The sequence below is a fragment of the Sarcophilus harrisii genome, chromosome 3, assembly GCF_902635505.1.
Source record: "Sarcophilus harrisii chromosome 3, mSarHar1.11, whole genome shotgun sequence".
Taxonomy (NCBI): Eukaryota; Metazoa; Chordata; class Mammalia; order Dasyuromorphia; family Dasyuridae; genus Sarcophilus; species Sarcophilus harrisii.
This window is the reverse complement of record NC_045428.1, coordinates 269,205,355-269,349,533: the sequence shown is the minus strand read 5'-3', so window position 1 is coordinate 269,349,533 and position 144,179 is coordinate 269,205,355. Positions and strand designations below refer to the sequence as shown.

The 144,179-nt window shown below is 33.1% G+C and overlaps 1 protein-coding gene across 7 annotated transcripts; it reads left to right on the top strand.

Annotated features, from left to right (window-relative positions):
• The first annotated feature begins 53,823 nt into the window (after positions 1–53,823).
• Positions 53,824–116,977, top strand: ZFX (zinc finger protein X-linked). 7 transcript variants are annotated; one of them, XM_031959471.1, is made up of 10 exons: positions 54,420–54,509; positions 57,083–57,150; positions 62,017–62,164; positions 71,880–71,968; positions 82,165–82,734; positions 108,359–108,508; positions 108,938–109,081; positions 109,664–109,798; positions 110,359–110,499; positions 111,463–116,977. In XM_031959471.1, exons 4-10 carry the CDS (start codon positions 71,908–71,910, stop codon positions 112,644–112,646), a joined length of 2,385 nt encoding a protein of 794 aa, XP_031815331.1. In that variant the 5' UTR covers positions 54,420–54,509; positions 57,083–57,150; positions 62,017–62,164; positions 71,880–71,907; the 3' UTR covers positions 112,647–116,977. The 7 variants fall into 7 exon arrangements, with proteins under 7 accessions (XP_031815332.1, XP_031815331.1, XP_031815335.1 ...); XM_031959472.1 differs by lacking the exons at positions 54,420–54,509; positions 57,083–57,150 and adding an exon at positions 53,824–53,841; XM_031959470.1 differs by lacking the exon at positions 57,083–57,150 and having other exon boundaries at positions 54,425–54,509.
• The last annotated feature ends 27,202 nt before the right edge of the window (positions 116,978–144,179 follow it).

The window sequence follows — 144,179 nt, the reverse complement described above, 5'->3', positions numbered from 1 at the left end:
CAGGACATCAAGTCCTCCAGTTAGCAGTTATGAATTACTCTAGATACATGGAGTTATCTGCCTCATTACTCAGTTCCTATAGGTTTATAACCATTCTCCCCATGGACAATAGGTTTATTGGTGTCAGTGTGACCCATGTTTATGGATGGACTGTTGGATTATGGTTATCATTTAGCCTTCTATTAGTAAATATTTCATTATTTAAAGAGCTAATGATGCCATCTTGTCTTATTTGGGAAGCACAATCAGTAGAGGTTCAGGAGAGCAACTGAGCCACTGTTAATTGAGTGATCCAGTTCAGTCCAAGAGAACCTGGAGAAAGAAGAGGTATCTGGCTCTTCCTGCACTAGAAATATACCAATTAGTTGAAGCTTCTACTTTTAGGGTCCTGTGATGATGGAGGTGGCAATGGTATAGTAATGCCTCTCTAAAAAGTGGGGAAATTATGTGAGTTGTAGCAGATATTCAGGGACTATATTGGACTAGACTGGGATCTCCCTTAGGACACTTACTCAATAGTTACTTCCTAAGATGGGATGGGGAACAGGTGGGATGGGAGAGAATAATTGAGGTATGTCCCCAAAATATCTCCTATGTGGACAAGCATCTATATCTTTGGGAGGTCTAGTATCCAAAGCTCTCATCTTTTTGATATTCGGGCTAGTGTATAAAACCCCAGATAGGATGGAACGTGGCCTTTCCCAGTCTTTCTGACTCCAAGAATAGAAAAAAATGGAATTAGCTGCTTTATGAAGAATTTATTCTTCATTAATGGACAATTTAAAGCAAAAGATGGATTATCAGTTGTCAAGAATGTTGACTTCTGATGGAAGTTAGACTAAATTGAGTGGGCTATTATATAAAATATCAACATTTTTTATATAATAACCATGAATTAAGTAAACTATTTAAATTTACCTAGTTAACTAAAAAAGATAATCTTTCTAACATGCTGTAGGATGTTTAGTTTTCCTTCTTATTGTGAATTTAATATTTATCCTTCTAAAGTATAGAAGGCACTAGACTTTGACTCAGGAAGACTTTTGTTGACATCCTGCCTCAGATGTTTAATAGCTATGCAATTTTAGAACAATCACTTCTCTGTGCCTCAATTTCTTGGAGGAGTTCAAGAGGTGGACTTAATGGCAGTTAAGGTCTCTTTCACTTCAAAAATCTGTTGTCCTGTGCGGTAACTTTAAAATCATTTTAAGAGGTTTTTTTAAAATTTCATCTACAACTCAAAAAGACTTCAACTCCTTTGTCTTCAACCAGACTAGACAATCGTCCAGATACACTGGTATTGCACTTTTTATTGCTATTCTTCCTATACTCTATGTCTCATTCATTCAATCCTATACTCTATGTCTCACAGCCTAGTGAGGCCCAGGATTAGGATTCTCAATCATTGTAAAACCTTCTGTGATGACACCAAAGTGCATTGATCCTTTCCTTCTCTAATGCTTTGCTTTTGTCAACTTTTGTTCTATATTAAACATTTGGCATCATATTTTGAAATTTTTATAGTACCTCATAGATCTGCTAGAAAGTATAGAAAAGTGGGCAGTGGGTCTGGTCAGGACGAATCTTCCTGAGTTCATATCTGACCTCAGACACTTACTAGCTGTGATCCTGGGCAAGACATTTTTAAGCCTGTTTGTCTCAGTTTCCTCATCTGTAAAATGATCTGGAGAAGGAAATGACAAACCACTCCAGTATTGTTGCCAAGAAAACATGTGGGTATGAAGCATCGAGTATGACTGAAAAATGACACAACAAAAAGTCTGGAACAGTACATATTATGTAATTTAGTAGTTTTTCTTTAATGTGTGTTTATGTTCATGTGTATGTACATGTGCATGTGCTTTGTTGACATTGGTTTTGATCAGTTCTGTCATTTTATTTTTTGAGGAATTTGCAATTTAGAATGATTTCTTCAATAGGGATCAGCAACTAACCTATTATTTAGAATCTTAAAGAATTACTGAGAGCAACTGAGATGTTACAAGAGTTTCCTTGTAACATAACCACTATTTTCAGAGGTTAAGACTTGATCCCAGATCTTTCTGATTCCAAGATTGACCCTGTATCTACCCTGCCTCATGGCCATATATGGGTATATGTGTATATGTGTATATGTGTGTATGTATTTAGAAATAGAAGTTTTGTAAATTCATATATCATATAATGCTATATAACCCACTTTACATCTTTTAACTAATTATTTCTTGGTGTCAAAACCTAAAAGGGATCTTAGAAATCATTTAGTCCAACAATCTCATTTTAAATATAAGGAAAGTGAGGTACAAAGAAGTTAAGTATTTATCTTTCCAGGCATGCTGAAAACTGTTTAGAGACCAGGAATATTATCTCATGTTTCTCTTGTATCCTACAATTTCCAAAACAATGTTAAACATTTGATTCATTGTCTTGATGTGAGTGTATCTTATACAAGCATTTTATTCAAGCAAAGTACAAACTTGGAGATAATGAATTTGGTGATCCCATTTTTCTGTATCACAATTTCATCTTGGTAAAATAATTTTTCTTAGATAGATAAGGGTATTTTTTATATTTTGTTTATAAAAGCTAAAAAAAGCCTCAAATGAGTAATGTTCTTTTTTGGTTTTCTTGGGGAGTCTCTGGGGCAGCCTTCTTTTCAGTTCAGTAATCACTACAAGAATAGCCAGGTGTTAAAGTCAAAATTGTTTCCTTAGCCTGGTGCTCAGCTAGCTTTCTCATGGCCTTCAGAGGGGATTTTGTTTCACTGGAGAAAATGCAAGAGGCCAGGCCAGCCACCACAAGGCTGATGAAGATGGAAATGAATCTCTCTCTCCTTGGCTCTGAAAGCTTAAGCTCCTGTCTCCAGTCCTCTTGTCTTCTCTGGCTCTTAGTCCTTGCTTATATGCTCCACAGTGGGTATACACTAATAATTATATCACTAGGAAACCATTATTTGTTGTAAGATTAAATCAATCATGCTGAATTTAGAAAACTATTAATCGCCATGCTAAACTAGATAACTATTGTATCATCAATTTCACTGAATTAGCACCTTGTAAGAATCCTTGTTTTAAGTACAGAGTTCTGGCCCATAACACAAAATCAAAAAACAAATACATTTTATAGTTCTACCAATTTTACCACCTACTTATTACTTGGGTTATCAATTTAGTTTCTTCTTTTCTGCTATGTAAATGAATCTTTGAAAACTTTGGTCATTTTCCTTCCACCTTAATTTTGGCAATACTAGAATCTTAGTAAAAAATATACTTAATGAGTAGGACCAAGAGAATATTGTACACAGCAACAAGATTATGTGATGACTAACTCTGATGGATGTGACTTTTCAACAATGAGGTGATTCAGGCCAATTTCAATAGACTTGTGATGGAGATAGTCATCTGCACCCAAAGAGAGGACTGTGGGGACTGAGTGTAGATCATAACATAGTATTTTCATCTTTTTTTTGTTGTTGTTGTTGTTGTTTGCTTGCTTTTTTTTCTCTTCCTCCTTTTTTCCCTTTTTGAATCCAATTTTTCTTGTTTAGCATGATAAATATGGAAATATGTATGGTAGAACTGCAGGTGGATTTACTTCCTATCTAGGGGAAAAGGTGAGAGGAAGGGAGGGAGAAAAATTTGGAACACAAGGTTTTATAAGGGTGAATGATGAAAACTATCTTTGCATATATTTTGAAAATAAAAAGATATTATTAAAAATAATAATAATGAATTATTCTTAATAGGGAATTGTGAATCTTCACTCCCCTTTTTAGGCATTCTAAGAGGACTTCTAAATTCAGGTCCCTTTTAGTTAAATTCTGATTGTTTTCATTAATAGTTCCTGGTTTACCACTTTGTAACCTAGGCCTTTATTCTTTTTAATTTTGTCATTTGAAGATTAAGTAACATTGTAAGGCTTACTATGCCAAAAAATAATTAAATGGCAAATTGGATTAGGTTTGTGTATTTATGTACATGCATATACATTTATGACATGGACTTCTTGGAATTACCAAATTTGTGACTATCTTAAAATTAATTAATAAGAGATAAGTGCCATAGTTAATAAGGTGCTAGATTTTATGTCAGAAAAACTTAGTGTTCAAATTTTGCATCTGACACTTAAGATCTGGGTAAGTATTCATCTCTGGGTATCTCAGGTAATTCACTATATCTTATTTACTAAGTCTTAAAGGTATTTTTAAATTGTAGTCTGGGCAGATAGGGGAGTTTGAACTCTTAGGAAGAAAATCACAATTCTTTTTTTTGTTTCCATTTTAATAAATGCCATTTTCTATCCACCAAATGTTAATAATTTTCAGAAAAAAACCATAAAACAAATGAAAAATAAACCCTGACTCTCCTTTTTTTTTCCTTCTTTCTTTCTTTTTTTCCTTCCCCCCCACCTCCTTTCTTCCTTTGGATGTAAGTTTTAATTGAAGATTGGAAACTAAAGACTATAGACCTATTTTTTACTTCTGTCCAGAACTTCGAGATCAGTAGAAACTGTTTCATGCATCTGGATTGTGAACCTATACAGAAAATTGTATTTCCTTCTTTACTTCTATCCAAAGAGCAAGTGGAATTTTGAGCAGGTTTGGAATTTGCTCATGTTGGAATGTTGGAATCATGGCAGTTGAGAATGTGGGTTGTGACTTGACAGTTGAGTACAACTGCTGCAGGACAGGTCAGGTCCTTTTGGCTGATGAAAAGTTCATGTCAAGGGAACAACAAAGCAACTGATGAATTCATGAGGAGGAGTAACAAGTTTTGTGAGTCTTATTTTATTTCTCTCAAATTCCGTGAAAAAATAAGCAGGGAAAAGATATGGAATAATTTCAAAAATACCTCAACAAAAAATAAATATTTCATAATTATATCTATTCACTGAAAAGAGAAAATAGTTCATTAAGTAATGAGTTTAAAGAAGAGAGTACAGGAATGGAAGTCAAGATCAAAGTTATTATTCTGTCCTGGGTACTAAGTAACTGTGTGACATTAAGGCAAAGCACTTTACTTCTGTGGGACTCAGTTTCATCATCTATAAAATGAGAGGTTGGCACTAAGGTCTTTTCCATCTCTAACATTCTATGATTCTATGGTTCTATGACTGCCATTCAGGAGAACTTCTGGTAATTGGGTTCTAGGAAGATAGTGTTTCCTGTGGCACTTTCAGATCCTAGAGTGGTCTAGTGGTGCTTCTAAGTTTCTAGTATTCATGAAGGAAATGACCAGGGTTGATTATGAGATAAGAAAGAAGTATTTACTTGTAAATGTAAAATAAATTATGTCATGGAGAGACTTTTTGCTCTAGTTAAAATTGGATTAAAGAATTGAGTTATAGGTTGCTGTTCTGTGGTTGGTTGATGAAATCAATTATTTAGGGACATAGTTTTTTCATTATTATTGAGAAAAATCTATATTTTATATAAGCATGAATTAATAGGCACATCTAATTTTATTGAAACTTAGTTATATAATGATAATCTTACATATATGCCCTAGATGCTTATCTTTCCTTCTTATTTTGAATTTAATATTTGTCCTTATCCTAAATGTAAGGTTTATTTAAATTATGCAGTTTTGTTCCTCATGAGAAAATTGTATACATATCCAAATTCTATTTCCTCAATAAGAATTTTTAGATCATAAAAAAGACAACTTTCAGGCAATCTGTACTGTTTCAGACTTTCTTAAACTTTTTCCTCTTGTGACCCCTTTTCACCAGAGAAATTTTTACGTGACCCTACGTATAGAGGTGGATGAAATAGGTATACAAATCAAACATTTACAGATAATAAGTCATAATTTCATGACCCCCCATATTCAATTACAAGACTCCATATGGGATCACAAACTACACTTTAAGAAGGTGGGGTTTATACCAGAAAACTTTGATATCTATTCTTACCCCAAGATTAGGGAAGTAACTTCACACTTTAAGGATCTTAGCAACTCATTTTGTTCTCTCCATTCCCTCCCTCTCCCCAGAGATGAGGGCGCTAGGTGATGTGGAAGAGAGAAGACTAGATCTGAAATCAGGAAAACCTGACTTGAAATATGGCTTTAGATACTTACTGGCTATGTGATTCTGGGCAAGTCATTTAATCTTCATGCTTCAGTTTCTTTAACTGTAAAAGAAGATAATATAGCACCTACCTCACATGATTGTTGTAAAAATAAAATAAGATAATATTTGTAAAGCACTTTGAAAATAATAAAGTACCACATGAATGTGGGTTATTATTATGGTATAGAGGTGAAATACTAATTATAAAAACTTGGGTTAATAGAGAACGTAGAAAGGAGGAATGGAGGAATAGAGGTGCCAGATAAGTGAGAAGAAGAGGAAAATTGGTAATGGTGGATAAACTACTAGGGTTTTGGGTGAAGGAAATGAGCAAGAAATTAGGCCTTTGCATGACCAATAAATTTTATCAAACTCAATGTTCTTCCCCAACATACAGCTTTCATACTCCTTGACTTTTCTATAATATTTGACACTGTTAATCATCCCCCAATTCTGGACTCAACATCTCTTCCTATCTCTCTATGATTCCTTCAAAGTATTTTTTTCACCTTTTTCTTTCCACTTCCTAAGAGTTGGTATCTCCTAAGGTTCATGTATATACTCCGATAGTTTCAATTTTATCTCTATGAACATAACTCACACTTTTATACATAAAGATACAATATCTTTCCTTAGTTCTATTACTACTATATTTCTAAATGTGTGTTGGACTTCTGTGTGACTGTTTAGCTTATCCTTCAAACTCAACATGATCAAAGTTGAACTCATTATCTTTTCCTCAAAACTTACTCCTCCTCCCAGATTTCCTATTTCTCACTCTTTTTTTTTTCCTTTTGATGGTAGCATCTTTATTCTCTCAATCACCCAGGCTCAAAATCTAAATACTTTTTTTTTGTGATTCCTCACCCCTCACCTCTTATTCAGTTGGTTGCCAAGTCACTTATACTTGATAATATATTTGTCCCCTTTTGTCCATTCAGATTGCCATCATCTTAGTTTAAATCTCCATTGCCACTAACTGGTCTTCCTAGCTTCAATCAAGGTCAAGGAGAATGAGGATTGAGAAAAGGGTACTGGATTTGGCAAGTAAGAGATTATTAGTAGCTTTGGAGAAAGCAGTTTTGGTGGAATGAAAAGATCAGAAGCCAGATTGTAAAAGGTTAAGAAGAAAGTGAAAGGAGAGAAAAGGAAGGCACCTATCTATTATAGATGGACTTTCCAATCAGTTTAGGTACAAAGGACAGAAAAGATATAGAACAATAGTTAGAAGGGATGGAAAGATTGGAAGGATTAAGTAAGGCCACTTCCTCTTGTGAAATAGTGAAGAAAGAGAAAATAGCAGAATATGAGATGAGCAAGAAGAGAGAAGAAATCATTTGTGGTGCATGATCTCATTTTTTTCCTTATAAAATATGAGGCCAAGTTCTTAGTTGGGGAACTAAGTTGGGGAGAAAGTTGGGGAACAGGAAAAGGGCTGGTTGAGATCATATAACATAAATTTGTAGCATACCATTCAGAATGATTGTTTGATTTTCTATACCTTTGTTCAATAGGGAAACATAGGATGGACATGCTCCAAGGCTGAGGTTTGGCTGGCTGAAATCCATAAGATAAGGGGGCTGGAGATTCAAAAGAAGATGACAATGTAAAATTGAACTGGCTCACTAAAGAGTTAACATAGGGAAAAGAAGAGAAAGTAGCCAGTGTAGGGGGAGGTAGGTGGAGAGAAAATTGAGGGATCAGGAGATTGAAGGATATGGTGCAGATGAAGAGCAGAATTATGCAAAAAAAAAAAAAAAAAAAACAGAGGCAGAAGTGAAAAGCCAATAAATTATTGTCAGAATTCTTGAACATGGAGGTGGTACATTTGTGAAAGATGACAAATGACTGTCTGTAAGCTAAGAAAAAGTAGAGAAGTAGCTCATAGGAGTTGAGCAAATTGAGGAACTGAGTGATAAGGGTATTTTAGGGATGTATGTTGAAATCTCTTAATATGAGAACAATGGAGTAGGAGAGAAAAATTATGAACCAGGTATCAAACTCATTTAAGAAGGAAGGGAAGTACTTGGAGGTCTATAGACAATAGCTATCAGGATCTGATTGGGTGGTAGATATCAATAGTGAGAACTTCAAAAAAAGAGAGGTTACTAGGTGATGGAGGAAGGGGGAGAATCTAGAAGTGATAATGGGGAGCAAGAAGTATTCCAATTCCCTCACTTGAGGAGAAAAAACAAAGATATAGCCAGTACTGAAAAGAGTGGCCATATCATCAGGGGAAACTATGTTTCAACAGTAGATAATAGAGGAAAGGAGTGGGAATGGCATACATTTAAGATGAGGGCACAGTGGAAGGACTAAGTTAAGATGAAAGTTGAAGCTGAGAGAGTTGAGAGGAATGGAAATGAGGAATTGGATTGGAAGGGTTATGAAGTAGAATTCAGATGATTACAATAAATTGTAGAGACTGAAAATAAGAGAGAAAGAAAAATGGAAAAGAAATGACAACATGAGGGTTTATGGACACAAAGACCCATTAGAAAGTCTAGTCCCATCAAAGAGAAGAGCTCTCACTTCTTAGAGTTTAGGAGAGGAAAGACAATTAGGGGGATTTGAGATGTAATGCAGGGCAGATGAGAGACTTTATGATAAACAGAGCCAATTCTTTTTAGTAAACTAGGAAATGAGAATAAGAGAGGTTGAGCATGGCAAGGTACAGAAATGTTAAAAGGGGATAGAGGAAAGAGAAGTTGAAGAGTATGACAAATTCAATTCTATAATTGCAATGATCACTTGGTCAAAAGAAGAGATTAAAAAAACCAGTTTTTTACTTTCAGAAGAAAGATAAGTAAATGTGGATATGAAATGTTACATATGTCTTGAGATGCATGTTGGTTCCTTTTGCTTTAATGTTTTTCTTATTACAAGTCATGATTTGATGAAAGGGAGACTATATCCATCTTTAGTTCCCAATTATAATTTCTTTTCCTAAACTTGCTTTTACACTTATAGGTGGGTCCCCAGAATGCAACTGCTGCCTTTGAGTTCTATGGGTAACCCTGTGCGACTGTTCTCCTACTGCTAAAACTCAAGAAGTCCCAGTATTCTTCTGACTCACAGTTAGGCAATAGACACCAAAAAAAGACTTTTTTGTTGCTGTTATTTATTAAAATAATGCTATGGGTTAATAGAAACAGCAAAGAATCAAAAAATTAAAATTAAAATGCAAGCTATGTAAAATCCCAACTAAAACCCAAATGTGTCTAATGTATTCATTCAGTAGCTAACTAAAAGACCAAGAAAAACAATATTCTCATCATAATAAAGTACTGCAAAACAATTGGTAATTTTCAGTAATCAAAATTGTGGGTTTTCCTTTTCTCAATCAAGAAAAAAAAAAGGTCTTTTAGAATGTTATAAAATACACATATAAGATAGAAAAGTACATAATATACTTGTAACAATGGCTGTAAATACATTATCTTACAGTTTCTTATAGGCAATAAGTTGGTTATGATACATACATAGCATGCAACTACTTAGACAATAAGGAATAGGCAAAAATACATGTCATCCATACAGTAACATACAAGTGACATTCCCATTTAATCACTCCACAAAAAAAGATCTTAGCAAAATAAGATGATACAATAAGAAAAGTAGTTACAAAAAACTGGCATAAATTTCCACAAAGTGTCCATGAAAAGAATGAGCATAGTGTATGGTGACAGTGAGATACATGTATAGGTAATGTGTCAATTCAACATTATAGCATTACATACCCTAGATGTCCTTTTCTCCTTGTGTAGTAATTTTTTTTGTGGCCCATAACTTTCAGTTATTAATAATTAACATTTATATAATGCTTATTATGTGTCAGGTACTGTGCTAAGGGGATTTACAATTATTATTTCATTTGATCCTTACACCAACCATGAGAGATAGCTGTTTTTATTATCCCCATTTTATAAATGGGGAAACTGAAGCAAAGAGATTTAAGTGTCTTGCCCAGAGTCATACAGCTAGGAAATATCCAAAGCAGATTTTAATTTGTGTCTTCTGAACAACTGTCATTTATTTTTCATTTATCTATCTATCTATCTATTGTTTTCTTCCTCTTTATCCTTCTGATCATTATCTTTCTGCAGCTGTGTCTTTTCTGGAATGTGTGCTTCTACTATCTCACATAGGGAAGGCTATCTTTTGAACTCTCTCTCATTCTACTGTTGTATATCCCTTTCTGAGAGATTAAAATGATTTCTAAACTCCATGGCTGATGGCAAAGGAGAAAAATCTCTTCTTCCCTTCAGGGATCTCACTCAAGAAATATTCTGAGCCTTTGTTGCTTCCCACTTTCAAATTGCTTCATGACTTGCTTTTTTTTTTTTTTTTTTCTTTTTAAACATATAAGCCCAGGGAGTGCAATTAATTTTTTCAATCGCTAGATGTTTTCCTCTTTGTGCCAATGGCCTCTATCCAAAGGCTGAGGCCTTATAATCCTCCCAAGTTCATTATTAAGCTTTTTCAAGGCTTATTTTGGGATTGTAAGGAAAATTTCCTAAACATTCTTTTATGAACTTTTATATCTTCTTAAGAGATTGTAGAAAAAATCCTTACCACCTTCTTTCTGAATCAATAACAATTATTTTTTAAAAAGAATGTCAATCAGGGAAGAATAAGAGGATTGATATGTTGTTCTGAGAATACCCAATGGAGATTAAAAACTGTGCATTTTGTTGGCAACATTGTTTGCCTTCTTCTAGGAACATTCAGCATCTCTGAGTTAGGTTGAGAAAAGAATGTAGGGAGTAACTAAGATTGAAAATTGGCAGAGCATAAGTGATGGAAGGAGATGAATGATGAGAGAAGGCCAAATAAAGCAATTTTTCTTTTATTTTTCACAAAATTTTATTTATCTCTTTCCCCATAATTTTTCAATATATATACACACATATACATATCTATATTTATAATTATATATCTAGAAGATTAAGAGATTGATTTCTCCCTTTCTGTTTGTTTTTCTTTCTCAACCCCATTAATATTCTGTTTTTAAATAAACATTAAGGTTACTTATTTATTATATATTATATATATAAATTATGTATTACTATATAATTTATCAATGGTGTAACAAATAAATGAAATTGACATAATTATATATATCAGCTATGAGAAAGGTCACAGCCAAAACTACCTTTAAACATAACTGCTAAGTCTGATTTCTCAGTTATGGAAACATGACCCTACTATTTAACTCTCTGAAACATCTATTAAAGTCTTTTCATGAGAATTCTTTTCATATTGTTTCTTTTAAAGATAAGGATTAAAATAGTTCTCTTAAGGAAAAAAAAATCCTTAGTCTTTTTTCTCTGTCTTCTTATAGTCTCTGTCTCTCTCTGTTTGTTGTATCTCTCCGTCTCTTTCTCTTTCTGTTTTCTCTCTGTCTTTCCCTACATCACTCCCTCCTTCCCCCCTTCTTCCCTCCCTTTCTCCTTTTTCCTTTCCCCTTCTCTTCATCTCTCTGTATTCTTTCCTTTTCTATGTTTCTTTGTCTCTGTCTCTCCAATCATCAGTTACAAAAGTATTGTCTTTAATATTCCAATGGCTTGTAAAAGTTATAGTAATGGTATCCAAATTTTCTGTGGGAGAGCTTTTTGAAGATATTATTACATTTGTACATATGCATCCATTCAATAAAATTAAGGTCAAATCAATTTGTGGTAAAAACTTAATCCTGAAATTAAATATAGTCTGTAACCCTATCAATCACCAAATGTGGATCCATAAATGCCTAGTAATAAGGCACTTGAGAAAGCAACTTTTTCAATGGTAGAGGACAGTACACAGAATCAAGTCTATGAAGTGAAATCAGAACAAGGATGCTTGGAAGAGCAGAAAGCCATGAAGCGCTAGAGGTCATAGAAAGGACAAAGAAGAGATGGGCAGATAAGAGAGTTATAAGGGAGGAGAATTGTCAGAATTCAGAGGGATGAATAAGGTACAACTAAGTTTGATGTGAGAGCTAAGGCATGATAAACAATATGAATTGCTAAGATGGAACGAATATTATGGTAAAGGAGATTTGAGGAAATCAATGAAGGCTCCAAATGTGATAGAATGGGTTTGATTGGAGAGAAAAACTAAATAAAGCTAAGTACTAAATTCCTTGAGAAAGGAGAGAATGACCTTGATGTCAGTAGGACAAATAATAATAATTTGGACTAGATGATGCAAATGATTAGGATTAGTCTCAAAGAATTAGAGACTATAAAGTAATGGTGGCAGAATGAGAAAATGTGGAAATAGCTGTGGGAGAGGGAGAGAATAAGGAATATACTAACTTTTTTCTCCTGGCTCAGCATGTTGGGGAAATGAATAAGCAGTAAGACTGAAATGAGTGAAAAGGTTGAGATACCTTCCAAAGAGAGTGAGGTTCTTGTCAACCCAAGAAAATAGTAAGGAATAGATCAAGGATGACACAGTTTGTTAATGATAGAGTAGGGGTTCCGTAGGACACAGTGAAAAGAAATTAGAAAACAATAGACACTGGGAAAAGGAACTAAACTAAACTAAATGAGGAGTAAAAGTAAGTAAGAGTATAGGAAGAGGTCAAAGTAGGAGGTGGTTTTCACGCTACAAATTCTCTCTCAGAATTAAGATTTAAAAGCAGGAAGTAGGAGTTTGCTAACATAGAATGAGAGAAAGTATATTAACTGGCACTCCCACTTTTTGGTTTGATTCAAACACAATATTGTTAGTGTTCCTGGAATCTTCTCCATGTTCTCAAGAAGTAGGATTCAAAGGAGTAGAAGTAGTAAGTAGTTCAGATTAGGCATCTGGGACAGTAATTTTTTTTTTATTATAGCTTTTTATTTACAAGAAATATGCATGGGTAATTTTTCAGCATTGACAGTTGCAAAACCTTTTGTTCCAATTTTTCCCCCCCTTCCCCCTATACCCTCCCCCAGATGGCAGGTAGACTAATACATGTTAAATATGTTAAAGTATATATTAAATAAAACCTATGTATTCACGTTCATATAGTTATTTTGCTGTACAAAAAGAATGGAACTGTGATGAATGAAAACCCCCAGAGATAGAGTTTCTTATTAATAATTAGTAATTAGTTATTAATGTAATAGTATAATATTAATATCTGTCAAAATGATGGTTATGACCACTGTTTTAAAGATTATATAATTAACAATTTTCTAGATCCATTTTTCCAGATCTCAATGCATTTTTTAAAACACCTTGTCTTAATGCCAATAACTAATTCATTAAAAGAATTATCTTAGGAGAGATATATTTCACTTGAAATGAGACCAGCATAAATAAATAAATAAATAATGAATAAATTTCACTTGAATGAGACCAGAATAAATAAATAAATAAATGAGACCAGAATTACACCTGGATCTATTTCCCAAATGATATAACATTTGAGGCAATTGCTCAGCATCACACAACTAGTGTCAAATGCCTGAAGTCAGGTTCAAACTCAAGTCCTCTTAATACTAGGGCCAGTGCTTTATCCACTGTGCCATCTAACTAGCTGCCTCTAGAATTTCAAGTTGTAATATTATATAATTCACAAACTTTTCTCTGTTTATTTTCAAATAAAGCTGCAATTGTTATTATGTAACTTCCACATAGTTTTACACAGCCTTCCTACTTAAAGCCAAAACTTCCCTCAAACCTTTCTTTAAACATCTTTTCTTGTATATACATCTCTCCTGTGGTCTAAAAACACATCTTTCTTATTTATTCTAATAGTATTATAGAATATTATTTTCTGCTCATATAATTCCTACCTTGTTATTAGACAAAAACCAATGACTTATTAAAGACTTTTCTTCACTTAGAATCTAACAGATTGCAATTCTGTCATTCTTTGAGACAGAAATCCAAAAATCCTTTAAGGTGTTCTTATCAATTAAAAAAGACTTTGGGGTTTTATGAACAGACAATTTTCATTTGAAGAAATTAAAGCCATTATCTGAAAAAATGCTCTAAATCACTATTGATTAGAGAAATGCAAATTATGAGTTCAAATTCAGCCTTAGACATTTAACACTTATTAGAGATGTCACTCTGGGCAAGTCACTTAACCCCAATTGCCTCACAAAAAAAGGGAAAGAATGTTTTCAAGTCAAATATCACACTCATAGAAGGAATATAGTATATGTGGAAGTATGGTAGGTATACAAATTAAAACAACTCAGAGATGCCACTTCATATAAATCAGATTGGCTAAGATGACAGGAAAAGATAATGATAAATTTTGGAGATGTGGGGAAAATGAGGACACTAATGCATTATTAGTGGAGTTGTGAACAGATCCAACCATTCTGGAAAGCAATTTGGAACTATTCCCAAAGGGCTATCAAAGTGTGCATACCTTTGGATCCAGCACTGGCTCTGTATCTCAAAGAGATCATAAAAGAGGGAATATGACCTACATGTGCAAAAATATTTGTAGCAGTCCTTTTTGTAGTGGCAAGAAACTGGAAATTGAGTGGATGCCCATCAATTGGAGAATGGCTGAATAAGTTGTGACATATGAATGTAATGGAATATTATTGCTCTATAAGAAATGAAGAGCAGGTTGATTTCTGAAAAGCCTTGAAAGACTTGCAAGAAATGATGCTAAATAAAGTGAGCGGAATTTTGTATAAAGTAACAAGATTATGTGATGAGCAACTTTCTCAACAATGACTTTCTCAACAATGACTTTCTCAACAATGAGGTGATTCAAGGCAATTCCAATAGACTTGTGATGGAAAGAGCCATTCACACACCTATAGAGAACTATGGAGATTGAATGTGAATTACAACATAGTATTTTCACCATTTGTTGTTGTTGTTTGTTTTCTCTCAAAGGCTTTTCTTCCTTATTTTCTCCTTTAAAGACATGACAATTTTGAGAAGACATTTACTTTCCCTCCCCTCTATCAGTATGTAAACATTTTATCCCCATATATGCCCTGTGAATTAAACAAATGTTTATAGATTTCTAAGTTTCTCCTGAGACATGTGTTTCCAATTCAAAATATCTAGTGTTTTCTGATCTTTTCATTAGGAATGCTTGAAAATACATTATTTCATTTAAATTTAATTTCCTCTTCACCTGCCCTTGTCCCCCACTGGGTTATATTTAGGTTTGTGGTCCCCCCCCCCTTCCCCAAATAGGTTATTCTTAGTGGCAAGCTTTTCTTTGTTGCCATTTGGAAAATCAGGTTCCAAACTCTCCTCTTTTTAAAACTATCTTCTGCCATGTCTTATGTAATCCTTACTTTGAAACCTTTGAATTTTAATTTTTTCTTTTTGGATGCTTATACTCTCTTTGTATTTTACCTAAAAGCTCTGGATTTTAACTATAGGAGTTTGAGGGTATTTCTTTTCTTCTTCTTCTTCTTCTTTTTTTTTTCATTTAGGGGTTTCTTTCAGGAGCTAACTGATTCTTTCTATTTTCACTTTGTTCCCTGCTTGTAAGTATTTTGAGCAGTTTTCTTTCACAATTTCTTAAGATATAGTAATCGAATGATTTTCAGATAATCTGATAAATATAACATTATTTCTCTTTGATCCATTTCCTAGATCAGTTTGTATATTTTATTTCTTACATTTTCTTTTTTTTCAATTTTGTGATTTTTAAAAAACTTTTTTGGTTTTGTTTCTGTTATTTCATTTTCAATGAAAATTCTCATTGCCTACCTAGTTCATTAGAATTTTCAAGAAATTCAGTTCTTGGGTGAGGTTTTTCACCATCTGTTCTGTTCTCAATTTCTCTTGTAATTTTTTTCCCTTCCAAGCTATATTCCATTTTGAATCTCTTGTTTCATTTCTTCCACACGCTCTTGTAGTTTTTGTGACCAAGAGATATTTTTCCTCTGAGGTTTTAGTTGGATTTTTTGTGAGATCTCTCTCTTCCTCAGAGATTATCCCAAGCCCAAGTGTACTAGAAGTACTTGTTTTAAATCTACCTTTTCTCCTTAAATTGTCAAACTTTATGTAATTGTTTGGGAATTTATTTAGTTTTTAAAACTTTTAAAAACTGCATTCCCAGTTTATTAACTTTCTTTTTTGTTATTTTGTCTTTAAAGACACAAGTTTCTCTCTGAGATTTGCATTTGCTGCATCCTATAAAGGTCAATATAGTCTCATTTTTATAACCACCTTTAGCATTTTCATTATATCTATGTAGCTTTGATCATTCATTATTAATCGATCTCATGTCATTACACTTACAAATTTTGTTAATACACAATCAATTGTAAAAGTTTTATGTGATATTGGAAATATGAATATTCTTCAATATTCCCATTAATTTCCTACCATGTCTTGAAATCTATATTTTCCATCTTGCTTATTTTTTATTATAATTGTACAACTCTCAAATAGAAAATTTCAAATCTATAATTATTGTTACGATCTCTTTTTTTTGGTAAGTTGTTAGGTTTTGTATGTGCATGTATTCATAGCTAGTTTTACTTCTCTTAAGCTGATTTATTTCTGCTAAATGAGGTCTGTGTGAGAGAAAATTGTAAGAGGAAAGGCCTTGAACCTTCTCCCCATCAAAGTCCAACATGTGGACTCTCAATATAGATCTTTGTTCTTTGCTGGCCTTAGAGTTTGTTCTTTCTTTTTAGGTGATGGAGATTAGAGATTATGACTATATGAGTTTCAAAAACTCAGAAAAGTAAGCCATTTGGGAAAGTGGGAAAGCCAAGTCAGGAAAATAAGCCAAGTCTGGGAACCTAGGAGTCCAGGATTCTAGGAGTTAAAATTCATTCTGGGTTTTGTAGCCAATGCAGAACTATTGAATCAGTCTTTCAATTTTTAAACCTGATACTAGTTCAATCTTTAATTCTATTTATTGCATATTAAACAAATTTAGGTGGGCCTAATTATTTGTGTTTACATGTGTAATAGAGAATGATATAAGATAAGGCCAGGTATATAGTGCAAACATATAGACCTAGAATTCCCTTCATCACATCACTATATCTTAGGGATACAGCCATATTTCCTGCATGTAAGCAGTGTCTCAGGGTTTTCCTTCAAGGGACTATTAAATCCACCTGGAGGTAGAGCTTCACATGGGGTGAATATTTTTTATAATAATTCTTCATACTAAATGACAAAATGGATAGGTTCAAGGGAAATTGAGAAGACCTCTATGTACTGATACAATGACCTGAGCAAAACTAATTGAACAATTTACACAATAATAACATTGTAAAGAAAATATCTTTAACAAGTGAAGGATAATATATTACTTCTTGCTAGACAGGTAATTTACTTAAAATACAGAATAAGATGTTTCTTTTTTGGATATGACCATTGCCATAATTTGTTTTGCTTGACTATGAATATTTGTTTTGAATGTTCTTTTTTTCAATTGTGTAGGCAGTGAGAAGAGATAAATGCTTATAAAATTAATAAATAAAATTTTGATAATAATAATAAAACTTATTTGTTTAGTACTTAAAGCTCTTCATCATTTGCTCCAGCCTGCCTTTCCACTCATATTAAATTTTGCCCCATCACAGAGAGATAGTAGGATACATGGATAGAGAGCCATTTTAGGGATGAGGAAACTAACTCACATAGGTTAAGTGACCTGCCATGATCACAAAGTGATTAAATGTCATAGGCAGTATTTGAATTCAGTACTTCCTCACTCTGAATCTAGAACTCTTATCACTTATATGATGCTTTCCCCCTACCAAAAAAGCCTCACAAAAAAAACTAAGTGAGATAAGAAACCAAAGTTGGTCATTAACGCACAAGATAAAATTCTTAGAAGGATGATCTTCAAGTTAACTATATGTTTAAGTTAGAAATGAAGTTGTAGAAAAACCTCAGGATAATGCTACTGATTGATAGTTCTTGATAGGGATACCTCATCCTGGTGAATAGTGTAGATTGATTGATCTTTACTTTAAGTCAAGAAAGACTATAATTTTTACTACTATACTGCATTAAGATAACGTCATAATATAAATTTTAAAAGGTGACCTGTGTCTTCCACACTTGGGTCAGCACTTCAAAGATCTGTGATTTTCTCTTTGTGTATTCTCTCACAACTGATACAGATCATAATTTCCTCTATGGTGTATGTAGGATGGTCTTCACAAGAGGCTATGGCCTTCAGAACATGGGTTACTTTAGATCCAGCATTGAAGGAGGAAATAATCATTTCCCTTACTGTGGTTTTTAAGGTATGTAACAAATGTTGATTAGACACAATAAAGAATAAATGCTATTAAGTCAATTCAATAAGCATGTGTGACGACTGCGCTAGCACCCAGGACACCCCAGAATCAGCCAGAGTCAGGATAAGCAAAAGTCCTTAGTCTTTAGATTCTTGGTCTTAGACACAGGATTGAACAAGATGGAAGCAGAATCTCTGTGGTCGTCTTCTACCTCATCTACCGCCAAAGTGTGACTCTGGCTAATCTTACTCCACCCCCTAGTCCCTCCTACAATCTTCTGTATACACCAATCATTGAGCCAGCACAGGATAGTGGAAAGGACCATTTTCCAAGCATATGCCCATAGAGTATCTTCCAATCAGAAGTTAGCCTCAAGTGCTCAGCAGTCCTGACCTCAGTGCAGCGACTCAGTAGTTTCAGTCTTCTACACGCATACATTTATATATCTGTGTGTGAGGCACTGTGTTAATTGCTACAGATACAAAGAAAGATAAAACAAAAAAACCCTAGTTCCTGCTCTTGAGGAGCTCAAAGTCTAATGAAGGAAACATTAAGACAGCTATATGTGAATAAAATGTATATAGAATAAATTAGACAGTCTCAGAGGAAACATAAAAAATTCAGGGAGAACAAGAAAGGCATTTTGAGAAAGCTAAGACTTGAACTGAGAGTTGATTTATTAAATGATTTTAGATGGGTCACTATAGAAACCACTTGACACTGACAAAAATATTTCTCTAAAAGGTAGAGTCCCCATGTTCTAGATAAAAATTTTGATTTCACAAATTTTATGATATGAAATAAATATTTCAAATTATCTTGTAAAAGGAGATGCCTTGGAATAATAGTTCTAATGATGAGTGTATATATATAATCTGAGGCAAGATCTAGGATCATGCTCAAATAGTATTCTCCTTCATTTTCCCAGTACATTCATTGATAAGGCATAATGTAAAATAGTAAGGGCAAACTCAAAAAGAAATGGGAGCCACTAAACCATTTAAAAGGATGCCTCTGGAGTTGTACATAGACTTAGAAAAAAATACTTGTTCATATATATATTTCTTTCTAAAATTACTATATCAACATATTAAAATCAGATAGGAAATATATTTCACTCAGGTTCCTACTCAGCCACAGTAAGAGTGTTGTGAACCTACTGTTATAGACTATGTACTATCAACAAGATGCACATAAAAATACCCATGGCCATTGCCAGGATTATTCCTCTCAAAAGTTCTTCCATTATATCATCACAGTGAGATGTGAACTGGTGATTCAATTTTTATTCTAGTAATTTTTCTATAAAATATGTTCTTATTGTTGACATTTAAAATTTTATTTTTATCCAGAACTTAAGCAAACACCAAATAAAACAAGCTTTTGTATATACATAATAGCACAGGAAGAGAAAAAAAAAAGGATTGCATATGACACTATAGATTTCTATTATGTACAGTTTGTTTTTCCTTTTAAGGTAAACTTGTAGTCTTCTTTTTTTTTTTTTTTTTAATTTAATAGCCTTTTATTTACAGGATATATACATGGTAACTTTACAGCATTAACAATTGCCAAATCTCTTGTTCCAATTTTTCACCTCTTACCCCCACCCCTCCCTAGATGGCAGGATGACCAGTAGATGTTAAATATATTAAAATATAACTTAGATACACAATAAGTATACATGATCAAAACATTATTTTGCTGTACAAAAAGAATCAGGCTCTGAATTATTGTACAATTAGCTTGTGAAGGAAATCAAAATGCATGTGTGCATAAATATAGGGATTAGAATTTAATGTAATGGTTTTAGTCATCTCCCAGAGTTATTTTTCTGGGCATAGCTAGTTCAGTTCATTATTGCTCCATTAGAAATGATTTGGTTGATCTCGTTGCTGAGGATGGCCTGATCCATCAGAACTGGTCATCATATAGTATTTTGTTGAAGTATATAATGATCTCCTGGTCCTGCTCATTTCACTCAGCATCAGTTTGTGTAAGTCTCTCCAGGCCTTTCTGAAATCTTCCTGTTGGTCATTTCTTACAGAACAGTAATATTCCATAATTTTCATATACCACAATTTATTCAGCCATTCTCCAACTGATGGACATCCATTCAGTTTCCAGTTTTTAGCCACTACAAAAAGGGCTGCCACAAACATTCGTGCACATACAGGTCCCTTTCCCTTCTTTATAATCTCTTTGGGATATAATCCCAGTAGTAACACTGCTGGATCAAGGGTATGCACAGTTTGATAACTTTTTGAGCATAGTTCCAAACTACTCTCCAAAATGGTTGGATTCGTTCACAACTCCACCAACAATGCATCAATGTCCCAGTTTTCCGCATCCCCTCCAACAATCATCATTATTTTTCCTGTCATCTTAGCCAATCTGACAGGTGTGTAGTGGTATCTTAGAGTTGTCTTAATTTGCATTTCTCTGATTAATAATGACTTGGAGCATCTTTTCATATGACTAGAAATAGTTTCAATTTCTTCATCTGAGAATTGTCTGTTCATATCCTTTGACCATTTTTCAATTGGAGAATGGCTTGATTTTTATAAATTAGAGTTAATTCTCTATATATTTTGGAAATGAGGCCTTTATCAGAACCTTTGACTGTAAAAATATTTTCCCAGTTTATTGCTTCCCTTCTAATCTTGTCTGCATTAGTTTGTTTGTACAAAAACTTTTCAGTTTGGTATAATCGAAATTTTCTATTTTGTGATCAGTAATGATCTCTAGTTCTGCTTTGGTCATAAAGACCTTCCCCTTCCACAGGTCTGAGAGGTAAACTATCCTATGTTCCTCTAATTTATTAATAATTTCATTCTTTATGCCTAGGTCATGAACCCATTTTGACCTTATCTTGGTGTACGGCGTTAAGTATGGATCAATGCCTAGTTTCTGCCATATTAGTTTCCAATTTTCCCAGCAATTTTTATCAAACAGTAAGTTCTTATCCCAAAAGCTGGGAAAACTTGTAGTCTTCAAAGCTGTTTGCCTGTGCTGCTTTTTTGATCTTCCATCTTTTCTCTTTACATTTAAAAGAAATAAAAGTTGATTCAATAGCTCAATTGTTTTCTTTTTCCCCTCTTTTTAAGTTTGTTACTATACTTCCATTGCCCCTTTTCTACCAATCTTCCCCCACTGGGGGAAAAAAGGAAAAAGAAAATAAACATTGTAAGAAATACATGTAATCAAGCAAAAAAAAAAAAATTCCCACTTTGGCTATGTCAGAAAATGTCTTTATGCATTTTGAATCCATTGACTCTCTCAGGAGGCGAGTAGCATATTTCATCATTAGTCCTTGAGAGTCTTAATTGCCTATGGCATTAATCAGAGTTGTATACATATCTTTCAAAGTTGTCTGTAATAGCCTTCTAATTAGTATTTCTATTCCTAATGTAGACCCCTCAAAAATCCATTTCCACAGTTGTAAAATATACTTCCAAAAAGATATTAACCATGTTATTTCCTTCCCTAAAAGTCTTAACATGATTTCTCCATTGTTTTTAGGATAAAATACCAATTTCTCAGTCCAGGATTTAAGGCACTTCATAATTTGCCCCAAAAGTGAAAATGAAGAAGAGAATAGATTAAATTGGATTTGCGAAATTATGTAATGTGCAGTTTAAGGATAGGAATTGATACTGAACTTATGATTTCATTAGTATCAGGAACTCCCAGATAAAGGAAATTCCTCTACCAATTTGGGATGACCATGTCTGTGATTTCTGGTTATTGATACCTAGGGCATTGAATAATTAAATAATTTATCAAGGCTTACGTTGCCTGTATGGTTTAGAAGTAGGACTTGAACTCAAGTATTCCTGATTAACTTTCTATTTATTATTCCACAACACTGTGCTTTTAATAAACCCAAACTTTTCCTTAAAACAAATGACTTTTTTTTTTTTTTTTTTTTTTTGCTGAGGCAATTGGTGTTCAGTGACTTGCCCAGGGTCACACAGCTAGAAAGTGTTAAGTGTCTGAGGTCAAATTTAAACCCAGGTCCTCCTGACTTCAGGGCTGGTGCGCTATCCATTGCGCCACCTAGCTGCCCCTAAATGACCATCTTTTAACAATATTTCAAAATAATGATTTATTGCTGTGACTCTTTAAATAAAACAATCTCTCAAAAATTAAAGTTTCAAGTAGACCAAAGGAAAGTGAAGAGGTAAAAAAAAGGTAGTAAATAAAGAAAAAACAATTATGTTACCAAGGATGAATGAAGCAGTATAAAAAATAATGAAGTGGGCCAATCAGGTGTGCTTATATGCTTTAGTACCAATAATGTCAAGACATCTAGAGGAAGAATCATAATAATTAAATCTGCCCCAAAATAAAGAATGAGTGGTTCAAATAATAAATCATGGAAACTATAATATTTTCATTAAAGAGAATGATAATACTAAAACAACATATCAAAACTTGTGAGATGCAGCTAAGTAGTACTTAGGAGGAAAACTTATATTTCTAAATACATATACCAGTATAAAAAAAAAAAAGAATAGATCAACAATTTGGGCATGCACCTTAACAACAAAAAACTAGAGAAAGAAAATTTCCCCCCAATTTTTTGTGTGCCTTCTGTTCTTGGCTACATATGTTTTATTTATATAAGAAAAATTTGATTTAAAATATTTGATATTCTCCTTTATACTTCAACAATGCTTTCATTTTATAATATAGTTTAAAGTCTGATACTGCTGAATCTACTTCCTTTACATCTTTTCTCCCTTGTTTCTTCGAAGTTCCTCACTTTTTGTTCATTCAAATGAACTTTGTGATTTTTTCTCAGTAAAGTAATTTTTGGTAATATAATTGGGATGGCAATGAATAGAAAGATTAGTTAAATTTGTCTTTTTAAACATTATATTGACTTTACCAATTCCTGAATGATAAATATTACTTCAATTATTTAGATCGGAATTTATTTGTATAAAAAGTATTTTATTTTTATGCTCATATGGTTCCTGTGTCTATTTAGGCAGGTATATGTTCAGGTATTTTATTCTATCTAGTTATTTACATGGCCTATAACAATATTAAATATTATTGACACAGAGTGTTATTTCTCTAATTTGTCTTTTGAATAAATCAATTTAACTTTAACTTTATCTGAGATCATGATTACTACCCCTATTTTTTTTAATTCTAAATTCTATTCCTGCCCTTTATTTTATTTTTATATGTATCTCTAATTTTTATAATATTTCCTGAAAGCAACATATGTTGAATTCAAAATTTTAATTTACTATCCATTTTTGTTTGATGGCTAAATTCTTTCCATTTGCATTCTAAGTTACAATTAATTATTGTGTAGTTTCCTCCTTCCTATCTTTCTTCACTATTCTTTTCACTCTAATTACCCTATCCTTCCTCATTCTTCCATTTTACTTCTACCTGCTACCTTGCCTTCTTATTCCTTAATCTATTTCCTTGCTCTCTTGTTCTTTCTGAATTTAAAGATATTTATATCCTTCTAGATATATATGTTGTTCCCTCTTTAACCAATTTCTGGTGAGAGTAAGGTCTCAGTACTATTCACTCTCACTCCCTACTAGCTTCTTCCGCAACACTTTTTCTTTTTATGCCTGATTTACATTTGATAATTGATCCTTTTTACCCTTCCCTACACAGATTTAATTTTTTGGAATCATCCCATCATACTCAGTTCAGCTCAAACTTTTCTTTTTATTTTCTAGTTTTTTAAAATAGTTTTTTATTTTTCCAAATATATGCAAAGATAGTTTTTAACATTCACCTTTGCAAAACCTTGCATTCCAAATTTTTCTCTGTCCTTTCCCTCACCTCCTCCCATAGAAAGCAAATAATTCAGTATAGATTAAAAACATGTGCAATTCTTCTAAACATATTTCCATATTTGATCTGATTTTTCTTGTGCAGAATATATTTCCATATTCATCATGCTGCACAAGAAAAATCAGATCAAAAGGTGAAATAAGAAAAAAGAGAAAAAAAAGCCAATAACAAAAAAAAGGTGAAAATACTATGCTTTGATCCACATTCAGTTTCCAGACTTCTTTCTCAGGAAGCAGATGGCTCTTTCCATCATAAGTCTCGTGGAATTGTCTTGAATCATCACATTGTGAAAAAGAGCAAATTCCATTATATTCATGTATCTTAACTTATTCAGCCATTCCCCAACTGATGGGCATCCACTCAGTTTCTAGTTCCTTGCCACTACAAAAGGGCTGCCACAAACATTTTTGCACATGTGGTTCCTTTTCCCATTTTTTGTGATCTCTTTGGGATACAATTCTAATAGAAACATTATTGGATCAAAGGATATGCATAGTTTGATAGCCCTTTGGTCATAGTTCCAAATTGCTCTCCAGAATGGTTGGATCAGTTCACAACTCCACCAACAATGTGTTGATGTCCCAGTTTTCCCATATTCCCTCCAACATTTATCATTATCTTTTCCTGCCATCTTAGTCAATCTGAGAATTATGAAGTGGTACCTCAGAGTTGACTTAATTTGCATTTCTCCAATCAAAAGTGATTTAGAGCATTTTTTCATGTGACTACAAATCAGCTCAAACTTTTCTTTCAAATTACTCAAATAATAATGACAATCATCAGAATACTGTTAATATTTTCACATATGTGAAGTAAATAATTTGACCTTATTTGGTCCCTTATAATTGCTTTTTAATGTTTACCTTTTATATATCCTGGATTTTGTGTCAATTTTTCCCTTAAAGTTCTGAGGATTTTGTCACAAAAATCTGAAAGTCTTTGAGTTTGTTAAATGTCCTTTTTTTCTTTTTTTTTTTTTTCCCCCATTTGCTGGGTAAGTTATCTTAGGTTGTAACCGCAGATATTTTGTTCTACAGAATATAGTATTCTAAGAGCTTCAATCCAAGTCTTGTGTAATCCTTGTTGTGGCTCCATGATATTTAGATTTTTTTTTTCTTCTTGTTGCTTCCAATATTTTCTCCTTAGCCTGGGAGTTTTTGAAACTTGGATATGATATTACTGTTAAGTTTTCCTTCTGGAATCTCTTTCAGATAGTTTATAGTTTTGTTTTTTTTTTCTATTTCTTCCTTGCCTTATTTATTGTTCTAGAATTTCAGGATTATTTTACTTGATAAATTATTGTAATATTGTGTCAACATTCATTTTTATCATAATTTTCAGGTAGTCTGACTATTATTTCTCCTCAATCTGTTTTCTAGATCACTTTTTTTTGATGAGATGTTTCATTTTCTCTTCTACCTTTTCATTCTTTTGATTCCATTTTATGATTTCTTGGAGTTTTAAATTGACATTGGGCTTTGCCCAATCCTAATTTTCAAGGAATTTTAAAAAAAGTTTTTGATTCTCTATTTCTAGTTGATTGACTTTATTTTCATATTTTTTCTTGGATTACTTTAAAAAATAAATAAATTTCCTATTTTTCCTCAAAATCTCATTTAATTTTTAAAGTTCTTTTTAAATTCTTCAAAGAACATTTTATGTGTTTGATGTTTCTCACTGAAAAGGGAGTGGAATTTTTTTTAAAATCTCCATTATCTTCTTAATAGATCTTCTCTATCCTCATAGTAACTATCTATGATTAAGTTCTTTCTCTTTTGTTTACTCATTTTATTTTTATTTTATTTTGTTTTTAGCAGCCTATTAGTGTAATCATGTTAATAGTCTTGAGGTATGGAGAATGATGCCCTAAGCCTCAGATCCTTTTTACTTTTATTTTCTGAGGTTTGTCTCTGGGCCCAACTTGGGCTCTCCTTTATACCCTAAGCTACAGTTAGGTTTTGCAGCCACATGGTCCTACAGATGTTGTTGCTTTCATCGGTCCCTCCAATGACTACAAACTATAGTTCTCCTCTCTGCTCTTGAACTGACTCCAAAGATTCTGCTTTCTTGCAAGTGTCCACAGATAAAGGGTCCTTGCCCCTCACAATTGCACTCACCAGGTGTGTATTAGATCCTTCTCTCTGCAGATACAACCCAGAAGGTGTCTAGTTAGCACAGTTGTCTTTGATATCCATAGACAGTGGAGGATCCTCTAATTTTCCCCCATTCATCTGTCAGACTCCCACATTCTCAGTGAGATGAGGTTCTAAGGCTGAGGCTGCATCTCAACCCAGCTGCATTTAGTGCTTATCATTTGTTGATTTTGTAGAGTTAGCCTGGAGGTTTTTCCATTTCACTTAGGCTGAACCTCCACTCCTAAATATCAGATTTTTTCTGGAGCCTTTCAAATTGTCTTAGGAGGACAAATGCTTTACACCATGTTTATTTCTGCTGCTCTGAGGTGGTGTTCTGTCTTTTTTTGTGTGGAGGGAATTTGGAGAGCCAAGTTTTCCAACTATCTCTGCCATCTTCCCTAAATCCTCTTTGAACTGACTCTATTAATAGAAAAGTTAACAAAATACTTAAATCACATTATCTTAGAAAAAGAAATTGAATAAGCCATAAATGAACTCTTTCTAAGAAAAAATCCCCAGGACCAGATGGATTTATAAACCAATTCTACCAGCATTGTTCTCCAATAGGATAAATTATCAAAAGAGATGAACTGTGCCCAAAGGGCTATAAAATCATGCATATCCTTTGACTAAAAATATCACTAATAGGCCTGAATCCCAAAAGAGATTTAAAAAAGGAAAATGATCTATATATATAAAAATATTTATAGTAGCTCTCTTCTCAGGGCAAAGAATTGAAACTGAGGGGATGTCCATCAATTGAGGAATGGCTGAATAAGTTGTGGCATGTGAATATGATGGAATATTATTGTTTTATGGGAAATAATGAGCAGGATGTTCTAAAAGAAACCTGGAATGTTCTTCATGAATTCAAGCAAAGTGAAGTATTCTATGTACAAAGTAATAGCAATGTTGTGAGATGATCAACTGTACATGACTGTTTTTCTCAGCAATACAGTGATCCACAGTTACTCTGGGCTTATGATGATATCCAAACCCAGAGAAAGAACTGATTGTATCTGAATATAGATTGAAGCATACTAATTTTTTTACTTTATTTTTCTTGAGGGTTTTTTTTTGGGGGGGAGATCTATGTTTTCTTTCATATCATAACTTTTATGGAAATGTTTTGCATAACCTTGTTTGTACCTTTTTTTTTCCCCTGAGGCAATTGGGGTTAAGTGACTTGCCCAGGATCACACAGCTAGGAAGTGTTAAGTGTCTGGGGTCAAATTTGAACTCAGATCCTCCTGACTTCAGGGCTGGTGCTCTCTCCACTATTTGTGCCTTCTTAAAAGGGGGCAAGGATGGGGAAGAAGGCAGAGAATCTGGAACTCAAAATTTTAAAAACAAACATAAGAAATGGTTTTACATGTAACTGTAAAAAAATAGAAATATTAAATGTATTCCCAACTCACAATATAAAATAAATAAATTAAATAAGTACAATTCTACCAAACATTTAAGGAACAATTAATTCCAATGCTACATAAACTTAAAAAAAATAGGTAAAGAAATAATACCAAATTCCTTTTATCTCACAAGTACAGTTTTGATAGCTAAGCCAGGGAAAGTAAAAACAGAAAAAGAAAATTATAGAGCAATTTCTTTAATGAATATTGATTTAAAATTTTAAACAAAGAATTAGAAAGCAGATCACAACAATATATTGCAAAAATCATATCAGGTAGGATTTATACCAGGAATGCAGGACTGTTTCATTATTAGCAAAAGTAGATGTGTGATTGATCATATGTATAGCAAGAAAATCCCAACAACCCCCAAATCAATATGATCATATCAATAGATGGGGGGAGCTTTTGACAAAATACAATACCCATTCCTATTAAAAAAAACAACTATACTAAAAAGCTATAGAATCAATGGAGCCTTTTGAGAGGGGATGATTTCCCCCTTGTCCTTTAACTAGAAGCTGGAATACATCATACTGGGCATGGAATCATGGAGATTCCTATTTGGGTTTACACTAAGTGGATACTGAGATCCCTTGCAGCTCTCAAATTTTGTGATTCAGTGATTAATATTGGGTGACCCCTTGTGGAGAATTCATGATAATTAATCAATATTTATTAAACACCACATATTAAGCATCAAGGAGCTTACAGTCTAATGAAGAAGACAACATGCAAACAAACATATAAAGCAAGTGATACAAAAATGAATAGTAAATAATAGACAACAGTAGAATTAAGAAGACCTAGAAAAGGCTTCTTGTAAAAAAATAAAATTTTAGTTGGGACTTAAATGAAGTCAGGGAAGCCAAAGGTGACTTGAGGAAGAAAAGCATTGCAGGACCGCCAGAAAAAAAAAAAAAAAAAAGCCCAGATTTAAGAGATGGAATGTCTTGTTCCTGGAATAGTTGGGAGGTTAGAGTTTTTGGATCCATGTGGTAGGGTATAATAAGGTGTAAGAAGATTGGAAAGGTAGGAGTGGTTATGTCATAGAGGACTTTGAATGCCAAACACAGCAATTTGTATTTGCTCCTGAAGGCAACTGGGAGTTGCTAGCTTTTATTGAGAAGAGGAGTGATATAGTTGTATTTGACCTTTAGGAATATTACTTTGGTGACTGAACAGAGAAGAATGAATTGGAATGGGGTAAGACAAGGCAGGAAGACTCACCAGTAAGCTATTGCAGTAGTCTTAAGTGTAGTGATAGGGCCTATGAGAAATAACTCCATTGAACTTGGGAGGGATGAAAGTAAAAGTCTTTAATTACACAACTGCAAAGATGGGTATCCTACAGAATAGGAACCTTTGTCCTTTTTTATACCCAAAACTAAAGTACTTCCTCTTTTTGCTCTACTGGCTGAGTACCAGAGGTCACAATTTCTAGGGAATCTATAATCCCCCCCACCTGAAAGTGAATCAACACTTCTGGTTACATCATTACTCTTCCCTTGGTGTTTGCCTTATTTGGAAATAGTTCAGTCCTTCCCCTGATTCTGTATTGGCTGAGTATTATCCTGTCTGAAGAATTGTCTTAAATTTCCTCCCCTGATCACATCATTACATCTATCCATCTCCCTCCCCTCCACATTACAACAGTTTTTCTTATTCTGAATCTCCCTCTCTGTTTTTATTCTACCCTTGTTCTTATTCTAAATGTCCATTCTTAATTGTGATATGACTTAACCATTTTGGAGAGTAATTTTGAACTAAGCCCAAAGGACTATCAAATGTGCAGACTCTTTGATCCAGCAGTGTGTCTACTGGGCTTGTATCCTAAAGAGATCCTAAAGGAATGAAAGGGACCCACATGTGCAAAACTGTTTGTGGCAGCTCTGTTTGTAATGGCTAGAAACTGGAAACTGAGTGGATGCCCATTAGAAGGAGAATGGATGAATAAGTTATGGCATATGAATGTTATGGAGTATTATTGTTCTATAGGAAATGATGAGCAAGCTAATTTCAGAAAAGCCTGGAAAGACTCACATGATCTGATATTAAGTGAAGTTAGCAGAACCAAGAGAACTAACAAGATTATGTGATGATCAACTGTGATGGATTTGGTTCTTCTCAACAGTGAGGTGATTCAAGGCAATTCCCATAGACTTGGGATGGAAAATGCCATAATCAACAACTAGAGAGAGAGAACTATGGATACTGACCATGGATCAAAGCATAATATTTTCATTTTTTGTTTTTTCTTTCTTATAGATTTTCCCTTTTAGTTTGATTTTTCTTGCACAACATGACAAATAGGGAAATATGTTTAAAAGAATTGCTCATATTTAACCTATATCAAATTGCTTGCTGTCTTGGGGAAGGGTGAAATAATGGAGGGAGAAAAATTTGGAACCCAAAGTCTTATTAAAAACAAACATTGAAAACTATCTTTACTTGTATTTGAAAAATAAAATACTATTATTGAATATTTTTAAAAAAGATAATATCTAAATCTCCACTGTTATTACATTTTCCTTTCATTTTCAAGTCTGTATTTCCTATCTCTAATTACATTCTCCTTTTATTATTATTTTTTATTTTGTTGTTCTTCATCCTAATCTCCATTTCTTAGGTTTCAGTTTTATTTTTCTAATTTGTTTCATTTCTCTGTATTTCTGTAATTCAATTTTCATAATTTTCATATACTAGAATGGTATTAATGTCAGAGAAGACACAGTGGTATATTGCAGAGATGTTGCAGAGGTGAGATCAATAAACGTTGGTTACAAATTGCTTGGGGGTAGAGAAAGATATAGAAGAGATAGTGAGAAGTTCAGGATAACCATAAGGTTGCAATCCTGAAGGACTGGGAGGTACTATGGCTCTCTATAGTAATAATGAAGGGGAGGGCAAAAGTTTAGGAGAAAAGAAGTTCTGTTTTATACATTCTTGCTTTAAGAAATCTATTTAACATCCAGTTTGAGCTATCTAAAAGGCATTTGGAAATGTAAGACTTGAGGTTAGCAGAGAGATTAAGTATAGAATAGGCAGGCTGTGTTTTACACTACATTAAATAATACTTTTACTGGACAGATGACAGATCTGTCAAAGTGTTCAAACAATTTAAACACCTATGATTTAATTGGTATGGCTATTCCTTACATTGTTGCAGCTTTGGTAGATTGTCATTGAGTTGCTGCACATAAAAAAAAAAAAATCAACATCTGGTGGCCAGATTTATGTCAATGAGTCTTTTAAATTTTAGCTTAGGGTGATATTCAAATAGAAAACATGTGTTCCATTCATAGGCATTAAAGTCCTTTTAAGTCTAATTGAGTTTGTGTTCCACTGATAGCCTAGGTCACCACCATATTAAGATGAATCATGAAAGGTGGACTTTAATGGAGAAACATAATATTAACAATAATTCTTTAGTTTTATCACTTAAAATTTTTCAAAATGCTTTTTATGGCTTTCTAAATTCATAAAATTATTAACTTAATGACCATCAACAGAGAAAAAATCCAAATATATTAATATGACCCAAAATATTTTATATTAAACCACATCCCTCTAGTTTCCATTTTTAACTAACAAAGTAATAAAATCATTGTTTCAGTGTTCTTGATCTTCCTTTGTTTTCGTGTATTTTAAAAAACTCTTTATTTATTTACACAATTATAGTCAAGGTATATATTAGTCCTTTGGTTCTACTTTTTTCACTGCTTTGCTTCAACTTTGCTGGGCCCTGAAAATACAAATACAAAAGTGAGAAGTTCTTGACTTCAAAGATTATGTTCTATTAGGGGGATACAACATATTCACAGATTAGTAAATATGATATATATTCAAGATAAATACAAAAGTTAATTTTGTGGCAGAAGTGGCAAGAGTATATAATAAAAACAACTAGGGAAATCAAGAAATATTTCATGAGGTAATATTTTTATGTCATCATTTTGTTACTTTCTGTCATATGACAGAACAGTATTTCATTATATTCACATATTACAATTTGTGTATCTCCCACATTTGATGTAATTGCTTATGGCTTTTTACTATGATAAGTAATGTTACTGAGAATATTTTTGGACAGATAGGTCTTTGTTTCTATGTCAGTTATATCTTTAATGTATTTTTCTAGGACTGGGGCCCTTGAGTCAGAAGTTATGAACAATTTTATAGCTTTTACTGCCTACTTCTATATCGTTTTCAAAACACAAAGTTAACATTTAAGTAGAGGTAGTACAATGGGAAAAAAAAGCACCAGGATTAGACTGAGAAAAGCTCGTTGTGAATTCAAATCTGGTTTCAGATACTTACTAGCTGGGTGACTTTGGTCAAGTCACTTACAATTATTTGCTTAAATTTCCTCATTTATAAATGAGCTCAAGAAGGCAATGATAAACCACTTCAATATCTTTGCCAAAAATCCCTAGATGGAGTCATGAAGAGTTGGAGTTGACTGAAAAAATAACTCAACAATTATTTTACTGTTTGCAAATTGTTATAGATATATTCCCACCAGGTGGCACTAATGGTCATTAACTAGGGACACCCATGCTTTGTTGGAGTAGAAGTGTTGAGTAACTCTTGTTTCCTGGTGACCAGATATTCAGTTCTTTGATCTTCCAGCACTTCTTTTTTTTATTAAAGCTTTTTGTTTTCAAAACATATGCATAGACAATTTTCAACATTCATCCTTGCAAAACCTTGTGTTCCAAATTTTTTCCTTTCCTTTCCCCTCCTCCCTTCCCTAGGCAGCAAGTCATCCAATATCTGACAAATACGTGCAATTCTTCTATTCATATTTTCACAATTATCATGCTGCACAAGAAAAATAAGATCAAAAAAGAAAAAAATAAGAAAGAATACAAAATGCAAGCAAACAACAACAAAAAGAATGAAAATACTATGTCCTCTCTGTGGATGTAGATGGCTCTCTCCATCACAAGTCTATTGGAAATGGTCTGAATCATCTCATTATTGAAAAGAGCCACATCCCTCAGAATTATTCATCATATAATCTTGTTGCCGTGAACAATGATCTCCTGCTTCTGCTCACTTCACTTAGCATCAGTTCATGTAAATCTCTCCAAGCTTCTCTGAAATCATCCTGCTGATTGTTTCTTATAGAACAATAATATCCCATAACATTCATGTACCATAACTTATTCAGCAATTCTCTAATTGATGGGCATCCACTCAGTTTCCAGTTTCTTGCCACCACAGAAAGGCTGCCACAAACATTCTTGCAAATGCTGTACCATCTTTCTAAGTTAATGGTACTCATTGTCTAGAAGCCTCTGGATTTGTGGATCTATCAATGTGAGTCTAACTCCGAGTTGTCACCTTCTGGCTATGCTCAATTCTTTTTGAGTAGTTTTATTTACATAACCATGGTATGACAGTGTTGGTTCCCCAGAGAAGACAAATATTAGAATGCAGAATATACTAATTTTACTTAGATAAGAATCAATCAATAAACAATACTTAGTAATGCAACAAGTATTAAGCACTTTCTAGATGTCTCCACATGTATGTATGGATATACAAAACAAATTTCTGTACTAGCCATGAACTCCCCCACCATTCCCTGAAAAAAATAAAAAAAAGAAAGAAATATATTTCTATCTGTACTCTGAGTCCATCAATTCTCAGTTTGGAAGTGGGGAACATGTTTCATCATGGGTCCTTTGGAAGGAACTTCAGTGAATAATTGTGTTGATCAAAGTTAGTTAGTCTTTCAAGGTTGTTTATTTTATAAAATGGAATTAATAGTTTCTTTTGTTGTTATGCTTAAAATATCATTTTATTTTTTTAAAGTTCCACATCAACACAATTTTTATTATTTATTTTAATATTTTTCTAATAGTTTTCAGCATTTATTTTTGTAAAACATTATGTTCTGAATTTTTCTCCCCTTCTCCCTTACCTCCTTCCTCTCCAAGGCAGCAAACAATCTAATATAGGTTAAATGTGAGCAATCCTTTTAAACATATTTCCATATTTGTCATGTTGTGCAAGAAAAATCAGATGAGAAAAAACATGAGAAAGAAAGAAAAATAAGTAAATAACAGTAAAGGTGAAAATACTATGCTTTGTTCCACATTTAATCTCCATAGTTCTCTCTCTGGCTGCGGATGGCATTTTCCATCTGAAGTCTATGGGAATTGCCTTGAATCACTGCATTGTTGAGAAGAGTCAAGTCCATCACAGTTGATCATCACATAAACTTGTTGCTGTGTAGAATGTTCTCTTCGTTCTTCTCACTTCATTCAGCAATAGTCATATAAATCTTTCCAGGCTTTTCTGAAACTAGTCTGCTCATTATTTCTTATAGAACAATAATAATTCCATTATATTCAGGTACCTTAATTTATTCAGACATTCCCCAATTGATGGGCATCCCTTTAATTTCTAGTTCCTTGCTACTACAAAAACGGCTGCTACAAAGATTTTTGACATAGTATCCTTTTCCCTCTTTTATGCTTTATTGGTGTTCAGACTCAATTGAGACACTGCTGGATCAAAGGATATGCATAGTTTTATAGTCTTTTGGGCATAATTCTAAATTGCTCTCCAGAATAGTTGGATCATTTCACAACTCCATTAACAATGCATCAGTGTTCCAGTTTTCCCATATTCCCTCCAATATGTTTTCCTATTATCTTAGTCAATATGAGATGTATGAAGTAGTACCACAGAGTTGTCTTAATTCTGATTTCTCTAATCAATAGTGATTTAGAGCATTTTTTCCTATGACTAGGAATGACTTTAAATTCTTCATCTGAAAATTATGTGTTCATATCCTTTGGCATTTACCAATTGGGGAATAACTTGTATTCTTATAAATTTGACTCAGTTTCTTATATATTTGAGAAATTCCTTTATCAGAAACAACATGTTTCTCAAACACTAGATTACCATAGTCATTGACTATTGTGACTTGTGAAGCTAACCTATTCCAATCCAAATGGTTTTGATGACTGCTGCTTTATAAAAACTATAATTTTTTTTCACAGCTTTCTATTTCCCTTCTAATCTTGGCTGCATTGATTTTGTTTGTGCAAACCTTTTTAAATTTAATGTAATCAGAATTTTGCATTTCATAATGTTCTCTAGTTCTTCTTTGGCCATAAATCCTCCCTTCTGCAAAGATCTGAGATGTAGACTATTCATTGTTCTCCTAATTTGCTTATAGCATCCCTCTTTAATGTGTAAATTATGAACCTATTTTGACTTTATATTGGTAATTAGACACTGGTCAATGCCATTTCTGCCATTTTAAATATTTTCTAATTTTCCCAGCAATTTTTGTCACACAGTGAGTTCTTATCCCAGAACCTGGAGTTTTTGGGTTTCTCAAACATTAAATTACTATAGTCATTGACTATTGTGTCTTGTGAAACTAACCTGTTACAATCATCCATTATACTTCTTAAACAGTACCAAATGGTTTTGATAACTGCTGCTTTGTAAAAACTATAATATAGTTTTAGGTCTGGGAACAGTTAGGCTACCTTCCTTTGCATTCTTTTTTCATTAATTCCCTTGAAATTATTAACTGTTTTTCCAGATGAATTTTGTTGTTTCTTCTAGTTCTGTTATTATTCAATTTTACAAAATGTTCATTTTCAATTTTTTACTCACTCTCTCCCTTTTTCTTGTCTGAAAATAGTAGTCAATTTGATATAGATTATATATGTACAATCATGTAAAACATTTTTCAATATTAGTTACAATTATGAAAAAAGAAACAGATCAAAAGGGAAGAAAAAGAATAAAGTAAGTGAAAAAAAAAGTATTCATCAGTTTAAATTCTTAGTCCATCAGTTCTTTCTTAATTTGATTATGGATAACATATTGTCCTTTTTACCTGTCTTGGATCATCATGTTGCTGAGAAGAGTTGAGCGATTCATAGGTGATTATCACATAATATTGCTAATACTGTGTACAATGTTTTCCTTGTCCTTCTCATTTCACTTAGCATCAGTTCATATAAGTCTTTCCAGGTTTTTCTGAAATTTGTCTATTCACTTTTTGCTTAATAATATATTCCATTCATATACCACATCTTGTTTAGTTAGCCATTCCCCATCTGAGGAGCATCCCCTCAATTTCCAATATTTTGCCACCACAAAAAGTGCTATTATAAATATTTTTTGCAAGTCATTTTCCCCTTTCTATGATGTCTTTTGGATACAGATCTAGCAGTGGTGGTGTTGAGTAAAAGGATACATGGAGTTTGGCCTTTGGATATAGTTTCAAATTTCTCTCCAAAATAACTGGATCAGTTGTAAACTGGTGATTGTTTGGTGAAGTTGTAAACTTCACCAACAGTGCATCTGTGTTCTGATTTTCTGATATTCTCTCCAACACTTACCATTTTCATTTTTGTCATCTTAGCCTATTTGTTAGGTATGAGGTAGTAGTTCAGAATTCTTTTCATTTTCATTTCTCTAATCAAGTGATTTGGAGCACTTCTTCATATGCCTATAGATAACTTTGATTTCTTCACTTGAAAACTGCCTGTTCATAACCTTTGACCATTTATCAATTGGGGAATTATTTGTATTATTATAAACTTGACTCAGTTCACTATATATTTAAGAAATTAGTCCTTTATCAGAGACATTTGCTATAAAGATTGTTTCCCAGCTTTCTACTTTCCTTCTACTCTTAGTTGCATTAGTTTTTTTTTAATTTAATGTAATCAAAATTATCTACTTTGCATTTTATAAGGATATTTCTTGTTTGGTCATGAATTTTTCCCTTCTCCATAGATGTGACATGTAAACAATTCTTTGCTCTTTTAAGTTGCAAATGCTATTATTCTTTATGTCTAAATCATGTATCCATTTTGACTTTATCTTTGGATATATGTAAGATGTTGGCTTATGCCTAGTTTGTGCCTTATCTCATTTAACTTTTCTTTTAATGATTTGAATGCTATAACACGTGGCGCATATATGTTTAGTATTATTACTTCATTGCCTATTTTATCTTTAAGATGTAGTTTCATTTTTTTATCTCTTTTAAATTAGGTCTATTTTTAGTTTGGCTTTGTCTGAGATCAAGATTGCTACCTACTTTTATTACTTCATATTGTATAGTTTTTGATCCATTCTCCTACACATTTCCATTTTGTGGGAAAGTTCATCCCATTCACATTTACAGTTATGATTACTAACTGTGTATTTTCCTCCACTGTATTTTTCCTCCTGTTTTTCTTTCCTTTCACTCTTTCCCTCTTTGACAGTATTTTGCTTTTTTCTTCTACCTCCCATGGTCTGTCCTCCCTTCTCTCAGTGACTCCCTACTCAGGTAAGAAAGATTTCTATATTCAGTTGATTGTGTTTGTTATTCCCTCTTTGAGCCAACACTGATGATAGTAAGGTTCAAGTGATGTCTATTGCTTACCCTTCCATCTTTCCTTTACAGTAATATGGGTCTTTCACATCTTTTCATGTGAAATAATTTACCCTATTCTACCTCTCCCTTCCTTTTGTACTCCTTATATTCTTCTTTCTTGACCTTTAATTATTTTTTAATATCATTCCCTTACATTCAGCTCCTGACCATATTCTCAGTCTTTGCATATTCCTTCTAGCAATTCTATCACTGGTACAATTTTTTTTAAATTGCAAGTATCTTTACATGTAGGGACATAAACTGTTCAGCTCCATTGAATCCCTTATGTTTTCTTTTTCTCTCCCTCCTCCCTTTTTTGGGGGGCTTTTCTTGGGTCTTGATATTTGCAATCAAATTTTTGGTTTAATTCTGGTCTTCTTATGAAAACTTGAAATTTTTATATTACATTAGATGACCATTTTCCCTCTTTGAAGTATTACACTTAATTTCACAGGGTAGATGATTTTTAATTGTAGTCTTTAGCAATTTTGATTTCTGGAATATCATGTTCCATGACTTCTGATGCTTTAATGTTGCAGCTGCTAAGTCCTGTGTGATCCTGATTGTGACTCTCTGATATATTAATTGTTTCTTTTTGTCAACTTGCAGTATTTTTTCCTTGACCTGATAGTTCTGAAATAATGTATCTTGGAGTTTTTATTTTATGATCTCTTTCCTGAAATGATCAGTAGATTCTTTCAATGTTTATTTTGCTGTCTACTGCTAGGAAAGGAGGGCAGTTTTCCTTGATAATTTCCTCAAAGCTGCTGTCCAGCGATCCTAAAGTACTACTTCACACCTCTCAGATTGATTGTTGTTGTTTATTATTTATTGAATTGCTTTTTTTCTATTTTGTGGCTTTTTCCCTTAAGAACTGATTTTTTTCTTGTACAATATGGTGAATATGGAAATAGAAGAATTGCACATGTTTAACTATATCAGATTGCTTTCTGTCTTGAGGAGATAGGGAGAAAGTTTTGGAACAGTTTTTCAGAGGTGAAGGTGGAAAACTATCATTACTTATATTTGGAAAAATAAAATACAATAAAAAAAAACATGCAGTCCATATCTTCTTTTTGATTATGGTCTTCAGGTAGTCCAATGATTTTGACTTCTCTTCTGTATCTATTTTCCAGGTCAGTTGTTTTTCCAATGAGGTATTTTACATTTTCATTCTCTTGAATTTATTTGATTAATTCTTGATGTCTCTTCTCTCAGGATGGAAGGGACACTATCTCAAGCTTCTTGTGCTAGGTGCTGCAAGCTCTGCCTGTTTACCCAGAGCTGTATTTATATTTCCCTGGGGCCCACAGAGAATCCTTGTATCTGGTGCTATGCTAAGGGGATGTGGTATAGGTGGGTGGAGCTGCTGGAGGCCATAGGTATCTAGATGGCAGCTTACCTGATGCTAAACCAGGGTTTTAATGATGGTATCTGGCTTGTGTTGAGGCCAGTGGGGTTTTTCTCCATTTCTCTGGGGCTACACTGAAGCACTGTTGGGAGGCTGCCTATTGACTCTGCTGAAGCATGGAGGACTGTCCCTTGAAAGCTGCCTATTTGCTCAGGACTATGTTGACGCACATGGAGATTATTATAACTGGAGTCTATTCATTCCCTTGGCTATACGAGATACATGGAGGTCCTGATTTTGATGTTTGTTAGCTCTATCATATTGAGGCTCAGAGTCTCCCATTGGTTTACTGAGGTGGGGCTTGCTTCTGGCTTGTTGTGACACTTCCTGTCCTGGACTGTGCTCGTCTTTTACTTAAGTGAGACAGGCTTTTCTTGTCCATCTTTCATGTTTCTGGGGCTCAAAGACTGTTTTACCCCATCTTTTTGCTTTTCCAGGATTTGTTTGGGGTTGTTATTTTATGGTTGTGTGGAGGAGAATATAGGAAAGGTAGGGTGATTTACTGCTTATTCCACCATCTACCTTCTGTATCATTTCTGTAGCATTTATCTGTATCATCAAATCATTTCTGTAGCATTTATCTCAGAAGAATGTCATGAGGATCAAATTAGATGATTTATGTAAAGTGCTTTGCAAACCTTAAAGCACTATATAAATATCAGCTATCATGATTACTATAGGTATTTTTACACTGTTTTACAGTTCTTGGTACACAATAGTAAATTAATAAATGCTTGTTAACTTTTTAAAATAAGTATGAGAAAACTGAGATTCAGAGAAGTGATTTGCTCATGATCACTGAGCTAATAAGACTCAAAGTAAATTTTGAACTCAGGTTTTCCTCAGGAAATCTAGCATTTTCTATTTAAACATATTGGCTCTCTAGAGATTGCAGTAAAGCAAAGCTCCACTAGCAGTGTGATCATATACTCCCTCCCCTCCACCCCCCGAACTGTATTAAGCATTTAACTTTATTATTTTTAAGGATCTATTCATTTGATAGACATGTGTAGTATCTCAGAATTTACACTGTGTAAATGACAGTATATCATTTTTTAAATACATGCAAAGATAGTTTTTAACATTCACCTTTGCAAAATCTTGTGTTCTAAATTTTTCTTCCTTCTTCTCTCTTCTCCCCTCCCCAAACCAATAAGCAATCTGATATAGGTTAAACATATGTAGTTCTAAAGTGTAATATTCTGCACTAAAGTGCAAAGTTTTCTGGGAGCATGTTTTTTGGAGAGCTTCTGGTGGCAGCTTTCGTTTCAGTTCCATGTAATCACCCCATATACAGCCAGGAGTTAAAGTCCAATTCCTTTATTGTTTCTTTCGAAGTTTTGTCTCCTTCCTTGAGCCTGGTTAGCTTTCTTAGAAGCCTATCTCTCTCCTTGGTCCTAAGAGCTCCTGGTGCTAGTCCTTTGTCTCTTCCAGCTTCTGCCTCTAGCTCCCTCCAAATGTCTCCAGCCAGCACAACGATGGAAATGGAATGAATCTATCTCCTCCTCCAAATGAGCTTCTAGTGGGCTTATGTGTCTGGCCCTGGGAGCTTCTTGCTTATATGCTATACACTGAATATACACCAATCATTATATCACTAGGAAACCATTATTTATTGTAGGATTAAATCAATGCTAAACTAGGTTTAATCACTGTGTCCTCAATTCCACTTAGCATCTTGTAAGAATCCTAACACTAAACATATTTCCATATTCATCATGTTGTACACATCAGATCAAAAGGGAAAAAAATCATGAAAAAGAAAAAAACAGGACAAGAAACAACAATAAAAGGTGAAAATACTGTGATTTGATACACATTCTGTCTTCATAGTTCTTTCTGCCTCTGGATGACACTTTCCATAACAACTCTATTGGAATTGCATTTAATCACCTCATTGTTGAAAAGAGCACATCCCTTAAAATTGATCATCACATAGTCTTGTTGTTACTATGTACATTCTGCTTACTTCACTCAGCATCAGTTCATGTAAGTCTTTACAGGCTTTTCTGCAATCAACCTGCTCATAATTTCTTATAGAATAATAATATTCCATTACATTCATATACCATTAACTTATTTAACCATTCCCCAACTTATGGGCATCCATTCAGTTTCCAGTTCCTTTGCCATTACTAAAAGGGCTGCTACAAAGATTTTTGTACATGTGGGTCCCTCTCTCTCTTTTTTTGTTTCTTAATAATATGGACCAAAATTTTTTCATAATTAATGCTTTAATATATATTTATTGTATTATTATTATATAATTTGAACTCACATTAAAAGTCCTCCTCCATTTGTGTTTTTTTTCTTAAAATTTTTTTAAAAGTATTTATGTGTGATGTTTTTTATTTAGTTATTACAACTTTGTATAGTAGTAAAGAGATTCATATTATATATTTACATTATAAGCTTTTTAATTCTAGGGAAACTGTTTTATTTGCTTGTATTTATACTCCAGAACTTAGCACAGTGTCTGTCATATAGTGAGTGCTTAATAAAGGTTCTATTTATTTTTTTTGTCATCTATCCATCCATCCATCTATCTATCCATCCATCCAACTATCCATCTCTCTAATCTTCTATTTATCATCTATATTTAGTCCAATGTAGTTCACATGACTCATAATACTTGCCAAAGTACAGGTTCATTTTCATAGTTTGAATCCCTGTTATGCTATGCTAATACTTCCTCTTTGTATTTGCATCTAGCAACAATTCCTTATATCTCTTTTTAGTAATTAGCTGTTTTCTGTTTTGTGCCTAATTCCTCATTGGTCTATTTCCTCTAGTGCCAGGTCTTCTGCAGGGAAGTTACTCAGTTGCACTGGCTTCATGTTTCTTTGACTCATTGGAAATGTGTTTCATAGTGTTGTTCCAGTTCTTTGGCTGCTCCAAGGATGTGATAGTTAAATAGGGTTTTCTCTAGGTAATCAAATCCATGTTTGTCCCACTTGTTTCATATTGACCTCTCTTAAAACCAAGCCCATCCAGCCAAAATATATAGGCAAATAACAGAAATATGTAAAACTTTCCATTCCCCCAATAAATATGTAAACAGACATGAGCAAACATTTCCCAAAAAATGAATTTAAAACACTTAAAAACCATATAAAAGAATGCCCTAAATTATTAATATCATCACTTATAAGAAGAAAAACAATCCTGAAGTTTCATTTTCTACCCAGAAAATTGACAAAGATTACAAATGATCCTTCTTCCCTCCTTTTGTCCCTTCCTTTCTCTCCCTCCCTTCCTCCTTTTCTCTCTCCCTTTCTCCCTTCCTCCCTCTCTTCCTCCCACCCTTTCTTCCTCCTTTCATTTTTTGGTGGTATGGAAAAACTTGAAATAAAGTAGATGTTCATTGATTTGGAAATAACAGTAAACTGTGATACTTGTATGCAATGAATTGTTATTATGCTGTATAAAATGACAAATATGAATTTTGAGGAACATGGAAAGAGTTCCATGAAACAATCCAAAGAGAATTAAATGCAGCCAAGAAAGCAATATTCACAATGACTACAACAATATAAATAGAACGGGAAATAACTACAAAACAATTGAAAAAAAATAGAAAATTACATAAGTTATAATAAGAGATTAAAATATCTCCTCCCTCTATTTTTTTTTTCAGAGATGGGAAGTCTATAAGTGTGGAACATTGAGAAAATTATTATCCTTTCTGTATATAATATTAATTGATTTTTCTGGCATTTTTTCTTCTTTTTTCTTTCTTTTTAATTTTTGTCATAAGGGCTAGCTTTCTGGGAGAGGTGAAAGTAGGACCATAGGGAGAAATTTAGGCAGTGTAAAATAAAGTATTAATAAAAATCAATTAAAAAATCCCCAAAGTCCATGGTGTAAATTAATTAATGCTTCTTGGTGTTTCATTTGTGAAATGGATCATTTGAGTCAATGCCAGAATAGACTATTTTAATAGGACAATACAGTTGAAATTTGCATATTACTCCTTTCACATTTTTACCAAGAAGAGATCTTGGGTTTTGGGTAAACAATTTTCTCAATGTCAGATAGTAAATGAGAAACCTAAGCCTTCTAACTCCTTGTCCAGTATTCTTTGCACAACACTAATTTTACTCCTTTTCAATATGATGTACTTTTACTATTTATAAATGGGAATTATTTAAGTTTGCTAAATATGTTGAGTGATCTATATGACATTATTTGATTTATATAGAAATGTGATAGCCACATTAATCTCTATTATTTATCTCCTCCATATAACTTACCTCTTCCATATAATTTTAAGTAGGTCAACTCTCTTGTTTCTCAGGAAAATAGGAGAAATACCCTCAAAGTGTCATAAGCCCTTAAAAAAACTTAATAGGTCATAAAGTCACATTGTTCATCAATTTGCTTTTCAATTACATCTATAACATTTCAGAGAAATTTTCAATTCAGTTTAATTTTAACAAAAATTTGTTAATTATCAAATTCAGAATTTACTAGATTCCTAAAATTCTACATAAATTAGTGCTTAAAAGGTGGAAAAATCTATAGTTTGGAGGTAAATTTATTCTCTCTGCTTAATTTTTCATACAAATGAACCCCTTATTGTCCCTCAACCTTTTTTTTTTTTTTTGAGCTTTTCTTGGCAAAGATGTTACAATGGCTTGCTATTTCCTGCTCCAGCTTATTTTACAGATGAGAAAACTGAGGCAATCAAGGTTAGGTGATTTGCCTAGAGTCACACAGAAACAAGTACCTGAGGCTAGATTTGAATCCAGGTCTTCCTTACTCCAGGGCCAACACACTCTGTACCACTCAGCTTCCCTTCTCAATCTTTACAAGAATTTGAGTTAATCTACTCACTCTGAGAAGTGTTTAATTTCCACTAAATATTGATGCAATCTGAATGGGATGCAATTTACCATCTACTGTTCATTTGGTGAATTCTGAAAAGGGGTATACTTGCACAAAGGAAAACTAGCAAAACCAACAAAAATTTTATTCTTTTAGTGGAAGAAATTTTGGAAGGGGAAAAGTTTCATGCAAAAATAGGCATGATAAAAGACAAAAATGATAGGGATTTTCCGGCAAAAACACACAAAAGAACCCCAAAAGTTCTTATCATCACAGATAACCAGGATGATATAATCACTGATCTACAGCCAGACATTCTGGAGAATGAAATCATGTGGACCTTAGGAATGTTGCTAACAAACAATAAGACTGGAATTCCAGTTGAACTATTTAAAAATCTAAAAGATGATGCTACTAAAGTGTTGTCTTTAATGTGCCAGCAAATTTGGAAAATACATTAGCTGTGTTGGAAAACATAAGGTTTATGTCCCAATCCTTAAGAATGGCAATGCCAAGGAATGTTCAAATTACTGAACAACTGTGCTCATTTCACACACCATCAAGATTATGCTTAAGATTCTGCAACTTCAACTAAATGACAACTATATGCATTAGGGTCATTATGCTTCTAGGTTTCCTAATATTAAACCAGTTTTGTATTCCTGGTATAAATTCCACCTGGTCATAGTGTATGATTTTTATGATATGTTTTTGCAATTTCCTTCTTAGAATTTTATTACAGTATTTTTTTGCATCTATATTCATTAGAGAAACTGGACCACAATTTTCTTTCTCTGTTTTTACTCTTCCTGGTTTGCAAATCAAAAATATATTTCTGCCATAGGAAATATTTGGTAAGACTCCTCTATTATTATTAGAAGTAATAATTGATTTATTTTCATCTACGTTGCTTGTGTATTCATCTTTATTTTTTCATTGAAGTTTTTTTTTTATCAGAACATATACATAGATAATTTTCAATATTCATACTAGTAAAACCTTGTGTTCCAAATTTTTTTCTTTCCCTTCCTCCAATCCTTCCCTAGATGGCAAGTAATCCAATATATGTTAAACATGTGCAATTCTTCTATACATATTTCCACAAATATCATACAGCACAAGAAAAAATCAGATCAAAAAGGAAAAAAAATGGGAAAGAAAACAAAATGCAAGCAAACAACAAAAAAGATGAAAATACTATGTTGTGATGCATATTTAGTCTCCACAGTCTTCTCTCTGGATGAAGACGGCCTCTCTTCAATACAAGACCATTGGAATTGGCCTGAATCACCTCATTGTTGAAAAAGCCACATCCATCAGAATTGATCATATAATCTTGCTGTTGCTGTGTACAGTGTTTCTCTGGTTTTTACTAATTTAGCATCAGTTCTTGTAAGTCCCTCCAAGCCTCTGAAATCATCTTGCTGATTATTTCTTATAGAACAATAATATTCCATAACATCCCCAACTGATCGGCATCTACTCACTTTCTAGTTCCTTACCACCAAAAAAGAGCTGCCAAAAACATTTTTGCACATGTAGATCCTTTTCCCTTTTTTATGCTTTCTTTAGTATACAAGCCTAGTAGAGACACTGCTGGATCAAAGGGTATGGACAGTTTGATAGCCCTTTGGGCATAATTACATATTGCTCTGCAGAGTGGTTGGATCAGTTCATAACTCCACCAAAAATATATTAGTGTTCCAGTTTTCCCATAGCCCCTCCAACATTCATCATTATCTTTTTGTATAATTTTAGCTAATCTGAGAGGTGTGAGGTGGTACCTCAGTGTTGTCTTAATTTGCATTTCTTTAATCAATACTGTTTTAGAACATTTTTTCACATGGTTTCTTAATTTCATCATCTGAAAATTGTCTGTTCATATTCTTTGACCATTTATCAATTGGGGAATGACTTGTATTCTTATAAATTTGATCTAGTTCTTTATATATTTTAGAAATGAGACCTTTATCAAAAAACATTGGTTGTCAAGATTTTTTTTTTTTTACCAGTTTTGTACTTCTCTTTTATTCTTGTTTCTGTTGGTTTTGTTTGTGCAAAACCTTTTTAATTTAATGTAATCAAAGTTGTCCATTTTGTGTTTGCATTGTTTATCCCATTGTGTTTTTAAGGTATCAACTATTAACAGTCAGGGTTTTTAGCTTTTGTTCTAAGCCATTTGTTCTCAGCTTTTTTTCTATCTAATTCTTCATTAATAATTTCTTTTTTCTCTCTAGTTTAATTTCTTTTAGTCACTCTTGTAGTTGTTTTGGACAAGTCAATTCCCCCCCCCTGAATTTCTTCTTATGATTACTGTGTGTCTTATGGTTGGTATGTCTCTTCCTCAGGGTTTACCTCTTGGGCTTCTCTTAACCTGTACTATTTTTTCATTATGTTCTGTTTCCTTTTGTTTACTCATATTTTCAGTCTCAATTTTTAAAGTTGAAATTTTATGCTTGAGCCAGCCCAGCCCCTCTTGAACCTTTTGCTGCATCGGGTAGGACCTTGTTTGATTCTCTACCCTCCCTTATCTAGATGTTTGCTGCCATTTTAAATTTGAATAGTGACCAGTATTTGGCCCTGTCCCTTACCTCAGTACCTGGCTGTTGTCTCAATCTTCTGCTGATTTATTGCAGATTCTGGTTTTAAATGTTGTCTGTTTTCTTCTCCTTCAGTCTCTTGTTGTGACTCTGCTAGGGATATTTGGTCTGCAATATTCCAACTCTATTTTGGGGTTTTGGTGCTGAATTCTCACACTAGTCTCCAGTTCTCTGTAGAGAGTACAGTACTTGTTTCCCTGAGCAGTAACTTATGACAGTCAGTTCTTTCCTTAGCTTCTGTTTAGTTAGGCAGAGGCTGGGATTTGGTTTCAAGTCTCAGTATATTAGGGCTCACATGACTGGCTTGTAACCCCACTGTTTAGAGTGTTGGCTGGTTTCAAGTCTATTTAGGGAGCTTGTATTGGCTTCCTTGTCATGGCTCTTATCCTTGTTTCTGCTGGCTTCAAAGTTTACATGTGAGCTTCCTTGGAGTGTCTCCTCTCCCCATTTCTACCAATTTATTTTGCATGGTTGTGGACTGAAGGGATAAGCTAACTTCTATTTTCCTTTTTTTTTTTTTTAATTATAGATCTTTCTAGGATTTTTTTCAGATATATACTGGGGATTATGTAGAAGAGCTAGATGGTACTACAGATAAATCCCTAGGTCTTTAGGCAAAAAAGTAGTTTTCAGTTATGTCTAACCCTTGGGGACCCCATTTGGGATTTCTTGGCAAAAATACTGGAATGGTTTGCCATATCCTCTTTTGAGGAAACTGAGGCAAACAGGGTTAAGTGACTTGTCCAGGCCCACACAGTCCCAATCTCTATTGCCACCTAGCTACCCAGTCAGAAAGACTTGAATTAAAATCTGACCTCAAACAGTAGCTGTGACTATAAGCAAGTCACTTCACCGCTATCTGCCTCAGTTTCCTCAACTGTAAAGTTGGGATAATAATAGCACCTGCTTTTCAGTGTTGTTGTAAGGATCAAATGAGATATTTCTAAAGTGCTTATTATAGTGCCTAACACATGATAAATGTTATATAAATATTAATTGTTAATATAGCTGGTTGTTTCTACACTCTTTTATGTTGTCGTCATGACCAAAATATTAAATGTAATTCTCCAGTTTACTCAGTTATTTGATTTCTTGTATGATCTATTAGATTGATTCAGCTCTGAAAGAGCAACACTAAATTCTCTCAATTATTGTGTTACTCTCTAGATCTTTTGATAATTTGGTTAGTGTTTAACCCAAGGAACTAAATTTTGATATTCCACTTGGTGCTTTTTTTGGAGGAGGAGGGGAATGGGGTAAAGTTCAAAGCTGCAATTTTATTGATATTAGGAATTTGTTTTAAGTAAACTCTTTGTACCCATTGCAAGTTGACATCTGTTCCTCAACTGATAATCTTAGAGAGTTGACATACTGAATAACTAATAGATTTTGCAAGTATCAATGGTGAGATTTGCATACAGATATTCCTAACTCTGAGGTCAACTTTTTACTATAAAGTGTTGCCTCTATTGGGAAATATAGATTTAATAATATTGTTGTTTTATTGTCTATGATACCTTTAAGGAAAATGTAAACTTTGCATTTATTGCTATTGACACTGTGGATTTTTTTTTTTGGTTTCATTATTTAAAATCATTATTTTAATTCCTGCTTTTTTGAGATTGCCAAATATCTAATAAATTTTGTTCCAGGTCCTTATCTTCACTGTCTATGTGATTTTATATTTGAAATGTGGATTTTGTATATAGTATAACAGTTGAGTGTTGTTTTCCAATGAGTTAGTCCATTCTCTTGGATTTTCTTTATGTTTATTTGGTCTCTTTTAAGTTTTCCTTAAATTAATTTGATTCTGGTACTATCTCCCTTTTTGTAAGCCTGCCAAGCCAAAAATATGCCTTGGGCTAATCAACACATTTTCAGTTCTTTTGTTAATTTGTTAGTTGGATTTACACACCTGTCTATTCAGCAAATAAAAATCTCTGGAAATGGGATCAAAATCCCAATATCAAATGATCTGTTCACTCTACTGGAAGTCTCACAGACTACTTTTGCCCTCTAGAACTAGAATTATGCTATTTTTTTTTAAATCATAGATTTTTATTTTCAAAATACATGCAAAGATAGTTTTCAATATTCACCATTGCAAAACCTTGTATTCGAAATTTTTCTCTCTCCTTTCCCTCCACCCCTCCCTTAGACAGCAAGTAATCTAATATATGTCAAACATATGTAAATCTTCTGTACCTAGCTCGACAAATATCCTGTTGCACAAGAAAAATCAGATCAAAAATGGAAAAAAAAAGAGAAAGGAAAAAAAAGCAAGCAAATAACAAAAAAAGGGGAAAATCCTATGCTGTGATCCACATTCAGACCCCACAGTCCTCTCTCTGGATGCAGATGAGTCTCTTAATCACAAGTCCATTGGAAATGGTCTCAATCAACTCATTGTTAAATGTCCATCAAAGTTGATCATCACATAATCTTGTTGCTGGGTACAATGTTCTTTTGATTCTATTCATTTCACTTAGCATGAGTTCGTGTAAGTGTCTCCAGGCCTTTTTGATATCATTCTGCTAATTGTTTCTTATAGAACAATGATATTCCATAACATTCATATGCCATAATTTATTCAGTCATTCTCTAACTAATGGGCATCCATTCAGTTTCCAGTTCTTTGTCACTACAAAAGGACTGCTACAAACATTTTTGCACATGTGGATCCTTTTTCCTTTTTTATGATCTCTTTGGGATACTGCTGAGTCAAAGGGTATTCTAAGTTTGATAGCCCTTTGGACACAATTCCAAATTGCTCTCCAGAATGGTTGGATGAGTTCACAACTCCACTAACAATGTATTAGTGATCAATTTTCTCACATCCCCTCCAACATTTATCTTTATCTTTTCCTGTCATCTTAGCCAGTCTGAGAGGTGTACAGTGGTACCTCAGAGTTATCTTAATTTGTATTTTTGTAATCAATAGTAATTTAGAGCATTTTTTTTATGTGAGTAGAAATGATTTTAATTTCTTCATCTAAAAATTATCTATTCATATTCTTTGATCATTTATCAATTGAAGAATATTTTAGAAATGAGGTCTTTATCAGAACTCTTAGATATAAATTTTTTCCTCAATTGTCTGTTTTTTCTTATAAACTTATATTCATTGGTTTTATTTGTACAAAACCTTTTTAATTTGATATAATCAAAACCTATCCATTTTTCATTTCATAATATTTTCTAATTCTTTGGCCATAAATTCCTTCCTTTCCCACAGATCTGAGAAGTAGACTATCCCTTGTTCTATTAATTTGCTTGTAGTATCACCCATTATGTCTAAATCATGAAAACATTACAACTTTATTTTATTATAGGATATTAGGTGTTGGTCAATGTCTAGTTTCTTCCATATTACTTTCCAATTTTCCTAGCAATTTTTGTCAAATGCACTTTAAATTTTTCTTTTTTAATTTAAAAAATTGTTTAGTGGGAAGAACACTGGATTTTGAGTTAGAGGATTAGAATTTAAACCCTTACCTTTGTTATTTGCTATCCATGTGACTTTCGACAGATCGTTTGACCTCTCTGGTTCTCAGTTTCCTTAACTGCAAAATGAGTTGTATTAGTTAATTTCAAAGGTTCTTTTAAGGTCTAAATATACTAGACCTTAAGGGAAGGCAGAGTCAAGATACATAGCTACTTTTGCCTACAGCCTCTATTAGGAGATGCATGTTCCTTCCCCATTATATTTATAATAATCATTAATATAATGATATTCTGCAATTCCAGAGCTGCTTGAACATATATATTGCAAAATATGACCAAATTAAAATGATACTGCACTTTCCCTTCACAAAATACATAACTAGGCTTCCTGGACATTAGTAAGCTTCTACATAATGTGTATTTGGGGTTGGGGATTACCTAATTATTTTGAAATGAGATATTACAAGTCTTCTAGATAAATGAAGTAAAGAAAAACTGCTCTCCATAAAAAAATGTGTTTTTGAGAATTGCAATGGGCACTAAAGTACTTTTTGTTTTTTTGAATTTTGTGTCCTGCGGCTTAGAATTGGTGAAAGGGAATATGACTATCAGTGATTTTATTTAAATAATATTTCTTTAATTTGAAAGATGCTGCAAGAAAATAATTTTCACTGACTCAGGATTTTAAATATATTTTTCTTTTAGGTTTCTTGGAGTCATAAGTTAACATTTCTTAATGTGCTACAATGTAATAGCTAAAGTGGGAATATGGAATTTGCAGTACAGTATGAGAGATAAATAAGTTGATTTTATTAGACATATTAGTTCAGTAAATTACTTTGGGTTTCTGGGAGAAGGTAATTATTTTATAACCTTTGGGATATAAAATAATAGTCAAAATCTCTTTTAATAAAGTCAATATTTCCCCCAAAACTAACATTTTTTTTTTTTTTTTTTTACATTTTGGATTTTTGTCAGTCTAGTTACCAGGAAAACTGAACAATTTCTAGTCTGAGTTTAAAAAAAAATCACAGGGAATTGGATTGTTACTTGCTGAAAGATCTATAAATATGACAAGGATTTTTAAAAGTGCTTTGTTATTAAAAAGCTGTCAAGAATGTCAGTAGATGCTTGCAACTATCTGATACACACTAACAACTTTGAAGAAATAAAATATGTATTTTAGTATAGAATAAATTTTGAAATGCTGTGAAACTAGCTATTTTTATATTGTGTATGCTTTTTAGTTGTACATTCTTTATGTTCTAAACAAGCAAGAATCTTTTTGTACTTTTTTTAGTGAAAATGATGGCATTTTAGAATTATTATATTTTAGTGTCTTTAGTTTTATTATACATTTATTTCCTTAAGGGAAAATACCACACCTTTGTTACTATGTATAGTGGCTAGAACTCTATAAGGACTTATTAACTTTAATAATAATACAACAAGAAGTAGTATTTAGCACACTTGAGTGCACTATGGCATAAGACAGTCAAGAATCTTCAATTATCTAAGAAGTACAGGTATTAACTATCTTAGAATGAGTCATTACTTTCATAAAGTTCACTTTGTTATGTGATTGTAATGAGCCAAGGAGGTGTGATGTCTATAATTTTACTTAAAATGATTTCTTTTAAATTTCCTTTAATCAATTACTATTGTTATGAAACCCATTTTATAATATACTTTAAAGTGCATTTTAAGTGATGTTAATGTGTCCTGATAGCCTTCTAAATGATTTTTTCCTCTCCTACTCCAAAGGCCAAAACAAAACCAAACAAAAACCCAACCCCAAATGCTGACTATAATTATCTACACAGTAATAGATCACATGTTATTTACTATTTTCACATTAGGTTATATTGCTACTTACAAAATTATATTGTATCCATCTCTAATCTTTTCATTACTTTTGCCCTTTCCAACTGACTCGGTTCACATCTTCACTTGGATAAACATCAACATCCTGAATTGAACAGGTCTAAACCAAACTCAATTTTCCCTCTTAAATATATGCCCCTTCTCCTAACTTAGCTGTTTCTGTTGAGGGTACTACCATCTATCTTCCTAATAATTCAAGTTCATTATTTTTAGTAACCTTGATGGACTTTTTCTTTTCTTTCCATCATATCCAATCAGATGCCAAATCCTGCCATTTCTCTCTCCTATTATATCATATTTATTCCCTTCCCAGTAGTCCTTGAGCTGCCACCATCTGTTGAAAATTTTTCACTGCTTTATCTAATTGGTATATTCTAATTGGTATAATCTAATTGGTATATATTCTAATTGGTCTTATTGCTTCCAATATTTCTTTTAATTCATCCTTTATATGTTCAGAACTGTTCTGAGGAATCAACCTGACCATTACATTCCCATATTAAAAAACTTGTAGTAACTTAGTGTCCCCACTAAAATATTCAAACTGCTTGGAGTACCCTCTAGAACCTGACTCCAAATTACCTCTCTCTCTCTCTCTCTCTCAATATATATATATATATATATATATATATATATATATATATATATATATATATATATATATATATAAATATATAATCTTCCTTAATGAATTCTACATCCCAGTCACACTGAACTTTCTGGCTGTTTTTTTTTTTCCATCTGTTTTATGCTCAGTACATAGTGTCATTCACAAAGTGGATATTTAATTCATGTTTGTTGACTTGAACTATTTTACAATCACAAATGTTCCCCTTGTTTTTCCTACAAAATTTAAGTGTTTTTATGGAGATGAAAAAACATACATTTAAAAGTAACACTAGTCAAACTACGTTTTTGGCCTTTTAAGATTATTGATAGTAGGTATGTCTTTTTTTTTTTTTTTTTGCAGCTAATAATTTCCATAAGAATCTTGTTATTTGCTGAAGGATCTAGAAACATGCCAGAGATTTTTTTTTTTTATCACCATCATAAAGGAATGGTAATAATAATGATAAATCTAATTAATATATAATATGACAAAGTTTTTGGTTGCAGTTTTTTGAGTTAGTTCTGTGACTACTCAATCCTAAGTAGTTATAAGGCTACCTGAGTGTGTTATAATGTATATTATTCTTGAATTCCAATATTTGTAAGTTTGAAGTCTCTGAACTTTTGTAAAGGAACCTATTAAAAAGATGTTTTTTAAATATAGCACTTCAAAGTTTCCATCTGAAAATGCTTAGAATTATTAGGCTTTTCCCTGAAACAAACTTATAGCCTTAGAAATAAAAAAAATTGAGAAAAATGTTTAAAACACTATGAAATCTTATGAAATATATACTGACATTAACATTTAACTTTTTTTTTGAGTTTATAGATTCACTTTAAAATATTTTTCATAAATTTCTTAAGATTATATTTTAGTGCTTTAGTACATGTTGAGGGCTTTGAGGTCAGAAACCTTATTCATATACATATAATTTTATACATTCTTAGGATATTGCTTAACACCCTCTCCTCCCCAAACAGCCAAATTAGTCTATGGATTACAAAGTGACTGGACTCTATAAGACTTTTGTAATTTTTTTTTTTTTTTTTGTGATTGAACAAACACTTAAACTTGGATTGAAAGAACTCATACAATGCAGCCAAGCAGAATTGTATTTAAAAATAAGAGCTCAATCTTTGATATTTATAGGGTTTGGCTCAGGTAAAATAGAATGGGGAAAAATGATGCACTTTAAAAAGAAAATAAGGTTTAAGAAAAGATTATTTTTATTAATGTTGATTTTATATAAAATTTTTACTTACAAAATCATTTTAAACTAGAAATGCCTTTTTATTTTAACGTACATTCACCTCAGTACCGCAACCAACTAACTTTATTATATTTTAAACACTTGGGAAAATAATTTTAAAAACACTGACTTAAGTTCAAATTATTGGGTGTACCACTTAGTATTTATGTGACCTTGGACAAGTACCTTTCTGGTCCTCAGATTTTTCATCTTTAAAATGAGAGAGATGGACTTAAGATCCCTTTGAGCTTCGAAACTATGAGGCTAAGACTTGGGTATTTCCATGCTACCATCACTACAATATAGGGGGAAAAAATAACATACTTGTAGAAAATACACAATTTAAAAATCTTTATTACATGTATTTCTGCACATGTGCAAAGCCATTTTAAAAATGTAGTCATTTCCCTCCCCCCTTTTTTCTTTTTTTGCAAAATAACAGAAGCAGTTGGTTCTTATGGATCAATGAACAATTTAAAATATTTAACTTAATTTGTTTTGCAGTTGCACTAGGCTGGCCTTCCTCCCCTCCCTTCTTTCCCCCCCTCCCCCATCCATTTACACTGGTAAGTTCCTTTTCATTTTAAAATCAGAGCAATACTATTTTTAAAAAGGAAATTAATGTATCGGGAGGGGGGAGATGCAAAATTTATCCTCCTTTGCCAGGGAGGATGAATAAATCCGCTTGGGGGGGGGGGGGGGGAGAGGAATACTGAGGCCTTCAACAAATGGAGTTGAAATCCTCGATCCCGACGTGGAGCTAGGCTGCTGGTGAGTCCTAAGTGAAGGGACAAGGTTGATTCTCCGGGGGAAAGGGGGTGCGGGGGCTACACTGGGGTATCCTTTTTGGCGGAGAAGAGGAAGAGGGGGGGCTTTGAGGGTAGCCTCCTGGCAGAGTCTCCCCGGGTCTCAGCGGGTGGGAGATGAGCAAGTCGCAGCCCCGAGCGGGTTTTTACGGCCGAGCTAGGGCGGCGGCGGCGGCGGCGGCAGTGGCGGTGCGTGTGTGTCGGGCGGGCGGGAGAAGGAGGAGGAGGAGGAGGAGGTGGCGGCGGCGTCGGTGCTGGAAAGAAGCGGGGAGGGGGGGGAGCGTTGTCACGGAGACTCCGGTGCCGCCGGGGACCCCGCAGCAGCGAGGGAAGTGGGTTCCCCCGGCGGAGGGGTGCAGGCTGCGGCGGGGCCGGGGCGACGGAGGGACCCGGAGGGGAGGTAAGAGACCATCTCCCCTTCCGCATTTTCCTGGGTCTCTCTCCCGGGCGGTGACGTGACGTGCTGACGGCGGGCCCGTGCCGGGGATCTGGGCCGCTTTTTGTCAGCTCCGAGCTCGGCCCCTCCTCCCTCCCTCCGCCCGCCCCAACCAGCCGGAGCCCGGCCCAGTGCTCCAGAGAGAGCCCGGCCTGCAGCACCCGCGACCGCCGCCGACATCCCTACACGCCTGCACGGTGAGTCCCCGGCGCGGCGGCGGGCGGCATGGCGCGCGGCGCGGTGCAGGCCCCGAGGAGGCCGCAGCTAGGCCCGGGGAGGAGCCCGTGTGCCCAGAGCGGCGGCGGCGGCGGCGGGGCCGGCGGAGGCGCGCTCCGTAAGCGGGAGGGGGTGGGGGAGGGCGAGAGGCGGGGTGGGGGGGGACACAAGGTCGGTGCTACACCGGGGCCCGGGGGTATCGTGCACGGGGCAGAACCGGGGATGAGGCGAAGGCTGCAGGGGTGGGGGGAAGGCCGCAGGCGGGCTGGGGGTAGATGGAGATTTTTCGCTATGTAAATATCCGCGAGGGAGGGGGGGGTGGGGGACAAGATGGCGGCGACTCGCTGTCTGCTGCAGGAGGGCGGTTGAGGGGGGTGGTGAAGCGGGGGAGCCGCCATCTTGAATTAGTCGTCGGGATAGAAAATTCCGCTACAGACCGTGAGGGGGAGTGGGGGGAGGGTAAGCTAGGGCTGCCCCCGCTAGGAGCTCGGGAGATGCGGAGCTGCGGAGTCTGCGCGGACGGGGGCGTGCTCTCTCTTCTCCCTGGGACTGCTGGAGCCGGCGCCGCCATCATTATCACTTTGCCTCCAATTTCTTGGCGTTAGCGCCACCTTCCTGCTCTTCCTCTGGCACCCGAGACTGCAGCTTCCGCGGAATTTTAACAGTGCAGCCTGGGGCGGCCGCCACCGCCTCCCTCCAACGCTCGTGGGCCTCCCACGCATTGCACCCGGCTCTTGTCCTCTTCGGAGGAGCCGGCGCCCTGATGTGGGCTTGGGGTCAGGCTGGAGCCGCCGAGGGGTCCCCCCTCCCCTCGGGGTCCCTCATTGCTCCTCCATTTCCCTCCCGGGTCCCGCTCTTGTCCGGCGCAGCACCCCGAGGTTCATTCTGTGCTCCTGTAATTTGCTGGACCATTCAAAGATGGTCTTGTCCAGCGAACAAAGATCTCACGGAATCCAAGAGAAAGGAGATTAAAAGGAAATTGTAGATTGATTTTACAGGCACGTTCGGATGGTTCTGTGCCCTTGACTTTATTATACTACGAGAAACATTGTTGCTTTGGTTTGCTGCAGAATTAAAAAGAAACTAACTGGCTAGGAAAGAAGTTAGAGCCATTCTTGTTTTGTCCATACAGAAAAAGTACAAATCACACAGACCAATAAACACGTCATCGAGATTTAAAGTATCCATTTAATAAAATTCTTGTCTTAAAAATAAAAACTAAATCTAGAGATTAATACCTTTTTTGTAGATCATTTTTCCTTAATGGTGCATTTTCAAATATGTAGCAGATAGACGAGATATGGAAGTTTTGGAAGGATTTCTAATTGAATGAGAACAGTGATGTAATGCTGAGTGTTGCTGAAGTGTGTGTTTGTAACATTTTAAAGGATGCTTTCTTTCGTATTTAAAAAAAAAAAGTTAGCATTGATTTTCAGTAACCTAAAATGTGTTGACAGCGTTTCAAAATTAAGAAATTATAATAACAGTAATTGGTTTAAACTGTTGTCACCAAAAAACCCTTTGAAAATTTTGAATCAGTTGTAGGACAATAAAGAGATGTACAGTGTAATGAAATTGGAAGACCTGTCCAAAAGTTGGTGCCTCTTAAATACCTTTAGTGGATTGTTGCCCCTGTTGCTTTTTTCTGTTGGAACCTTTTGCTCACCCCAAATAACCTTTGTTCAGAAGCTGTTGTCATTCACAAACTCGAAGGAATGATGATGCTGTAGGTCAAATTCACACGATGGGGGATGAGGCCTATGAGAATTCTTCAAGTAAAATTTGATTTCTTGTATTTTTTTAAATAGTGTAGAAATTTTTTTTTTTTTTTAAGGCATTGACTAAATTTAGATTGCCTCATGCAACTAATGTGTTTCAACTCGGTTATGGAGAAATTAATCATCCTTTTGTTTGAAAAGAGTAATTCAGTTTGTTCATCTAGTCCTTTGGCTAATGTTTACATGATGGATATCCTAAAGACTAGGGGATGAATAAAATCCCTGCATTCTAGAATTTTGGACCAAAATCTCTGTTAGTTTACTTAGTGAAGATGATTCCCACACATAAATGTAACAGTAGTTTTTTAAACTGCTTTGAGCCAAATGACTGGTAGCACACCAATGATTTTGTAACTAAAAGGATTTCTCCTAGAGATTTCCACTCTTCTGGGCATGTCTGGTTTTTGAAAATAATTGAGTTCCTCAGTCCTTATGAAGTAGATGTGTTTTTGAGGACTTGGATGAATCATATTTTTGTAAATTGAATCATTTTAAGTGTTGGAGAGGCATAAAAGAGATTTATGGTAACTTTTATAAAATGAATAAGAGAACCCAAACTTGGAGTAACAAATTGGTAACTGACTTAAATCCAGCAGTTAATTTTCATTCATTTAGGTACATTTTCTTTTTAAGATTAAAATTAGTGTTTAAGATTACTTTAAATTAGTATAAAAATAAATAAAATTAAATTAGATGGTAGCTGCTCTGGGGGGGGGGGGTAAATAAAATTGACTGCATTAAACATATTTTAAATGTGGTTTTCTGGTTTCCTACAGATTAGAGGCACCCAACTAGGAGAGATGAGAGCAGCCTGTGTTATGTTAATGAGAAAATCTCCAGAGAGGTGTGTAAGTTAGAGGAAGACACAATTATGGCAAAACTGACAGCTGATGTTCTGACCTGTAGAGAAGAAAGCAGAAAAGCTAAAAATAAAGACAGTAGTTGTTTATCCTATTACAATAATGCACATTGATAATGAGAGAATCATCCAGAAGGGATTAAATTATGCTATTATAGAAAAGCAGGAAATTTTCTGCATGTGAATGTATAGGGGACTATGGGTATAGAACCCTACAGATAATGTTGAATTTGATTGTTAAGTAAGTTGTTTAGCTGAACTGTTTCCCACCCTCTGCCTTCCCCTTCCCCCCTTTAAAGAAATGACTCTAGGCTGGAAAGGATGGAGGGATATGTCAGCTATTTTCGTTGATGTTGAAACATCTCAATAAAAATTTTAAAAGAAGAATATATGCAAAAGCGTTTCATAAGAAATGATTAATACTACTATACATTTATATTGTGCTCTATACAGTTTAGAACTTTCATATGAATGCACTTTTTTGATGCTCAAAACAACCCTGTGAGGATAAGGACAAATATTTTTTCTCATTTTATGAATTGAAATGTAAGGTTCAAAAACATTGTGATTTGTCTAAAGATAGATGGATAAGATAGTAGGAATTGGTGTAGAATCTTGGTCCTCTTACTTCTAATCCAATGTTCTTTTGGAGATGGAAGGGATAAGCTTCAGTTAACTGGAGAATTCTGAGAATTACTAAAAGCTGTGCATCTGATGAGAGATCCTGAAACTTCCCTCCCCCCACCTTAAAAAATTTGTTTCTTCACTCATCCTGTCTTTTCAAGGTTGAACTCTATATACTTCTTTTTTGATCCCCTATCAGTTGTCTCACATTTTTCTTTCATCTTCCACCCCCTCTATAATCCCTCTCCCCCCATCTTTTTTCTTTTTTTAATTGAAGCTTTTTATTTTCAAAATATATACAAGGATAATTTTTCAACATTGAGCCTTGAAAAACCTTGTATTCCAATCCCACCTTTTCCCCCCATTCCCTCCCCTAAATGGCAAATAATATATGTTAAACATTCTCCCCCACCTTTCTAGAAAGTATGCTGTTAGATTTTTCCTTTTCAAAAAGCAAATAGTCCAAGCCCTTTTAACTCCAGTACTCTTCAAAGTATTACTCTTGCCTTTATCACCAAAGTTCTTAAAAGAATGAATATGTATGCGTGTAATATATAAATAATTTTATGGCCTACTCTTTGTGACTTCATTTGGAGTTTTCTTGGCAAAGATGCTGGAGTAGTTTTCCATTTCCTTCTCCAGCTTATTTTACAGATGAGGAAACTGAGGCAAATAGAATTAAGTGGCTTGCTCAAGGTCCCACAGCTAAGTAAGTGTCTGAAGCCAGATTTGAACTCGGGAATATGAAGTTTCCTGATTCCAGGACCAGGACTCTTATCTCAACTGTGTCATCTAACTACTATAGATACAAAGAAATATATATAAATGTGTATATGTATTTTTAAAATTTATATATGCATACATACTGTCCAAACTGCCTAACTTACTCATCCTTTTTGTTAGTTTGGACTCTTTTCTGCCACTTTTATTTCCTAATAGCCAAATCTAGTCATTTAGACCAAGTGGATCTCCACCTTATTGCTTTGCAACATTTGATGCTGGTTACCACTCCAGTCTTAAAAGTTGATCTTTCTTTTGGCTTCCTATGATACTTTGATGTTCTATATTTTCCTTGTCCTTTGACTATTCCTATATCTTTCTCACTGGCTCCTTCCTTTCTACTATATCCTTAAGTATCCATATTCTCTAAACAGTTCTTACTATTTTTTTATGTTCTTTTTCTTCGCTGTCTTACCTATTTACATGACCTTAGATATCACTCATTAAGGTGATTCTGGGAACTGTCCAACTCTGTCTTCTCCCTTATGTAGAAGACCTATATTTTCAATTTTTTGCTGAAGATTCTTTTGGATATCTAGTTTTGAGTTTGAATGTGATTAAGCATTTTTCTGCACTGCTGCTACCCAAACCCATCTCCTTTATCTGTCCTCCCCATTTCTTAGTGGCACCACTATTTACATAATGCAGGCTCAGAGTGTCAGAATCATCTTTGGTCCACTCCCTTCTCTTTAGCTTCTAATATCTCTAGTCTCATCTTTTCGTTTCCACTGCTGTCAACCTTTAGGATCCTGATTTTTCATTTGGTCTTTTCTAATAGCCTCCCATTCAGTCTCATTACTTTCAAATTCTTTCTCCTTCTTTTTATTCCCTTCCCCTAATAATTCTGGGCATCTTGTACCCATATCTTATCAGTTTTGTTTCTCTTGTTTTTGTCCTTTCTAAAGAGCTACCTCAGATTTACCTTATTGAAATCTACAATGTACTATATTACTTGATCTCTTGTATTGAAGTTGGTTCTATGTCTTATCTTTCTTACTATGATATAGACTAGAACTTAGAAGATAATAGATTTACAGATGGAAGAGATATCAAAGGTGGTTTGTCCTTCGGTTCCCTATAAGGCCTTTAGATTATGATTGCGCAGATAATTTGTTGAGTGAATAAATATGAAGCAGTCTGATGGGGACAGGGACACATTTTGCAACTCTATAAGAAAACTGATTAGGTTTTATTTATCAAAGCTAATTAAAATAGTTGCCTTTGAAGTCATTAGGAAAAGACTTGCCACCTGTCAGTAGATTAAGTATTTTTTTGGGGGGGATGTTTTCTTTCATATTATTATTCGATAGGACAGGATAACCTTCATCATTTATTGTGAGTAAGAGTTCAGTTTTTATTTAAGTGAAATATATTGTTTTTAAAAGATACAGTATGAGGCTTCTAGTCAAGAATAATTGGGTTCAAACTCCATTCCACTACTTAATTATCAATAGGATTTTGGGCAAGTCATGAGACCTCTATGTGATACAGGTAATTTCCTAAGAGTTAAACCATAGTTATGTTTTCATCTCCCTGTTTGTAGAGAGAATTCCCACATTTATGTGTTTCCTGTGCTCCCCAAATCATAGATTCTTCCCATATTTGGGAAACATAGGATATCCTAAGTCATGTTTTTGAAAATGGGCAGCTAGGTGGCTAAATGGATAGAGCACCAGCCCTGGAGCCAAGAAGATCTGAGTTCAAAATGGGCCTCAGTCTCACCAGACACTTACTGGCTTTGTGACCCTGGGCAAGTCACTTGACTCCCTATTTGCTTAAAAAAAGTATTAAAAACAGTAGAATAAAGGTACTTGTTTTAATAGTTTCTTTGAATTTTTAAGTAATGTACTTAGGTAAAATAGGGGTTTTTTTGGTAGGGTAATTTTGAGTGAATATGAGCAAGTTTAAGTCAGTATATCATTAGATACTTCAGAAGATCTTTGATCTCATTGTTGTGGGTACCTCTTTTAACAGTGCAGATCACAAAGTTTTTATTTACTTGGATAATAGTATCCAGTATCCAAGTAACTCTTGTCCATAGTTGACCATTCTGTAAATGATCCAAAGTTGGGAGCTGATAGAGAGGAGGGGAGAAAAAGAAGGAATGCTGACAACTACTTAGTGTCCTGCTCTTTTGACTTTACTTGGATATCAGTGGAAAAATCTAGGCTGACCATTTGTAATAAAAATTTTTTTGTTAAAATTAAAATTTTTACTATTAATTAAAATTTTTTATTTTTATCATTTGTAATTTTTTATTGAGATAGAACTTTGCTTCAGGGAGAAATTTTAGGATGTTGAAAGCACACAAATTACAATTCATCCTTTTTTTTCCCCCTTCTATTTAATTTTGAGCTCAGTACATGTTTATTGACAATTTTTTCTCAAGATCTGTCTATAGAAAGTATAACTGTCTACATAGATGAATAAACACAGAGAGGATTATGTGTATATAAATAACTAGTTATATATTTACACAAATATAAAATAAATACTTAGATAATTATATCTATCTATAGATAGATCTGTCTATAGATAGAGATCAGCTTTGTAGGTTCTACATTCATACAACATTCATCCACTTTTTTTTCATGTGTGAGTAGTTAGGCTCATCTACAGTCACTAATTTCCTTTGTGGGCTCTGCATTGTTTCAAGGCTAGATGAAATCAGCACAATATCATCCACAAATAGAAGCATCTGGAAGATATCATTTGTAAATCCTTACTTGTTACCTTCTCATGTCTTCATCATGGATTCACTGAATGCTTGCCTAGATTCTAGAGACAAGAATTAGTTCAATAATTGATACCCATTTATTTAGTATCTTTCAAGTATCATCCTTAAATGCTTTAGGAATTATGTCACTTAATTGAGCCTCCCACTAATTTTTTATAAGCTTGTTTTTTTCCTACTTTATTGTTTTTTTTTTTTTTAATGAGATGTTCGTCATCTTCTTTGTTTATTATCCTTGTTTGCCAAATAGCTTTCCCTTTCAGAAAGATCATGTTTGTTGCTTGAAATGGTTTCTAAGCTTTTTTGGCCTTGCACATTTTAAAGAATTCATACATATATATATATATATATATATATATATATATATATATATATCTTACACATTATCTTAGCAAGTGAGCATATTACATATTGTCTTTTTCATTCATTTCCCTGTTACTGGCTTCAGTGGCTCGTTTGAATAATGTCTTAATAAACAGACAACAGATTTGGAAATGATATTTTAAAATTTAGTTATGGAACTAACTCCATCTTTCTCTCTTTTTTTCCCCCAGTTTATTTGTAGATTAGAAAAATAAGGTGAACTTAATGGATTTTTTAGTTCAGAATGAATGAGTACAAAGTAGAAAAAAAAATTTTGTTCATAAAATCAAAAAAGTTAGAACTGAAAGGGACATTAGATACTTACTTCTCAAACAACCCTGTTTTTACAGATGTGCAAACTGAAGCCCAGGGAGGTGAAGTGACTTGTTGACCATCACATTGTATGACCAAGTGAGAATTTGGATCCAGTCCTTAGTACCAATCCAGTGCTTTCTCCATCAGACCCTGTTGCCTCTTCAGTGAGAGAAAAAGCTTTTTGTAAGTTGAATTCTTCTGTAGATTGTATTGTAAGCTCTTTGAAGTCACACTCTGGTTTTTCATCCCCTTTGCATATAAATAAGAGCTTTAATAATTGTTGGAATTGAACCACCTTCTATTACTTCAGGTACTCAAGTAAAAATTCTGTTGTCTTTTCTTTAAAAAAAAATTTTGGAGAATAAGTTTGTTGAATGATTTATACCCTAAGCTTTTGTACTACAGTAGAGAAGTAGTTTGGAATTGGAGGATTTGAGTTTAAATCTTGTCTCTGCCACTTCTTATCTTTGTAACCTAACTTCCAGAGGCCTCAGTTTCCTCATATGTAAAATGAAGGAGTTTACTTCCAACTCTAGATTGTATGACCTTATGATCCAAGAATGATTGTTGAATGGTTTCATCATAAGTAAACCTATTTTATTTTCTCCCTAAACTATTGTGATCAGAGTTACATTGTGACTTTGATTTTTAATTTTAATTGTTTTTCTAATTTCAGCATTTTAAATATTAATCTATTCTGTGATGTGGATGAAAAACTACATGTCTTTAGCATATGTATTTCCTGAAAGACATAGGATTTATGAATTTTAAATGAGAGAAGGGAAATAGCTTATTGAATGAATATATGTCATTGCTTTTGGATGAATTAATATAGACTGCATATTGTGGATATTTGATTTATTAGAATCTGAATTTGAAAAGAGGTATATGTTAGGGTGTTTTAATAATTCACATTACAAAAAAATGGCATATAGTTCATTAAATGTATGAGTCCAATGGCAATAACCCTCCTATAATGGTGCTTTGTAAGTTGGAGGGTCTTAATAAATTTTATCAAATGATTCCTTAAATCCATGAATGGTTCCCCAGTGAGAAGAGAAACTTGAAGTTCAAATGTTTTGGAGAAATATGCTAGTAATTAAAGATGAATCAGAAATGAACGGGGAAAAGCTCAGAAATTACATGTAAATAGAAAAATGAGATCTTGTTTATTAAAAATACTTCATTTGCCTCAGGAGAATAGCACAAATTTTATATAATGATGCTAAATAGGTTAGCTATATTTCAGTGATGATGGATTGAGTAAAGAAAGTGATTTCTGACCAGGGGCATTTTGGATTTTGGAAAAATTAATTTTAAATGTATTTTGTGAGCTTATTGACTATTATCTAGGCAGAACATAACTTGACTGTGCAAACTTTCTGTTGGTGTTAATCTCACTTGGTTTAAATCAAAGAATTCAAGTGTGATTTTGTGGATTTTATGGCTAATTTATTATCCATTCATTCATTGCTTTTCAGAAAAATTTCAGTTTTTAATTCAGATTTACCTTATATGCCAGCTTTTTTTATGGTTCTCTGTATTCCATAAAAATAAGCTTGTTTTTTGTTTTTAAAATATGCTTTTTTTAGTAAAAAACGTTTCCCCTCCCCCCCCCCCCAACCATCACAGGGGAAAGTTGAATTCAAAACCAGTTTTAACTAATTGTATATTGGAATTAAGGAAAACCTAACATTAAAATTGGTTACTGTCAAAAATAGGTTTGTGCTCATGAGTTAGCAACATGGCACTACATAATTATGAAGAATGATTTGAGAAGGATGTTGAGAATTTGAAGAAAGATGTTTGTATTGGCTTTTTAAAAAGCTTAGGACCTACATATTAATATACAAAAGTAATTCTAATGAACTGCAAAAATATCAGGTGTTATTTTAGTAAAATGAACTTTGATTTCACATCTGCTCATTTGCAATTCATGTTGGAACTTGTGTTTCTCCTTGTTTGTGTAATAGGAATTTTTTCATTGGTTGTTCTTATTTGCTTTTAACTTATGTTATTTTTATATTGAGCTCCTCTTAGTGCAAACTTTGGCTTTACTTTAAAAGCCCTTCATAACCAAATCTCTTCCTATCTTTCTAATCTTTTCTCTATGTGCCCCATGATCCAATGATACTGGCTTCCTTGCTGTTCTTGTACAAGACACTCCATCTCCTGACTGAGTATTTTCACTGGCTGTCCCTCATGCCTGGAATGCTTTCTTCTCAGCTGCACTCCTGACTTCCTTCAAGTCCAGCTAAAGTCTTATCTTCTGCAATATGCCTCTCTTTCCCCATCTTTCTTAATGTTAGTGCACTTTCCTGAGACTGTCCTACGATTTTTCCACATATATATTGTTTGTACAATATTGTTTACATGTTGTCAACTCCTTTAGATCAGGGACTGTTTCGCCTTTCTTTGTATCTCTAGCACTTAGCACAATGCTTGGCACGTAAGCACATTGGTGTTTAATAAATGCTGGCTATTTGCAGTCATTTTAATTCTCCTGCCCTTAATGGTTTATTATTTGCATAATAGTCTTAATCTCAAAGTAAATTTTGTGGATAAACCTAGAAGTTGTTATTTTTAGATTAATGCACATATTCAAGTTGTTATTGTTACATAATTTGCTGTAGATTGGCATTGGTTATTCGATTCATTTCAAATATTGTTATGTGCAAGAAAGGCAATGTGGAAACTAAATTCTTGAATTTATAACGTAATGTGATAAAGATGCTTTGAAGATTAGTCTGATAATATATTTTATCAAAAGTTTTGCTAAAATTGTGGTAAATTCATTTGTGGGATTTTTCTATCTATCACAGCACTAGGAGAATCAGGAGATCCGGGTTTGACTTCAATTTCTGCCATTAACTAATTGCATGAACTTCATCTTTAAAATAAGAGAGTTGGGCTGGATGCTCTTTTAGCTCTAACAATACATATGTATATATTTGCATTTATAAACATCTATATATATGTCTATATCCATATATACACATGTATATGAGAAAGTGATATGTGTTTGATATGAAATGATGTATATGGTATTATTAGGAATGAAGAGAAAGGAAACACTGTGAGAGAAGTAGTATAAGATTTACTGGCAGATTGATAGAGTGAATGAAGTACAACTTGGACTTAGTGCCAGGGAAAATACTGATAATTTTGAACAAACTGGAAAATTTTAGTTGGAAGGTTAGATTAGAGGAGAAATCATTTCAGGATTGTTTATTTTTGGATATGTTGAATTTGAAATGATAGATCACTTTAAGTAGAAAAATTATTCATGAAACTGTAGTTGTAAATCGGTCATCATTATAATGTAATTGAGAATGACAAGTATGAAGAATATAAGGTAATATAGAAAGACATGAAGTAAGGCAAAGTAAAGAAAGGAGAATGAGAAGACCAATTTGTTGATGGTCTGTTTCTGTTAGAAGCTTAACAGCCTGCTGAAGTCAGTGGAGGCCTGAGTCAAAACTAGGAATATTTGGGTTTGACATCTGCTGATTGTATGAACTGAACAAGTCATTTCTCAATGTCCCAGACACTTCTCATATGATGAGAAACTACAGCATAGTTGCCCATCTTCATAGATAGAAGGAGTCTCTTTACTAGTCCTCTTTCTACACAGATGAAATTATAGGTCTAGACTGCTTCCCCATCCACTTCTCACCCCCCCAGAAACTCAACTATGTAATAGGACATTGTGTTTGTGCTTAAATACATAAATGAAGAGGTGACTAACAAGCAAAGAATAGGAGAGGAAATAGAATATTTGCATAGAGGTAGTATTTTTTAAAAGTTTTATGTGTAAGGGGAGCCTGGATTAATTAGGGCCAACCAAAAGGGAGGAAGCCCTGAGGGAGCAGGAAAGAGGGAAGAGAGAAGCACAGAAGGTAAATAGAACAATCAATGGGAAAAGAAGGGGAAAAATGGAGAAATAAGAGGGGGAAAAGGAAGAAGGGAAGAGTAAAAGAGGAAGAAGGGTAAAAGAAGAAAAGGGAAAAAGAAATTGTAAGGAAGAGGGAGTTAGGGGAGGAGAGGAGAGAAGACAGGAAACATGGTATAGTAGAAAAGCTAGGGATTTTAAGAGGTGGAGGGGTAGAAAAAGTGCATTTTAGTCATGGAAGACAGGTTTTAGAAAGGCACAAAGATGGGAAACGGCATGGCAAGTGCAGGGCAAGAACTAGTTTGACTTGAGATAAGGAGAGGAATATGAGTCTAGAATGATAGAATGGTAGAAAGCCTTGATTATCAGTTTAAGAAGTTTATATTTTATGTTAGAGGTAAAAATGCTGAGCCAGATGGAAAGGCTATGAATAAGCTGTTGGTCATATAAGATATGAAACATGGTCCAGTGAATGGTCTGGAGCTAGTTATAATCAGCCATTTAAATTTCTTGACTCGTCAGTTCTGTTAGATGTCTCTCCGGATTGAAATTCTCTGGATTAGGATTGACCCACGACATGTTAGCAAGAGGCCCATTGCCTAGATGGAACCGCCAAGGCTTCATGTCAGAAAGTTGATGAAGACTATAATTAGTCAATAAACATTTACTAAGTGCCAACTATGTGCCAGGCAATGTGCTACATTCTGGGGATACAAAAATAGACAAAAGACTTAACTTTCAAGGAGCTCACAGTCTGATGGGAAGACAACAAGTGATAGATATGTACAAACAAGAATATACAGTGTAAATAAAATCATATGGGTGTAGACTGAGAGAAAGGGAGAATTAAGAGTTGAGAATGACTTCAGATTTCATAATTGTGTGACTGATCAAGTGAGGGCATCCCATCATCTTCTTCATACTGCCTCTAGTATAGATCTTGAAAAAGGCTTTCTGTTAGTTCTTATCATCCATGAAAAATCTTAGTATCTTGTATGCTTTAGGGTTGGTGATATTTTTTTAGGAGGTTACTACTCCTTTGTATTCATCCTCAGTTGTTGCTGTATCGGCAGTCAGGCTCTTCTATCCTTCACTGTCTCTTGAAGTCTATCCAAGCTCATGTTCATTGCTTCTGCCATCTCCTTCTTCATTTGCCTTCAACCTTTCCCAATATTACCTCATTCAGTTGCCCGTGTCTACAAAACTATTAGTTGGTTTTGTTATTACTTAAAGTTAATAACAATTTTTTTTTGTTGTTTGAACTTGTGATTTTATTGATACAGGTAATCTCCAGGGAGGAAACTCCCTCTATCCATGCATATCAACAACTGCTCTTCAATTAACAGTTTTAGAGAATTGCCTATTGGCATTGAGAGGTAAAATAATTTACCCAGCATCATACAGTCAGTGTGTGTGTCAGAGGTAGGATTTATACTAAGATTTTTTGACATACAAGTCCAACTTTCCACTAGGGGTAGGGAACCCTTTTTCTTTCAAGAGCCATTTGGATCAACATCATTCACAAAGCATGCAAATTATCAGCTTACAATTCAGAAGTTGTCATACCTAGCTTTCAGCTCATCACCTGTGGTTGCCTTAGCAAATGATTTTGTGGATGTTATGCAACCTGTAGACTAGATCTTCCCCACTCCTGTACTGTTTTCTTAATAAAATTAGAAAATTGTGATGTTTGACTAAATGATCCAAACCAGACCTATGAAAAAAATTATTGAAATTGAAGTGAGATCGGGGAACTGGCATCACTGATAGTGAAGCCTTTACTTAAGGTATTTTACCTTTACTCAACCCTGTAAATGTTACTCGTAGATTTAACTACACATTTTGCTCAGAATCCCTTTATTGATGTTTATAAGAAGGGCAGCTGGAAATTTGAAGAGATGTTGGTGGTCATTTAAACTTATTGTTTACTCATGGGGAAACAGGCCTACAGAGGTCAAGTTACTTGTACAAGGCCTCTGTTTGCAAATTCAGTGGTTTTTTTTCTCCTGTGCTATCTTGGAGCTCATTTTTAGCTAAGCTCTTTGTTTATGAACAATTATTACATTATGGGACCCTGCAATAGTCTATTGATATAGGGTTAATTATAAAGATAAGTTACTTCCTCTTCTCCCTAGTATTTAAGAGGAGTTAGTTCAATTTAAAAGTTGTGAAGACTGAGTTAGCACCCTGGATACCTTAGAATCAGCTGGAGTCAGGATAAGCAAAAGTGTTTCGTCTTTTTTCTTGGTCTTTAGGGGTAGAAGTGAAGGGAATGGACGCAGGATCTCCACGACTTTCCTTCTATTCGTCTACTGCCAAAGTGACTCTGGCTTGTTTTACTTCACCCCCTAATCCTTCCCACAATTCTCTGTGTACACCAAAAGACTGAACCAGCACAGAATAGTGGGAAGGGCCATTTTCCAAGCAAATGCTAATAGAATATTGTCTAATAGGTAAGTGCTCGGTCTGAACCCAGTGCACCTACTCAAAGTTTCAGCCCTTTACAAAAAGTGATAGGTAATATCATGGGGACCTGACCTGTGATTTTACTTGTATAAGGAATTCTCCTTAAAGGAACTTTTATTATCAGTGTAGGCTGATACCTTCTATGAAACTTATTTTATCATCTTAGAAAGTTGCCTAGATAAAGTATTGAAGTTAAATAACTTGTTGGGGTGATGCCAACATTATGAACCTGAGACAATATAATACTTGAACTGAGAATTTTCTGGTTTCAGGATTGGTTCTCTGTTTTTCTGCTGCCTCAGAACAAAAAACATGTACAAAAACAAACATGCATAAAAACATACATCTGTTTATACCTATATTAAACAAAATACATATGAACAACAGCCTTTTCCCATTAGATAAAAAAATGAAAGAATAGAAACATGATTCTCAAAAAAAGAATTGCAAAATATTAGTCTATGAAAGAATGCTCCAAATCACTAATAAGAGAAAATTCTTCCTTATTTGGATTTCTTTGACTCCAAACAATCCTGAGGTTTCATCTTAGACCCTGCAAATTGCAGAGATCAAAAGAGAGGGAATAATCTTATTTTGGATGGGTTGTGGGAAGATAAGTACACTAGTGAATGAATTGATGAAGCTGTGTAATAATAAATGCAATTGTTTTAAAAAACAGTTTGATACTATACAAATAAAGTGACTAAAATGTTTAACTATTTGAAGCAGTGATTCTTCTATTAGGCATATTACCCCAAGGAGATCACTACTTTTTAGTTCCCATGTACACTAAAATACTTGTAGGAACACCTTTGTAGTTACAAAGAACTGGAAACAAAAATAAATTTCCATTTATTGGAAGATGGCTAAGCAGATGGTGATATATGAAAGTAATTAAATATTATTGTGCTGTAAGAATGACAAATATTGAATACAGAGAAGTACGGAAAGACAAGTATTTTCAGAATTTTTCAATGTATTGATTGGTTTTTCTAACTTTATTCTCCTTTAAAAATATTCCATGTTTTATGGGATGATTTTCTGGGCAAATGGGGAGGCATAAAGGGAAATTTTAGGTAATATGGTAACAAAAGATCTCAGAATTTAAAATGTAGCATGGGAATTCTGGAGCAAAGTCAGAGTTATGTGTAGATAGACTTTGGAGAGTCTTCACAAGGTGAGATGGTAGCAGGAACTCTAAGAAAGGATCAGATTTCTGAGAGAATGTAGAGAAAAGAAAATAAATCTCATGACCTTTGGGAGAAACATATCCATGTTCTGGGGAATGATAGGAAACAAGTGAATGGGAGGAAGAAGAACAGTCAGAGAGGTAGGAAGGTAACCATATTTGATTGGTACCAATCAAAATCAAAATTTTGTGGTACCACAAAATCTTAAGTTTGAAGAGGAGGAAAAGACTTGTTTATGTGGAGGAATGCTTAAATGTTGCAGCTTGGTGCAGTAAAAAAAAAAACTAATCAATTTAAGTTAGAGAACTTGGATTTAAGTTGTTAATCCCTGTGTGATCTTAGGTAAGTAATTTAACCTCTTTGGTTCTCAGTTTTCTCAAATACTTAATGAGGGGTGTTGAATTAAATGACCTGATATCCTTCTAGTCCTAATATATATTTAATCACATGTGTTTTATATTAAATTTCCAGATAAAGCTTTCCTTTCTCCCTTGCCCATCAATCTATTTCTTGTGATTATTTTTTTTTTTAAGAAATAAAAATCAAGTCAACCAAACCAGTCAGCACACTACTATTTGATAATATATTTAGTATTTCATGTATCTGAAGTGAGTAGTCCCCTACCTTCTCAAGGGAAAAGAGAGAGAATCTATTAAATCTTTGATTTTCCTTGTCTAAAAGAGGAGGAATCAGCCCCAGAGAAGTTCACATATTTATCCAATATCACCCACTTAGCAGAGACAAGATTAAAATGAAAGTCCTCCAATTTTCTTTTATTTTGTGCTGTACTCCATTAAATGAAAATTTCAGGGTGTTTTCTTTTTTTTTTTTTTTACTGCTGTCTTAGCTAACAAGCTGTCATTTCAATAAAAAGTAATAGGAATAGATGGTTTGAAATGTTTTCTTAAATTATTTATGAAATTGACTTAAAATAATGCAATTTTTAAGTTAGCCTAGATCTTAGAGTTAAAGCCAATATTGTTCAAATATATTGTTCAATATATTTACAATTTACCTAAAAGATGGTATTGAATAGCTTCTTGTTTGATTAAACCTCTTTATGATTAAAAATCTTTGTTATTGTTACTCTGTGTGTGTGTGTGTGTGTGTGTGTGTGTGTGTGTGTTCCTGTACAAATTTTTTCATCTTTGCAGGATGATTTCAGTTGTATCCAGACTGAGGTACCATGTTTAATTACAAGTAGCATTGGATAACATTGCTTTTTCAACAGTTGCTATACATTTTAGTCTGTGTCTAATCACATAAAAGGAGTTCATTTGAATTGTGTGTGATTGAGATAAATCCAAAGATTGTGATTTTATATCATTACAGGAAATCTAGGGTAAAATCATGTTTCATTATATATGAAATAAAAATTCACAAAGAGTTTTTGAACTGTGGGCACATAATCTTAAGAAACCATAATCTCTTTTTGGAACATCAATTTATTTGACAATTTTTTTTTTTTCATTAAGCAGAATTAACACTGTCTTGTTAAACTACTTTGAATTCTCTGGTTTTCATGTTCGTTCTATTTTCAATACTTTTTCCTGGATAAAAATCATATTTAAGGATGTATATAATATTATTTCACTTTATAATTTTCGTTCTATCAATATTAAAAGATGACAATCTTTATTAATGTCATACTAAATGCAATTATCTTTGTGGAAATACTCTGCTTCCTTTTACTTGACACTTTTTCAGAGCTAAAAATTTTGCAACATTGTCCTACATTTACTCCTAAAGGTTTTTAAGTTAAGCATAAGCTGCTTCTTGTCCTCAGTGGAAGTTAACAAAAATGGCTGACTTCTGTTCTTAAGTTATTGTTACCTATGTTGATTTATATAGAATTTTTATCTTAAGGATTTGTTTTAACAATATTGCAAAGGATATTAGGGTTAGGCTTGAAATTTAGAAGCTTTGAGTTAGAATATTAAGTGCTTTTCAAATTAGGATTGTTTTGTTGTGTATATATCTTTAGCACCTTGCACAATTTATGGCATATAGTGGGTGCTTAATAAATACTTACTGATTGTGGGAATTCTGTAGTTAAAGAATGGGTTAAAATTAAACTTAAAAAAGGAAATAGATATTAGAGTTAAATCCTTGGACTGGGAATAGTTTGAGTTATTCATTGGTCTATCTGGTTTTCCTAGTTGTTTTTCAAACATCAATTTTTAAGAGTATGGACTTCTTTTAATTTGGACTGATAAGTTTTTGATGATATTTAATGTATCAAAGAAAAAAATGCTCATTCTGAGGCAAGGAAAATAACTTCATGAATTATAAGCCTATAACTTTGACTTATGAAAAGATTAATATGGGATTTGGTTTTTTCCTGGCTCAGGATCAGTGACTGATGAGAATTAAAGGCCATGGATGAAGATGGACTTGAATTGCAGCCACAAGAGCCAAACTCGTTTTTTGATGCAACAGGTATCCCAACAACTTCTTGGGTTGTTTTAACTTAATCACTGAAAGAGGATAAATTGTGAATGAGTGGTATTCTTGATCACACATTTGGATGTTTATGCTACTACTTTAGAGTCAATATGTATACCCAAACTTGTACAGGTAAATTTAATTCATTCTTGGCTTCAGTGTCTTCTATAAGACAATGGATTGTGAGATCTAAGATCCTTTCCGGATCTAAATCTTGTGATCTCTTCCTAAATTGCTTTTCCCTCCCAACTTCCCTATTTTTGCCTTCAGTCTTTGAGGCAATTTTTGCTATTGCTTTTATGCTTTTTTTTCAGTCATTAAATGTTATCAAATTTTTCTGTTGAGTTGCTAATCAGATTTTGCTACTTTTCCTGTTTTCCTGTTTTCCTTTTTCCTGAATTATTATAATAACCTCTTGTTTTCTTTCTTTCCAATTACTCCTCCCTCCAAGAGTTGTCATTGCCTTCAGAATGATCATCTTAAAACTGCTTTTATCATTCCATTTCTCTTCTTTGGCTTCAGTGGCTCTCTACTGCCTCCAGTCCAGCGGTCTTGGCTCTCTCCAGTCTAATCTAACCTTTTGCTTTTTGTACCTAGTCACAGTAGGAATATATTCTACATGGCAAGGGACTCTTCTTACTGTCCTTTCATTCATTAACGCTAATTCTTTTTTTTTTTTTTTTGCTTGAAATGTCTTTCAACTGTTTAAATTTTTTATTCTTCAAATTGTAAAGCAATATATAAATGTGATCTGTTAATAATTAAGTCAAAACCCAGTTCAAGGTTTACCTCTTCTGTGAAGCCTATGAAGGTCTTAACTTGTTTTGCAGTCATAGCACTTAATAAAATACACATATAGTTTTGACAGGATGGCATATGCTTAATTCATGTGTATTAAGTCTTACTTTACAGCTAACTCCTTAAGAGAAGAGACTTTTAAATAATTTTATTTTTTCACATGTTCTAAATGTTAAGGGGGAAAAAAGCAGTAGAGCTTCATGAATACTTATTAAATAAATGCATTTTGAAGAAAAATATTTGTAATTTACTCATAGGACATTATGAATTTGACAATGTAATCTCTATGACCAAAATCCCTTGATAGTTACAACACTATAGTGAAAAAGTAAGTTTTCTGTCCAAACCACCAGCATTGCAGAGGTACATTTTAAAGTATAGAATCAACTTTATAGGTTTTTTCTATTGTCCTGTGAACCTAACCTATTCCACTGGTTGTCTACTCTATTTCTTAGCCAGTACACCAAATGGTTTTGATGACTGCTGCTTTATAATAAAAGTTTTAGATCTGATGCATCTAGACCATCTTCATTTGCATTTTTCCATTAATTCCTATAGGCTTTTTCAGGTTAAATTTATATTATTGTTAAAATTACCAAAAAAAAAAAAAACCAAAACCCAAATTTCCAGAAAACAAGAAACTTGACATCTCTTTAAATTTGCTTCTAAAGTAATTAAAATCTTTGAGCTACAACATGGTCTATGCAACAAGTTTTGGATTTGAACTTATGTTCAAACTCTGTGCTACTTAGTGTCATTATGAACTCTAGGGCAAGTCAATTAACCTTTATGGGAGTTCAGTTTTCCATAAAATGAAAGGATTGGAATACATGATCTTCATGGTTCCTTTCAGCTACAAATCTTATGATCATCTAGAATACTATAGTTGGAAGAATCTGTAGAAAGTTCTTTTGGTCAACTACCCGCTTGAATGGTAAATCTCTTTTAACACTAACTCTGACAATTGCCAATCCAGTCTCTTTCTAACTAGGGAACTCTTTACATCTTGAAATATTCGTTCTTTCAGATAAATTTAATTGCTGGGATATTTTTTATATTGATAAGACTAAAAAGATATGTTTCAAATTTTTTACCCATTAGTCCTTGATATTTATTTGGGAGACAAGTAGAATAAGTTTGATGATCCCTCATCAGTATGATAGTCATATAAATATTGAGGGTAATTACCTTGTCTGCCTCATTTCTCCAAGCTAATCATTCCCAATTCTTAATGCTTACATAACATGCACTGCAATCTCTCTATGCTTTCTTATCTTAAATGATGTTTATTTGTATCTTTTCTCTAAATCTGCCCTGGAAGTTCCACTCAATTTATTTGAAGCGTTTTTAATATCTAGTGTCACATTTAGAGTAATCATTTCCCCTTTCCCTCCTCCCCTCATTTTTGGTCGTTTCTGGTCTTACATGTTCTTTGATGTCTTTTGTGGTATTTTTGGAACATTTGTAACACTAGAAGATTGGACCTTATGTGTTTAAATTTTTTGATCATAAAAACTTGTGAAATGGGAGAAAACAAAGTTTTTTCCAGTTCATGTTGATATAAATTCATTAACACTTTTTGGAGCCAGGTTTTCAGTGGGTACTAAATGCATTTAAGTTTGTGATCTAGGCAGCATTGCTGTCCTGCAACCATAATGATATACCTTTCTGAAATCGTGATATATACTATGTTTAATCTGATATATTTGCTTAGTAACCCTGACAAAAGAGAAAATGGATTTGGTCTGATATAATTTATTTTTTTATGACTTTTCATGATTTCTAATGGTCATCAACATCCTTGACAAGTGCTTACGTTTTATAATTTGATCTAGTATTTTATTGATCATGGCCGTTGTCTGGTCAAAAGCGAACAAATTTACATTTTCTCATTTTTTGAAAATTAAAACATTTGTTTTTAGTCCAGGCACTTCTTCTTACACCATTCCAAAGATAAATTATGATTTAGCTGTCATCTATTCAAGCAACATAGGAATTCTCAAATTCCAAGTGACTTTTTACTCATTTAATTAGAACAGTTAGGTGGTTTTTTTGCTTCTTCACTTATCTTCAATTTTAATTTCATCTTAATCATTTTTACTTTACCTTTTATTCTAAAGTAATTTCTCTTAGTATATAAAAAGCAGAAATATTTGGGTAGTTGGTTTTTCTATTGTCTGTTAACTTTGATCCCAAGTGTTGGACCTTCTTTGTTTCTATTCTTTCCTCCAGTGTAATTACAAGGATGTTTTTGTAATTATTAGAATTTTTCATAAGCTTCAACTTAGAGCTCTAGTCTTCTTAACACCATTCTTCAAGGAGCTAGTCATTCATAGATTTATTTTTATTCATCCCTGATTGTGTTCCTAATGTCATATTTTGAACATAGTCTTGAATATTTCAATGGATCTGAGTTCTTAATCAGTATGGATATTCTTTCTATTTGATTCTTGGCTATATTTTTTGGTGTATATCTCCTTAAAATTTATCCAGACTCCTGAGGGGCCTTTCTTTCAGTCTTTTTCTATTTTGTGGATCCCAGTAGAGTACTTGGGCTGTATTTTTGTTATTTTTTTTGCTCAATTGTAATTTTGGCTCACTTGTTTTTCTGACCACTCATAATGATATATCTTGTGCCATTTCCTATTTGTGCTAATCATATGTGTTACCCTTTGGGTCACCTACATCTTTGATTCCTTACAGATTCTGATATTTTCATATTTGCAATAAGACTATTGCTGGAAGAAAAATATAGGCGTTTGTTCTAAGTTAAAGATTAAAGTCATATGTTTTTCATGAATTTGTATTATCTTTTTTTTTTTAAAGTATCATTTTTTTTGAAATAACATGCAAACATAGTTTTCTACATTGATTTTTGCAAAAATTTGTGTTCCAAATTTTCCTCCCTCCCTCTCTCCCTTCCTTCCCTTCCCCAAGCCAGCAAGCAATCCAATATAGGTTAAAAATATGTAGTTTTTCTAAACCTACTTCCATATTTGTCATGCTGTACAAGAAAAATCAGACAAAAGTGGGAGAGCAAAAAATAAAACCCCATGAGCAAACAATGACCACCAAAAAAAAAAAAAATGAAAATACTATGGTTTGAACTGTATTCAATCTCCATAGTTTTCTCTCTGGATGCAGATGCCTCTCTCCATCACAAGTGTATTGTAATTGTCTTGGATCACTTCATTGTTGAAAAGAGTCAAATCCATCACACTTGATCATCATATAATCTTGTTGTTACTGTGTACAATGTTCTCTTAGTTCCTAACCCTAAATGCTTACTTCACTTAGCAATAGTTCATATAAGTTAAAATCATTATTTTAAACCCTAGAACTTTAACCTTAACCATTTCTACAAGAAAAAATAGATGAAGAATTCCAGTTGTCTAGCCAAGTGGACAAACTATAACTAGAAAGCCTTGGCCTACTTTTGTATGGCCTATGAGGTAAAAGTGTTTTTTATATATTAAAATATCACAAAGCTATTTTTAAAATGTAAAAACTATTCTTACTTGAAAGGGGTCAAAGGTCTAGACTTTTTGTAGTTAGATAGACAACCTTTAGCCTTTGTCCACTGCAGACTCTATAACTGGCTAGTGAATTGTGATTATACTTTTAAACAGGAGACTTGAACAGAGTTATCTTTGGGAAACTGCATAATTATTTTAATGGCCTCAAATTTCTCTAAAGCAAAGACCCATCCTTATAATATTAGTATTGTTCTGGTGAAATTGTGTGGTTGTGAGTTATGAGATACTATAGACTCCAAAGGTTGGAAATTAAAGATCACTCAAAGGACAATCAAGAGACATATGGTAGGTTTGCACCATATTACAAACAAGTAATTATGAAGAAGTTACGGATATTATTAAAGATAGGTTTCTTAAAAAAAGATGGTGAGGTACCAAAAACAGGATTATTGATTAAAAACCTGCATGTTCATCTCAAAAGAATTTGTGGAAAGTTATTACTGTAATAGGTGAACCTGTGATGCATTTGTGGGAAGACTTGGAAAAAAATCACAGTAGATAGGCAGTGATGGGTGGTTTGTAGCCTGCTTGTTGGAAACAGTGATATCACAAATCATGTGAAGTAACAAAGTAATCTAGCTTACTAACTTTTTTCCCCCCATTTTTGAATCCCACTCATTCATTGTCTGTTAAAGTGTCAGCTGTAGATATTGTGTGTGTGAGATACATGAGGTTGGGTAGTGTAGTGGATAGAGTTTTGGACTTAGACTCAGAGAAGATAAAATCCGAGTTCAAATCCAGCCTCAGACACTAGTAGTGGGACCCTAGGCAAGTCAATTTGTTTGACTCAATTTACTTATTTATAAAATGGGTATAATAATAGCACCCACTTTACAGGGCTGTTCTAAGAGTCAGATGAGATTATTGTAAAATGCTGAGCTCAGCACCTGGCATATACTAAGTGCTGTATAAATATTATCTTCTCAAATATATATATGTAATGTATACATATGTATGATCATATACATCACATTCATACATATACAATTTATTACAGGCTTCCAACCTCATGTTATGATTTAGACAATAGGTATTCCATTTAGTATTTCTCTATAGGTTATTTGCTTGATCTCTTTAGAGTGATAATCTACTTGAGTAGACTTTATAATATTCATATACTTGATGAAATCAGCTCATTACCATTCATAAAAGACAAACATTTGAAAAAATCCTCACTATTTCTCCCTTTCATTTAGACCTGACATATTGGATCAATGATGGACCCCTTTGATGGGCATATATTTCTTAGTTCGATACCTTACTTAGTATTGATCACCAAGGCTTTTGAATAGTTATCACTGTTTGCATTTATCAAGAATTTTGTATGAATTTAATGCATACTTGAGGGCCCTTTTAAGGCTTTACTGAATGCTTTTTTTGTAATCAGTAAAATAAGCAAATCAAAGTGTGGTATACTGTAATCTCTTTACCTTGGTAAGCTATAGAGGATAGTTGGCAAAATCTTGTCTTTTCCCTCTCATATTTTCTTCAAGATTATCCTGGAAGTACTTAGAACAATTTGCATAAAAGATTTCATAAAGTTGAGAACATAGACATATAAATTGGTAGTTATTGATGTTCCTTCATTTTCCTTTGAGGGGACTAGTTAAAGTGTCTGTGGTCTTTTCCCCTATTGTTTTGATACTTTTTTTCTCTTATGATACCTTGTGATGTTTTTCCATACTGCTTGCATTGAATTGCTTCTAGCATGGATTCCAAGATGTATTTGATTTGGTTTATCTTTTCTTCCTGATTTTATCTTCTGTGCCATTTCTAATTCTTTGGATTACATTGGATATAGGTGTTAAGAATAGTTATAAAATATTAATAAATTTGTTCCATTTTACATCATTGTTTTTTGAGGTGATATGGCTTTTTTGGGTCACCTGGCAGATTTTCCTTTGATTTGCTTTTTGCTTTTTTATGAGGTTTTATTATTTATAATCTTTTGTCATCCTTTCTCTATTGCTTTACAAATAAATGGATTTGTAGTCTAAATCAGTGTTGCCCTTGGCTTTTAATTCTTGGCAAGAAGATCAAGTGTTTACTTGTTATTGCAGTTCGTGAGCTCTTTTTTCTTTCTTTGGTTGTTTTATACTATTTGATAGTGATGTAATAGTTGAGGTCATTATTTGTCTTTTTTTCCCAGTTTCAATTTTTCATCATTGATGGATAATTTGAATAGGTATGAATATTGAAATTGTTGGTTGAAATGGTTTTTAATTGTTCAGAGTGACTTCTCATCTTTAGTAATGTTCTTATTTCTAGATTTTGATCTTTGCTCTGGCTAGTCAGTGGTCCATTTGCCTACCAAAAAATTGATTAAAAATTAAGAAGATATTAATGACATACAAGTATGAGCCTAAAAGTTTTTGGCCTCTATCATTTCCAGACATTGAACCATATTTTGTAATATTTTTAAAAAAATCTATGCTTATTAGAAAATAATCTATATAGCCATATTAATGTTTTAGGTCCCTTTTTGGGATTTACTTGTTTATTTGATTTTGACTTGTTTTTAAGAGTCTTTTCACCCTTCTTGATCATAGATTCCTAGGAAAGGGACTTGAGAAAAGTCATCTAGTTCAACTCCCTCTTTTTTTACATGAGGTCCATAGAAGTTAAGTGTTATGCTCAACATCACAGGTGGTATCAGGCAGGACTTTAAAAAAATTTATTTCCCCCAATTATATTTGAAGACTATTTTTAATCATTTAAAAAAAAATTTGAGTCAAATATTCTTCCTCCAATCTTCTCTATCCTGTTCCCTGAAGACAGTAAGCACTTTGATATAGATTGTACATGTGCAGTCATATATAGCATTTCCATATTAGTCATATTGTGACAGAAAACAGTCCAAAACAAACAAATAAAAAAAAATGAAAAAAAAATAAGAAAATTAAAAATCTTATGCTTCTATCTACATTCAGATTCCTCTTTGGATGTGAATAGCATTTTTCATCATGAGTCCTTTGGAATTGACTTGGATCATTGTATTGCTGAGAACAGCTAAGTCATTCATAGTTGATCATTGTATAATATTCCTATTACTGTGTATAATATTCTTCTGGTTTTGCTCTCTTCGTTTTTCATCAGTTTATGTCTTTGCAGGTTTTTCTGAAATCATCCTGCTCATCATTTCTTATGTCACAATAGTATTCTTCCATTATAGTCACATACCACAACTTGTTCAGCCATTCCCAATTGACAGGTATCCTTAGAGGCAGGATTTAAATGGATTTTAGAAACAGTGCTCTTTCCACTGTTCTACATACAGCCTTTTGTTTTAGATTTGCTATCCATCAGTTATAATCTGTTTTTTTCTCTGATATGTGTCAGTTATATTATTCTAAATTCTAGGATACATAATAAATTATACAGTATTCTTCCTCTTGGCTATCACAAGCTTTAAAATGATATGATTGTTTTCTCCTAACACTACTTTTTTTGGTTTACCAGTCCTTCCCTGGTATTCAGAATTGGATTCAGAATAGCGTCTTCTCTAGTCACTTTTTCTACCTTCTAAAATAGGAAATTAACATTAAAGCAAGTCAGGATGCTTGGCTCTTGGCAGAAAGAGTCCCTTAGCAGATGTCCAAACATTTAAAGCTTCTCATCACAGCCTTATCTTGCCTTCTTGCCAGTTCTGTAATTTGATAAGTTTATATTACTTGTACATTCCTTTTTATTTTAAATTAATTCTTATAATCCAATTGGAGGATATTGTTAAATAAGATAATTGTTTTCTTGACTACTTTATTGAAATATGTAAGAGGTGGTTAAATTTATCTTTAAATCAAAATAATTTCTTTAAAGAAATTAATTTAATAGTAATAGTATGACAGATCCATGTAGTTCAAAGAATGGAAGAGACATTTAGGAGCTGTCAGATTTCTAAACTCTAAAAGCGTTTGTTGGACTTTCAGTAAATTGCTAAATTTGGAGATATATAAATTTTAATGTATAAAATAATTATAATAGAGAGTATCATTTTATAGTTGCATAGGACTTTAATTTGTATTTTCTCATTTGATAGGCAGCATGGCATAATGGCTAGTGAACTGGCTTCAAAGTTTCAAAGCTCTGCCTCTGATACACACATATTATCTGAGTGATCCAAGTCTTAGTATTCTAGGCAATTTTTTTAGACCAAGTTTCAGAGAAAGTTTTGAGCTGCATTGATAGAGTTTCCTCATCTGGGGCTTATCATATGTTAATGAAATCACAGAACTATCCCTATCTCTTTCCCTCTTTCACGTGAGGGAAATAGAGAAGCTACTGTCCCCATTTCATAAATGCAGAAACAGGGTGAGGGTGATTTCATAACTACCAAGTAGGATGGCAGAGTCTAGGACTTAACACTCATATTTCTGCATATTAATCCAATAGTTTTTGTACCTCAACATGTAAATAAATATATTTAAAACTAGAATCATGGTACTGAGAACATGTATATATGTATATATATATAAAATAAGAAAAATGGATATAAATGTAAGGAAAATGGATATAAATTGTTAGAAAATATTTTACAAAAAAAATTATAGCAAACATAAAATAACTTTTAAATTGATGATAAAATTATTTTTGGCTCATTTGAAATAATTTTTGACAATTAAGATATGTCTTTTTTATTATTATTATTATTCAGAATGAATACTGTGTTTAAGAAATTCACCAAACATTTCTGTCCTTCTGTATTTGAGTAGTTTTTTTTTTTTTTTAATAATAATTTTATATCCCTTGATGAAAAAATTAAGGAGTGGTCTTTCAGTTAAGACATTAAAGTTGTTTTTCTTGTAGTGACAAAATCTTTGAGTCTGAGTCAAAAGACCTGGCTTGTAGTCGTAGGTCACTGCTTAATTTGCTTGTGTATGATATTGGGTTAGTCACTTTTCTTTTTAGGCATAAGAATGGGTATTGGAATAGTTGATGAGACCACACTTTACTGTTTTTTCCCATTTAAAAATTTAACTTTAGCTTTCTTATCCTAGTCCTTAACTACCAAAGAATATTGCCTTATTTGCTTCCTTTTCAAAATGCCTTACTTGTCATCTCTTCTACATCTCTCAAGGTGTCTCTTTTTCAGCTTGAATACATAATATGTATGTCCATATGTAGCACTATATTCCAGATTATTGTCAGAATAGAAGGGAAGAAATTTGAGGAGATAAGAAAAAGTGTATTTTAGTGAAAAAAGTTGAAAAGGATAAATCAGAAGAGGGTGAGTGTTTAAAGAAGGAAAAAAGGTGAAAAATGAATGTTTGGTGAAAGGAAGAAATGTGTTTTGCAGCTCAAATTTTTTGGTAACTATTTAATTTTAATTTTTTAATTTTATAGTCATCTGTAAATACTTGGATGATATTACTAGTATTAATCATGTAAAACTTTTTATCCTTGCGTTTCCAGAAGTATTTTATAATATAAATATGTTTTCTGATTATCTCCGGTCATTGATTTTCCTAGAATATTTTTTCAAATATTATTGGAAATATGTTTTGCATGACTTCATATGTATAATGGGCATATCATATGTTTTTCCTTCTCAGTGAATGGTGGGGGAGGGTGAAAATTTGGAACTGAAATTTTTAAAAAATGTTTAAAATTTTTAAAAATATGTTATTTTACTTAGATGGGTGGTTAAAAAGTGATCAGTATTTTATAAGTTTGTATTCTTCCACCTTGCTCCCCAAAATAGAAATAAATCACACATTCATAGTCTTAACGTACTTGAGTATAAGAGAAAACTTTGAAGTCTGTAGTATCCCATGAGGAAATTTTTTTAAAAAGTAATCTATCATTTAAAATAGGCTTGTATGTCTGCAAATTGTTCATTTCTGTTTTTATTTTTTTAAGGAGCTGATGCTACACACATGGATGGTGATCAGATTGTTGTGGAAGTACAAGAAACTGTTTTTGTTTCAGATGTGGTGGATTCAGACATAACTGTGCATAATTTTGTCCCTGATGACCCCGACTCTGTAGTAATCCAAGATGTTATTGAGGACGTTGTTATAGAGGATGTTCAGTGCCCAGATATCATGGAAGAAGCAGATGTGTCTGAAACAGTCATTATTCCTGAGCAAGTGCTGGACACAGATGTAACTGAAGAAGTTTCGTTAGCACATTGCACTGTCCCTGATGATGTTTTAGCCTCTGACATAACTACAGCTACTATGTCTATACCAGAACACGTATTGACAAGTGACTCTATGCATGTACCTGATGTTGGACATGTGGAACATGTTGTTCATGACAATGTTGTAGAAGCAGAAATTGTCACAGATCCTCTGACAACTGATGTAGTTTCAGAAGAAGTATTGGTAGCAGACTGTGCCTCAGAAGCTGTTATAGATGCCAATGGAATCCCTGTGGAACAACAAGATGATGATAAAAGCAACTGTGAGGATTACCTTATGATTTCCTGTAAGTTTTGGGGTAAAGCTCTATTGTCAAAGATATATTTTGAAAGATGTCTTCTCTAAATGATATTAGGGATGATATTTACTTTATTTGAAACTTTTATGAAATTAAAGTAAATCTCATAAACCTACCTGTATTTGTGTTTCAGTTGGATCCTATTAAGTTAGAACCTTAAGAAAATTAAAGGGCTTATGGGACTGCTTGTAGATATTGTTAGTGTATAAAGATAGACTAAAAAGATTAGCACTTTTCAATTCAGAAAGATAGACATTGAAAGGGAATTTAATTGGTTCCTTAAATCAGGAAGAGTGCTGAAGCTGGACCACGTAATCTTGAAAACTAGAACTAGGGGGTGCAGTACCTGAAATTTTAAATGGAGTAATTTAGAAGTTATAAAAGGAAATGTACAATACCACAGATAAGAGGTGAGTACAGAGAAAGGTATAAACATCTTCAAAAGAGTTAAGACAAATTGGTGATTGAGTACACTTAGGATATTTTGTTTTCCTATCTTTTAAGTTTTTCAGGTGGCTGTGCCCTTGAACAAAGTGTTTTTAGTTCTGTTATCAGAAACAGTTCAAGATTGGATGTATCACAGTTCATTATATGAAAATTTTAATTCTTTTAAAATGAATTTCTCTATCAAATGACTGCAAACAATTTGCTTCTCTAAAGTCTTATTTGATTATTTCTTTTTAATACAGAGCATTGTTAAATAATATTCTGTATAGGAAATCTGTAACATTGAAGAGTTTTTGAATGATTCAATGTAATTTTGCAAACATTTCTTGTCTTTATTCTGTTCAAAGTATTGGATGCTAAGGAAGATATAGCAAGAATGATAAAGCCTGGTGCCCACCTTTCAGAATTTATGAGGGAGAGGAGGCAGAAAAATATTGATGGTATCCTCCCAAAAATACACTCAGGTTATGAAAGATATAAATAAAGTTCTAGGACAGTTCTAAGTATAAAATCATTTCTTACTGAAGAGAATCAGGAAGTTTGGTTGAGGAAGGTGCTGATCCTTGAAGAAAGGATAGAATTTCAGTGGGCAAAGTTAGAGGAAATTGCAAGGGAGGGTATGGTGTGAGCAAAGAAATGAAAGCAAGGAAGTGAATGATTATTAGTCCAATTTAGTTTGAACATAAAGTAAATGAAGGAGAGAAACAGGGAATAAGTCTATTGAAGTATGGTTTGAAACCAGGACTTCGAAGGACCAGGATTCTTTGGGGCCAGCAATTAGAGAATCTTGGAAGGATTTTGAGGAACATAGTGCCATGAACAGATCTGTATTTGGGAGATTAAATTAGCACTGACATATAAAATGGATTCAATAAGAAAGAGGGACCAAAGGCTGGGAAATGGAAGGACCTTTGGAATACAAGAATTACTATAATCAAAATAATTAAGACTAATAGGGTCAAATGTGGAAGCCTTGTTGGAAAAGGAGTTCCTCATGGTTCTTAGCCAGTTCCGGACATTTATATTTTACATTTGTATTTTTTTCCTCATCTCAAAGGAAAAAAGAAAACAAAAACCCAAATATAGTTTTGCCTGGAGTACAATTCTTAGGATCACTTTTTTTTTTTTTTAATGGCACCAATCACTTCCACCTTTCACATCTTTTCAAGGGGCTCATGAAAAACAGTCTTTACCTGGGGAGGGGCTGGGCTGATACAGTATATCATTTATTTTGTACTCTACTATGTAATTCATTCTTTTTTTAATTAACATTTTTACTTAGCTTTCTTTTAGACCCTGGCTCTAATTTAAAGAACTCTTCCCCACCCCACCCCCTTTTTCCTGATTAAATAAATACTAAAGGGGAAATAGCTATTTTTAGCTTTTAAAAAATATTCTAAAACCTTTAGAGCAAAACTTAGCATAATTTAGCTTTTAGGAGTGAAAATAGTTAATATTTATATAGCACTTTAACTTTTGCAGATTTTTGTACATGTCTTATTTGATCCTCAAAATTACCTGGTGAGATAAATGCCATTATCCCCATTTTACAGAAGAATTGGGTTGAGAGAGATTACACAATTAATACACAATTAATAAGTATCTGAGGAGGGAATTAAGCCCAACTCTTCCCAACTCCCAGTTGATTCTCTTTTTTACTATGTCACGATGCCTCTCTTCTTATAGTATATTTTAATATCAGCAATTTGAAAATAGAATTAAATTCTTTTGTAATTTGAACTACTGAGGGGGCTTATAAGTTTGTGCTGGTGTCTAAGATGAACAAGAAATTCATTGTTCGTTAATAATGCAAATATACACTGACATTGAAAGAGAAACACTCTTCTATTCCCATTTGATAAACTTTTAAGAAAAACCATTGAAATGATTGCATTATTATTTTTTTTTTAAACTGTGATTGTGTGATGGTAGTTTTTAGGTACCAGCCTTATTTTCTTTTTTCAACCAAATGTTAAGTAGTTGTTATGTGCTAGTTAATTTGGGGTACAAAAGCAAAAGTGAAAAATTCTTATCCCCAAGGAGTTTGCTTTATATCATTAATTTGAGTGACTTTGGAATTGCCAGCAATGTCTGATTAAAAATGGAGCATAGCATCTAAAGAAAACTATAATGGGGTAAGTGAAAAGGATCCAAAACAGCTGGAAAAGTAGCTAAAGATTCTTGGTTGGGAAAATTTAACAGAAATTCCAGTAACCAACAAATTCCATGGGAAAGTATGGTTTTACTTTCTCTATCTTTTGCAGCCCTTACATTCTTCCTTACCAATTAATTGATATGTGAATATATTCTAGAATATCTTCTCTGTATCTTCTTTGAATTCAAACAGTTGTGGTGCAATAACTGATGAAATAACTAGTAGCTTCTAATTTTCTCAGTTATGTGAAAGATTGAAAATGGTTAGGATTTTGTTGCCATGTTGGTACACTTGAAAAAGCTTCCAGTGGGCAGTATCACTTCTTTAATGGTTTTGTTGCTTTCTTTGTTATGTGTGGTATAACACATTACTTACTGTGTTATTGACTTATGTGTGGAATAACAGATAAATAATGTTAATTAATAATGATAAATACTTTTTGTATTTATTTGTAGACTGTAGGATTTTCCGAGTGCCATCTGGTACTTTAGTCTTCAGGCTTGTTTTTCAGTCTATCAATGCTAAACCAACTCTACAGAGTTGTCCCATAATCCCCATATACACTTGAAAATTACAGTCTTCTGAAAATAGCAGCTCTAGGATTTGGAAATTATTTTCATAAATTGCAATATTCAAAGGGTTTCCATGTTCTAATCTTAATTCTATCTGTCTCTGTCTCTGTGTGTCTGTCTCACATATACACAAATTAATAGATTACCATATGTATTTACATAACAAGCATTCTAGTGGTGAGCATTTAGACATATATAGGTATATATACACCCACACACATGCATAATGCAGATATAAATAGTTTTGTAAAGTTTTTTCCTTTTATTTTCTTGGAATGTCATTCCCAAAATGGCATTAATGAGTCAAAGAATGTAAATGTTTTTATTAGTTTAATATTATCAACAGTGTAGAAGTCTGTCTCCCTCTATGATCTCAACAATTTTGTTGTGCTTTTTCATTTTCATTTATTTTTTTTCTAATTTTAGTGGGTATGATAGTAATTTTAATATGTTTGTAATTATTACTTGAACTAGAACCATTTCCATAGTTACTTAGTGTTTGTGTTTATTTTTTATGATCTTTTTTTTTCCTTTGGAGATTATATATCAAATGACTTACCTATATATTTTGGAGATCAAAATCTTACTATAATTTTAATTGTGAATATATACATATATATTCCTATTTGAACATTTTGTTATGTAGAAATGTTTTATTTATGCAGTATTAATTGTGCTCCTTTTGCTAGTAATTACTTTTCTTGTTTCAGTAGTCAAGAAATTATCTCCCCTCAAAATTGGAATATGTATATGATTACTGTTTAAGTAATTTTAAATGTAAATTCTTACTCCAATTATAATGACATTTCTTATTTATATCCAGTTTTTCCAGTGGTATTTATGAAATAATTATTCCTTTCCTTATTGATTTGTTTTACTTGATTTTCCTTTAAACTATAAAATAGGTTTGGATCTATTTTTGATGATTTGGTTTCACTGGTTTACTTATCTTAATCTGTTACTAAATAATTTTGACTAGTTGCTTTACACTTGTAGAAGGATATTTTTCTTAATATGCTACCTTTTAACATTTCCACATGTGTCCACATATCAAAGATCTAGTTTAGTCATTCAGTTGCTTAATAAATCCCAGGCCTACTGATTGATTAAATAAAGTTACTGGACCTTCTCTGTGCTAAAGGCTATGTTAGGTGCTATAAATATATATATATATATATTTTTAAAAAGGAAATGTTGATTAAAATAGTGTGTAAACAAATTGTAGCTTTAAATCTATGATCTTAGCTAATGCTTTGAGTTTTAACAATGTGCCTTAAATATGTTATTTTATCTGTTTCCATTAAATTTTTGAGGCAGGTGTGGAGTTGCTTTCATTATTATTTTACCAAAAAGAAACTTGAAATGTCAGAGATATATGAAAACTGGAACTGAAACCCATGTTTTCTGACACCAAATCCACTAAGCTTTCTTTGTTTTTATAAATTTAATGTCTCTCTATCCTTTTACAAAATACATTCCCAGAAATAGTTAAACAGAATCACCTAACATAGGGTTGCGATTAATGTGTATTGGTTGTTGATTATATAATTAACAAAAAAGAAAGATCTTGTCTCATTATATTGCATGATACTGCCATGTCCATATTTGACCCAAGGTTTGGCTACCTCTTACTGTTCATTTGATTTACGTTATTGCAGTTACATATGTTGTTATTTTTCCTCTGCTTTATTCCTGCTTTGTGTCAACTCACATAAGTTCTATGGCTTTCTTTTTCACTATGTAGTTCTTGTGTTCATGTTATATTCCTAATTGTTTCACAACAAAATTATTTTCTTTTGTTTTGCATTTCCACTTAAAATTGTTAATTTAGTATTAGTGTTGTTTTGTATTTGGCATGATAGTCCATAAAAACTATTAACAGTAATCTTACCAGTTATAGACAGCAGTGAAAATAATATAGTATGTAAAGCAGACCACATATCAGCAATATCCAGGAGCTTCATAACTGATTTTCCCCCCCAAAACATTTAAAAAATTTCCCATTGCTTCACCCTGACTGATTCTCTTCATCAGGAAATTTCATCTATGCTTAAGATGAACTCTTTATTATAGTAATATATATACACATACATTGTAAAGTAGTATTATGTATGAATCTTTTGTTTGAGAGCATGTGGATAAAAATCAGTATCTTTTTTGGTCTTTCAGTTGTCCACATGCACTTCATAACTTGATTAATAATTTGTAAGTTGCCTTAAGAAAAGAGGCTATCTTTAAATTCTCATGTATTTTAATTATAAGCTTAGATTTGAATATTTCAATATATAAAGAACAGAAAACAGGATTGTATATGAAACTGAACTTTTATTATATAATTCTTTTAAACAATAGCAAACCCCAAAGCTACCCAATTTGTGACTCTTTCAAAACTTCCCTCTGCTCACTTATTTCTTTGTTTTATGTCTTGTTTTTTGTCCTTCACAGTGTTTAGTACACATTATGTGCTCATTAAATATTTGTTGAATAAATCTCATTCTCCATTTTTGTAGAAATGGATTTTGTTTCTGGAACAAGAAGCTACAAGGAATTAACATATTTTTCTCTTTCTTGCAACTAATGCTTTGTGGGTCTTGTTTAAAAAAGAAAAAGGTCTCGTGGTATTTTATAGTTTCTGTACTTGTTTTTGACTGAAGTTACCTGCTTAGGATATATAGTCATGATTTTAGGTTGCTATTGAGTTTGTCACTAGATTCCTTAAATCAATCTTCATTTTTTAGAAGTATCACGTTGCATTTAGACAGGTTGCTACTTTATGACCACTTTTTTGGTGGGAAAGTTAAGAGCGGATCAGATATTACTCATTGTATACACAGTTATTTCATACAACTATAGAAATTTAGATGTCTTAGGAGATCTGTTGATGTTTAAAGCTAGGTTTATAACTATCATATTGCATGTAATTAAGTTTTAGAATAAGGAAAAACCTTAGAGATATTCTGATTTATTCCTCCGATTTTGCTGATGAACCAATGAGTAGTGCTTTGGGAAAAGATCTTAATTTATAAAGCCATTTGTAGTGGGAGAGCCAGGATTTGAATCCAGATCCCTTGACTCCAAATCTATTCTTCTTTCCACTCTCCCCTTCTTTTAAGTACATACATTGTATTCACAGTTGTGGACTAAAACATAGAACATTAAATTTTTAGTTTTTCAGCCCTTGAAGTTTTGGTTATTTATTTTTACAGTCATTGTGATTGCCCCAAGTGTCAAGATCAACCTTTATTCCAAATGTTTTTTATGTGCTTTTTTGAACATCTACTTAATTTTTATTACAAAGGTGAGAAAAGAATTTCTTAGACTTCTAATTTTCCCTGGCTGTCATTTGACTATTAGTCTCTAATTTTACTATCAGAAGGATTTAAGTTCATTCAGCAAATGTTTAAGTACCTTCTGTATTCATCATATTTTGGAAATAGACAATTTTCATCTATTTGTTTATACTGGATTTTTAAAAAACCCCTCAATATTATTGAAATATTTTGTTTATTGAAATCTTAACTTCCAGCTCTATCACTCCCTCTTGCCCTATCTGCAGAGCCACTCCTGATAGGAAAGAGAAGAGACATTCAGCAAAATCAACAAACATGACACCCATATCTGATAATATGAGTACTGTTAAATACCCATAGCTCTCACCTCTGCAGAGAAGGGAGTAAGGTACATTTTTCTCTGCTCTTTTTTGGAACCTGGCTTTGCCACTGTAATTGCATATGCTTTTCTTTTCCTTTTTATTGATATGTTTGTAGATATTGTTTTGGTTCTACTTATTGCAGTCTGCATTGGTTTTATTTAAATCTTCCATGCTTTTCTTAATTCTTCAGATTCACTGTTTCTTAAGGTGCAATAATGGTTCAAGACATGTTTGCTTAGTGATTCTCCAGTCTGAGATTCGATCTCTGTTGATTCTACTTCTGCTTATTTTAGTAACAGAAAAGAGAGAATTATTAAAAAGGAAAATAAACATTTTCAAATAAAATTTACCAATTATCCAACCAGCACCACCAAGACTTTGTTTATTGCTCTTCTTATTTCCTTTTTCATTGTTCTTTGTCTTTTCTATTCTCTTTCCTTCATGTTTTTTAAAAAAAAATTTGGGGGGTGGGGGTACTTTTTCATAGCTGATTAAATAGAGTAACAGAGGTTTTATATAGAAGCACAAAATCTGCTCCCATTATTTTTATAATAAACAGTAGCTGGTCCCTGACTGCTTCTTGTCCTTGATGCTTTCCCTGCCCCAGTTTCTATGGAAACAGCTGAGCAGAGGAGTGACAACTGGAGGTTTTCTGAATAGGTGAGTAGGTTTTCCATTCTGCTTCTCAGTAGCAATGGTAACACTTCTCATCATGAGTCAGCTATTTTCCAAGTTCTCTAGGGAAGGATGTCATGATTAAATTGCTACTTAATAAAATATTCTAGGATTCTGAAAAACCAAAAAATCAAATTTCTTGTAATAATAGGAAGCTATTTTTTTGGTTTTATTTGCAAATTAGGAAGCTGCAGACAGTTGAGTAACAAAAGGCAGGTGCTTACTTTTGTTTGCATTATTTTTAACTGTCTAATCTTTTTAAAGGTGGGTACAGATTTGATTAAGATGCTGTTTTACATTTATTGCTAAATGTTATCCCTAAACCTCAAGAAAATGTTATGGACTTAAAAGATATAAATGATTGCAATGAAGGGCTTCTTACTATATCAGGATGTCTTTAAAAAGAATAAAATTTTAGCCTGAATAGATGAAGCATAAGCAGAGATATGATTTGAACTCTATAAAATCATAAATGGTATTGGTAAAGGCAGCAAAAGTTCATTTGACAAATCAAACAGTAAAAGTAGGATTGAAAACAGACCCTTTGGAGCTCAACCAGCTATTCAATAAACACTAAGTGTCTTATTATATACCAGGCACAAGCACTGGCCAAGGATATAAGAAGTGACGAAAGACTGTGTCGGCTCCCAAGGAGCTTACTTATCAAATGAGACTCATTAAAGAAGTCATGTGGGATTTAAAATGAAATGTTTATTTAAAAGCAGTTTTAGACAAATGAATGCCAGGTCTGTAGTGAGTTTACAGGGGGAAACATGAATGTATTATGGTTTTGACCTTCACCTTTATAGATGATGGTAAGGAAAAATAGACATGTTCCTTCTACTGCAGAGAGAGAGCATTTGAACTTGGATAGATCTTGAGGCTGACCTCATGTAATATTTCTTTCTCTTCTAGACTAGTGATATCCCTTTCCTAAAATAAGATTAGATGAAATAGTTTTTAAAGTAATTGTCAGTCTTAAAACAAATAGACTTTTTTTTCCTTTCATTTTAGTTTTACTCTTATTATGACCATTGGTGTTTATACTAACATTTTTTGGTAGGTGTGGGGTAAGCGCATTTAGACACACAGGATTTTGACAAGCAAAGATAATTAGGTAATATCCCCAAGATTAGAACTATACTATTTCCAAACAATGTGCATATTTGCTGAATAGGGGAATTGAATGATAACTTAAATCATTAAGTTGGTTTGGTTTTAATTTTTGATGCCTAAGTTAGTGTATATTATTTTTAAACTAATTTTATTAATGTATTCAGGGAAGATTTGGGGCAAGGATTCTTTGATTCTTTGATTCACTCAAACCAACTGAATTTTGTCCTATTTGTTCAACAGTTCTATACAAAACAAATGCTTTTTCTTATGTCAGAGTCCTCTTACTATCTTAAAGCATATCTTTAGAAAAAAATTTTTTTACCATCAAACTATTCTTTTAAGTTGAATTTGTGATAGAAGTCATAGAAATAAGTTTTAAAATTTGAGTATGTTTTTAAACATTGCCAAAAGTCTTGTGAAATTTGAAGCTTGAAACTGCTCTGAGATAATTTGGTATAGAGCATAGAAGTGCCACCATTATCCCTGCTCCCCTTTCAAAAAAAAAAAATTGCACTTATAATAGACTTTAGTCCAAAAAGTGGGGAAAAGTTTAAATAAATTCTGAAGGTTTATATGTCAAGTGCAGAAAGAAAACTCATTCTCCTGGCTCCACAATTCTCCATCTTTTTGAATCATAATCACAGAATTTGGATAAGATTTCAAAGGGTCTTTATTTCAATCCAAGGCTTTTGCATTGTTTGGAAATCTCTAAATTTTTAAGAATAATTAGGAAAATTGGGCTTAAATAGTTTTCATTTTTATTTAATTGTAGTAGAAGCTGTCCCAAATGATCTTCTTAAGAACCTTTTCAGTCTTGTTTTTCTGTAATTTCATCCATAGATTGTAAAATTTTCTAAACATGCCTGTGCCACATATAACGAGGGGAAAACTTGCAGCAGTTAATCATTATAACATATATAAATCCTGGAGTTTTTTTCCCTTGTTGTCTTGAATGGCATTCATATTATTTTAATGACATGTGCCACTTGCTGAACAATAATCCCTCCTATTTCTCTAGCAGCTAGGATTTTCAGGTCTTTCTTAGAAAGCAGAAATTGATCTGAAGAAAGAACTTTATAATCAGAGAAAAAGGGAATTGGAAGCTAAAGACCAGTTTGGTGAAACTCAAGTCTTTCATCCTTGAAAGCTCTATAGCCCTAGACAGAGTTTAGCATTCTTGATGACTTCATTTTTATGTAGCACCTTTAGAAAATACTTTTTGGTTATTCTTCTTCTCCATAATAGTCAACAGTATACACTGTTGATTGATAATTTCTATTACCATCCAAAATCAGCATACTACCTTAAATAAAAAAAAAAACTATACAATGGCATATCTTTTTTAACAGAACTACAACTTTTTATATAGTTAAAAAGCCATTGCTTTCCTTTTAATGGGAAAGTCCATTTGCATATAGTAACCATTCAAAATATTTTGGATTGATTATAGGCTACATTGGTATGGGATTGCTAAATTGGCAAAAATCATACTATTGAGCAATAATATTAACATATACAAGTTTGATTAGATTATTCTTATAGTAATCTTTTTCTAAGTTATTTTATGTCTTTTAACAGTATATTTTTGTGAAGATCTTATTGTTTAAAAATACAAAAAAACCCCAAAATACCCACAGATGAAAAATGGAGCTTTGTTTTTAAAGATATGTACTATTTTATCCTTAGCCACAATCTTCCTGTAGTTTTAGGAAGATAAGGTATAATGCTTACCTCAGCCTGTTTATGTATGTTAAATTTATGTTGGATTTATTTCCTATTCTTAAACAAGTTGTTTTAATATGCTTTGGAGCATATGGAAATTGGGATTAAACAATAAGAATTGCCTTATTCAGGTTTAGGGTATATCAAATATGATGGTCTGTTTCTTGCTTTGGTATATCAAAGGATAGTTTCTGGAAAGGCCTAGCCTCATAAGATTAGTAAACTAATTAGTAATTAGTAATTTTAGTAATTAGTAAATTAGACTATGAAAACTTATCATTTTTCTTTATAATCATTTATGGATGGTTTTTTTGTGTGAATCTAGCTTGGGACAACTAGATTTTTATGCTTTATGCACATGGTGAGAAATAATACTGTTATATTAATTCATTTATATTCATTTATTTGTTATATTAATTCATTTAACAAAAATTTGTTAATTGCCTACTGTGTACAAAGTGCTATGTAGGAAAGAGGAGATAACAAAGTCTTGTTATGACTTGGTTTGTGCCTTATAAGGAGTTTGTGGGAAAAAAGAAATATAGAAATTACAGTAACTTCAAAACAAGATTACATAGTCTCTATATTAGGAAGTAACAAAGAGATAGAATGTGAAACCTGATTTTTATTGGAGAGAAGGAAGGTTGTCACTGACAGGAAGAATCAAATAGGATTTCACAGAGAAGGTGCTACTTGAGTTGAGATTTAAAGGATAATGGGAATTCAACAGGCAAAGGTGGGACTGGGATGGTGATGATGAAAGAGAAATATTCCAGTCATAGAAAAGAATATTCAGTGGGCAGATAGTCCATTGTGACCAAATGTATAAACTCTCAAAGACTCAGGGCCACAAAATCCTCATGGCCAGCTTCATGATGACAGTCATAGACTGGTGTTTTTCATTTTACCTCTATTTAAGGATCCTTTCTCTTCTTTCCTTTTTTAAGCCTTTGTTTCTTTATCTGCAAGATAAGAAAGTTTGAACTAGATAGACTTTAGAAGTCCTTTGCCACTAAGTCTGTTATGTTGTTAGCTACCAGCACTTTTATAGTTTATACATTTCAATAAATGTTAACATCATTTATAAAGTGCTTTTTCTAAAACAGCCCTGTGATGAAGATAGTGCAAATATTTACATGTTACGAATGATAAGATGTTGAGAAGTGTTAAGTGATTTGACTAAAATCAAACAGCTAAAAAATATCAGAACCAGGACTCAGACCTTCAAACCTTCTGATTTTTGAATTAAGTGATTAGGCTTAGAATCATCAGGCTAAGAAGTTAAGAATTTCATTCCACAGGCAACAGGGAATCACTGAAGATTTTCTTAGTACGTGAGTGACATGATCATGAACTCTACATGATTATTATTATGGTATTAAAAGAAGGATTGGAATGGGAGGAGAGATAACAAGAAATCTGTCAAACTATTAGTAGTAGTAAGAGCCAGTGGTTTGGTATAGTGGTAGGGGCAGTGAAGGTGGAGAGAAAAGAGACAGATGGAAATTTTAGTGCAGAGATATAATTGGCAGGATTTGGGAACTTCTGATATATACATACACACACACACACACACACACACACACACACACAAAAGAATTGGTGAAGATGGATAAGTTCCAAGGATTTGAATATGGAAGCATAGATAAAAATAGTAGTGCTGCAGATAGAAATAGTAAAGTCATCACCTCCATGAAGACTTCTCTGTACTTTCCCAATTGTTGGTACTATGAAATAGTCTAGCCCAAATTTCTTGTGGAGTGTAAGCTCTTTGAGAGTAAATTATTTTAGTATGTGTATCCCTGACAATGTAGCACAGTGCTTTAAAGGTAACAATTTTTTTTCCCCTAAGTTGAATAAAAGTTTTAAAAAGGGGAATGTTTATGGCTTTGTTTAGGATGCCACTAGGAGAATTAAACCATATACAATGTTGCAAGTGTGTTGGTATGGAGCTCAGAAGAAACATTACTATTAAAGAGAGAATTGGGGGTTTTAACTTCTTTACAGATGGTAGTTGAAGCAATGGTAGTGAATATAATTAACAAATAAGAAAGAAGTAGATAGTAAAGAGCAGAACATCAGAGGCTTGCCTTTTTATTGCTTTAGATTGACCTCTTTAAAGCTGCCCCCTAGTTCTAGGAAACTGAAGTCTGACAATTATTGAACCCATTTTTGCCATATTGCCATAGCTATTGTTTTATAGTATAGTAAGGTTTATAAACTGTTTTACATATATTATCTTATTTAATCCTCAAGACAACTGTGCTATTATTTAATAGATGAAGAAGCTGAGATTAAGCAAGATTACATATGACTTGTCTGAGGAAGGATTTGAACTCAAATTATATTGACTCTAAACCCAGCACTTTATTACATATTATTACACAGAATATTAATAAATAATTACCTTCAGTAAGAATCAAGGTCAATTTTATCTTTCCAGAGTGAAGAATCTTTTCTCATGAGAACTTCTCTTTTCTTAAACCATGTTTTTCATCATATCCATTTTCGTTTTTGTACCATTCTTTTGAATTCTATGCTTTGAGGTATGGTAATTTATTCAAGTGTGGGTCATTATGAATTTGAACAAACTGTTGCAGATTTATTTTTATTCTATTTCCATTGCTTCTCCTAATGATGGTCATAATTTTGTTGACTTTTAAAAAACCTATAGTAGTATGTTTGTGTTGAGTTGAAATGTTACTATTAGACTAGGGTCTATCGGGACTATTTCTTTGAGCTATCATCCCAGGATCATAATGGGTAACTAAAAAGCCTATCATTTCTAAAGTATAGCCAGGCTATTTCCCCCTAAGTATGTTTCTTACTTAATATATATATATATATATTTTTTTTTTTTGGCAAATGTACTCATTTGCCTTTTTTTTTTCTTGAAAGGGAATTTTTAAAAATCTTCTAGCTTTCTTATCTATTAGTTTTACTATTTGACTACTCAGGAGAGCTTTACTTTACAGACTTTAGTGTAGTGTTTCAGTATTCAAGTCTATTTAGATTATTGTAATTATCAGATTATTGATAAAAAATGTTAAGTCAAACTAGGTTTGTCACCAGTGTCTAAGAGACTTTTGTCTCTGAATCCTGTTAAGTGGCAAAACGAGTCACAGGGTTTTTTTTTTCTCTTAGCCTTGGTGTGGAACTTTGTCAGAAACATACTGTAAAGATCTAAATAACTAAAAAACTAAATAAATAGCTGGAAGGGAACTTGAAGGTCTCTTATTTTAAAGTTAAGCACACTGGGGCCCATGAAAGTTAAATGGCTTATCATACAAGTGGGAAATGTTAGAGGAGAGATTTGAATTCATATGCCCCAACCCAGTATTCTTTCTGCTGTAACCATACTATCTTCTCCATTTTTATCTTAATTTATCTCAAGAATGCTTAGTGACATAATTTTCCAAATAGAATCCATCTAGATAATTTTTTTCCTTTGTTTTTTAAACAACATAAGTTACTTTTTTTCTTTTATTATTATGCCTTGGAAGGAAACTTAAAAGATCAAGGTTAAGTGACTTCCCATTATCTTAACATGTAGTTGTAATAAGTAGGCAGCTAGGTTGCAGAATAGATGCAGTGCCACATCTGGAGTAAGGAATATTTGTTGTCCTGTATTCAAATGTGGCCTCAGACAATTTTTTTCTATGTGATTCTCTGGGCAAGTCCCATTTAATTTTATTTGTCTTTCTTCAACTATAAAATGAGCTGGAGAAGGAAGTGACAAAATTACCCATTTCAATATATTTGTTAAGAAGACCTTAATTGGGGTCATGAAGAGTCAATTTGAAAAATGACTGAGTGACAAAAAGTAATAGAAAGCCACAGACTAGGCCTACTAAAATTACCTCCCATAATCATCTTAGATTCTCAAGGACTATGTTAATAAATGTGTAAGCCCTGGAAATCCTAAAAGATTTAAGTCTTTGAGTGTTGGCCTAGTGATGGACATTATATTTTTTGTTACAGGAACAGTTTTGTTAAGTTTTGAGAAACTTGTCACCATATTATTCATAGAACAATGAATTTTTTAGGCCATAGTAATTTTCAAATACTATATATGACATCTACTGAAAAACTATTATTTTGAGTGTTTGAAGGGAATATGCATATCAACAAATTATAAATTCTTGAAGTTTTATACAGGCTTCAGCAATTGTGCTATCAATTTAAATTATCAGTTACCTAATTTGCCCATTAAAACTGTGTGTTTTGAAAAGGTATCTATTTTAATTCATAATTAAACTGAGAAAAATTCAGTTATCCAATTTCATATCATTTTATATCTTGATGATTTTATTTTGTAAGTGTCATAGTTCTTTTTTTTTTGTTAAGATGGCACTGCTTTCCTTTTTCTTCTGTAATCTTCTTTAATTGCTATTTATATTCTTGACTCTTAATCCCATATTGTTCTTTGAAATTTTGGGATACTTTGGAGTAAATCTCTTTATTTGATCCCAATCTTTTAAATGGAAAGGGTAAGGTAATTAATTTGAAAATTTTTTAGATATTACATTGATCAGAAGAGATATTCAAGTGTAGCTATCTTTTTGAAAAGCATGGTTGCCACTGGTAATCGTTATTATGTCTGTCAGCTGTTAAATTAGAATGAGTTTCTTGGAACAGATTAGTTTCCTAGGAGATTGCATTAGTGTGAATATTCAGAATTCATTTTTTCAGATTTTTCTTCAATTTCTGTGGAAAATTTAACCTGATTGGTAAAAATGAATTTTTGTTTGCTTGCTTTTTGCTGAAAATATGACATTGGCTAACTAATCATCTCTAAACAGTGTGTGTAAACAGAGAACAACATTTGTTTTCTTAGTTGCTTGTCCTATTCATCTATTCATTTAATTTCCTTACTGGCAAGAGGTAGAGCTTGGTAGTAACTTGCTTGTCAGGTCACTCTTTTCCATTTTTGTCAGAGGTGAATTAATATTATGAAATACCTTTGTCAGGGCTAAGGCCATGTATTTTATCTGTTGCATGATATCATCAGATGCTTGTACCTTAGTTAGGATTTCATGCAATGATCCCCTGCAGTAGCAAGTTTTTCGTGCTTCTGAAAAAGAGAGACAGAGATGGAGACCCATATCATCTGTTAGCTATTATTTCCGACAAGTAGAATACAGATTTAGACACTTCTTTTGGGAATTTGATCACAACTGAAACCTTAAGATTGATTGATATGCATAACTTCAGGACTGAAGTAACTTTGTCATGTTCCAGAGGCACTGGTTCTCTCTCCTTTCACGTTCCAAAATAAACTCAAACTGATAGTAGCAGCCAAACGGTGCCCCCAATTAAATACCCTGAAAATAGTTCTTAACTCTAGAATAAAATTGCTCACAGGTACATCCTTAGCTAGAAGTCTCTCCCAACAGTGCCAGCCTAGGGTACTCCCACCTGAATAAATGCTTCCCCTAATTAATACAACTACTCACACAGCCCTGTAAAGACTGATCTGATTTTATTTCATAGTAGTAGTGGTGGTAGTGGTAGTAATAAACTGTAACATAATTGCTTTAGGAAAGACTTCAGATATTTATGCTATGATCTTATTCTAGGAAATTTTTGAGTCTAGAGACAAAATCAAAGAATAGATTTTAACAAACATTGAATTCCATTTTACAGTGATTGCTCTGACTACATGTTAGAAAACTGCCAAGGTTAATTAGGTTTGGGATGGAGGTGAATATTAAATGCTATGAAGTATATAGCTAATTTCTAAACTAACACTAACATATCTAGCAAAGTACTGTTGTATAAAATATCAGGCTTTATCAAAGAAAAAGAATAACAGTTAATCAGAATAGTTCTTCCGAATCTGAGTTATAGTATTTCATTTTCTTTCTGAATGGTTCTCTTGTTTCAAGCTTCAATCTTGATGGTTTGTAGAGTCTTGTTGATTTGTAGATATATAGCAATCAAGTCATTTTTAAATGGAATGACTTCTAAATTTTATCCTATCTTGTTTAAATAATACTTTAAAATATTCTTTTATGGTTCATAGGAGAAAGTTGTTAACCTGTTTCTTCTCTGCATGTATAGCATATACTCTGGATATAGGCAATAACTATTGTAGTCATTTAATGGTTATTTCTGATGACATTTTTCAAATTGAGTAATTCTAAAATTCTCCGATTGTTTAGATACCCATTTTATTGTTTTCTGGGCCTTGATTATTGCAGTTCACTTAAGTGAAGCTTTTTTTAATATTATGATTTGCATTATTATAATATTGCTTAATATTCTCTGTCCTTTTCAATTCGATCTATATCATTTCAAGTCTTTCTTTTTTTTTAAATTTCTCTTGATATTACTAAATATTTATATGGCACTTTTTTAGCCATCCCCCAAATGATTAATCTCATTTTATGTTCCAATATTTTTGTTACCACAAAGAGTATAGCTATGCATATTTTGTTATATGTAATATTGACCTCTTTGTGATATATATGTTATGGTATTCAGTAGGCCAAAAGTTAATTGTTTAGTGACTTTCCTCAAGTAATTCTCAAGTTGTTTTCCAGAATGGTGGACCAGTTCACATCTAACCCCTTCAGCATCTGTCATATTCATGGTCTTTATTGTTTTGTCCATTCTGATGGGTATGAAGTAAGACTTTGTTTTTTGTGTTACTATTATTTGTGATTTGGAATCTTCATGAGATTGTTGATGATTAGCATTTCTTCATTTGAAACCATAATTACTGCCACATCTATTGGAGAATGACACTTCATCTTTCATATTTGTATCAGTTCTCTGTATATCTCCTCATTCCTTTATATGATTTTTTATAGATATCTAATGCAAAGATTTCCCTGTACTCAACTTCTCCTAATTATATTACTTTTGTTAGTACAAAAAAAGCTTTTAAGTTTTATTTAATCAAAATTGCCTCATTTTCACCGTTATGGTCCTTTGTTAAGTTACAAGTTCTCCCATAGCCATGACAGTAAAATGTACTTTTTTTGCTTTCTAACTTATTATGTAACCTTTTCTATTTAGGACAAATGTTATATGAATCATCTTGTTATATGGGGATCAGATTCTGTGTTCTAAATCTAATATCTGCGAAACTACTACATTGCTTTTTTTCTCCCAAAATTGTTATTCAAGAACTATATAAGCAAGACTAGGTAAATTGGATAGAGCACTGGTTTAAAGCTAAGAAGACCTGAGTTTTAATCCCAAATCAGATATTTTACTAGCTATATGACCCTTGGCAAATTATAAATCTCTTCTTAAACCCAGTTTCCTCATCTGTAAAATGGGAGGTGATAATAATAATGCCAACTTCATAGGGTTTTTATAAGAATCAAATGAGATAAAATATGTAAAGAGCTTTGTACATCTTGAACGTTGTATAAATGTTAACTATGTATCTAGAGAGAGAATTGTAGTCAAATATAATATTTCAGAAATGTATGTGTAAGTAGAATTTTTAGGTGTTAGATGAAAGGTACTTATTGAAGGAAATACTATTATGGATCTTTTCTTTTAAAAAAAACAACATAGTTTATGTTTTGCAAAGTCAAGTTTTTATAAATTTGATTTATTTGAAGTGGGGGGAAGCTATATGTATAAATGAAAACACTTTTTATTAGAATGCCACTTTTATCAAAGGATATTTTTTTGCTCTTTTACTGTTAGCATAAAACAGACTGGGGCATTTTCTAAAACATTTGACAAAAGTTAATTAGAAAGAATTAGGAATAGCAGTGAAGGAGGCTTTTGACAAATCTCACTCTATTGTCAATGCTATAAAAAAGAAAGGAATCCTAGGAATTATGGTAACATAATAACTTTATAGGTTACCTAGAAAATCATATGTAAGTCAAATCCCATTTATCCCCCTTTTAATTTCAGAGCTCCTTTATGTTCAACTCTGATTAATCTTTAATTCTCAAGCTCCAGACACTTGAGTCTTGTTTCTCTGTGAGTTTTTGTGTTTAATGGATCTATGTTATTTTATTTTTTGGGATGATCATAGTCAAGTGAATAGTTTTATAGCCTGAAATAGATTTGGAAGGACTATTAGGTAACTTAGGTACCTTCAAGATAACTAGGTTTGTTGTTTTTTTAATCTGTTTAGCTCCCAGTAAATGTATTTGCTTATTTTAGAAGGGGGAATTTCAGATTGTATTGTTAATATAGATTTTTTAGGATAAGAAGAGACTATTAAAATAACTGCCTCATTTTCCTGAAAGTAGGATTGAGATGTTCTGTATAAATGAGACATACAGAAAATTGAATATTGTTAAAATTTTTGATTATCCTAAATCTTTTGGTTATAATGGTTTTTGATGGAAATCTTTCTAACACATTTCTAATGCCTTAGAACACAGAATACATTTTATAATTTTTGTCCGTTCCTCCCCTCCCCCCCCTTTTTTTTTTGCAGACTTAAGATCTTATTATAGATAGGCAAAGTGTGTTCATGTAATAGTATGTATAGACAGGAATCTTTATCTATACTTAAAGACAATGAACTTGAATGGGTTGTCACTTTTTGTGCCCTTTGTCTTTGTAGCTTCATTAAAGTGTTGTTTCTATATTATTAATAGAGTGATATCTGCCTTAGTCTCCTAGTTAGCATCAAGCCATAAACATTTCATTAATTTTGTTAATGAGGTATGAATTTACAAGTTTTTTTGAATGTCTGTTTTGTGAAGCTAAGCTACCAGATGTGAATTCTCTCTAATCACAATTAGAAAAATTATATTTCTTCAGAGAAGATACCAGGCAACAGTTTTCCCTTAGAATCATAGCTGTAGCCCCACAAGAAACCTCAAATGTGCTCCCATCATATATCCACATGTTCTCCATTCCTTTACCTTATTAATGAGAAATAGATGGTTAGGGAAAACTGACTTGTATAAAGCCATAATGGTAATAATCATCAGAACCAGTATTTGAACTCTGATCCTAAAAAGCAAGAGACAATACTCAATTATATCATGATTTTCTGCTAATGTTTGTGTTTTAAGAAAATTTAAACATAAGCAGTAATTTTGAGATTTTTCTTTCCTGTGACATTCCCACTATAACTTGACTTTCTGGATACAACCTTGGTTTAATTAGTAAAGTAATATTTGCAGAAACAAAAGTATTTTACCACATGGTCTCAGATCATGCTCTCAAGTAGTTGTCTGCTGAAAGGGGAGGTGCTTTGCTATACAGGTAAGCTTCTGATTTGGAGATGTTTTTTAACTGAAGGCAAATGTGTCCATCCACAAATAAGCTGTGAAAGTTCTGGGATTATTGTTTTTCAGTTTTTTTATTTTTGTTTGTTTTTTTTGTTTGTTTTTGTAAAGCTATTTTGAAGTAAGAATTCACTAACAGGGATAGCAGATGCCTTAGGGCTTAGATCTGAGGACTCTTAAGAGTAGTAACCTGAGAGAACTTGGTGTGATTGCAAAGACACCATTGTACAATTTTTAATTATGGAACTACAGGTTGGAGAGGATAAAGGTTATCTCGATTTTTTTCTCCATTTTTTCTCCTTCCCTCCCCAAATAATTCTATAAAAGATAAGCTGATAGAAATAACTGATTCCTGACAAAAACATTCTCAAACTAGAAAAAGAAGTAGTAATCAAAAAGAGCTTCATGATTTCATCTAGATCAGTCTCATTTGGTTTCCTTTTTTGACAGGTTGACCGCATTATAAAGTTAATCTACCAGTTTTAGGAAAGCATTTAGCAGTTTTTCTTGATTTTTGTGGACAAAATAGAAAGGCTTAATGTGCATTTAAGTGGGTTCAAACCTATACCCAAAAGTCAGTCATGAATGAATGAATTGATGATGATGTAGAGGGGACTATCTAATAGAATGTCTTTGGGATATGAAATCTTCAATAAATTCCTAATTGTTTTTCCAGGCTCTATTTATTTGCCACAAAATTTACACAAACGGAAGTTCCAACACTGATCAGAATTTCCATCTTTGCCAGTTTGCAGGGTGTAAAGTAAAACCTTGGGTTTTTTGGATTTAATTTCTTAATAATTTACATTATTAGTGATTTCAACTATTCTTTTATATGGTTTTTAGTGGTTTACAATCCTTTTTTTGCAAGTGGTATATATTCTTTAACCACTTTGAGGAATGGCGCTGTGTATAGGTATGTGTGTGGGGGGGACGTACATGCTTGCATGGGTGCATGCATGTATTTCATGTAAAGTTGTCTCTTGTAATTATCACTACCCCTTGTTTGTTAGAAAAAAAAAAATATATATATATATATATATATCCAATCCATAGATGTAAAGGCTGATGATCTGTTTCTATTCTTTTTATGGTATAATTTTAAATATGAAAGTCATGTGACCATTTAGAGTGTTTTATATAATGTGGTTTAAGGTATTGGTCTAAACCCAGTTTCTGCCAGACTACCTCCAGCTGTGTTAGGAGTTTTTTGGGTTTGTTTGTTTGTTTTTAAATCAAGTAGATTGTCCTTTAATAATGTTTTCCACTTTATCAAACATTGAGTTCCACTGTTTGATTTTTCTTTGTCTAATTTGTTCTTTTGATCAGTTTATTTTTTAATCAATACAAATTTTTTTTGATGACTTGTGCTTCATAATATAGTTTGAGGCCTAGAAATGCCATTCCTGGCTTCATTTTCTACTACCTCTTTTCATTATTTCCCTTGATATTCCAGATTTTCTTTTTCAGATGAGTTTATTTTATTGCGTTCAGCAAATACCCTTTTAGTAATTTGATTAAAATAGCATTAGAGTTGTAATAATTTTTGTAGTATTGTCATTTTTACTATCTTGACATGGCCTAGCCTGTATTTGACTTTTTAAGCCCTTTACAATATGTCTTATCTTTCTAATCCTATTAATGCACATTTATTTTAAATACAGTGTTCTAGCCATATTGGTTCACTTGCTGTTTCCAAAATTCAGCATGCCTTCTTCCATCTTCATGCCTTGGCATAGACTAACTGGAATACATTCTCTCCTCAATTTTAATTCATTGTGTAGGATTCTTAACTTCCTTTTGAACCCAAGTTTTACTTTCTATAAAGGTATGACGTTTTTAGATTCTGTATATATTAGTTTAGGAGTTGATATCTTTGTCTTTGTCTTGCAACCAACAGGTTGATAAACTATTAAGGAACTGAAATGTATCAATTTTGTTGTTTTTGCTTTAAACAGATAGAGAAGACCTAGGAAAGTGAGAATTAAATGAAAGGATTGCAAGTTTTCCTGAATAGGTGATGAAGTTAGTAGTAGCATTACTTTCACCCTGTGCTCAAAGGCAACAAGAAATATTAATTCATAAGATACTTGGTTATCTCACCAATGAATTGATTTATTCATAATAACTATAAGAAGATGACAATAATAATTAAAGTTTATATACTAGAATCTGCTGGGGGAGGGGAAGGTGTCTCTTCTTTGAGGAAAAAAAATTGCGTGAATAACTTGGCAGGATATTTCAAGCTAAATCACCTCATCTCCAGCTACTTGATGACTTCATTATGAAGGTGGGCTCAATTAACAGCAAAAGTTATGCTGGAGAATGTGGTTCTAGATTAAGAAATTTGTGAATCCTGGATTATTCTGATGCTTTAAATAATGAAATTGGTTATATCTTAATAGAAAGGGAATGACTAGTTATTGACATAGTAGTCATTTTAGCATTTTAGAATCAACTGGCAATTTAACAGGGTTCATCAGCTGATTAGAGAAAAGATAAAAGTTGGAATAAACTAGAAGGAAAGAAAAAATATTAGGCAATTATAATAATTCTGACTTTCCTTATAAGCAAGATGTTGATTCTGGAAAATGGGAAATGCATTAAAATAAAGACAATAATTGTGATCTTCTCTGTTCCTCAAGAGAAACTCAATTTGTATAAAATAGTTGGCATGAGAAAGTGGTGAATTCAGAAACTGCCTCAGCCAGCTAAATAATTTGATCTCTTTACCAGAGAGATACACTGGTTTGAGGTACTAGTCCAGTTACAAAAGCAATTAGGTTAGAGATCAGTACTATTCTATGTGTGACTATGGGCAAGTTATTCAAGTTCTCTCATTTTTCTCAGTTATAAAGTGCCCCAACTCTAAATCTATTATCCTATAGAATAAGTAAATCAGTAGGATGATGCTAGATTTTAAACAATTTTATCTCATAAAATAATGGAAAGTAGCAGGAGGAAAATGAGCCTACTACAAGCTTGATATGAAATATAATTAAGCCATATCATCACCAAAATGTTTCTAAGCCAAAATATAGATGAAGGACTTAATGCCTGCTGCTGTAGATTGACCAGCACTAGCACTGTGCTGTTTTGAGTGGTCTCCCTTATCCCATTTGGACCCTTAACACCTCAGTAATGAAGCCACAACCCAACTATAAATAAAAACACTTAGGACAAATCTATGAAGACCCCAGCTTCATAGTTTCATATAACATCTTTTTTGGATGACTGGATATAGCCTTTGTATTGTTTCCTATGTTCATAGGATTCCAGAGTTGGGAACTAGGGTCATCCAACCTCCCCTGAATACTTTTTGCCTGAGGGTTTATCTCCTTTGAAAATGAATTACTTGTGTGTGTGTGTGTGTATGTGTATAATTCTAGTTGTTAACAATTTGTAATTTGTATTTGTATTTTATATTAATTTGTAATTATTATATTTTTTGGTAATCTGCCTCTAATTTCTGTTTACTGACCCTAGTTACTGACATGGTAACTCAGCTATTTTGGAAGTCTTTTCTTTCTAATGCTTTTCCCACTCTGGGCCATTCTTCATATCATTTCCCATTCCTAAAATGACCCTTCTCTGTTGCATCTCTGCCTAGCTTCTAATTTATTGCTCATACTACTTATCAAAATAAGTTGTTCAACCAGTGTGTTTATGGAGTTCTGGGATCTTTCTTAGACAGCATATAATTTTAGTGGCTACATTGACTATAGCAACACAATTGTGCATGTAGAATGTGAGTGTGTGTGTGTGTGTGTGTGCGCGCGCGCATGCACGGCATGCACACATGCCACATATAACAGTACAAAGAAAAAAAAGACTACTATTAATTGTAAGTATTTAATTCTTTTTTTTTTTTTGATCCACCTAATCTTTTTATTTTATTTTTTTCAAATATTTTTTATTTGAAGAAACAGAATAAGAAAAAAGAAAAACAATTCAAAACAAAATGAAATAAAACAAAAGAGAACATTGTCATATGCCCAGCAGAACATCAGGAAGAATTTAAGATACCAATAGAAGAAATTATATTCATGAGTGTGTGTCATTACTTACTTGTAAATTGTCCTTTTGTTCTTTACTGCATACCTTTTTTTTTTTTTTTTTTAAATAACTTTTTATTGACAGAACCCATGCCAGGGTAATTTTTTTAACATTTAATTCTAGTGCAAAATCTAGTCTTAACTCTCTGAGATATGAGGTGAGAGACATTCACTAAAGGTGAAGACTCATGTCTTTCGAGAGCCTGAAGAGAAAAAGAATCTACTAGCTACTTATAGATGTTTTTGTTAACACATGACATTGTGTTTATCAGTCAAGCTGCAGAATACTATATGGATTTTCAACTTTTAAGAAGAGATGTGGCCCAAGAATTGTTATTACTCAGATTATATATGAAGTTGGTTAAGTATCCTTTGAGTTTATCTGTCATTGTATTCATCATAACCTGAGTGTAGATAGATAGGAGAACAGCTTGAATTGCCTTTGGGAAGTTGCCTGATGCTTCCAGTGATTTTTATGCTGCTGCTTGGCACAAAATCTTATGTTTTGGGCACTATATTCTTCTGCTGCTGCTATAAACAACTCTGTTCTTTCCAAAGAGTCAAAATTTGCAAATGATCCAAAGGGCAGTGGAAAAGTGTCTGGTACGTATCTTGTTACTAACAGAGACTTGCTTTGCAAAAATGATGTAGAAAACATTTGTGACACATGTGCCTGGAAAAAGATGACTTAATTAGTGGCAAAATCAATCAAGTTGTTCTCAGTAGTTATATTGATACCTACAAAATATTAAAAGACCATAGGGAATTTAGATAAGATAATCTTTAACATAATCATAGGATCCAAAGTAGGAATGGATTTGTACTGGGAAGATCCCAAATCAATTGAAGTTAAGCAAATGGTATTTAGCTTATTTGTTAACTCTTCCTTTAAGGTGATTAATTTTTAAAAAATTGAATAAATTGTCCCTCTGGCATATGTAAGTAATTATATATAATCATAAGTAATATATTTGCTTAAATATGGTTCTAAAGAGTCATTTATTTCATTGGTGTAGATTCTTCTCCAACAGCAGAGATCATGAGTAAAAGTTTATGCTCCTTATGAATTCTTATAACCAGAAGAAAGAATTGTTACCTGGTGGCCAATCTGGTGAATAGCATTTGTAAATTTTGCTAGTGTTCTTCGGATTATAGACTCAATCTCTCATTCATACTTGAAGTCTTTCCAGACTGTGATTCACTAGTATCTCCTTTAAGATTGATAGTCACCTCTATACACTGGGGATGCATAAGAGTACTTTTCCTTCGTGTTTTATGTTGTACACTAAGATCATAACCAAGAATACTACCTAAATAAATGTGCTTATGTCATGTTTTTTCTTAGGACTCTAAAGGGTTTTGATACTATGTTATATGATGATCTTAATGCTTAAGTCTTTTTTTGACTAATTTGAATTTTAACTGTTAAAACAGTTAAGCATGTAACATTGTAAACAAGTGTAATTTGTAAACATTGTAAACAATCTAACTTTCCAAAGGGTTTATTTGGAACCTATTAATAATTGTCAAAAGTAAGCTTTATCAGGTAGTCATGACTTAGGAAATATTTTTGTTTTTCCTAATTTCATTACTGCATTCTTTCTATAGAAATGAATAGGTTGTGTTGGGTATGTAGTTTTAGAGTTAAATATTATAAACATAGTTGCTGGATTTTTTTTTTTCTCCTTTTTGCTGAGGCGTTTGGGGTTAAGTGACTTGCCCAGGATCGCACAGCTAGGAAGTGTTAAGTATCTGAGAACAGATTTGAACTCAGTTCCTTCTGATTTCAAGGCTGATACTCTATCCACTGCACCACTAGCTGCCCCCAAACATAGTGTTAAAGTTACATTTATCAGGGTGTTTCAGGAAGGCTATATACCCCCTCCTCCCCTTTTTAGTTTTCTAGAAAACCACATATTTCCCATTTATGGTTCTGTTATTAGAAGCCTCATTGAAACCTAGTTTTACTTTCCCTATTTTACAATTTTACTTTGTAGTGGATGATGCTGGGAAGATAGAACATGATGTCTCATCTGAAATCACCATGGATGCTGAATCTGAAATTGACCCATGTAAAGTAGATGGCACCTGCCCTGAAGTCATCAAAGTTTATATTTTTAAGGCCGATCCTGGAGAAGATGATTTAGGTAAGATGAAATATTTACTATATGTTATATACCTTAATCCAATTTCTTAAATTGTGCCCCTTTTTATGTTCTTTTATGGCATATTGTTGCTGTGAAAAGATCATGCTTTGGGTTTTTTTTGTTTGTTTGTTTGTTTTTTTTAATTAAACGTTTTTATATACAAAACATATGCATGGGTAATTTTTCAACATTGACCCTTGCAAAACTTTCTGTTCCAAATTTTTCCCTCCTTTCCTCCACCCCTTTCTCTAGATGGCAGGTTTGAGTCCAATACATGTTAAATATGTTAAAATATATGTTGAATCCAATATTTGTATACATAGTTATACAGTTAAAAGATAATGTTTTGAACAAAGCATTCCAATGTAGTAGCATAACTAATTGGATAGGAAATTTGAAAATAAATTGTTCTTTAATCATTCCCATTAGGTGGTACAGTGGATATTGTAGAGAGTGAACCTGAGAATGATCATGGAGTTGGACTACTTGATCAGAGTAGCAGTATTCGTGTTCCAAGGGAAAAGATGGTTTATATGACTGTAAATGACTCTCAGCAAGAAGATGAAGATTTAAGTAAGTAGGTGGCCTTTTTGTGGGAGAAAATTTTATATAATTTTTAGGACTATCTTATTCAATTGATATTTAGCAATAATGGTAGTGTTAATTTTAGAAAAATGTATGTGACTTCCAAAAGCTAGAAAATAAAGATGCTCTATGAAGCTTTCCTTTGTGTACCTAAACTTTTATAGGAGTGACAGACCTATGGGGGGAAAAAAACACTAGGTGGTGATTGTAATTTGAGCTTCATTTTTTTCTTTATTGATGTAATAACTATTGAATTGATAAAAATCTTATCTCAGATTTCAACTTATACAATATTAGAGGAAGAAAGACATACAATATTAATACTAGAAAAGAGATCTTATGATTATCAAGTTCAGCTCCTTGATTTTACAGATAAGAAAACTGAGGTCTAGTGAAGCAAAGTGATTTCCCTTAGAGCGCAGAACAAGTTGTTGGAGGTGATTGAGGAATAGGACCTGTGCAGATTTTCATTCTAGGATTTATGACTGTCCCATAGTTTACCTATCTTGCTACAAATATTTAGAGATCTGCTTATGGAAAATTTTAATACTTATGTCTTTATTTTTTTAGATGTTGCAGAAATTGCTGATGAAGTTTATATGGAAGTGATTGTTGGTGAGGAAGATGCAGCAGTGGCACATGAACAACAAATTGATGACACTGAAATAAAAACTTTTATGCCAATAGCTTGGGCAGCAGCATATGGTAAGTCACATGCAAACTCTTCAGGTCTTGAGAACAAGAAAAGTGGAGCTTTTCTGTAAACATCTGTGCACATTCAAAGAATCCTCTTTGTGGTGTAAAACCCAGAAAGCTAAAATACCAGTGCCTGTAAAGGTTATTTAATTTCAGCAAGGGTAGAGGAAGATTATAAAGTCTACTTTTTGTCTCTATTTTTAACAGGAATTTCCTTCATGTCTATATTACGTAGAAGGAAGTACTGCAAGAAGTACACAGACTTCCAAGCTGAAAATTTCCATCTTGATAATATCTGCCCTGTGGCTTTACAATTTTGGGAGACAACAAGGGATTCCATGGGGCAAAATGCTGTAATGTGTTTTTTTAAATTGACAACTAGGAGTTTCCTAGACCTCCATCACCCCCCTAAAAAAAATTCTAAAGCTCATTTTTTAGGATGGGGAATTTTTGTTATTCATGAGGATCATGGCTGTTTTTGTAATGTTGTTATTAATAAAGAATCCATGATACACATAGTCTTCAAAGTGATAATACTGTATAATTTTGTTTTTAATGCGCATTGTTAGGTAATAATACTGATGGAATTGAAAACCGGAATGGCACTGCAAGTGCCCTCTTGCACATAGATGAGTCTGCTGGACTTGGCAGACTGGCAAAACAAAAACCAAAGAAGAGGAGAAGGCCTGATTCCAGGCAGTACCAAACAGGTGAGGGGGCCAGGAGGTCAGGGGGTTGGGCTGGGGCTATCTACTAAGGGCATGCTGTGCTGTTGTGTGAGATCTGAAAATGCAAGATAACTTCAGAGATGTGGAGAGGAGAGAAGATTTAGCTTGACTGATTCCAATTCAGATGGAAAGGTTCCCTCTTCCCCCACTCACCACCATGGTGCCATTGCTTTTTGGAAACTTATTGATATCTTTTGTGTGTATATCATGTTTATACCCGAATCCCTTCCTTGTCACATATCTGGCAGGCCATCACTCATAACAGAGATTTCTTTTTTTTAAGGGGGTGAAAACAGTATAGTCCAGCTAACCGTCCCTGGCAGCTAATGAATGTACCTACATGTGGTCCCTCAGTTCTGTAAAGAAGGGTGGCGGGTGCATTTCCTTCACTTTCTGGGCCAAGGGTATAATGTAGCCTGTTTAAAAGAAACAAGGAGCCATGTTATCTAGGCATGGTAGTGATAGTCACTGTAATTTCTTTGCAGAAATATTTTAAGGTCTCTTTAATTCTTGGTTTTTTAAAAAATCTATTTCAGTTGTATGTTAAGTCCAGTTTAAATGACAATTTTGGAAAGATCAGACAGAAATGTGAAAATGTTATATATTATTTTTTCTTTCCCTTGATTTGATCTGATACTGTAAAGTTCAATATTGAGATAGCTTTATTTGCTGTTTTGAGCTGATGACATTTACCTGTGGGAGTTAGTAGGGCAATATTTAGTGAAGTAATATGTAGTAATACAGTGTGTAGTAATGCTCAGTGGAAGAAAAAGCTATGTCTGTGGTCATGGGCATAACTTTCTGATGAGGATGTCTTGAGTGTTGAATTATAGAAAAAATGTAATTTATACTTGTCTAATAATATGTAGAACATATCATTTAAATGCTCTTAAAGAAATCTTTGTTTTAATGTTCATAATCTTTTTTTTTTTTCTTCCTCTTCAGCAATAATTATTGGCCCTGATGGTCATCCATTGACTGTCTATCCTTGCATGATTTGTGGGAAGAAGTTTAAATCTAGAGGATTCTTGAAGAGGCATATGAAAAACCATCCAGAGCACCTTACCAAGAAAAAATATCGATGCACAGACTGTGATTACACTACTAACAAAAAAATTAGTTTACACAACCATCTGGAGAGCCACAAGTTGACCAACAAAACCGAAAAGGCAATTGAATGCGATGAATGTGGGAAACATTTCTCTCATGCTGGAGCTTTGTTTACTCACAAAATGGTGCATAAGGAAAAGGGAGCCAACAAAATGCACAAGTGTAAATTTTGTGATTATGAGACAGCTGAACAAGGATTATTGAACCGCCATCTTCTGGCTGTCCATAGCAAGAATTTTCCCCATATTTGTGTGGAATGTGGCAAAGGTTTCCGTCACCCATCAGAGCTCAAGAAACACATGCGTATTCATACTGGTGAGAAGCCATACCAGTGCCAGTACTGCGAATATAGGTCTGCTGACTCTTCTAACTTGAAAACTCATGTAAAGACTAAACATAGTAAAGAGATGCCATTCAAGTGTGAGATTTGTCTTCTGACTTTCTCGGATACCAAAGAGGTGCAGCAGCATGCCCTTATCCACCAAGAAAGCAAAACACATCAGTGTTTGCATTGTGACCACAAGAGCTCGAACTCAAGTGATTTGAAACGACACATAATTTCAGTTCACACAAAGGATTACCCCCACAAGTGTGACATGTGTGATAAAGGCTTCCATCGGCCTTCAGAACTTAAGAAACACGTGGCTGCCCACAAGGGTAAAAAAATGCACCAATGTAGACATTGCGACTTTAAGATTGCAGATCCATTTGTTCTAAGTCGCCACATTCTCTCTGTTCACACAAAGGATCTTCCGTTTAGGTGTAAGAGATGTAGAAAGGGGTTCAGGCAGCAAAATGAGCTCAAAAAACACATGAAGACGCATAGCGGCAGGAAAGTTTACCAGTGTGAGTACTGTGAGTATAGCACTACAGATGCCTCGGGCTTTAAGCGGCATGTTATTTCCATTCATACAAAAGACTATCCCCATCGGTGTGAGTACTGCAAGAAAGGGTTTCGAAGACCTTCAGAAAAGAACCAGCACATCATGCGACATCATAAAGATGTCGGACTGCCATAAAAATTATTTCACTGACTTCTGTGGAGTGGAATTGTAAAGAATATTGGCCTTGAGACAGTCAATTCATTTTAAAGCCAATCAGTTGTGATTACAAAAAAAATACTGTGCATTGATTTATGCTGTATACAAATAGGATTATTGCTTCTAGTTGTTTTTTTTTTTTTTTTTTCTGTTTTTGTTTTTGTTTTTTACATTTTGTTCAATAGCGTGTTCTGGATTCTATTCAGTTTGTTTAATAAATGAGGAAAAGATGGCAACAATAAAGTTGCATTTAATAAAGTAATCCCTGCCTCTATACTGAATCTTTCAATCCTAGTAGTTTTTATATTTATTTAAATATTTACCTTGCTTACCTTGTTGGTACTCACCTAAATACCATTTAACTAAAGGTAATCTAAGATTGGTAACTCGCAAAGTGTTCATGTTGACTCATTTGTGTCACAAATTTTAAAGGTAATTTGCATTTTCTCATGATGAAATTGTCATAGACACATCTAATATATATATATATACATATATAAATATATATGGGAGATTTTATTGTCAGATCTAGCTGTCATAATACGGAACTCATTTAATTGTCTTGTTTAATATCTTAAGATCACGTGACAACAGAACTTTACATTTAAGCTTTTAAGTCTGTAACATTACTAAATGAAAAAGCTGTGGTTGTTTTTAAATTTTCATTTTTAGCAGAAAAAATTGGGGCTTTTTTGGAGTATTTACATCTTTTGTCAGCACAACAAACTTTTAAAAAGACATACTGAAGATTTTTGCTCTTAACTATTGTGTCTGCTATTCCATCTGTGCTTTTTTTTTGTCTTGGAATGATTGTGTACTACAAATGAAACAATACTATGAATTTTGGAATTTGAGAGAGATCATTCCTATGGCTCATAGAATAGTTTGCAACTTTGTATGTAAATGTACCCCAAATTTTAGTATACATATATGTGTGTGTATTATTTATTTTACACATTTATACACACATCCTAAGACAATGGCTGAGTTAAAAATTTCAAACTAAAAAAGTACTCAATTTACAATAATTCATGAAAAATCCAGGGATGTATATGATAGACAATTTTGTAAAACATGCTATTTAGAGAAGAGATCTCAGGTAAAGAAGTAGAAAGAAAATACGTACAGTAGTATTTTTTAAAAGAATAAAGGTATTTTCAATAAATATCTTTAATAATTGAGAAATAGAAATGATACATATCTAAATAGAATGTTTTTCATGATATTTCAGCCTCATATTATTCCAGAAAAGTAATTATTATCCATACACGACTAAATTCAGTTCTGTGATATAAGCAGCTTGAGAGAACACTATGTATCTATCTCACCAAGCTGAGAGTATGAAGAGTATGAAGGAGCTATAGATCTCTGTAATAGATAATGGGTACTGATTACTATATAAACGTAGCAAGTTCAAGTTACTATACCTTAAACAATTGCAATGGGTGAAAATGTAAATGGTTCAACACCTTTGTCAGCACTGAATTGAAGATTACAGCTTTATTAAGTGTACTGAAAAAAAAATGAGCTAAGACCTTATATTGGTTAGTAAGTCTTTCATTGTTTGGTCTTTCATTGCAATTGAATTTTTTAAGCCATGCTAAATCAATCTAAACAAGCAAGGATATAATAGATAGTAGATTCCAGACATTCTTAACCTAAATTTTATTGAAATTTATATGAATTTTGAGGTGGGGGAGGGAAGTACATATAAGTACCCAGAAATGGCTACTGCCACTTAATTCAGTTCCCTTTAGTTTGTGGCATTTTATTGGAAGTTTCAAATACCTCTTCCCATTTCCTTGCCTGCTACATGTTAAGTCTGATGATACCAGTGCTGCCTGTTACTGTCACGCTGCTCTGTCTTACCTTTGCTTTCAGATTTTCATCTTTCATCTTTCCTTTTAGCCCCAGTATTTTGATTCAGAATTGTGTAGAATACTACATTTTTCAAAGTATTTGACATATCCCCAGGGTATTAGATTTATTTAGTTGTAAGTTAAATGCTTCAGGCTGTTATGAAGTTGGACTGATGGTAATCAAAGCTATGTTTTCTGTACTTTAATGTCCTCCATAAAACACTGTCCCACATTCTATATTTCATTGGTCACATATGGTTGTGCAATCCATTGATGTCTAGTGTTGTCCTTGAAAACTAAATGTTAATGTTTTCATCACAATCTTTTCTTTTAAAGTCTCCCCTGTTAATTAATTTTGATTTTCTTTTAAACAGTGTAAAAGAACTGAAAGAACATGCTGTAAAATGAAATTAGTATGAAAGTAGCCATTTTAACTATATTTTTTTAAATAAACTGAAAGATAAAGAACACAACACTTTACACACTTTGTATTTCTCTTACATAGTCTGGAATCATACACATTTTTTTTTTTAAAGCACAATATTGAAACCTTTAAAAGGTAATTAAGGGTTTGGTCAAGTGGATTTTGTAAAATGTATTCGTCTGTATAAAGAGAAAATGAAATTGTAGTTATTGTTATGTACTGACATTAGTTACAGGATAGTTTTAATTCTTAAAACAATTTGCTTAGCAAATGCTATAAAATGGATGTTTCAGTTAAATGTTTTAAAGAGGTACAGCATTTTTACAAGGACATAATATAAGTTATTGTTCTGTAGAAATATCCTATTAAATATTGTATGTCCCTCCCTCTGTACACTTTGTAAAAAAGTAAAATACATAAAAAGAAAATCATATAGGGAAGTGTGACATTATTGTAATTGTGTACTTGAGAATAACGTGCAAAAATAAAAATCAGAATATTTTCCTGTTAATGAATGTTTAGTCTATTTGATACCAGTACTAAGTTAATGCTTTTTCTTAAGAAAAAATGTACAGTTTTTGTAAACCTAATAAACAAAATACAGTGGATTATTTTCATTTCCCCATTTCTTAACTCATTTTGTGTAGTACTGGAATGCAAAATGTCATTGCTTTGAATTTTTGACACAAATGCAAATATTAAGAATCCTTTAGTTCTGTGATTTTGCAAGCAATATTTTATAAAATTTGAGGTAATTGGTGAGATCTTTGATGAGTATGTCCTTGGAATTTATTTGTGGGTTTTTTTTTTTTATCTCATTAGCCATTGAGAGGAAGAGATAAAAAGAAGAAAAATATTGTATAGAGTAGTGCCACAATGTCCATAAAGCTTGTTTTTGAGAATGTTTAAATTTTTATTTTATTTTACTTTTTGCTATAAACTCACAATACATTGAATCAGTGTTTAATTTCATGAGTCTTCATTATGTCCATGGCAGAAAATATCCTACTGTGTTTTTCAGTCTTTTAAGTGTCTAGTCTAATTGAGAGCTGATTGGTCATTGTCAAGTTTGAAGTAAGAAGTTAGCTAGCAAAAGTCCAACTAGGAACTCTGACAAGATAAGAATAAGGTGACAATTATTAAGATTCAGGAACTAGTTTATTAAATAAATGTCATTTATGAATAAAAAATAGTAATTAGCCTTACTTATCTGATGTCTGATTATGGAGAAAATAATTCTTCAAGGAAAAAACCTACTTAATAATTGAAACTACCATTCAGGACAGTTAAGTGAAACAAAATACCATAATTGCTAATTTATTTGAAGTAGTGAATCAAATATAAAAACCGTAGCAATCCAGGATTTAGCTAATTTTAACAAGACAGTTAATTGATCTAGCCGTCTCTTGAGACTGTAAATTCTTTATCCTTTTGGTATGTGTAATAGTTGTTATCCCCCCCTCCCACCACTATTTTTGAAAGGAAAAGCAACATTAGAGCATTGGCAGAAAATTAGGATCACTAGTCTTGACATTTCATTGTATGGGACATAGAAGGGAAAGAATTACAAAACATCAGAATGAAGAAGTTGGAGTTGAAACATAGCTTGCAAAGTTTGAATCTCTTATTTACCTTGTTTGGATGATAAAAGTTCAATAAGATGTCCATCAAAGGGTTAACACATCTCTTCCATTTCTTAAATTTTGCAAAGTTTCCAATATGTTACATTCCTTATGTAGATAGAAGGTCAGCTAAGTAAAAGGTAAAGACAGTTTTTGTGTTTTATTTTTTTTACTACCATAGGGGTTCTTAAAAGTTCTCAAAAAACATGCTTTCCACCTCTTGCAATTGTTTAGGTATGGTCTAGGTAAAGTTTGCCCTTTTGGTTTGTGTTACTTTATGTTCCATCATGTATATATTGTTTGTTTTGTTTATAAAATAATTCTTGAATTTGTTACATATTGTTCCTTGTTCTTTTGACAGCTTTGCTATTGTTTGTAAATAAATTCCTATTTTGTTTTAAGCTATTCTAGTAGAGTGTTGGCTATGGATAAAGGTATATTTGTGTGAGCAAACAAGGTGAGGTGATTTTGTTCTTAACTTAAAGCTGAGAAAGCTGAGAGGGGTAAGAATATTGTTCCACTCCTAATTTGGTATAAATAAGCTATTTCACCATTTTAGTCTAGTAAGCATTGTTATATAGCACCAAGATTTGTTTTGTACTTTTCACATACAACATAGAATTTTAATTTTTACGTGCCTATGAAGTAAATGTATGTGTATAACAATTTGATTTTTTAATTTGGGGCAAATCTACAAAACTGTTGAATTATTCAGAGACTTTTCTCATCCACATAGTCTCCTATTTTTTTTCCTGTGCATCAAGTAGACCAATTGAGATAAATGACAGATTAGCCTGTACATAAGTATTTCACTATTCCAAATAGCATTTAGTTGTATAGTTAATACATCCATGATTCCAGTAATGAATGCTCTCCAGGGAGTACCCACTTAATTTCATAAAAAACACACACACACACACACACACACACACAAAAGGAAAACAACAAAATAAAATAGAACACTGTCATATGTCCTGCAGAACATTGGGGAAGATTCAAAATACATAATAATCAGTTCAAGAAAGTATGTAAAATAGAAGAAATTCATGAGTGTCCATCTTACTTCCTTGTAGGTTCTCTGCTGCACACATCTTTTACTTTATTCTCCTCCCATCCCCTTTATAACCTCCCCTTCCCACCTCCCCCGAGCAGGCTATAGTTAAGCAAGGATATATTTATGTATATATATATATATATATAGATAAAACATACACCTCTCCCCCCCATATAAACACATCTTTCCTAATTCTACTGACTTTTTGCTTTAATTCTGCTCCTAAACTTGCTATTACATGACCTCCCCACTCTCATAGATCCCTCCCTTGTCATCTTCCCCCACCCTTTGCTTCCCCTCTCCACCCATCCCTTCCCTCATATTTCATTATACATTTTGAAGGGCACTGTATTTTTCATGGTATGCCTATTTAACCCATTCCCAATATGGGTAGATTTTCAGAACTATGAGCCCTCTTACCCTCTTTAATGTCTCTGTACCTCATTTGTGTCAGATTATACTCAACTCTGTCCCAATCTTTCTTTTGAGCTACTCAATTGCTGTCAGTCTTAATCCATGTAAAAAACAATTTGTACGCGTTAAGTTCTTTGAAAGTGACCTTTGAAATTGGCTCTTAATATTGTTAAATTTTATTTTGAGTTTGGGTTTGATTGATAGAAAGTCATGAAAATCTGCAAGTTTGTTGAATGTCCCATTTTTTTCATTCAATATTGTAGATAATTTTGCTGGATATGATGTTGGCTGTAGGCCTAGTTCTTTTACTTGCCAGTATATATGATTCCAAGACCTGTGGTCTTTTATTGTGACTGCTGATAAGTCCTGTACAATTCTAATTGTAGTTCTGGGATATTTGAATTGCTTTTTTCTTGTTTCTTGCAAAAATTTTCTTTTTGGGAATTTTGAAATATGGCAGTAATATTCCTATGTGTTTTCCACAAGGGATCTCTTTGATGCGATAATCAATTTTTTTTTTTTTATTTCTACTTTTCCCTCCAGGACAATTTTCTTGGATTATTTCTTACATTATTGTGTTGGTGTTCTCTTTTTGGTCACAGCTTTCCGGTAGTTTAATTATTATTATATTTTCTCTACTTGATCTATTCTCCAGACCTGTTATGTTTCATATTCTGTTCTGTTTTTTCATTCTTTATATTTTGTTTGTTATTTCTTGATCTTTTATAGCTTCACTGGCTTCTCCTTGCCCATTTCTCATTTTCAGTTATTTTCATCTTTTAAGACTCTGTAACTCCTTTTCTAGTTAACTTTTTTCCATAATTTTCTTGTGGTTTTTGGGATGATTTTTATTATTATTATTATTTTTAGTTTTTCCTCAGTGTCTCTCATTTGATTTTAAAATTCTTTTTTTGAGTTTAATAAATTTTCTCTGGGCAGGAAGCCATTTCACATTACTCTTTGGGTTAAAAGAAGCTCCTTTTTTTACTTGTGTCCTTTGAAGATGAACTCCAGTCTTTCCATTTCTCATAGTATGTTTCTATAGTTGGGCGGGCTCTTTGCTGGTTCATTTTTTTTTTTTAATAAGTATTAATGTAAGCACCTCTAATAATGGAGGTGGGAGGATGGTGCTTCTGGCTTTACTTCAGTTCTCCCCTCTGACCTGGAACCCCAAACCAATAGCTGTCTCCTCTAGCAACCAGCAGTATCCCTACCTCGCTACCCTTGTAGCATCCTTGTACTGGATATACTGGTTCCTTCTTGCCCGGGGTTGCATCTCAGCAACCTGCTGGTCCTGGGGTTCTTGATAACAGAGGTTCCTCAGTCTACCCAGATTCAGACCCCAGCTTTACATGCAGTCTGGGAGTTAAAAAGTTCCTGTGGTTCCTACTGAAGCTCCAGCCAAACCCACCTAGCTCTAGGTCCCCATTTGGTGTTTTTGTGGAACTAACATGGAGATGTTTGCACTTCATACAGGTTAATATCCGGCTGGGGTCTTTCTTCAGATCTTGCATTGTGCCAGGAAGATCTCAGTTCTGCCCCAAGTTGTCTTGGTTTGTTCTGTTTGGGAGGGAAATCTGGAGAACTTGAAATTTACTGACATATTCTGCCATCTTCTCAGAATCCTCCATCCACTTTCAAAGAAAGCCCTTCACCAGGTTGAATCACTGGTAATAAAATTTTCAACTATAATAACAATATTAAGCTCCAGAAGAGGTGGGATCTTTATAGGTAATTATGTTGGAATTGAAGTCCTATATTTGCTGTATTTTTCATTTAAATATATCTTCATTGTAGTCTTTTAGATAACTTTAGATGCTTAAGATTATATTCTTCATTGCTTTCTTTGCAAATATCCTAGCTTTTTTTCTCCATGTTTTGTTCAAAGTGTAGAATGTACTTTCCATCTTTTCATTTGCTGTGTGTTCTAAAAAACTTTCTATTCATCCCCATATCTTTAAGAGCAAATATATAAAAGACATTCTAGAGAAAACTGAAGCCTAGAAATGCTCTGGGATAATTCCTATTTTTTTTTTTTTTGTTTTGTTTTTTTTGATGAAGTGCAAATTTTCATTTTATTACTTATCTAAAAATAGACCTCAGCAACAACAATATACCCAAATGCTGGTTACTAATAACAAAAGAAAAAAACAAAAAGGAAATAAGAATTTACTTTAAAAATATTTTTGAAAAGACAAAATTAAAGTTGCTTTAATATGTTGCCAACTCTCAATTACCTATGTTTGACTTATTATACCATCCGTGTATTAGATAATTCCCATTTTAAAGGCACATGAGTGATAAGATCACCAGGCATAAAAGTCTTATTGATAGTTATCTTTTTGTCCCATCTCAGCTATACTTTTCCTCTCTGCCTATAGATTGTCAAGAGGGATTCAAATAAAAATTCAAATGCCTACCTAAAGAGGCAGCCTGACAACTTGCTACCTTTGAAATACTACCAAGTACAAATCATTCATAGAGTACTCTTTGGACTCTTAAGACACATTCTAGAACCACATTAGTGGAGAATGTTTCTATAGAAGTTCTATACAAATGAAATCACGGGTTAAAACAAAAAATAAGTATTCTAGGCACTTGGGAATATGGAGGTAAAACAGCTTTTGGCCCAGAGAATTTTACAGGGAGAAGGAGATAAGTTTCTAAAGGGAAGGCACTGGGAATACTGCATATTGTCAAATATGTATAAGAAAACTGAGGAGAAAAGGAGAGCACTTATAATTGGGGATCTCAAAGTCTCAGTGCAGTTGGTGGCACCTGAACTAAACCTTGAAATAAATATAAGAATTGTAAATTTTGGAAATGAAATGGAAATACTTTCTAGATATATAGAGATGCAAAGATGGCAGAGATAAAATGTTGAGTTCAAGGGACAGCTAATACTTTTTTTTCCTGGAATATTGAATTTGTGAAGGAAAATAACATGAAATCAGACTGGTGAGGAGTTTGTATTTTAATCTATAGTTATGAGGAACCACGGAACATTTTTGAGGAAAGACCGTCAGCAAGGAAACTACACATTAAGAAAATGCTTTTGTCAGTTGTATGTTCTTAGGAGGACATAATCTGTGTCATGTAAAGCAGTATTGTTGAATTTTATTTTTCCTATGATTTTGTTGGTATGGGGAAATGTTGAATAAGCCGTTAGAAAAGATGGACAATTGTTCTTTAACTTAGAGTCTTAGAAAGCTGGGAATGGAATCTGAAAACTAAGGTGTTAAGTCCCCTTTCCCAGAACACAGAGATAGCATGGGTCATAGTTGGGACTTGAACTCAAGTCTTCCTGATTGCAGCTGGCTCAATCCATTCTGCCAGATGGACTATATGTTTGAAAGTATGTTCGAAAAACAATCTTACAGGGTCATTATTAAGGAAAAGTTTGAGACTTTTAAATGTTACCTCTTTAAAATTAGGAATATAAATATCATTAATATTTACATATGCATGATTTTTCATAGATTGAATCCAATGGAATCATTTCTTTTAAGTCATAGCTTTATCTCTAGTTAGACATTTCCCCTCAACTCAGATTTGGTTTACTTTTCCTTCCCCTTTGTGTCTAAAAGGAAGGAAGGCACCTTTTTTTACTTTGCTTTGTCTCAAATGATGTTCAATATATATACAACCAAATGGCACCAAGGCAGCAACGGTAATGATCATGATGTTTGTAATGATAGTATCTTTACACTTGAAGAACATTCATCCACCAATGAATATTCCAGTTGCTCTAGGAAAGGGGGAAAGGAATGAGAATAAGTGTATTCTGTATAGTATGTGCCAAGTATTTATTATGCTAAGGACTTAAAAAAAAAAATCTCATTTGATCCTCCCAACAACCCTAGGGAGGACTTGCTATTACCTCCCTTTTATAAAGAAGGAAACAGGTTAAATGACTTGCCTAGAGTCAAACTCCAGAAAGTGTCTAAGGATGGATTTGAACTCAGAACTTTCTGAATGAAGTCTACATTTTATCCACTGCACTGTCTGGTGCCTCTAATGTTCATTATAACCTAGGCTGCCTTGTAAAGTGATTGTGGCCAAAAATTTTCACCTGAAAAACAAATTGATGAACCATACTTAGCTGGGGTGGGTCTTAGGTGGCTGGTATATAGTCCATCACTGGCCCATATTTAAAAACCCTTTTCAGATTAGGAAGACTTGGCAGAGCTCATCCTCTGCTAACAGAGGAGCCCATCATTATTGCAGTGAGAAATGTACATTATGACATTTGAAATACATTATTTTTTATTATATTTTCTTTTTTATTATTATATTATAGCTTTTTATTTACAAGATATATGCATGAATATTTTTTCAGCATTGACAATTGCAAAACCTTTTGTTCCAGTTTTTCTCCTCCTCCCCACCCCTTCCCCTAGATGGCAGGTTGACCAACCCATGTTAAATATGTTAAAAGTATAAGCTAAATACAATATATGTATACATGTCCATACAATTATTTTGCTGTACAAAAAGAATCGGACTTTGAGATAGTGTACAATTGGCCTGTGAAGGAAATCAAAAATGCAGGAAGACAAAAATATAGGGATTGGGAATTCTATGTAATGATTCATAGTCATCTCCCAGAGTTCTTTCTCTGGGTGTAGCTGGTTCAGTTCATTACTGCTCTATTGGAACTGATTTGATTCATCTCATTGCTGGACAGGGCCACGTCTATCAGAATTGATCATCATATAGTATCGTTGTTGAAGTATATAATGGTCTCCTGGTCCTGCTCATTTCACTCAGCATCAGTTCATGTAAGTCTCTCCAGGCCTTTCTGAAATCATCCTGCTGGTTGTTTCTTACAGAATAATAATATTTCATAACATTCATATACCACAATTTATTCAGACATTCTCCAGTTGAGGGGCATCCATTCAATTTCCAGTTTCTAGCTACTATAAACAGGGCTGCCACAAACATTTTTGCACGTACAGGTCCCTTTCCCTTCTTTAAAATCTTCTTTGGGATATAAGCCCAGTAGAAACACTGCTGGATCAAAGGGTATGCACAGTTTGATAACTTTTTGGGCATAGTTCCAAATTGCTCTCCAGAATGGCTGGATGTATTCACAATTCCACCAACAATATATCAGTGTTCCAGTTTTCCCACATCCCTTCCAACATTCTGCATTATCTTTCCCTGTCATTCTAGCCAATCTGACAGGTGTGTAGTGGTATCTCAGAGTTGTCTTAATTTGCATTTCTCTGATTAATAATGACTTGGAGCATCATTTCATATGGCTAGAAATAGTTTCAATTTCTTTGTTTGAGAATTGTCTGTTCATATCCTTTGACCATTTATCAGTTGGAGAATGGCTTGATTTCTTATAAATTAGAGTCAATTCTCTATGTATTTTGGAAATGAGGCCTTTATCAGAACCTTTGACTGTAAAAATGTTTTCCCAATTTATTGCTTCCCTTCTAATCTTGCCTGCATTAGTTTTGTTTGTACAAAAACTTTTCAATTTGATATAATCAAATTTTTCTATTTTGTGATCAATAATGATCTCTATTTCTTCTTTGGTCATAAATTCCTTCCTCTTCCACAGGTCTGAGAGGTAAATTATCCCTATGTTCTTCCAATTTATTTATAATCTCATTCTTTATGCCTAGGTTATATTTTGACCTTATCTTGGTATACGGTGTTAAGTGTGGGTTGAAATACATTATTAAGTTTGAAAGTGTATGAAGTGTTTTTTGCACTTACTTGTAGTCTATAGTACAATTAGGATTTTTTCTATTTGGAACACCAGTCTATTAGAAGACAACAAATGATTCATTCCATTTATCCTACCTCAGTCATCTCACCTGTTACACAGACATAACATATACTTATCTAAAATCCTAGGACCAAATGCAAAAGAAAACATCTGCAAAGTAAGGTATACTTTTCCAGGAGTTAAAAAATAAGCATTAAGATGGGGTTGGGGGAGAAAGGAGGGAAGGAAGGCAGCATGAATGTTGATAAAATTCACTTGTTCTCATATCTTTATTCTTTTACTTTTTCTCCTTCCCATTTTATTGGTACTATGCCATAAGTCATATTATTGTTAACACAGGCTTTGGACCTGGAAAAATTCAGCACAAAGCATATTTATTATTCAGATTGAACTTGATTCTCAGAGTCATGAACTCTTTCCTCTTGGGGGATTAGGAAACCTACTGGCCTCCATTCCTCTCAGAAGAAAGCCAGCAATATTTCCATGGAACACATGAGAAAAACTGGCATTTGTTATTCATATCATATTTCTTACAAGTGCACTATAATTCTATGTACTGTTTTTTTCATTTGACAAATGAAGAGACTAGAAGTGAGAAAAGTTAAATTACTTGCTTGGGTTTTAAGCTAACAAATGCCAGAACTCAAATCTAATTTTCTGATTTATTTCTACCACCAGTAGCAACCTCTGTGATAGGTTTCAGAAACTGCCTTTCATGGCCAAGAAATCTGGTTGCTGAGCTGAGAATCACCATCAAGAAGTGCTTCAAAACCAGAGCACCTTGGGATTTGTATGCCGTATGATCATAAATTCTATGGGAACTGATGAGATTTAATAGGTGAAATAATATAAAAGGAGAAGGAGAAAAGGTCCAGGACAGAACTTTGTGTGAACACCCATGATTTGCAATCATGGCCTGGTTAAAAATACAGGAAAGAATCCAGAGAAAGTGTATTATATAGGTAAGAAGAAAATGGCAGAGAGTAGTTTCACACAAACGCTAACCTAAGATTTTGACTTTCTCAACTCTCCTCTTTTTATTTTCTCTTTCTTCCTTCCACTTTCCTTCTTTCGTTTTCTTTGTCTTTGTTTTTTCCCCCTTTTGATAGTTTTCCTACTTCTGCCCCTTCCCCATCTGTTTGTTATCTTTAAAGATCCATTCCCAACCTTTTTCCTGATCTCCAGTTCTACATTTCTAGCTGCCTATTAAAAACATCTCAAACTATATGTTCCAAAGACATCTTAAACATGGTCAAAAATGAACTCATCTTTCCCCCAGACTCTTTATTCTTAATTTCTTAATTTCCCTATTAGAGGGAACCACCATCCTCCCATGACTCTAGGCTCCCAGCCTTAATAACATCCTCAAACTCTCACTCTCTTACCCCCTCAATGTCCAATCGGTGGTCATGTCCTATCATTTCTGCTTTCATAACATCTCTTCTGTGTCCTCTTCTCTCTTCTCTCTCCTTTCCTCTTCTGTCCCTATTCTATACTTCCCTTTTTCCTCCTTCTTTCTTTCTCAATACATTTTAACTGTACTAATATTATGCTTGCATTGTGGATACATACTTATTTGAAATAAAATAATCTAGTGCAATATCTGAAACTCTCCCTTGTATATGACCTGCCCTAAAAACTGCCTCAGATCCAAGTCACATTATGGGTATGGGATAGTATCACTTAGGAGCTCCCAATGATGTGTGTGTGTGTGTGTGTGTGTGTGTGTGTGTGTGTGTGTGTGTGTGAATCAGAGGACACATTGTTCTAAGCAAAAGACATTCAATCAAACAACACTGGAAAAAATGACAGATTTTCCTCATGTACTCACTGATATATTCTCCCACAATCTAACTTAAATTCTCCCACCCCCAACTGTGGAAGATGATACAGGTATCGAACACAATATGATTTCTAATTGGAAGGGAAACAGCTTTTTAAACTGGGGGTTGTGACCCCCATATAGGATTGCATAATTAAATGTGGGAATTGTGAAAAATCTGACAATAGAGAAAACACCAAATATTTCACCAAGATTTAATTCTTTACATGAAAATAAACAAGCACATCCAGCTTAGTATGCAAATTGGCTTTCATCTTTAATAAATGGTAAACTTATATGTATATTAAAGGATTTTAAAAAAAGTTTCTTTATAATTTTTTATTAGTAAATGTTTGATTCGTAATCCTCTGTTATATATTTATACATCTAGCGTTGCATAAAATTTCTTGGGTGAAAAGGGGTCACAAGTGGAAAAACTTTAAGAAGTCTTGATCTTGTCTATCCTTTCCCTTTACAGATAGGGAAACTGAGGTTTAGAGAGGTTAAATAAGATTCCGTCTTCAGCTTATTCTGCCATACTTTCTCCCTTCAGGGGACATAGGTGCCTAATGAATCCATTTTGATCTGATCAAAACACACATCGAAGGCAACTCTTGCCTGCATCGCTGAGAAGCTGTTGCTGAATTTTCATATCACTGAGTAAGGTATTTTCTCTGCTAAACGGGGTGCTTTTCTGTCCGGTCACTTTGTCATGATGTTTGCTGTTTGAGCTGGGTATCAACTGCACTGCTTAGCTGGGAATTTTTGGGGTGGCTGCTGCTCTTTGCTACCATCTGCTGGACTTTTACTACAATGCAGTCTCTTCTCTAATGAAGATTTGGGATTAAGGTGAGGTCTTTACTTTTTGCTCAAAAATGACAATGCACGCAATACAACCTCTGAAGCTGAGATGCTACAAAATACGGACGGATTCCCTGCTGTCTTGCTACTTTTGATTTGACAATCAACATCAAGGAAACAGAGATTCTACACTAGCCAGGTCCACATTATCCATAGGTGGAACCATTGCTCACCATAAATGGAGAATATTTGAATGCTGTAAATAAGTTCATTTAGTCTGGCAGTACATTCCCCAGGGCTGTCCACATAGAAGGAGAAAAAGGAGAAGGAAAAGAAAAGAAGAAAAAGGAGGAGGAAGAAAGAAAAATAAAATAAGAGTTTTAGAGGAAAAATGGGGAGAGAAACGAGAACTAACCAAGAAAGTTATTAAAAGAAATAGTAACCTGATTTTTTAAAAAGTATAAAACTTTACTGAAGAAAAAAGTTCATTTAAAAAACTGGGAGAAAAAAAGACTATGAAATATGCAAGAAAAAAAAACCTAACTCATTTGGAACAAAGCTTAAGGAGAACTTATGTAAGAATTATTTGTTTGTTTGATAGTCCTAAATAAATTTTTAGAAAGAGCCTAGACTAGGCTGATCTTTCAAAATATTAAAAAAAAAAAAAGAACTATCAAGATATATCAGAATCAGAGGGCAAAGTAGAAATGGAAAGAATTCATCAGTCATCTCTTGAAAGAAATACTGAAATGAAAACTTCTAGAAATATTGCAGTCAAATGTTACAACTCCTAGGTTAAAGAAAAAACATTGCAAATAGATTAAAAAAAAAAACAGAATTCAAGTATCATGGAACCACAGTCAGAATCACACAAGATTTTGTAGACACCATCATAAAGAAATGGACAGCAGAACTAAAAAAAGGTAGTGGTTGTTCAGACTTAGTAAAAGTAAAAAAAAGTAAAGAGTAAAAATTTTAAAAAGATGAATTTTTCAATAATTTATTAATTATATTAATATCAGTAGTGAATATGCATCAAATGGCATGGCATCTGATTTCTTTAAAGGGAAAGTTAAATGAGCTATAGAAGGAAATAGACAATAAATTATAATAGTAGGGGGTCTCAATTACCCCTCTCAGAACTAAATAAATCTAACCAATAAACTAAACAAGAAAGAAGGAAAGGAGATGAATAGAATTTTAGAAAAGATAGATGTGATAATTAATTCCAATACTATGTAAACTATTTGGAAAAATAGGAAAATAAAGAGTTTTACCAAATTCCTTTTAGGACACAGATATGGTGTCCTAGGTAGGATCAAAATAGAGAAAGAAAATTATAGACCAATTTTCCTAATCAATATTGATGCAAAAATCTTAAATAAAATATTAACAGATTACAGCAAGTTATCACTAGGATAACACACTATGACCAAGTAAGATTTATACCAGGAATGCAGGGCTGGTTCAATATTAGGAAAACTATTAGCATAATTGACTATGTCAATACCCAGGTTAACAGAAGTCATATGATTATCTTAATAGATACAGAAAAAGCATTTAAGAAAATCCAACACCCATTCCTATTAAAAAACACTAGAGAACATAGGGATAAATGGAATTTTCCTTAAAATGATCAGTAGTATCTATCTAAATCATCAGCAAGAATCATATGTAATGGGGATAAATTAGAAGCATTCCCAATAAGATCACCATTATTATTCAATACTGTATTAGAAATGTTAGCTTTAGCAATAAGAAAAAAAAAAGAAATTGAATTAGAGTAGGTAATGAGGAAACAAAATTATCACTCTAGAGTCGATTAAAAAGCTACAAGAAACAATTTAGGACTTTAGCCAAGTTGCAATACACAAAATAAATCTGCATAAATCATTGGCATTTCTATATATTAGAACAAAGTCCAGCAGTAAGAGATACAAAGAGAAATTCCATTAAAAATAACTGCAGATAATATAATACATTTGGGAATCTACCTGCCAAGACAAAATCAGGAACTATATGAACACAATTACAATCTAACATAAACTTAGATCTAAACTATTGGAAGAATGTCAAGTGCTCATGAGTAGGCTGAGCTAATATAGCAAAAATGACAATCCTACCTAAATTAATCTACTTATTCAGTGCCATGACAATCAAACTGCCAAGAAATTACTTTTCAGAACTAGGAAAAAATAATAACAAAATTCATCTAGAAGAACAAAAGGTCAAGAATTTCAAGGGAATTAATGAAAAAAATTCAGATGAAGGCAGCCTAGCTGTGCCAGATCTAAAACTATATTTTAAAACAGCAATCATCAAAACAATTTGGTACTGGCTAAGAAATAGACTAACTGATCAGTGGAACAGATTAGGCTCACAAGACACAATAGTCAATGACTATAGTAATCTAGTGTTTGATAAACCCAAATAGTCCAATTTCTGAAATAACTCAACATTTGACAAAAATTTTTGGGAAAATTGGAAAATTGTATGGCAGAAACTAGGCATTGACCAACACTTAACACGCTATACCAAGTTAAGGTTGAAATAGGTTCATGATTTAGACATAAAGGGTGATACTATAAAGCAAATTAGGAAAACAAGCGATAAGTCTACCTCTCAGATCTGTGGAAAAGGAAGGAATTTATGGCCAAAGAAGAATTAGAGAACATTATGAAATGCAAAATAGATAATTTTGATAATTAAATTAAAAATTAAAAAATTAAATTAAAGAAAACAAAACAAACAAACAAAAAAAAAAACAATGCAGCCAAGATTAGAAGGAAAGCACAAAGCTAGGAGAAAAAATTTACATCCAAGAGTTCTGATAAAGGTCTTCTGAAGTAAATAGAGAATTGATTCAAATGTAAAAGAATACAAGCCATTCTTCCGTTGATAAATGGTGAAAGGATATGAACAGACAATTTTCAGATGAAGAAATTGAAATCATTTCTAGTCATACAAAAATGTTCTAAATCACTATTGATTAGAGGAATGCAAATTAAGATAATTCTGAAGTACCACTACACGCCTCTCAGATTGCCTAAGATGACAGGAAAAGATAATGATGAATGTTGGAGGGGATGGGACACTGATACATTGTTGGTAGACTTGTGAACTGATCCAGCCATTTTGGAGAACAATTTGGAACTACGCCCAAAGGGCTATCAAAATTTGACCTAACAATGTGGGACTAAAAGATCATAAAAAATCATAAAAAGGGAAAAGGCCCCACATGTGCAAAAATTTTTGTAGCAGCTCTTTTTGTAGTGACTAGAAACTGGAAACTGAGGGGATGCCCATCATTTGGAGAATGGCTGAACAAGTTACAGTATGTTATGGAATATTATTATTTTATAAGAAATAATGAACAGGATGGTTTCAGAAAGACCTATAGAAACTTACATGAACTGATGCTAAGTGAAGCGAGTAGAACCAAGAGGTCATTGTACATAGCGACAACCAGGTTATGTGATAATTGTGATGGTGGCTTTTCAACAATGAGGTGATTCAGGCCAATTCCAGTAGACTTGTGATGGAGAGAGTCATCTGCATCCAGAGAGAGTACTGTGAGGATTGAGTATGGATCACAACATGGTATTTTCAATTTTTTGTTCTTGTTTGCTTCCATTTTGTTTTCTTTCTCATTTTTTCCCTTTTTGATCTGATTTTTCATGTGCAACAAGATAATTGTGGAAATATGTATAAAAGAATTACACATGTTTAAGATATATTGAATTACTTGCTGTCTGGGGAAGGTATGGGGGAAAGGGAAATCTTGCAACACAAGGTTTTGCAGGGGTTAATGTTTTAACTCTTTTTTTTTTTCCTGAGGCAATTGGGGTTAAGTGACTTGTCCAGGGTCACACAGTTAGGAAGTGTTAAGTATCTGAGGACAGATTTGAACTCAGACCCTTCTGAGTTCAGGGCTGTGCTCTATCCACTGCACCACTTTGCTGCTCCTGGGGTAAATGTTGAAAACTATCTATGAATATATTTTTAATATATTATGTATATTCAATATTGCATATATTATATATATTTGAATATATATTTCAACTAAAAATAATCTATCCAGAAAAACTGAGTGCAGTCCTCCAGGGGAAAATGAGCATTTAAAAAAATAGAGGACTTTCAAGAATTCTTGACAAAAAGGCTGAATAGAAAATATATTAAAACACAAAATTCAAAAGTATTAAAAAGGTAAACATGAAACAGCAGTCATAAAGGACTCAATAAAGTTAAACTGCTTACATTTCTATTTGAGAAAATGATACATGTAATTCCTAAAAATGTTATCATTATTAGGGCAGTTAAAAGGTGTTCACATATTTAGAGTACATGGGTGTGAGTCCATTCTGTTGAGATGATCTCCAAAAAACAAAAATGAAGTGAGGAAGAGGAATGCCCTGGGATAAGGGAGAAGTGGAATGGAGTAAAATAGATCACATAAAAGAGACACACAACAAAGAGCTTTTATAATGGAGGGGAAAGGAGGGGTTAGCAGTCAGTACCTGAACCTCACTCATTGAAATTGGTTCAAAGAAGAAAGAATATATATATATATATATATATATATATATGTGTGTGTGTGTGTGTGTGTATGTATTTGTATGTATACACACATACATACATATACATATTCATATACATTATATACATACACATACTCAATTATGAACAGAAATGCAATTTACTTAATAGGGGAAATAGGAGAAAAAGAATGAGAGAAGAATAGGATAATAAAATTGAGGGTAGATTAAAGGAGTTGTGCTTCCTTTTGAGGAGGGACAGGATAAAAAGAGAGAGGGGAAAAGAAAAAAGAAAATGACATGGAGGGAAATATACAGGAATCGCCACTGTGAATGTGAGTGGAATAAAGTCACTCATAAAATGGGATTGCAGAATGGATTAGAAACCAGAATCTTACAATATGTTGCTTGCAAGAGATATACTTAATATGGAAAGATATACAGTGTTAAGATAAGGGGCTGAAGCAGAATCTAATAAGCTTCAGGTGAACTAAAAAAAAAAAAAAAAAAAAGCAAGTATAATAATCATGATCTCAGACAAAGCAAAGGCAAAAATAAACCTAACTAAAAGAGATAATCATGGAAATTGCTTTATGCTAAAAAGAACCATAGACAATGAAGTATTATAAAAAAGATTTTATAACAAGTTTCTCCAATAAAGGCCGTATTTCTCATTTATACTGATTATAGAACTGAGTCATATTTATAAAAATAAGAGCCAGTTCCCAATTGATAAATGGTCAAAGGATATAAAAAGACAGTTTTTAAAATAAGAAATTAAAGCTTTCTATAGCTATATAAAAAAGGGATCAAAATCACTATTGATTAGAGAAATGCATACTAAAGCAACTTTGAGATACCACCTCTCACCTATCAGAAATGACAAATGCTAGAGGAGATGAGGGGAAAATATGTATGCTAATGAACTGCTGGTGAAATAGTGAACTAGTCCAACAATTCTGGAGAACAATTTGGAATGTGCCTAAAGGGCTATAAAACTGTGAATGTTTTTTGACCTACTAACACCACTATTACGTCTATATCACAAAGAGATCAAAGAAAAAGAAGAGAGACCTAAATGTAAAAAATATATATCAGCTCATTTTGTAGTAGAAAAGAACTACAAATTGAAATAATTCTACCAACTGGTGAATGGTTGACCAAGTTATGGCATATGATTATAGTGGAGTACTATTATACTATAAGAAGTGACAAGAAGGATAGTTTCAGAAAAGGCATGGCAAGTCCTAAAAGGATTAATGCAAAGTAGAATGAGAAGAACCAGGAGATCATTGAATGCAGTAACAGTTACATTGTAGTGATGATAAATTGTCAAAGACTTGGCTCCTCCCATCATTAATGTGATTCAAGACAAATCCAAAGAAGTCATGATGAGAAAATACTATCCACTGCCAGAGAGAGAACTGAGGAACTCTGAATGCAAATTAAAATATAATTTTCTTACTTTTTTATTTTCCTTGCTTTTTAGGAAAAATATGGGTTATGTAGAAATGTTTTGCATGATTTTATGTATATAAATGATGATCTTCAAATAAAAATGGTGGGAGGGAGGGAGAAAATTTAGAACTCAAAATTTTAAAAAAAGTTATAAATAAATAATGAATTTTAAAAAGAAGGTCAAAAGTTGAAAAGGGAGAAATCACTAAACATAAAGATCCCTGAAAATATATATGCCTTTTTAAAGTCTCATAATATTTACATTTCATTGTGTTTTTATTTTGTTGAGTATTTCCCAATGTTTAATATTTAATTTAATATTTCTTGTAACAGGAAAGTTAGAAGTTTGGAAGTTTGGAATGGGAGAGATTTTGTAAAGGAAAAATAGTGAATTCAGTTTTGGACATGTTGAGTTTAAAATGTCTACTGAACATAAGATATCTAACAGCCAGTTAGAGACACAAGACTGATGATCAGCAGAGAGGTTTGTATTAGATGAGGAGATTTGAGAATTATCAGCAGAGAGATAGTGAACTCATCACCTTCCATGGAGTCAGTTAAGTGAAATAATCTAGAGGGAGAAGAGAAGAGGACCTAATCCAGAGTCCTGTGGGACTTCCACCTGTGGCTTCAAGAAGCTGTAGCTTGCACAATGGCCACATTCTAGTAAAATTGTCTTGGTTAATGGACTAATCCAGATTGAGGGTAATCAACAGGCTTAAAAATCTGCCCGTGAATTAGGGGGATGACTGTATCAAGCACGTGAAGACATTTCCCTGGAAGAATAGATAGGCGAGAACAATTTGCTCCAAGGGTTATGAAGATGTCTGAAGCAGGTCAGACATTGAAGACACCAAAGTCATTCACTGCATCCTGGGCCATTGCCAGTTGTCCTGACTCTGGATTTTGATTTCATGGTGAGTGAGACTGACAACCCTACAATTTGGTCTCACTTAAATCCAATTTACATACAAGATAAGACGTGATCCTGTGATGTCATTGCTCCTCTTAAAAAAATGAAGGATGAACAATAACAACAGAATTATGGATGATGGTGCTTATATACTCAGTCAGAGTTGATGTGTTGTTTGTTTTTTCTTATTGGTTCTTTTCCTTTATTATTATCATTTTTAAATGAGTGAGAGCTCCCAAGGTAGAAGGAAGGGATATGATCAAAAATGAATATGACATATATATGATATATATAATAAAATAATCCACTTAAAAACTTTTTTCCACAAAAAAAATTCTTCTCATAATTCTAAAATGTATCATTACTTATTTTCCTCTGATTTTTAAAAAATGTAACTTTTCATACATAGCTTGATGTTTCTCTAAAGCTAGTAGTATAAACCATTCCCTTCCCCCCATAGATTTCTGTTTCCCCATCAGTCTTTGTTAAAAGGGGAGTCCTTCCCCAAATGATTTATATCCTTGAGTTTATCCATTACTGTGTTATTGAATTAAATTATTTATAAGTAATAAATAATGAAGTATTTCTAAAACTTGATTATCTAGTCTATTTTACTGATAGTATTTCCATTTTTATTATATTGACATAGGCTGACCACAACCAATGAAAATTCCTCCAGTTATTTAAGTCATTTTTAATTTTGTTAAAGAGTGTTTTGTATTTGTATTAGGGGCTTCTTCTCTGGAGTTTTCCCTCAATACCCATTTCACTAGTGGCCAGGTTAGGGAAAAAGGCAATTGACTATTCCTCTCAGGGTTATATTATCAGGTTCCCAAAGAATTATAATTTCTAATATTCTCACTCATTAGCCCTTATCCAGTGACCTCTCCCAAAACTGATCAATCAGTTGATATCAGTTAGCTTTTACAAAGTAATATTACTATTGAGAAGAAAATAATTACAACAGTAGTAGCTAGTATTTACCTACTTGTGGGTAATTGCTTTACAAATATTATCTCATTTGGGAAATAGGGAAGTAGGTGCTATTATTTACCCCATTTTACAGATGAGGAAATTGAGGTAAACAGAGCTTTTCATTTATTTATTTATTTACTTACTTATTCATTCATTTATTTATATATGTTCATTCATTTTTTATTTGTTTGTTCATTTACTTATTTATTTTTTATGACTTGCTCAATGGCACATAGTAAGTATCTGAGGCTGGATTCAAGCTCACGGTTTCCTAACTTGAGACCCATTGCACCACCTAGCTGAAAATATATTAAGGTCAGGAATTACCAAAAACATCCTCTACACAGGTTCAGACTCTAGGAAGAGCAGGCTTAAGCTTAAACTGATTGGTACAAAACATTTCCTTTCTCTTCCTCCCAAACTGGGCACTCCCTTTCCCTCCTGCACATCAGCCCCTGACTTATAGCTAAAAGTAAACTTACTAAATCTCCACATGTTAAATTGAAACTAAGCAAAGAAAAAGTATTTGTGTGTAGGCTCTAAGTAACCCACTAGGAACTTCATTGGTTAGTGCCTCATTACACATTTAACTAAATCTTGAATGTATTTTGATAGATTGGTTTGCAGATATTTCATGCATTTTATAGTTATTTGAGTGACATTTATCTTTCTATTATTTGTTTCTGGATTTTGTTCTTGCTGAATAGAAGTATTAATGATTTTTATGAATTTTGCAATTGCTACTTTATTGAAACTCTTGTCTAAATTTTTTTTGTGCATTCTTTTGTTTTATATCATTTCCATTTCTATTCCTTACACTTTCCCTGCCCAGAGAACCATTCTTATAATAAAGGAATTATTAAAAGCTAAAAGGCAGCTTAATAGAACTAACCAACAAATCAATCAAATATGACAATTTTTGGAATGTTTTGCACCTCACAAAGAAGGAAGGAAGGCTAATTTTCTTTTTTTTTAATTGATTTTTATTTATAGATTCTTATATATAACTACTAATAGTTTGCGATTTTTCTTCTGAGAATTGTTTGTTCATGTTCTCAGGAATGACTTTTAGTCTTATCTATTTCTATTAGTTGTCTAATATATCTTGGATATTAAACTCTTATTTGAGATTTTCAGTACAAAGATTTTTTTTTGTAAGTTGATTGCTTCTCTTTTCATCCCAGATGCATTAATTTTGTGTGGCAGAATCTTTCCAATTTCATGTAATAAAAGTGATCTATTTTATCTTTTGTAATTTCCTTTCCTTCATTTGATCCAAAAATTATCCCCTATCCATAGCTGTGAAAGGTATATGAATTGTTATTTCAAATTTTTTGTGATATGATCTTTAATATTCAGGTTGCATATCCATCTTGAATTTATTGTGCAATATGATATAAAATGTTGGTTAAAGGTTAGTGTTTGCTAGACAGCTTAATTTCTTTTCCAGGTAATTTATGTTTTCAGGTTTATCAAACACTAAGTTATTTAGTTCAGTTATTTTTAATTTTTTCCTTTCCAGTATGTTCCCTTATTATATTTTTAAAAAAACCCAATTCAAAATAGTTTCAATGATTGATGTTTTATAATAAAGTTTGAAATCTGAGAGTGCTAGTCTCCCTTTAGCCTTACCTCTTTTTTTCATTACTTACTTTGTTGTAAGTCTAGTTATTTTAGTCTTCCAAATAAATTTCCTTTTTATTTTGTCTGGCTCCATAAATTGTTTCTTTAGTAATTTTATTAGTATGACATTAAATTTGTAAACTTATTGGTAATATTTTCATTTTTATCATATTGACATGGCTGAGTTATGATCACCAAATCTTCCGTTAGCTACTTTAGTTTTCCATTATTTCTTTAAGACATTTGCATTTCTTTGCAAATGAACATACTCAGGTATGGAATATGGTTTGGCAGATTGACTTTTACATATTTTATGCATTTTAAAATTATTTTTAAATAGGTTTTTTATTATTGCTACTTAGATTTTAATATAAAGGAATATCTTTTGTGGCTTTATTTTTAGAGCTTGGCACTTGATGAAGTTATTATTTCAATTTGTTTCTTTACTTGTTTTCTAGGACTTTTTTTTTTTTAAGTAAAGCATTATGTTATAATAAATCAAATTAAATCAATAGGATTTTGCACAAACAAAGCTAATGCAAACAAGATTAGAAGGAAAGCAGAAAGCTGGAAAACAATTTTATTTTAGTGGCATTGTTTCTAATAAAGGCCTCACTTCTAAAAAATATAGAGACTGAGTCAAATTTATAAGAAGACAAATCATTCCCCAATTTACTTATGATCAAAGGAGATGAACAAGTAGTTTTCAAATGAAGAAATAAAGCCATCTGCAATCATATAAAATATGTACTAAATCACTATTGATTAGAGAAATAAAAATAAAAAACTCTGAGGTACCACCTCATACCTATTAGATTGGCTAATGTGACATAAAAGGGAAATTATAAATGTCGGAGATGTGGGAACATCAGAATCCTAATGTATTGTTGGTGGGACTGTGAATTAATTCAATCATTCTGGAGAACAATTTGGAACTATATCCAAAGGGCTATAAAACTGTGAATATCCTTTAGTCCAGAAATATCATTGTTAGATCTATATCCCAAGGATATAATAAAAAAGGGAAAAGGACTCAAATGTACAAAAATATTTATAGCAACTCTTTTTGTGGTGGCAAAGACTTTGAAATTGAGGGGATGCTCATCAATTGAGAATGACTAAACAAATTGTGGTATATGAATGTAATGAAATACTATTGTTCTGTAAGAAATGATAAGCAGGAAGATTTCAGAAAAACATGTAAATACTTACGTGAACAGAAGCTGAGTAAATTGAGCAAAATCAGAAGAAAATTGCACACAGTAATAGAAACATTATATAATAATCAACCTTGATAGACTTAACTCTCCTCAGCAATACAATGATCTAATCCAAAAAGTCTCTATTCATAACCAGAGAAAGAACTATTAAGTTTGAATGCAGATTGAAGCTATTTTCACTTTAAAGTTTTTTTCTATTTATACTTTTGTTTTTTTCTCTTTCTCCTGGTTTTTCCCTTTTGCTCTGATTCTTCTTTTATAACATGATTAATGTGGAAATATGTTTCACATGATTGTACATGTATAACCTAGATCAGGCTGCTTGCCACCTTGGGGAGAAGAGAGGACAGGGAGAGAGGAGGAGAAAATTTGGAAGTCAAAATCTTATTAAAGTGGATATTAAAAACTATCTTTACATGGAATTGAAAAAACCCACTATTAAGTGGGGAAAATAAGTAAAACATCATGTCATAAGCAAATAGGGATCATTTCATCTCCTATTTGTCTAATTTTATGCCTTTAATTTATTTTTTCTTGTCTCTTGATAATGGATAGCATTTTTATGTATATTTCAAATAATAGCTGGGAAAGGGAGATTATTCTTATTTTTAATAAGAAAGCTTCTAGGATATCCTTATTGCATATAAAATAAGGCTTTAGGTTTTAGATAGATGCTATCATTAAAAAAATTCCTAAAATTTTTAGTTTTTACATAAAACACAAAAGCATGTTGTATTTTGTCAAATACCTTTTTTTGCATCTATTCAGAAAATGATGAGGGCTTAGATTTTTTGTTTTAAATATGTTATTTTTATTGATTTCCAAATGATGAACCATCCTTGCATCTTTGGTATAAATCCAACTTGACAAAATAAATGATTTCTTGACTGAAGTGCTGTGTAACCTGACAAGATTTATTTTTGAATTGATATTCATTAATGATTTTGGTTTATAATTCTCCTTCCTTGGTTAAGCATCAAGACTGTTTATCATCAGTAAAATGAATTTTTTTATGTCTTAAAAATAAAATATTTTGTATTGGTATCAACTATTCTTTTAAAGTTTGATATATTCTCTTGTAAATAAAGAGTGTTATGCCTCTGTCCCTCCACATTTCCATTACAACTACTTCTGCTTCCTTTTTCTGAGCCTGAATTATTTTGATCTCTATTTTGTATTCTATTGGTTTGAGTCTTTCATATTTTTGATGGTAATCATCTATTTCTTTTTATATTCTCAGTTTTGCTGGCATAATACATTCTGATAAATCTTTTTATTTCTTCTGGTTTTGTTGTGATTTTACATTGTGAGGGAGATGCATTTTCTTACATCATCTTCATTACCAGACATGGTCACTATAATTACGTAGTGTTCCAGTTTAATTTTTCTTGTTCTTTCCACTTACATTGTTTTGATTATTGTGCATATTATTTTCCTGGTTCTGCTTACTTCATTTTTCACATGCTCATATAAATAACCCCCATATGTCTGTACTAATCATAGTCATTTTTTTCTTACAACACAGTGATATTCCACTACATTTATGTACCTCAACTTATTTAGACATTTCCCAATTGATGAGTATTTAATTTGTTCCCAATTCTTTGTTATTGCACAAAGTGTTCTGTCTTTTATAGGAATATCTGTAATACTTTTTTTTTTTGTAATATTTAGCTCTCCTTCTTGGGTGAGACCTCCCTTACTCTTTCTTGATCTAAGCCCTCTTCATAATTTTTATTTTGTATTTCTTCTCTATGAAAAGCATGAACATTTTAACATATAGATAACAAAAGATAGTGTTAGATGTGAGTAATGAGATAATTATGTCAGTCTGAACTCCCGCACTAATTAATGCAACATAATACACATATAAATGCATATATACTGTTTTATCAATGAACCTTATAGCTATTGTGAAGAATGGGCACACATTTACAGGAACCTGGCCAAAAAAAACACACAAAGCAGGAAAGCTCATAGATTTAAGGCAACTCACAACTCTAGATTGCAGGTTTCTATATTATTGATCCATTCAGTAACATGTATTGTTACTGAACTTGCTTTACCCATCACTATTGATCCAACCTACTCTTCAGCTGGGGAAATCCCCATCTCTTCTCTACTTGAAATCTTTAAAGCAAATTCAATTAATTGTTACCCTTAAAAGAACCTTTAGAAAATAACTCATAATGTAAAACAAAACAAAACAAAACAAAAACCATGGTTATCTTTAATCTAGACAGTTGCAAAGTTTTTTGAACTGGTTTTCTCTAGACTATGCAGACCAGACCAGCCTTTATTCTGCACAGATTCTGTGCTATTCAATCAAAATGGAGCTCATGGCAGAACAAATCTGGTTCAACAACTGGTTTACTACCACAAGTGCAATCCCTTTTCATGACAGAAGTGGCAGAAGAGAGCAAGCTCCTATTAAAAAAGTACCTTTCTCCAATTCTAGATGGTGATGAAGGGCAATAGCAGACTTTGGCCAATGAGGTCATTTCTCTTCAAACAATCACAAATTGATGGTTATTCTCTTTAGTAAGAAAAAAGAATTTGCAAATGAGAAGAGGTAGATATTATGCCTCAGTTCTGAATTTTCCAACAAAATTATCTCTGATGTTCTTGAAATTGTGTTTCTTCATATTTATATTTCTCTAGTTTTTAATAAATGAAATTTATTAAATAATTTATGAAACAATTAAATTGTTTGCACACAAGGAAGACATCATGACATATTGTTAATAAAGAGACTCCAGTCCTCAGATCTATACACAGATACTTTTCTCTCCTAACATGTCAAAAATCCTGTTTGAAATCTCTTCATTCATATGTACGTATTTCAGCAATTTATATTAAAACAGAGTTCTTTTTCTACTTATATTAGACATCAAAAAGTTTATCCCTAGTTGGAGAACAGCTGAATAAGTTATGGTATATGAATGTTATGGAATATTATTGTTCTATAAGAAATGATCAGCAGGATGATTTCAGAAAGGTCTGGAGAGATTTACATGATCTGATGCTGAGTGAAAAGAGCAGAACCAGGAGATCATTGTATACAACAACAGCAATATTATACAATAATCAATTCTGATGGACTTGACTCTTTCCAACAATGAAATGATTGATGCCAGTTCCAATGATCTTGTGATGAAAAGACCATCTGCACCCAGAGAGAGGACTGTGGGCACTGAGTATCTCTTTTTTGATGCTGTTCACTTGCATTTTGTTTTCTTACTCATTTTCTTTTCTTTTTGATTTGATTTTTCTTGTGCAATAAGAAAACCGTATAAATATGTTTACACATATTGGATTTAACATGTATTTTAACATGTACAACATATATTGGATTGTTTGCCATGTGGAAGAGGAGGTAAGGGGAAGGAGGGGAAAATCTGAAACTCACAAGGCTATGGAAGAGTCAATGTTGAAAAATTATCCATGCTTATGTTTTGAAAATAAAAAGCTTAAAATAAAAGTTTATCCCTAACAGTGCCAGTATTGGCCATGTTTGCTTTGACAATAAATACAAATCTTATTCTTCATACAAAACCCATTTTTTGCTGCCCTTTTCTTTTGTTTCCTTTAAAAAACATATGTTGTATTTTTTAAATTACATGTTAAAATATTTATCCAGAAATTCCCACAATGAACTGGAAATATGATCACAGTCAGGAAGGTGATTCAATAGATTTGTGATGATACTGTTTTGTTATATTGACCAGTGCCAGGTATATGCAAGCCAAGTATTAAATGTTATCATCTAATGGGGGGAAAACCCAAGTAAAATAAATTAACAACTCACTTATCAAAGGCTAGACATTGAGGTTCACAATTTTGTGTTCAGTAGAGAATTGCCAAAATCTCAATCACCTAGAAGTTCAATTGTCCTTTCTTCCTGAAGCTGGGAGCTACTTGGTCTTGAATCAAATATCTTAAGCATGTTAACCGCAGAAACATCAAAGGAATAATTAGTCAACTTTACCAGACTCCATCCCACTAACTCAGTGAGCTAATTGCCATTCCCTCTTTCTCTAACCAGCCATAGAACTGTGTGAAAAGGAGATTTCAGAGTCAAGCATCCAAAAGTCAACAACCAAAGACTATAATGTCTGAGAACATGTTGCATTAAAAAGAAAACAAATTGTAGTTGTCACAGGTTCTCTGAGCTTGATTGCTCTGATAATAACTCTGGATGGTTTTGTATTTACATATGAAATTTGTTTTCTAATTTTCTCACACTCAGAGGTTCTAAGGCTCCTATATTTAGAGCTGAAAGGAACCAATGTACTCAAATGAGTACATTGAGAACAAGGAGACTAAGCAACTTGCTCAGTCACATAGGTAATAAATGCCAAGATGGGATTTCATCTCTGTTCTACTGAATCCAGAGCCAATGCTCTTCAAAAAAAAAAAAAATTACCATAATTTTTTGCTGAGGATTCTATCAGTCCTTTGATAGCTTCAGATGAGTGAATATTTTTTCATCATTTAACATATACCCCTAGCCTTTATTCAAGAAAGGTTAATTTTTGAACATTTGTTTACAATCCTTTATATATGGATATCTACAAGCTGATTTGAAAGAAAATTTTAAAAATTTTCTACCAACACCAACAAATTATTAGTACACAAAATGAAAGTTGCCTTCAAAGTGGTCATCCAAAATAGCACTCACAAATCTAAAAGTTCAGGTAGGTCTTAAGCAAAAAATTAATTGAGCAAGAAGCAGTGAATGGAAGAAGCAATGAATGAACCTATAGCCTGAAAAAGAAAGGAGAGGATGTATTTTAGGGTCTGGTTTTACCTCAGATCTTTTATTCCAACAATGATGATGAAGAATTACTCCAGAGCATGGAAATTTTCAGCATAATCTAGACGTTATTGTTGTTGAATCATTTAGTCATATCTGACTCTTCATAACCCTGTGATCAAATTGTCCATGGGGTTTTCTTGGCAAAGATAATGGAGTAGTTTGCCATTTCTTTTTCCCGTAATGAAAGCATATGACCCAGACCATAAAGAAAAAGACCCTCATAGAGAAAGGGATTCAGTGAAGAAGCTCATTCAGTTGTACTAGGCTTAATAATTTTATACCCTCTGAAGGCATAAACAATTAAATGAGAGTCTTGAACAAGATTAACTAAGGTACATGACATTAAGAGATTAATGAAAGTATATGATATAGACAAAATAATAGAGGAATCCGAAATAATATCACTGAGGTTTAACATCTGTAGGGAGATGGATTGTTGGTATGTTCTAACAAAGAGGTAAATGTTAAGATTATTAATTATAGTAAATTCTGACATATAGATTTTTCAAATATCCTGAAGAAAGCAAGTTTATCTATAAGAAATCCCATTCCCATGATCTTTTAGGGAAAAAAAAGTCTAACCTAGAATTCTTTATAGCAAAGCTAAGCTTCTTGAAACCCGAGAACAAAAATGTGGAATTAGGATCTGTTAGGATCAAAATATTGTTTCCACACTAAGCTATGAAAAAAAAATACACAAGAAAATAGAATGGAGACAAATATCCCTTCATGATCTATCCTTCTGCACTGAACCCTTCTTAGAGGTTGCAAGTCATATTATGGCAAATGTGATGGACCTGGGGCAGGGGTGAAGGAGGGGACAACTTGGGTTCAAATCCTATTTCTCTTTATTTCTACAGATATAACTATATTCAAATCCTCCTTGAAAACCTCATTGGAAACCAGTCTTATTCATAAAATAAAAGGGTTGGTTGAGATGGCCTTTAATTTCTCTACCATTTTGGTACCCACATCAACTAGCCACTCCTTAGGAAAAGAACCTTAAAGAGAATGCACCTTACATATGAAACTGTGAATTAGTATGTACAGGGAGTATATTTTAAACGTATGAATTAAATTCATAGTTACATATAATAATATGGTAATAGTAAAGAAAAACTGACCTTCTTGTTTATGATCCCTTCTGAATGTTCTTCTGTTTTCCTCAAGTAATTTTCAATGTTTCACCGATACTCTTTTCTTAATTTTCTTTTTTGCATCAGTATTGCTATATATCAAATGTCATTCCCAAATTGAAGCCCTCCTTTTTAACAAATATAGTTCAGAAAAAAAATAATTATACATTCTCCCGTTTCTGGGAGTGGGAATGCTAAGGGGGAACTGTAATATTTCAGTTCTCCAATGTTATTTCATAGGGCTTTTGACTTTTGCAGTTTTTCTGTCTCCTGCAAAAGAAGGTATCATGTCAGACTTATGAGATTATTTATGTACGACCATTTATTTTTAGCTATTCTCCAAAAAAATGAGCATTTGTTATTTTCACTTCTTTCCTACCACAAAAATGCTGCTATAAATATTTTGATGTAAATGTGGTCATTCTTTTTGTCACTGAGTTGTTTTTCCACAATTTAATAGTAAGAAAATTCTTATTCAAACAAGACTTTCCTCACATGCAAGTTCCTATTCAAGGACTACCCTTATCCTTTGGACTACTTCCCCAGATAAACTTATTACACTTTTCTCCCCTAGTTTGCTTCTCATTCTTTGCCCAATGTTCTAATTGTTAGAACTCCTAACCCTCCTTTCCACCAATCTCTCCTGCACCCACCAAAACTAGATTGAAATGCCTTATGTTTTCCCTCCCTGATTCCTCTTGCAGCTTATGGAATCTTCCACATGCTGTTATAGGGCATCATCTTTATTCAACATCTGGATACAAAGCCAATATTCCTATCCATAGGCCTATTTTGAGGGTATTGGTAATGGGATATATTATTTGTACTGTCTTATTGGAACTCAAAATGTCTTACTCCATGAAGAACATTATAATACATGATTAGTGAATTATATTGAATTTCAGGTTTTTTTAATTAAATAACTTTTTCTGCTGGTCTGAGAACCTAATTTATAATATGGTAAGTTATTTCAACAGCATGCTTCCCTCCACTTTTAAATTCTTAGCAATCTTGATCTAATCTCTAATCCTACTCCTGGACACACATTGATGGAGAAAGTCATAAAAGGCACTAATTCACTTCAGCAAAGG

Bases quoted from the DNA above. Each gene is read 5' to 3' on its own strand.
- ZFX (XM_031959472.1), top strand. From the start codon at position 71,908: ATGGATGAAGATGGACTTGAATTGCAGCCACAAGAGCCAAACTCGTTT. The intron at 82,735-108,358 runs GTAAGTTTTGGG...TTTACTTTGTAG, and splicing joins GGATTACCTTATGATTTCCT to TGGATGATGCTGGGAAGATA. The intron at 109,799-110,358 runs GTAAGTCACATG...GCGCATTGTTAG, and splicing joins AGCTTGGGCAGCAGCATATG to GTAATAATACTGATGGAATT.